General features: G+C 42.0%; 2 pseudogenes; one reads left to right on the forward strand and one right to left on the reverse strand.

Annotated features, from left to right (window-relative positions):
• Positions 1–12,376: 12,376 nt before the first annotated feature.
• LOC131748215 (sharpin-like) lies at positions 12,377–119,330 on the forward strand (annotated as a pseudogene).
• Positions 119,331–129,852: 10,522 nt separating this feature from the next.
• LOC131748216 (small ribosomal subunit protein uS3 pseudogene) lies at positions 129,853–130,288 on the reverse strand (annotated as a pseudogene).
• Positions 130,289–144,179: the final 13,891 nt, after the last annotated feature.

Below are 144,179 nucleotides of genomic sequence, written 5' to 3' on the forward strand. Positions count from 1 at the left end.
GAAGTCCTTTGTTGAATGCTCTGTACAGACTTTAGAAAGGCAGAATGTATTAAACCCAGAAGTTCCACTTAAGAACACCCCACCCCGCACTTCAGAGAGATTTACATGGTAATTACCCTAGACCTCTAGTAATAGGCGAATATGCCCCACAACTCCTGGGAGAAAACTTGACTACTTTGTGCTTTTGTGATGCAGATTTTCTACACCATCTTCTCTAGGACCTATTGTATTCTTTGAAATGCAAAGGAGGTATTTTGAAATTTGGCAAATGAAAAATCTGAAGTGTCTTCTCCACCCATACTAGTGAACCGCTTTAGCCGTCTGAGAGGGTAAACTTATTCCAACTTCCAGAAACACAGTTTGGATCCAACTGTTCTTTTATAAACAAGTGAGTTTTGTATTACTGTACCTGAGTCATGGCGACACTTTTAGAATGACAGCTGTAAGGTCTCTATTTGCATCTGTCTGTGTGTTTATGTATGTATGTTGTAGGTGTGTGAGATTTTTCTACCTTCTGAGGGTATTGCCAAAATTAATTTGTCAAAGAGCTCTGTTTAATTGGTTTAAAAGGGGAAAAACAAAAGCGCTTACTTGAATTTAAGTATTCTTAAACTCTCAGAAATTCAAATGTTTTTCAAGTTAACGCCTTAAGCTTGTTGGTTTAATTAAAATAGGTAGGTCTTCAGAATTATCAGCATTAAATATAATACAGTTTTTTTCTCCTAAGTTTACTAGTCGTAAGGTCATGTTTTATCGGCTACAAACTTTGTCAACAAGGAAATATAACTTAAGAGGACGCTAGCTAGCTAATGTCTTGTGAAATTTTCTTGAGGGAGCAAGTGATTTAGATACATGTAAGTGGGATGAGAGATTTTTTTGGTGAATTTCTCAACAGTAATGATGTGTTACAGTATATCTAGGTTAAAAGTTTCCCAAATCTTTTTAGTAACTTCGAGTTTTGCTGAGTTAATGGATGGAAAATTCATCGAATATCTAGATCATTTCCAAATAAGATAAACTATTGAACATTATATTACTGAACATAGGTTTACCTCTTTTGGTTTCTTGTTACGGAGGAAGTAAAGACACTGGTCTGTTCTTGTGCCAAATTGAAAAACTGTACTGTATAAAAGGTAGATGTTGCTAAAAATTATGAAATGTATTCATAAATTTCCCAAGCTAAACAATGCTGCTGTAACAGTTCACCATGGCTTACTGCTTACTTTTCACGAGAAATTAAGGTCTCTCAGAATTCTAGTTAATATGTAATTAAAACTACTAGAAATAATAAGGGAAACAATTTTATATACAAGGAAAGTAGTATCGTTTGGCGCTGAGAAAAGGTACAAGTTCTGGAGGTGCATTATTGTGAAGGGAGATGAAAGTAGTGTTGTCCTCAAGTAAGTACAGCTGGTTGTTTGAGAACGGGAAAGAGGAGAATAAAGGACAAACTCAACGGATGTGGGCACTTGTGAGGAGAGAATTTTGAGGAAAGAATTTTACCTTGTGTAGTCAAGCTGGATAAAATAGAATTGTTATCATAAGGCTTTTAAGAAGAAGTTTTAATATCAGTAGTATATTTTCTTTCATCTAGTAAATGGAAAAAGTTTTCTTAGACTTTTGCTGTGCTCTTGATAAAGAGATTGTGGGGGTTTTGCTCTGCCTAGAAAGCAAAGATTTTTCCTGTGCTTCATGTTGTCTTAATCAGGTTTAAGTAGATGAAGTATTTTTTCATAATGATCTGTGATGATCTGTGATCCTATTTAGGCAAGTGTCCGGAAACTTTTGTTGTGTTTGACAAACTTTCAAAATCAAATTCTAAATTAAATCATCTTTTTGAGCTGGAAGTAACTTTGGGACCTGCCCGAGGGCCCTTGGAATATCTCACAAGATTTGTTCTCTCTCCTTATGAAAGAGAGACACTAAACTAGGTAGGCTTAATGGAGGTGGTGTTAAATTAATTACCTGGGAAGCATTGTCCAGTATATGAAGTGATACTAAGCCTTCTTTATGTTGCATTGGTGGTATAGGTCTGTAAGTGTTCCAGAATTTGTGTGAAGTTCCTGAAATCTGATACTGCTATTGCTTGTAATTCTAGGTATCATCTTAAAATGCATGTCATGGAAATAACCACATTTCCTTGTCAGTCTCTCATATCTTTAACCATGGCCATTTTAAAGTCCTTAAAGTCCTTTGTCATTTACAGACAGCTATTGTTTTACTCTGATGCTTTTGTAGAAGTGCTTCATCTTCAGAGAGATTCATGGAAAAGACTCTGATAAGTCAAGAATTAATTATGGGGGACTGAGTGGACTGATGAGGACGATTATATACCTTTTTCTTTTTTAATGTTTTCTTTGTCCACATTTAAGGAACTCTTTTCTCTTAAGCCATCTATGACTTACAGCTATTTGGTAGAGTATACCTTTGTGAACAAAGATGAAACAATTACACCTACGTGATCCCTCCAGACTTTAGAAACTGTGAGTGAATACTCTTGTCTTCATGGCTATATTGTTTGTTTGTTATTTGCGTACGTTCAAAGGGTCATATCACCAAGGCTTCGACGGGCATGTCCTATTTGAGAATGATGCGCCTAGACTCAGATAGGACCCGAGAGCCTTACGGAAGTAAGGTTGACTTTATGCAGCCCATAAAGCCCCTTGTAAAACAGGGTTCCTAGCAGCCTACCCAGGTGAGTAAGGAAGGACGCTTCCTGGCAGATGCAGGAACCTCTGGATATTTGGGGGACCCTTGAGGAGAAAAATTGTTTCAGTAGAAACTATAATACACACTTGTGGTTATCAGATTCTAGTTCTATTACTTGAGATTTTGTTATATACATGTAAATTGGACTGGATCCTGAGTTCTCGTTTCCTCCAGTATCTGACTACACCTCTCCAAACTAACATTTCCAATTTTCTCCTCCCCTTTTGACTTGGAATCACTAAGAACAAAAGCCGCCCTTTCCCACAAAACCCTGCGAACTGAACGTGAGCGACTTGATGTGCACTTCAGAGAAATCACCATGACAGCTCATTTACACAAACTTTGTGCCTGCTGCTGTGTGGGCCACTCAGAAAGCTTACCTGAACACCCACCGACGTCATCAGAAACATTCAAACTGCAAAAGGCGCTTCAACCCCAACATCTAAGATACCTTTCTCTTGTCTACTGCCTGCCCTTAGGACTCGGTCTGCGTTTCCAGTGTGCTCCAGCCATTCACCTGTGTTTTTCTTTTGTTTCCATAGAAATGCCTTATTAAATACCTCATCGCTCATACCATTTAGACCTAAATATGAGATGCACTGTTTAACTGAACTGACCTTTTCTCAAGATTAAGAGACTAGTTCAGTAAGATATGGAGCAATGGATCAACTCAGCTTCTGGACTATGACTGTGAAACTTCCTGGGGAAGTTTCAAAGGCAGGGCTGAAAGGGAGTAGAACTGGTCACCCTAAAATATGCCTCTTCTGCATAAGGATTATTTTAGGCTGTTCTTTAAAGAAAAGGAACCGCAGACATAGGAAAAGCTTTGAAAACCAAGTAGAAGTTCCCCTTTTGTAAATAAGAAACTTCCCCTTTCTTTAGGAGGGAAATCTTCATTTGTAAGGGTGTCTCCTCTGTACCAGGAAGAGGATGACGAAATCTCTAATCAGTAGAGACGAGCAGGAACTTAAATCTGCGTTACAACTGGGGGGGAAAAAAAAGGCAGACAAGAGAATTAGATCTACGGAACAATTTCAATTAGGTAAAAATAGGCTTCGGAAAAAGCCTGGATAGACCTATAACAAAAATGTTAACGATGTTTTGCCTTTTGTGCTGGTAGGATTGCGGATATTTTTCTTTTTTGTACTTTTTTTTTTAGTTACTGTAAATTTGTTTTGTGATCGGAAAATACCTAATAGACTATTTTTTTTTAACCCAAGGGCATCCACACCTTTCCCTCTCTTATACACTATGGGAATACGAAACATTTCATTTTGATCTGACCCTTGATTCTGACTCTCTTGACAAAATGCACAGTTATTATGACATGAGAATAGTTTACAGAGCTTTAGCATATTTAGGCTGCCCACCTGGTTAGCAACACTTCAACGGTGCTTCTGGCAAGTGTCACCAGTGGGATCCCATCCACTCTACTCACTTGAAAGCACCTGAGCAAAATTTAAAAGTTGTCTTATTGATAAAAAGCGACGATTGATTGCTGTACCGCAAAAGGCAAATCATGTTGATCCCAAATCTTTCTGACAATGTTAATTCACTGAGCCTTCCCTAGTGTCACTGTTCTTCCTAGGGACAATTTGGTCCCTGAGTTGGAATAGCTTCTTTTTAGGAGCCTTGTACCTCACGTTACCAGATATATATATGCAGAAGTGGTATATTTAATGCTCTCTAATGCCCTGAGCTCCTTATTGGAAATCTGGAACCATACATCCCACTGATGATTATATTATCACAAATTCTGGAAAAAAAAAAAAACCCTGCTTTTCAAGATATTTCAAGCAGTCTTTCTAGCTGAAAACCAAGTGAAAGTTGAGAGATTTTTTTGAAGACATCGTCATCGTTTTCTTTGCCTCTTTCCAGGTAACAGAATTTTCAAACTATCACCCTTACATTTTCAAAAGGTTTCCCTTCAAGCTGTTTTAGGTTTGCGGCAATCTTACAAAAGCATTTCAGGGCTCTCCTTGGTTGAATATGCAAATTGTGGTTCACTTTACATGTTCACACTCAACAGGTGGGCATCGATATGCTACTTAGGGGTGGAAAATGCAATTTGTATTATTTTGTTCTACTTTTGGCCCAGGCAGGGATGAATGGGAGAGTCAGGTAGCATGACCACGAATAGGACAGTTTCATCTTGTTTTGGATTCTTAAACAAAGCTATTTGGAACATAAGCTTGAACCAACCAGGTCTCTAGGGAAGTCCTACAAAACATGAATTCATTTTGAATCCAAACCTCAAGGACAAAAATTCATGAAACTGAAAAACTGAATCTTGCCTTCAGCCCCTTAGGAAGCCTCAGTAAGAAATTGAAAAGGGAAACAATGGACCTTCTCCATGACTGAGCAGGATAATATGCCTTTGCTCTTTGGATGATTTGAATTAGAGGAATGGTACCTTGCAGCTGACTGGCTCACTTTGTAATCCCCAAACTTGGTTTCCTATTGAGTTTACATAAATTGAATAAATTCCGTGAAAAAAACGTCTCCGTGACGACTGGTCCTAACTGCACTATGTTTGTGTGACAATGTCTCGCTCGCCATTTGATCACCTGTGGCTAGCACAAGACCTGGCACAAAGAAGGCCTTCAGTAAATACTTGTGAAGCAAAGTCACCTCTAGTTGCCTTACATTACAACAGAAGTTAGCCTGAAGACACCCAAATGGAGATAATCGGAACTGCACGGACACAAAGCATGAGTAAGAATCACAAAGGAAACCAATTCTAACATTCTAGAGAAAAGTCAGCCCCTGAAATTGGAAAAGTCCTACCACCAATGGCACCAGCTGCAGGTAAAAACCATTTAGCTTCATTTTAGTTCCCTCATTTGAAAAATGAGGATGTTCTAGGTCTACAGTGTTGTGAGTTTCTTCTAAACCTCTCGGCCTTCCCTATGTCCCCGAACTTATTAGAGACAACTGAAGGGATTTTTTTGGTCAGTTTCCTCTCCGAGGATCAAGCTACTACTGTCTTTTCTGAAGATCACTTCTGTGTTCTCTTTAACTGTCCTTCACATACAAGACCCTTGACGACTCCTAACTAGGTTATAATGCAAACCTCCAGTTGGCTGCACACTTTTTTTTTTTTTTTTTTGCTTTTTCTGCCCTTATCTTAGTCTCTCTTCCATAGCAGTGAAACATACTTGCAAGGCTGCTTCCCAAGACTGAGACCAAAGTCTGTGGTGATATGTGGAATAAAGCCTCAGAGAATTTTAATTCAGATAGCAGTGCTTAAACGCATCAACTCTAACATAGCTGTAAAGATGATTACATCCTTTCAAACCCCAAGATCTAAATAGGAAAAATTTTAGAAATCTCATAGAACAGACTAGTGGCCTTTAAGCTCAACTTAGAGTCTGTCATCTTATTTGTGACTAATCTAGGGCCTGACATATACAGGTATATCAGATACATTTATTACCTTCCAGAGAGAAATAACGAGTAGCATTCATCTCCTGTTTTGGTTTCCTTATCTGGGAGTTTTTCCCTTTCTCCTTTGCTTTTTCATAACTTTACCTTTTCCTCACACTTGCATACCAATTTAGATACTGCATGAAAGAACTCTCTGACTACAACCGTTAAGAAATATAGGAGTGGAACAGAGTACAGCATACAGAAATGTATTTTATAAGGTAAGAAATTATGTATGTTTCCAAAACTCATGGTTGTATTTGTTCAGAGATACGATGACACAGGATGACTGTAGCAGAAAGCAGAGACAAGATGAGTGGAATCAAATACCAGTTAAGCAGAATGCTTCTGGAATGGGATCTACCAAATACTTTACTTTCCTGGTCAATAGTAATTAAATTTGTAGCTTCTTCAAAGAATTCTTGTTATTTACTTGATCCTCACAACTACTCGGGAAGGCAAACCAAGTGTTAAGTATTATCCCAGTATCACAAATGACAAAACTGAGGCCCAGAGAGACTCAGTTATTTGTCTAAGATTACACAACCGGGAACTGATTTTCAGATCTAACTGCAAATGCCATAGCCTTGTCAGTATACCGTATAACATCTGATTGGCCAAAAATTAACCTAGACCACCTTTTTAAAGATCCTGTTAAACATTATTCTAAAGCATTTCCATACACTTGCCTCACGGAACAAGATATGCTAAACATAGTAAATCATTTTGATAATATAAATACAGAAAAGACTGATTTGATCATGATTTTAAAAACAGCCCAGACACAGAAAACAAACTTACAGTTACCAAAGGGGAAGGGGGGGGGGGGCAGATAAATTAGGGGTTTGGGATTAACACATACATACTACTATCTATAAAACAGATAACCAACAAGGACCTACTTATAGCACAGGGAACTACAGTCAATATTTTGTAATAAACGCAAAGGGAAAAGAATCCGAACAAGATTATATATATATTATATATGTATAGCTGAATCACTTTGCTGTACACCTGAAACTAACACATTGTAAATCAATTCTACTTCAATAAAATAGCCCACTTATTGTTATACGTTAGATTCATCTTTATATTAATTGCAAGGAACCACAGAATGGGAAAAAGGGTGCTGACTTTTCAGTGCAGGTGTACCTCCAAACATCCATATGTTTGCTTCAGCCTTTGCACACATTATAAATAAAAATGTAAATCACATTTTAATTACATCAGGAACCCCTGTAACATGGATATTACTTTTAAATGTGCATAATCTGATTATCCATTTTGAAGGCTGGCACCAACACTGGCAAATTCCAGTTGTACCTTAGTGCTGAAACTTAGTTTTCGTCATCTAGCCTAAACAAAATAGCTATATGCAAAGAAAATACACACATATTCAAATACAGACATATTTGGAAAACAGAAAACCCCAACTAATTGGAGAACTAGAAAGATTCAGGGAAAATGAAAGCAGAGTCGTAATTCTAACTTTAGATGAATATTTCGACCATTAGTCTCTTTCATACCTGAGATCCTAAGATCAGTGAGTCACATCTAAGTGTCACTAGTCTCTTTACTAGTTACTTTGATTTCTTGCTAAATGACCTTCCGTAACTACCCTTACTGAATAATGCCTACATGCCTTGGGCTGGAATTCAGGGCCATTCAAACACTCATCTCAACAACCTTTGCACCCTTTTCAATCTCTTCCTTCAAACACTATCAATCAGTGACGTGGGAAACCATCTCTCAAGAGTTTAAGAAACAAAGCCATGATTTGTAATATTTGCCCATTTCCATGTTGTTATTGCTCCCAGTATGACCAATTTCAAGCTACCAAAGCTTTTAAAACTGGCTCGAACGCGTCCTGGATATTTAACAATTGGCTCTACCTCCTACCCTGTAGGAGTTGATCCAGCTCAAGCGCACCCCTGACTCATCCCACAGTCCAATCAGATGAATTTAGTGCAGCTCCATGAATATGCCTTTCTATTCTCTGTAATGATATGCCTCCATAGATAATGAAGTGAACCCCATTTCTTTTCATGTCAAATTCCCAGCCACTCTTAATTTTCAGCCTAAATGCTACTTCTTTCTCAGTCTGCTGGTTTTATCTCTACACCTCATTGACCTTAACACATTGACTTCAGAGTTTTCTGTTGTACACATCATAATTACCTAGTCAACAGAGGACGGACCTATTTCTTGTTGATATCACTGGCAGCTAATGAAGTGCTTTACACATAATGGTACTTCTTAGATTCTTGGTTTGGTAGGGGGCTAACTGGGAAGCGGTTTTTCCGTGACATGTAAGGCAATGAATAAGTAGAGTCCATAAGAGCGTATTTGAGGGTTAATGTGAGGCTGCAATTTAAGATTAGTTTCAATATACAATCACTTGAAAATAATCCTCAGAAGTCACACTCACGAAATAAACAGTTTACTAGTTAATAGTATTAGCTTTGCCATAAGATTGCCTAGGGTTCAAATACTGTCTCTACCACTTACTAGCTGCTGTTACTGGGCAAGTTAATTAACATCTCCAAGCCTCACTTTCCTCATTTATAAATTGGACATAATGATCATACCTGCCTCATCAGGTTATTTTGAGTACTCTGTAGAATAATATATGTAAAGTGCTTAAAAACAGTGCCTGACATATATGAAGCATTCATTACACATTTGTTATTAATAGTAAGAGTAGTAGAAAATAGTGCCTATCACCTAAATCTCAAAAATTGTAAATAAAATGGAAGAATAAATGAATGTTAAAGGAAATAGGAAAAGAGGGAGGAATAGATGACTATTTATAGTAATGACAAACACAGGATTTGCTGCAACCTAAGCCTTAAACTGAACCGAACACTAACTTTCAAAATCCTAATAGCCCCTCTTCTGTCCCACTTCTTTCTTACCAAATAAGTCAATCGTTCTCCCCGTATCCTGCGTCACAGCTCCAGGGTAGTGCCCCACTGTAGAATACCAAAGCCATAATCATGTTTCCAGTGTCCACTTGTTAAAAACACATTTTCAGATCAGCTTGTGGAAACCCCTTCTAAGCCTGCAGCATTCACTTATCTATGGCACAGATGGCCCCAACTCACATTAGCCTCAACAGATTCATTAAGTGTCCCCCCTCAGGTGCTAGACAGATGAACCCTGAAGGACATGGAACTGCTGACATTTCTTTTAAACATAAGACATTTTAAAAGGATTCTGGGTTATCCACTTATTCCACATTGGATAAAGATGCTGCCTCCACCGTACATCCCCATGGGTAAGAAGGAAGTGAGTAAGACGAAAACTCTTTGTTCATATCCGAGAAAGAATCAGACAATATCCAGGCCCTTTTTATCTAAAGAGAGTGCATCTGCCTTTTTGATTCACTTTGGACATTGATGAAAATACTAAAGGAAGAAAGTTACAACTCACTGACCCTTAGCAGAAAGGTGAAAAAGCACTAAAAAATTCCAGGGCATCTCTTTGTCAATAAGGATAGGAGAAATTGGGGCATGTGAGAGAAACAGTTGGACATTATACTCCTAACTTGGGACTTTCACATTTTTCACATCAGTCATTCCCCAAATGAGTATTTGTAATGCCCACCTCAGAATGGCATCTAATCTCTCACGAAAATTCATAATCTTGACAAAGACGAAGTGTTTGATTGTATTGAAATCTCTTTCCCTAGAAGTATCGACCACCTATCTTTTCAAAGAAGTGTATCATTGGCGTGGCCAAACTTGAATTCACATTGAGCCTGCGCTTTCTCTTTGCTTTGCCTTCCAGAGGAGCCAGCCACTACATTGCTGCTTCCTTCTTGAGTTCCTGGAGCTATCTGATCTCTGGATCATTGTCTGCTGATTATGCGCTTCCACATCTGAATTTTCAAAACAACACTGAAAACACAATATGCACTGGAGCTTATGTGTTGTAGGTACTTTGTTCAGTGAAATGGAGTAAGGTTTCCTTATTATACGAGGAGACTCTGAGATCCTCTGAAATATCGAGAGAACAGTCTGGTAGCACCTTTTTTTTTTCTCTCTCTGTGGTACGCGGGCCTCTCACTGCTGTGGCCTCTCCCGTTGCGGAGCACAGGCTCCGGACGCTCAGGCTCAGCGGCCATGGCTCACGGGCCCAGCCGCTCCGCGGCATGTGGGATCTTCCCGGACCAGGGTTACGAACCCGTGTCCCCTGCATCGGCAGGCGGACTCTCAACCACTGCGCCACCAGGGAAGCCCCATGGTAGCCCCTTTTAAGCGCCAAGCTCTCCAGCATTTCCAGTGATTGCCAGGGCCACAGGTGGAAGAAAGTTAGAAAATCTTATACCATTCCAGTGTTATAATTTCTAGCATATATACTCTTTCCCCATAGAAACACATCACCAGCATTTATATGGTATAAGAACACAGAGCTAAAATTTCTATGCTAGTTGAAGAAAACCATTGAAAAGCTAAACTGCTCTACAGCAACGCGAATACGTTTATTCACAGTTATTACAGTTCCCCACATAACATCCGTGAATCTCCAAACTTAATGACATTCATATAGGGGTTACATGGAATTCACTTGGTGACAATTCACTGAGCTCTATGCTTTTCTACATGCATGTTACATTACCCTGCAATGAAAATCTATTAACGTAACAAAACTAAAAGAAGGAAATTTGAAAACATTTTATCACTACTAAAAAGAGTCTGAATGCTATTATATTCAAAAAGTAATATATTAATAAATCCTAGATTAAAATTTTTCTAATTTAAATGGGGAGACATGTCATCTAAAACAGAAAATTAAGACAATAGGAAAAAGAGTGGGTGGTAATAAAGAGAGGACCAAAAGTTTAGAAATATGGTCCATTTTATAACTAAAGAAAATAAATTCCATGTAGAAATTTATGATGAAGAATGATTCCAAAATATACAATTTTATCACTCACCCAATCACTTCATTTTACAGATGAGGAAACGGAGGGTGGAGAGGAGCCAGTTGCTCAAGCTCACCCAGCTGCTCAGCAGCAATGCAGAAACTAGAACCTAAGCCTCCTCAGGCCTCCTCCTCTGCACAGTTGAGAACAACAGGCTCCACGCTGCCGTGTGACCTTACAACAAAATAACTGATCTGATAACATGGAAGGTTAGGGTGCAGGTAGATGGCTGCTTTGCAGATTGCAAGGCCCCAGCCTTTGGGAATGTTCCAGTAGTGACTTGCCCAAGGTTGCAAGGAGGCAGGAGAAGGCTTGGGAAGGCAACTTCAAGCTCCTGCTGAGACTTCAGTGGAAGAAACCGAATCAACTGAACAGGAATGGCAACTCTAAGCGTTTGGTTGAGACCAGATCCCAAGGATGAGCTGGCTTCATTTAAATGGCCTGAGAAATCTCCAGATCACTGGCTAGAGTTGAATGCAAAGAATAATTTCAAAGATGACATACTGGGGGCAAACTCTGTACCTGTCTGTGAAGACTGTGTGCTTCTGAATAGGCCAAAGCCCCTTCTCAAAAGGCCCCCTTGGTAGAATAATCGTGCAGGAGAAGGGAATGAAAATGGCTGTAAGCAGTCATTTCCATTTCCTCTGTTCCTGAAGCAATGAGTGACACTAAGAAATTCAAACAGATGCGGTTCTGTAGGGAGAGGAGTCAGCAATAAGAGACTGAGTCACACCCGCAGAGGGATTAATTTAGAAGACAAAGTCAACAGAGATGGGGTGATACATGGGAACAAAGAAAAGTCTGAAAATTCAACCCAATGAAAAGGATGCCATCATTCAATCGGGAAAGGGGCACTGCCTCCGAAATTACATTTTTGTTTTCAGCAAGTAGCAGGAAACCATTGAATCACTTGACCGAAGGTGGGAACTCAGAACAGCCATGAAATGGTAATGGCAGAGAAGAAAACTAAGGCGCAATGACTGTGAAATGACTCAGAAGTCAATGCCTCCATTAGCATATCTGTTTCTCAAGACTTTAAGACCAGAATCTCAGACCCACTCGTCATCCATTTCACAGGTCCTATCCGGCTTTACCACATAAAGAAATCCCAGGCCCTACAAAGAACAGTGTTTCCCTCGTCTCTCCCCCAACAGCCTACATTTGCCGTGAATGTGGCTTGGGTGTGATGGCTGCCTGCCAGTTTCCTGCTAGGGAACTAATGGCTGCAACGAAGCAACTCCTTTCAAAATGTCAGTGCTCGAGCCATTGGTTTGGGGATCTCTTCTTTTGAAAGCCTGTCACAATTCAAGGACTATGGAGATTAAGAGCCCATTTAAGGAGACAGCCATCAAAGTTGAACATCATGCATTTCGAAGGATGTCACGGCACCTGGTGATGAATGCACAAAATGGTCGTGTGTTTTCGGTCCTTGGTCAGAACCTCTCCCAGCTGGGAATCGGGGTAGGGATGGGATGTGTAGGTCTGTCTCCCAACCTGGGGTCCTTGTGGGAGTAGGCCAAGTGCTGGGCTAGGTCAGAGCCTGGAAGTGTGAGTAGTTTTTTTATGTAAATCATGGAAATTCCAGAAGTCCTGCCTCCCAGTAGGTAACACGATTCATTACACGGAATCCTAAACCCTTGATAAGTTGCAGGGTGCGTGTCCTCTAAAAATGTTCCAGTCAAATCAGTGCTCAGGTGCCTGATCCTTTTCCAGGTCGTTCTCCACGGTCACCCCCTCCCAGTGGTGTCTCCTGAGGTGCTGGGTTATAGAGTGAGGTTTTACTTCTTTTCATCAGCAGAGCAGCCTCCCAAAGAGCGGGAGGAAGCTCAGACAGCAGTTATCGTGGCCCCTGTAAGTTCAATGACCTGAACAATTTCATATAAACTGTGTATCTTGTGTAATTGGCGAAACGCTACAGCAGTGACATATCTACGTGTACCTCTGTACGCACATGTGGTGTAAATCCATCAGTTGGGTTTTTGTGATCTCAACACTGCCAAATACTGAAATTCATAATAGGGGGCTTCTTCTCCCCAAATTCACCTCTCTTGGACAGACGTCCTCTTGAAACAAAATTACAAGCAATAAACAGACCACCTGGAAGCCATGCCTCATCCTTCCCTTGTCACTGGGGCCTTAATCCAAGACATTATTTCACCTGGCCCGTCTCCCAACCCCATGTTCACCCACTGTGAGGTCGCGTCACTCTAGGAACGTTCCTTTTGCATGCTTTCGGCTTTCTCTGAGAGTCCCATCTCAAGGCTGCCGGCTTCTCACTTGTCTCTCCAAAGCCTTCCCCACTAATGTGAATATGGAGGTTAGATAGACGAGAGAAGGGATAATTGAAGATGAGAGGCTGCTACGAAGAGATTTAATTGATAAGGCCCATGTCAATGAGGCCCAATGGAGCCAGATACCAAAACTCAATTTGCATACATCTAAAATAGCAGGGCTACCTGGCAAGGATCTGAAATACCAGTTCTGTCACTTACATGTCAGTAAGACTGCTCTGGGGAAACCGTACCAACTAAATTCTGATAGTCCTGTGTTAAAATTTTTCCCGTTCCAAAAAGACGTAGTACATACTGTTCAAGACACTGAACAGGAGGGCTCTGTTTTCCTCCTCAGCATTTTTCATAAAGAAGAGGCACATCACAGCCTCTCCTTACACGGACTCACCCAGAGAAGTCCCCAGATCTGCCTTTCTTTCTAACCCACTTCCGTCTTCATTATCAGACATTCTTGATCCTTCCTTCTGAGACACCTCCAAGGCCAGCCACAGCCCCGTCCTTCAGGAGCTGTGCTGTGAAATTTCATCAAAGCCTTTTGAAAAAGCTAGGGGTCGAGGGCTCGGTTGTATGACTTGGGTAAGCCACTTAATCTCTGAAGCTCAGTTTTCCTATCTGTTAAGGAGGGGCCTAGAGTAAATTATCATCCAGGTTCCTTCCAGTTCTGAAAAGAATCCAAAGATGCTAGGATAAAGGAGGGAGCAAAAGAGAGAGAGGTAATTAGCCTATCTCTCTCTGGACCTGTAAGCCGCCCCACTTTCCACTCTCCCTAAACCTGTCTCTGTCATCAAAAGCCCAGAACCTTCCTATTTCACTAGCAAAACATACTATCGAGAAAGAATTTATTGTCCGTTATTGGCCTACATCATACACTCAGAGATCAGAGAAGATCTTTGTATTCTCAATGTCTAGACCCTAGTTGTAATCCTCTCAATTCTTCTTAAAGTACTGAGTGTGATGCCTCTCCCAGGCATCTTTTAAAGTAAAGCCTTATCTCTAAATAGAATGAAAGATTTCATCTCCTAATAAAGAAATTATAAGAGAAGTAAAGAATAGAGGTTATTTTTTGCAGAGCGTCCTTTCAGTATCCCTGAAAATTGGTTCACTTTTTTTTTTTTTTTTTTTTTTTTGTCTAACCATGAAGCAGGTTAGATAGCTAAAAGTAGAGCTAGGGAGAGAAACCCATGGGAGAAGGTGAGGGCTATCCCTACTTGTATCAGTCAGGTTCCCGGCAGGAAAGAGAAAGGCACACCCCAATGGGGGTGAATTTTACAAAGGTCTATTTCAGGAAGCCCAACAATGGATAATCCAGCACTCTGGGCAGAACACTGCAGGGAGCCCTTACCACTCAAGCCTGAAGAGGCAAAAGGGCACCAGCCACCGGACAGAAGTTGTTACCTTCAGCAGAGGAAGCCGACCCACAATGACTGGGCAGGGAGGGAGCTCGGCGCATAAAAACCCGGATTCTCATTCTCCTCCTGCCCACCTAGCACTTACTGGGTCCTCGCATTGGCCAAAACCAACTAGAAGCCAAAGGGTCAGAGAGCCCACAGAGGCAATCCATAAAAATCAGCCTGCTGGGACACAGCAGGCTGGGAAAAGGGCAGAAAGTAAACCTGCAACGGCAAGTGGAAAAGATCCAGCCCACAACTCAAAACAACTCACTGACAAGCATGCCACCTTCCATGCACGCTAGAGCAGGAGCAGCCCAGTTCTGCCCCCCGTTTCACAACAACTGGTGTTCTTCTCTGGTCTCCACACGTCTGCCTCCCTGAGAATAAGAGCAAGAGTCCCAAATGATTTGAATACACATTTCTCCAAAGAAGATATCCAAATGACCCAAAAGCACATGAAAAACTGTTCAACATTATTTGTCACTAGGGAAATGCAAATCAAAAGCACAGGGAGATATCACGACATACCCACTAGTATAGCTAAAATCAAAAAAAAAAAAAAGTCCCCATGCTTTTTAAATGTTAATTCAGAGTTTAAGATTCCTGGTGAAGCCACCGAAAAGGACCTCTACCACATGTGAGCTTGGCCTGAGGTGGAATACATTGCACTTTAAAGCCTTGATATATGTTTAGCATTAAGGAAGTCTCTCCACTCCAAAACTGAGCTGTGTGGGTGTCTGGTTCAGTGGTCTTGCCCACAGCTCAATCACACCTCAGTCCACCTGAACGGTTCCAAACTCCTTACCATGACCCAATCTTCGGGGTTTGGGGTCTATAGGCTTCCTTCTGTGAAGACAAAAGAACTTGAGTGTCTTCTCAGATTGGATTCATCTTTTGAAGGGGAAGCATTCTGGTAGAGGACAATAACTTCCTGTAGCTTCTAGCAAGTGCCCCTTGCTTGAAAGAAATAGCATTCCACCCCAGAGGGCTTTACTAGAAAGATCTGTTGGAGCCACAAAAAAGCAGATCCTCTCTCTACCTCTTTGCAACAAAAATGTCTTATTTTACTTTGGCCAGGAAACATGAATCAGATTGTAGAAAGTAAAGTCCCATCTTGGCTTTAATGAAGCCCAATTTTAGTGCTGATGAAAGACTTGACAGCAGTGTGGGCTTGTTTACTCGTCACTGAAGTGAATGCTCCCACCAGAATTCATGGGCCTTTCCAAGAAGCTAATGGAATAAAAAAATTGTTTAATCCCTTTGAAAACTATGCAAGAATAATCACAGATTCTATATTACAAAGAGTAAAACAGTGCCCTTTCCTAGATAAACATAGTCCTTCTTGCTTGGGAGCGAACTGTCAAAAGACTATAGGTTTCAAAAGAAGGGATGGGTTTCAGACAAGCCAGAATGATGTCAAATTTCGTGGAGTCCAGATGGTCTGTCAGACTTGTCTTCGGCTGCTTGGTTTGTGGTGATTTTTTTTTTTTTTCCTGAGAGCTAAATAGACGTGGGTGATAGAAACATAGCAAGCAAGTCCGGGAATCCATCTGAATCACTGTAGTAAATATATTTCCGAATGTGTGCCCACCCAGAGCTTCACTTCTTTAACAACTCTCCTTCCCCGAGACGTGAGACTCTGAAGCCATGTCAGCGCTCTGCTCTCACCACTCATGGACCCCAGCTGATTGGACCGAAAGTGGACCTTTGACTCAGGGATACCAATTCAGAGTCTAGACTGGCAGGAAAAACGTCTTTCACCATTTGGTACTGGGACACAGCAAGGTCCAGACAGCTAACTGTAGGCAGTCATTTTGTAAGCTGATGTAAACTCAACTGAAGGCCACCATTTAAAGGCAGCTCAGATGTGCCATATATAAACACAGCAGAAGAACGGGCCTGAAGAGTAAGAGAAATATGAAGCCAATAACAGAGATTAGCAGATATGAAAGACTGTGTGATCCCAAAGAGCGAAATGAGTACAGACAGGAAGGGTCTGCCTTCACTTATATGTTGACTTTCCAGGTCCTGTTTCCAGTCCCTGATGAGGCGCGTGCCTTGCCCTTAGCATCTCACACACCCCCTTGTATTCCTCCAGGAAATGTCCCCTTTCAGTTTAATCCACTTTGGATCTTCCCATCAGAATCATGTGTGGACATAATTAACTGTGGAAGATCCGAATCAGGCATCTCAGGGCTTTAGCTTCCGGAAGCGATACCATGCAGGCACAGAGAGGCCTGCAAAACTGTTGAGCCTGGTTCTCTAATAACCAAACGAAATACATCAAAGGGACTCTTTCTGCACACTCACAGGAAACAAGAGGACTGGCGACTGTCCAGCGGAAGATGGAGTTACATGAGGCAGCTATTAATGCCCTGGCACTGGAGGCGGGGGTTTGGGGGAGGGTACACATCACGGGCAGCGCTTCTCCACGGGACTTGCTTCATTACTCTGTTCTTTGTCAAGGCTTCACACTTCGCAGAACTCTAAGAGTTGCGTTTACATTTTGCTGTCACCTCTACCATTGCCTGTTTTATGTATCAGCCTGCTCTGCCTTTTAACCACACCGACCTTATGACGCACTGACCCTATCAAATCACGCTTGTTTAATTCAGCAAGGATAAAAACATTAAAGTTAATTTTTAAAGCAGTGCCTTATAAAATATGTAACATGTTCTACAAAATGACACGAGGTACTTCCATTTTTTAAAGCCCTTGCTTGTTGGCTGTTCATGTAGTATCTCCACATAATGACTAAGTTTGGGGTTATGTGCGATCGAGGCTCTCACATACTCTGTTCTATTTTAGTCAGCCCTACAGCAACCCTGTGAGTTTAGCAGGGCAGACATCAGTAAATTCACTGTAAATGGAAAAAGGGAGGCTCGGTGAGTGAAGTGCAGCTACCCAAGGTTTTACAGCTAATACACGAACAAGTCAGGACACAGATTCAGAAGTTCTAACTCGAAAGCCTATATTCTTTCCCCTACAGAGGAGTGCTGAATTGTACAGCATGTCTAAAATACAGCCTTCACTGTAGGAACCTATTTAACATGGGTTCTCACTACATTGTTTCCAGGTAGTAAAATGTGAGCGTACTCCACGAGAGTTTAAGACTGTCTGACTTGTTCATGGTGGCACCCCAGCACCCAGAACAGGATGAGGTACATAACGTGACTTGGACTGGTTTTCCTATAAGCAAAGCCTGCGATAAGGATACATGTGGAAACGGGTCATCAGCAAGTGTTCCCAGGAAATGCATAGGGAAACAGCACTAGAGAAACAGGACTAAGAAGGGAAGGAGACCAAGCAAGGAAAAGACATTGACTCCCAAGGACGGTAACTGGCTCAGTCCCGCAAGAGATCCTGTGCAGACAGTCTGACTTCAGAGTTGTCCCTGGTAGAGGGCATGATGACTGGAACATTTATGCCTTCTCGCCTATCAATTATTGCTTAAGGGATGCCCACAGGGGCTGTAAATTCCCAGGCCCTTTTGGTTCTTGGGGCAAAGTGGGTTCTGACAGCTTGAGGGCAACCCTTTGACAGATAGACACAGATGCTGGCTGCTGTGAGTAAAAACACACCGGGGGTCCTGTGCACAAAAATTATAAAGGGATCCATGGGGACACGGACAGGGCACTGGCAGCATCCGGCACAGTGCTCAACAAGGATTTTTTTAAATATATTTATGCATATTTTTAACAGCTTTATTGGAATATAATTGCTTTGCAATGGTGTGCTAGTTTCTGCTGTCAAACAAAGTGAATCAGCTGTATGTATACACATGTCCCCATATCCCTTCTCTCTTGGCGTCTCCCTCCCTCCCACCCTCCCTATCCCACCCCTCTAGGCGGTCATGGAAAGAAGGGCGGGCAGAGGAGGGCAGAATACTGTGTTCCATGTGCTTACTAATATTATCCAGGCCAAATATCCTGGCGACATTTGCAGACAGATACGCTCTTCTCCATTTTACCGATAAGGGAACTGAATGGTTCAGTAGTTTGGCTGAGGTTATACAACTTATAATAGTACAGCCAAAACTCAGGCAGGTCCCTCTAGCTTTATAGCCTCTGCCCTTTCCACTACTCCACTCTCATTGAGCTGTCGTTCCATGCCGCCTGGCCTCCCTTTTCAACTCACCAAGAGTGAGCTGAGCTCTCATAGGTCACGATTTGGATCACTTTGCAGCATCCACATTCCTGAGCCCCGTGCACATTTCATCTCTTATGCCCTTAGATCTTGTCCATTTGAAACACAATCAGGAAAAAAAAAAGTTGGACATACAGATGATCAGATAAAAAGTGTTAACCCATTCCCTGTGCAAAAATGACGAAAGATGCCAAGGCCTAATGAAGAGTCCAGTCTCCTGAAATCTCTTGGCATTTTCAGCAGACTGCAGTTTTCTGAGAATGTCTGTGTTTTCCAGAGCATGTCTGCTCAGAATGTATGAGCCAAAACCTCCTAGGGATTTTCCATCACTTGTTTATATCGTGCCTGGATCTACTCGAATGAGTTTATTATGAGTAAGATAGAGTGATGGGATTTTTTTTTTCATGAATTGAGACTGAAAATTGGTTTTAAATATTGTTTTCTGCTTTAAACTAACAATAAATGGCATTTAGACTATTGCACTATTAGTAGGTAAACAAACAGTGCTGAGTTTTTAAGGGATTATAACCTGGTTTAATATAATTATGAAACCAAATTACAATCAGAGGGGTTTGGGAGGACGTTATAAGAAGCAGCCATTTCCTTTTTTCTGTATAATACTCAAGCCTATCCCATTAAACATTCAATTCCCTATCAAAAGAAGAGAAAAGAAAACAGAATTGCAAATGTTCCCAGAGCTTAGAGCTCTAGTTTCGGCATTAACTAGCCTCTGCTTTCCTCCAGGATCCTCCTGTCTATGATGTTTTCTCCACCAGTCTCGATCACATTCATCCAATTTGTCTCAGGAGACATCCTAACCACTTTCTTAATTTTAATTCTGTAGCAGGACTGGTCTAAGGCTGACAGGGGTGGACGGGGTCTATTAAGGATCTGCCCTAGGGCAAAACTGTGAAAGCAGATTGAATTTCATTTGTACCTTCCTTTCTTGTGGCCCCTTAACTTTTCAGCGTCCTCCTCTTTCCCCACCAAGTTTCCCCGAAGCGCTCACACCCTACAGCATGGATGACTGATAATCACTTAAGTTCTTAAACTCTCTCAGAGGCACTGCCTTTTACAGCAGCAGCAACAACAACAACAAAACAGACCAAAACACCCCACAATGCTTCACCTAAAAGGAGATCAGATAGTGTGGCAATCTCATGATGACATTTGTCAGGATGAAGCTTCTCAAAGTAGTGCACGTAGGCTGTGCTCTAGTTCAGTGATGCGGGTACGGAAACAAAGAAAATGCCTGCTCTCGTATCAACTTTTAATAAGAAATTTAACCACACTCGCACATCATCTGACTTACGTAAAGTGAAATTTGCTCCTCCCCAAAATGAAAAACATACAACCCTAGCACACCTGTCTCTTTTAGTCATCACTGTAGAATCAAATTAATCTCAACTTTATCCTAGCTGGCACACAGCTGACCACAGAAGCCTAAGTAAGTCCCACGGAGCCTAGCTCAGTTCAGAAAAATCAGCCAGCCAACCTGTACATTAATAAGCAGTCATAAATAGATGTTGTTTTAAGCCACTAAGTTTGGAGTAGTTTATTACGCAGCAATAGCTAACTGGTCATGGGGCTTGTTCTTCATCATAAATAAGCTAAAATTATGCAAAGCTTATGCAAAAAACAGAAGTCCCCCCGGAAGAAAGATACAAAGACACAGTCCCGTACTATAAATAACTAAGTAGAACCACACACACACACAATCTGGTACAGTGTGTTCCTTTATTATTTGATTTATCAAACATGAAAAACGTAAGTTTGGATACTGCCCATGATTTATGAAAAGTCAGCTTTTAAATTAATATTTTCTGCTTTATGGAGATTGCAAAACAGCCTACTGCAGCTCCCGCCATCTTTGCATTTTACCATTATTAAACCATTCTCTCATCTTTGACATCCTTGACTCATGTGACCCAGGGACACGTTTCTGATCCTTTTTTTTTTTTTTTTTTTTTAACTACCTATCAATTATTCTGGGCAATAAAAAGAAGGTAAAAGTGGCAGATCTGAGTTTACCCTAAAAACGTACATTCTATGAGTTAGGCGCAAAGCAAAGCCCTTCCCCTATAGCAGATGCCTAAAATTATTCATAAGGTGTGCCCTTAACCACTCCGTGCTAGTATAGATGTCCACTGCTGATTGCTAGGCAATTTTCCTAGAAATTACCTGAGCGTGGCTTAGAGGCCTATCTATATGTTACAGAAAATTGGCAATTACCCATATCAGCTGTACTGGTGACTATGAATTTTCCAAACAATAATGTTTTTCTAGAAATAGTGTATGCATCCTATTTCTTCCAATGGATCAGGCCTCGCCTCTTATCAATGGGAGCCGAATTTTTGAAAATACTTCCTGGAATAGCATCTGAAAGTTTTCAGAGTGCTTCCACATCTCATTTCATCTTCATAACAATCATAAGAGAGAGGGAACGAAGAATGAGAAATTTAATTGGCTTGCTCAGTTAAATGGAAAGACTCATTTCACCACAAATTCCTATTTATTTTTCAAGGCCAAATTGACACGTCACCGCTCTTTGAAGCCTCCCAGACTCCACAGGCAGAGATAGGGGCTCTATTCTCAGTGATCCTATAGCTCTTCGTGATATTACTGTGTTTCACTTATTGGTAATGGGGCCCTAGCTAGCTAGAAGGTGGTTTTCCAAGGCTCAGGAAAACCATGTCTTGTTCATTGTATTCTCAGTGCTTAGCAAAGAGCTCTATACATGTTTCATAGATGCCTTAATTAATTCACAGATGATTACTTCTTTAATACTAACTATATAAAGTATCCTCTGGCAGCAGTATATGGAAGCAGAAAACCCAGGGGCCTAGAAGGTAAACAGAATTCAGGTTGAATCCCACTTCTGACACTTATTAACTGAGTCACCTTGGATAGGCCACTTTACCTGAGCCTCCACTTCCTTACCTGCCAAGGATTTCTGCTACAACCACACGGTTAAGGCTACTTTCCAACAGTTTGATGACACTATAGTCAGGGAATATCAAAAAATGAATGGGAAAGAGAAGAGAAGCAAATAAACTGGTGGCAAGAGACCACTTTCTCTAGTTTCATCATATAACAAGAACTACAGTAATTCAGAGACCCTGTAATTACATTTCTAACTTTAATCATTCAGGGTCTAACTCCTACAGGATACGAAATGCTAAGACTACGGGCATGTAGTTGAATGAAAACACAATCACTTTAGTCTGCATATAGCATAGCAGTTGTCTGGGGGGAAGGGGGAAGATACGATACTCCTGAACATCCCATGGTTTGCTACTACTAGAAATTCAACGGAGAAAACCACTTTTTCCAATAACAATACCTGCTCAAACTTGATTCATAGTTTTCAGCTTTGGTGGTGGCAGTGATCTTGCAAAATATACAGCACTTCCCATGTCTGAGATACCTGTATACAACCTAGGTCCCCATCCGCCTAGCCTTCCACCACGTGTACATCTAGCACTTGATAACCACAGATGTAGACAGACTCATTTTAGCTCCAACCCAAGAGAGCTCAGAGGGACACTCCCTTTCTCGTGCTCAGAAAGGATGGATGCTGACTGCGAGCTAGGCAGAATGGGAACCCGAGCAAAGAACCCGCTCCTGCACGTCAAGCAAGATATTAAAGAGTTTCAATATGACTGTCATTTCCTCTACTGGCAGGGAGCAATAAATGAAACATACGTTCCTATTATCTGCCCACCCTTCAGAGTGATGGATTACCTGAATGGAAAGGGATATTGCTCCTGGGCTCTAGAGAATTACAGATATCTCTTCATGGATGTTAATATCAGATGGTGAGGCAGAATTGCCACAGCAGAGGCAAGAACTATCTGGTAATTCATTCTTCCTTTATTTTGTGTTTAAAAAAAAAAACAAAAAGCAATGTCCTTTGCCTTCTTCCATTTCCCATGTATTTTTTCCTTTAGAAAGTAAGTAATAACATCATCATTCTTGCATTAATGGCAGTAGTGGTCATAATTTGAGGCTTAAAAGCGGGGCGATGTGTTTTGAATAGAGCTTCTGGGAGTCTGAAGAGCAACACTCTGCTACAAAGGAATATGGGTAGCGTTTCGCCAGCCAGAAGGTTGACCTCATCTGGCATGGAGGAGTTTAACACGTAAAATAGTGCAAACAAAGCATATGGTACTTACACAAATAACAAGACTGATTAACTAAAATGCTCTGGGAGTTGAGTGTTTGCAGAAAACAATTAAAAACTGACCCGAAAAGCCACTTTGTTTCACCATTTGCAGTTCAAACTTTTAAAACTGGTTCTTTTCCTTTTTCACCATAGTGAACACGAGTTAGTCTTTATCAATGGAAGGCTGCAGAGCGTCCCAAAGTCCTCACTGCAAAGGTGACTATACTTCGGATGGAGATGGAGAGGCAAAAAAGCATGTGAACAATCAGCCTTAATGGATCTGACCCAGGACCGTTCCCTAGAAGTTGTTTTATTAACTAAATCCCTGATGTCAACTGGTTTGATGGCCACTGGCCTCTTTATCTTCTAAGTCTAGGCCAAAGCAATTCCCAGCGTTTGGGTTCACTAAGTCAGGGTTTATGGAAGGAGGCGGCAATAACACTGCTTCGTGACAAAGACTGTTAGTGTTGCTTTAGAGCTCAACCTTTTAAAAAAAAATCTAAAAGAGATTTTTAAAGGGAGACACAGAGTGATTTTTAAGATGGGGACACTCACCACATCTGAATGCCTTCCACCCACCTCGCCCCACCCCAATTTAAGTCATCAAAGCACGAAACACTGGCTGCTTTTTCACTGGGCAAAAGACTGCAATAAATGTCAGACTCGTCAGGGATCATTAAGACTACAGAGCAAAAGTCCACAAAAACATATTTTGTCAGAAAATCATCCTAAACCATCTTGGTCCAACTTGATTTATAAGAGAAATGAACATATTCTAAAACGTGAAAATGGGGATTTGTTTTCTCTTGACCCCAAAGGAGTATCATTTATTTGCTGTGAGCGAAAATGCCCAAGATTTGTTGCACACGATTCAGCCTGAGAACAATCTGTTGTGAAGTCATTTAAAATCCCTGCTCAGGGAGCATCGGGGGCGCCCTCAACAGCTGAGCTGGAAGAATGCTCAGGAAGGGGAAACTAAAAACAAGAGGAGTGCATTCCCGACCACTTTAGACTCCTTCATGTGAAAGATCAAATCGTGACTTGGTAAATGTTTTGCTTCTCAGATTCCACCTCTGAGACTAGGAGAGAGAATATACTTTTGTTATTTGAAACAGTCAGTAACTTTTTCAACTTTCCAGCTACAAAGGGCCAAACCAATGTGACACTGTAGATGTCCTATGGATGCCCTCATGAGAAGCCAGAGATGGAAAATAGAAAGTTCTTTGGTTGTCAGCTGTGTCAGCACTGGAGAGACGGAAAGAAATGCATGCACACACACACCCTGAATCCAATCTATACTGATAGATGAACCACTATTTAAATAATCATTCACCGGCTGTCTTCAAGAATTGGAAGCTACTGTTTCCACGATGAAAGATCTAATTCATAATAACCACATTATTATGTTCACCACATTAAAAATGAAAAAAATGCAGGTCTAGCGCATCAACCGAGATTAAGCGTTAGTAAATGTTCAGACTTAGATAAATCACCTCTCCTGGAACCGAAGAAAAGATTCTTTAATATCTGGTCAAGATCACATTTGAGTTGCTTATCTTATTGCATATGCAAAGTGAACTAGCACTCATTTCCTTAAGGAGTTCATAGTCTTTGGACATAATATATTAGAACTTAAAAATGTATGATTTACAGTGCTTATTAACGGTTACATGATGCCACATTTCTGTGCACAGTCAGAATCTCTCGGTGCCATTGCCACCTGGGGCCGCAACTGCTTGCTCTGCCTCAGCAGAGCCTCAGCTCTGGCCCATCAAGTCCTCTCAGGCCTGTGTGGTTCTGCCTTCCGAGGTCGATCCGTTACTTGCCTCAGGAATGGTGGCTGCTTTGCCTTAGCCACTGCCCTGCAGCCCGGTGACCAGCCATCCGCCTGGTGTTTCTGACTCCGACACTGGATTAGGATGGAACGCCACTCCCCAGGGCATGGGATGGAGCATGTTCTTAGATACCAAAGGATCAGGAGGATATAACCTAGAAGTGTGGGGGAGTTCCCTCCTTTGGGGCGAAATCTAACCAATGGGAAACAGGAGATGGGAGGGAGCCCGCACATACATTCTCGACCCTCCCTTCCACGAACTGTTTGAAGGCACAATTTATTCACACAGCTTGTGCAAAAACATCCACAGACATTCTGACTAAGCGGACACATCTGCCAAATGATCTTCTTTGTCTCTCTGTGGCTCGTTGCAAAACACTGTCACACAGCACCCTGCACTGTTTCCCTTCCTCCCTGCCTCACCTCCTGTAACCTCACTCTCACTGCCCTGGGTTTGTACCTCGCCAATTCAGAACTGGCACTTAATCCTGGCTACAGGCTCTAGGGAAACGAAGCTAAGACAGCTAGTGAGAAATCATCCCTACATTTTCAAATGCATGTATTTCTCAGCCAAATAAGAGGGCACAGTACATTTCCTACAGCTTTATGATGTTTTGAGTCCCCAAAGCAAAAACAGTCAAGTGCATTTGAAATTTTTGTATTTACATGTATTGAGAAAATAATGTCATTCCATTGAAACTGTAAAATATCAATGAGGAAACAGACACTGACTTCTTACGTATGCTGTGTTCAGAGGGAAGAGCATGATAAGGTTTTATTTTGTCAGATCACTGAACTGCTACGACCACAGTACAAGTTATACAAATTTTGGCGTCACAAAGAACGTGGATGGCGCCTCAGCTTTGCCACCTACTTAGTTGTGAGATCTTAAGCAAATTACTTAAACCCTCAGTTCTTGTTCCCTCCTCTACCGTGTGGCACTAATAAATACATACTCCGTGATGTTGTAAACCAACCAGCCCTGTGCTTAGAACGTTAAGAGTGCCCAGTAGTTGGTAGCTATATACATCATCGTTGCAGATTTCCAATTAAGGAAGAAAGAAAAAGTCAGGTTTCTTATTGAACTTTTGGAAGAACTGTGATGTATTTGAGTTACAAAGAGGTATTTTGCTTACAAGTGGTAGAACTGCAACTCAAATAAGCTTAAGCAACAAGGGAAATTGTTGACTTCGATAATACAGAGAGAGAAGAATGGATCTAGCCTCAGGCATCAGAGCTCAGGAGCTTTGGTCTGTGCCCTCCTAACTCTTGATCTATCAGGCCCCCTTCCCCGTGCACATCACCTCCCTTCTCTTCTGTTACAGGTGCTCTTCCATGAGGTCCGCCAGCATGAGCAGGCTTACCCCATCTCAGCTGAGCAACCCCAGTGAACAGAGAGCTTTTCCCCAGCGTCTGCGTATCGATTCTCTAGGACACTAACGGCCCCTGATGGTTTCACATGCTCACCCCTTGGACCAGTCATAGTTGTTAGGGTGATGACATACTAGAACTGGCCAAGTCTGATCACTCATCTGCCCCAGTGGTCAAGGGGACAAAATCTATTATTTAAAGAAGAGGGCTGACCAGTTACGAGATTTGATTTTTTTCAGCTCCTTTGTGGCTAGCAATGGATAAGTTAACAGAATTTGAATCGGTGAGATGTAAGGGGATGTCTAAATGAGTTTCCAAAAGATGTTTTCCTGGTGAAAAGGGAAGGCTCAGCTGCTTTGCACTTTTTGTCTTTGTCCTCCTTGTTTCCTGCCTGAGACACACATAGGACATCTGCAGCAGCCAACTTGTGACCATGAGGGAAAAGTTACATGCTAAGGATGGTGACCCAAGGAGCCAGACGAAGTCAGGGTCCTTGATGATTTCATAACATCACTGCACCAGCTCTGGTCTGCTCATCTTCAAATTTCTTGTTATAGAAGAAAGACTATTGAACTATTGTTGTCAGGTTTCTGTTACATGCAGCCTGTTGCAATCCTACTGTATATCCATGTACATCATCTTTGGATTGGTTACCATAAATGTCACATACCTTGCTACGTAATTTGACCATATGTCTATTATATTAAGCAATATGTATTCAATATCAATCAATTATACAACACTAAATAAAAAATACAGCCATGAAAAAAATAAAGAGAGAAAGAAGGGGGCTGAGAAAGTTTCCTAGGTAGACCCATGCGCACGCACACGCACACACGCGAGCACGCGCACGCGCACACGTAAACCACGACGCACGATCAGCAGACGTTTTCTGTAAGGAGCCAGATAGTAAATAGTTTAGGTTTTGCAGTCCTCATAAGGTCCCAGTTGCATATTCTTCTTTGCTTTTTGTTCTTACAACCCTTTAAAAATATGACTGTTCTTAGCTTGCTGGCTGCACACAGACAGGCCACAAGCCACAGTGTGCCAACCACCACTGCACTAGAGTATAAGGCCAGCAGAATGAATATGAAAGACTCTTCATTATGGAATTGGTGATAGGTTGGATATATTTAGACAGGGCTAAATGTTTAGACTTTCACTGGTGAGGATGTACATGGTACAGCGGGGGGCGGGGAGAGGTGGGAACCAATTTCTATCCAGCAGTCAACAAACAAGTATTTTTTGAGCACATACCACTGAAATTCCAAAATCCACATCACACTCTTAAATTGGGCATTGTACTTTAAAGAGGCCAAGTTACCTATATTTTGTACATTAGTATGTAATTAGAGGGAGAGAGGCATATAATAGATATCCTAGAACTTTAAAGGAGGCAAGAGAAAGAACAAAAGAACAAAGGCAAACCTTCATACAAGTGTCTATCCTTCTCCCCTATAAAGTATTCTGAATATCAAATAATGGGAGTAGAGGCAAATTTAAACATTTTCTGCCCTAATGAATTCAATTCAAAATCTGTTTTAATATTAGACATCTTTATGAATATTAATGCTCTTCAACGTAAGTAACTAGAGAAAAGAATATTCGGCATTCCCCTCCCCACTCCACCCACTTCCTCTGTCATTGCTCCTATGCCCTTTTAATGTCATTTTCTAACAGTGAGACAGAACATTGACAAGCTATGGGTATTGCTCAAAATTAAACAAGGATAGCAAAATAAGTCACTGTTTACAAGAATCCACACCACCGAGTGCCATTTCTGAAGCTTTACCTTTTAACATTAGACCAGTGATTTTGAAATCACAGAGTCTGGGAACTTGCATGGGAAAACATACATCTTTGAGTTCACTAATCACTAAGTGAAATCTAGCATTTCTTTGAGTTTTAAACATAGTCAACAAACCACAGTAGTATTAGCAGTACCCGTGCCTTTGTCACAAAAATCAGATATTTTCATATGACATTTTCAAATTACATCTTACATGCTACATGTAAGATACTGCAGATCTCAAAATACCATCTCTGCTCACCACTATTTAGAGATTACAATAGTTATTAACTCGCCACTAGATCTAGTTATAGAGTATGTAACTAAAAACACATACTGCCATCAAATTCGTTTTTTAATATTTATTACTTCAACATAATTGGTTTCCTTTGTAATTCTATGTATTTTCTTTTATGCATTTAAAAACGTTTTCCTGGGCTTCCCTGGTGGCGCAGTGGTTGAGAGTCCGCCTGCCGATGCAAGGGACGCGGGTTCGTGCCCCGGTCCGGGAGGATCCCACGTGCCGCGGAGCGGCTGGGCCCGCGAGCCATGGCCGCTGAGCCTGCGCGTCCGGAGCCTGTGCTCCGCAACGGGAGAGGCCACAACAGTGAGAGGCCCGCGTATCGCAAAAAAAATAAATAAAAAAAAAAAAAAATAAATAAAAACGTTTTCCTGAGAGGTGTTCCATAGGCCTCACCGTCCTACAAAAGACATTATGGCAGAAAAATGTTTAAAACCTGCTGCTTTAGACAAAGCTGACTATTCACTCCAACTTGAAATATTTTCTTCTTGTGGTTTTCTCAGCTTCACCCGCTCCTGATCATCTCTCTGTCTCACTGGCAATCTCCCCTGCTGGTTTCTCCTCTTCTCCGTGACTTCTGTATTGGTGCGTTCATGGCTCACTCCTGGGTCCCCTCGTCTCCACTAGCTGAGAGAGCTCATCCCATCCAGGGCCTTAAGGATCACTGATAAACAGAACTCCACCCTCAGCCTACTGTGTCCAATCCTGACATCTCCACGTGAAGATCGGGCAGGAATGTCCTGCTTAAGGGGGCTGTAAGAGAACTTCTGATCACACTACCACTGCCAAAACCTGTGCTTCCCCCAGTTTTCCCCATCTCAGTAAGTGGAACCATCTTTTGCACCAAGTGCTCGAAGCAAAACATATCTTTGATTCCTATTTTTTCCCTCATACGCCACATTCAATCCATCAGCAAGTGTTATCAACTCAACCTTCAAAACACATAACCTGAATTTGTCTACTTCTCTCCCTCACACTTACTTGCTACCACCCTACCTCTGGCACCTGCAATTATACAATGGTCTCCTACTTCATCTCCCTACCTCCATTCTTCCCCTCTAACAATTAGTTTTGTACCCAGTGATAAGAATTATCATTAAAATATGAAGTATTTCAGAACTGCAAACTGAAAAAAAAAATACATTTATACCTACCACCCAGGAACCTTCTTTATAATAATGAACCAGATCACTGTCATTTGTCTACCTAAGACAATCTAATTTCTACCCGTTGTATTTAGAATTAACGAACAACTCTTTACCGTGGCTTACCAGGCCCTGTATGAGCTAAGCTAGTCCCTGCCCATGTCTACGACCTTGTCCTCCGCCCTCTGTCCTCCCCCAACCCAATCAGTCACAGTGACCTCACTGCTGTCCCACCAGATCTCTGCAGGGCTGGTTCTTTCTTGTTCCAGCTTAAAACCTCATGAAAAGACCTTTAGTGTTCACCGAGCCTGAGGACTTCACCTGCTAATCCCTATCGTATCACCCTATTGTCTCTTCATCATAGTATTTTACATGGATACTTTTGTTTATTCTTTACTTGCCCATGTACTTCTGTAAACACACACACACAATGAGAGGTGGAATGCTGTCAGACCTGTATAATCTTTTACCTCTGGCACCTACTAGATGCTCAATAAATGTTTGGAGAAGAAAGGAGGGAGGGAGGGTGGGTGGAAGAGAGGGAGGAAGAGAGAGAGGAAGAAAAGGAGGAGAAAAGGGAGGAAAGAGGAAAAGAAGGAAGGAATTTAACATTTCAATGTAAAAATCTGTCATAAAATGATTTCCAGCAGCATCTCAGTAGACATTTCCTGAGGATGAACTTATTCATAGCACCCAGTAACTTTGGAAACAAAAAATGTCATGTTCCGATCTTAAGGAAGAGAGACAATCGTAAAAGATGCTGAAGGCTGAACAATCACTGTTACAGCTCGAGACGCCGAACTAACTGCCAAGGGCGCTGCCCACTCATCTTTCCACCACTCGTGTCTCCAGGCACAACGCCCAACTCACCGTGAAGAGCATAGTGTGGCCACTAAACCAGAGAACAGTGCACTGTCTTTCCACCCAGATGAGCTGATCATCTCCTAGAGAAAAATGAGCATTAACAAGAAAATGTTGAACTGAAGACAGAACACAGGACTAATTCCTACAGGTGAGGATTCTGAGGCTCTCCTCTCTCAAGTTTTCAACATGTTAAGTATTGATGGATCTGGTCACCCAACCTTGGAGTGAGATGCTTCGAGCTACACCATCAGTTACGCTTCCTACGCTAATTCTCCGCCTGAAGAGGCTTGCTTTAGAAAGCAAGGGTGGATTCAAAAGTGCTCAAGTTGAGATGTTCTCTCTAGGTGATCCCAGCCTGGCCCTCACACACTGATATGAGAGGCATCTTTCGGATACCTAGTACATGTGAGTCACTGCACTACATGCTGGGGACTCGAAGATCCTGATTTCACGAAGCACGCACAGTGTGCCTTAAGGCAAGAAACAGCATTTCTAACCTCCAATTCCTCTCTGTAAAATGGGAACCTCACAGGACTTCCAAGCTCACTCAGGTCATTGGCAGAACTCATTTCCTTGCAGCTGTAGGACACCTGGCAGCTGGCTCCTTCAAAGCTACCAAGGAGAGTGTCTAGAGTGAGCTGCTAGCAAGACAGCGTTTCTATAATGTAACCTAATTACGGGAATGATATCCCATCACATTTGCCATATTCCACTGACTAATACAAGTCACAGATCCCAAAATCAGGCGGGGGAAAATAACACAAGAGTGTAGACACCAGGAAATGGGGATCATGGGGCCCATCTTAAAGTCTGTCCACCACAGCTGGGGATAAAGACAAGTAAAGAGGCATTTCCAACAGAGTATGAGAAATGCCACGACGGTCAATTACGGAACGCTAGGCGCGTAACTTCTACTGGGTGAATGGTGGTGGTGGTAGTGGTTCAAGACTTCCTAGAGGAGAAACCACAAGCTGAGACAAAGAGGATGCGTACAAGTCTGCCATGCGTGCACTGGGGCGTGGTGAGTGTTCTGGGCGGAGAGCCTGAGAGAATGAAAAACACTACATAAGTAAAAAATAGTGCATGTGACCAGCCATGTTTCATTTTGTTTTGTATTCTACAAAGTGCTAACTAAGATCTGACCAGGAGAAAATTCTCCATCACGGGCACAAGGTCACACTCACTAAGTTGTTTAAATACTGTCTTGAATTAACATCTAAAGGGAAAATCTTTTAAAATAAGCTTAGAAGAAAATGCTTACTGTGTCTCAAAGAGAAAAGATTTCCATTTAATGAGTGTTCCCCTCCCTACTTAAAACTGTGATTCCTAAGATTTTAGTACATCCTTGGTCTTGAATGAACCCAGCTCAGATCCCAGCTCTTTGTCAATCTGAAATAATTGTCTTCTGAAAAGAAAGGCCCCACGAGTGGGAGAGCCCCAGCTGCTGAACGCCTAATACTACAGGCCAAGTGAACCACCAATTGCCCAAATCAAATAGGTTATCTAAGCCAGGTGGAATTGTTTATTCTAACTTGCTTATTCAAACTGGAATGTAGCCAGTTAGTTTTGTAAAACGTGCTCACAAAATAATCAACTATTACGATTGCTAGACAGTATCCTCCCCTGTGTTTATACTGAACCTCCACTTCAAGAAAACCCCTGAACTTTGATCGCTGCTACATTTCCAATGGTGCTCGGCTTTCTCAGCCATATTTAACATCAGCTGCAGAAAAGTCCATAAAATGGGCCTGGAGAGCAGAGCTTACTGTGATAGATTATAGTAAAAGCAAAATTATTATTTCCAAAGAATAAGTTCCAGTAGTCACATTCCTATCATGCCTAAGTGTGTCTGTAAGAATGCCTTCTGAAGGAAATCCGAAAAAGAGGGGATATGTGTATACATGCGGCTGATTCACTTTGCTGTACAGCAGAAACTAACAACATCGTAAAGCAACTATACTCCAATAAAAATTCTTTAAAAAAAGAACGCCTTCTGGTATGAGAAATAGAAGTCCTCATATAAATAGGCTAAAACACTAAAGAGGATTTAGAGGCTAATGTAACTGCAAAGTCCATAGATAGTGGTAGTTTCAGATACAGTTTGATTCTGCCTGTGGCTCCACTTCCCTCCTAAATTCTAGGCGATTTTCTCAGCTCTGCCGATGCTCTTTTAAGGGCTGATTTCAAAGAGTGACTCTGAGTAGCAATTTACATCCCAGAGGAGAGGCTTCCTTTAACCATTCAACAAAAACCCTGACCACTGAGCCAAAGAAGCCACATTCAAACCAATCCCTGTGGCCAGGGAAATACCATCTGCGAATTGATTTCGTTCTGTGATTTTGCAGGGAATGTGGTGTAAACCTCCAGGTCTGTGACGCTGGTGTGAGGAACCAAGTCCTTTTAGCCCAGTGTATGGCTCGTACAGACTACCCAGCAACTGCTTCTCAACATAGCTTTTTCTCTACACTGTGTTCACACTATAGATGGAGTTATAAATACAGGGCTGCCTGAAGGTCTACTGAGGTGCAGTGGAGTGTCTAGGGACCACTCTTTGGGGGTTGATAATGCATCACAATGGAACAACTCAGAGCTATCCCCAAGTACCCCAAGTCAAAACATCAAGACATTCAGCACACCCCAGAATTCCAGTGTCCCGTGCTCACACTTCTAGCCCCCGAATGCCCCTGAAAATCCATCTCTTACAGCAATTCCAGGACAGGGGAAATGACCCCGCCTGCACCAGCAGCCTATAAGACTAGCTTATAGAACTATCTTGGAATTTGATTTAATCATGGCATTTCAAGATTCCCTTTCAAAATATTCTTTTTGCTGCTCCTATTTGCTAGGCCTTCACATCTCGCAAGATATCAAACATGATACTTTTAGGAGCCAACCAAGTTATACATAATGCATTTTTATGTTCCTAAATTAACAAAGTGACTTTAGATCTGTGAAGGGTGTTAAAAATTATATAAGCTATGGAAGTATTTTTATTTGTTCAAACATTTCCAGTTTCCTTCAGGGCTTAAAAGTTTCTGAGAACTTTATATTTCTAAATAGGCCCAGCTTTTATGTAGGGGAAAAAGGCACTCTTAAAAACATGGCCATTTTCTCCTGAGGGGCCTCACAGCCAGCCTTTTTTTTCCTTACCTTCTAGAATGCCACACATTCATTTGGGTTTATCTATCCCCAAACCATAGAGTACTTAGACTTCTTGCTTCTTTCTAACCGTCATTCCTGAGGTCAAGCCGACCAAGAGACAAGGATCTGAGTGCAAGTAGTTTATCTGCGAGATGATTCCAGGAAACACCAGTAGAGAAGGGAAGTGAGATGGGAAAAGCAAGCAACCACTTCAGGATGTGCTGTCAGTGAGCAGGCGTGTACCATGTGCAAAAGAGGCTGAATCCTGCTGTGGGCTCCCGAGAGAGAGAGGGAGTGAAGCCTAAGCTTCAGTGTTATCTCATCTGAAGGGCAAGTAGCTGGGGTGTTGATTCTTCAGATCCTTTCCAGCATCACTAGGGAGGACTGTTCCCAAGGGGGCATTAACTCTTGTATATTTCTGGCCCTCCCATGCAAAGGTCAAGAAAAAGCCCATAAGCAGAGAGTCACACATGCCTGCAGAAGGATGCTAATAGCATGCACTGGTCCAGTGAGTGGACAAGATATGGGCAGGGCACCACCATATCTGCAACACCACCTAAGGCCAAAGGATTAATACATACTTCTTGATACTACTCACAAGTATCACTGGCTCTTACCTTAAAAAAAAAAAAAAAAAAAGCATTCAAGAAATTCCTCTTTCTTGGGGTTTACTGATATCATTTCATTTACACAACAAGGCATCATGGCAGAGTAAAAAGAGCCCTGAATTGGGGACGAGCAGAGCTAGGTTCTGGCCCAGACTCTGTGGCCTTACACGCAGTGCTTCATGACTCCAGACCTCATTTTCTTCAATGTAAATTGAGGTCTTAAGCTAATGATAACAGAAAACACATATATGGCCTTATTACATGCCAGACACTGAGTGCTTTACAGGTCTTAACTCAGCCCTCGTGACACTCGACGATTTGAGGACTATTACTATTAACTTCATTTGATAGAGAACAAAACTGAGGCACGAGGTGGTTAAGGAACTTGAATGAGGTCACATCGGCAATGAGTGGTAGAACCAGGATTGGAACCCAGATTGTCTGGCTCCAAGATCAGGACCCCAAACAACCACCAGGCTTCCTCTTAATGTAATTATCTCTAAGCCCCCTCATTACTAGTGATATGTAAACTTTTAACCCCTGATAAAATCAGGCAGGAGAGTGGTATATTCATCTGCCATATGTTTTGATTTCTGTTGTTTGACACAAGCCGACCTGTGACATTCCTCTTGTGGCATAATTTACAAGACATATTTATAGAAGCCAGCAATAAGCAGAAAACAACACGTACCTAGTAGGCCTTAATATATCCCCTCTGGGAGTGGCAATTCATGTCTGCACCAGGAAGAGATGTTACTTAAATCCTTTCCTTAAGAAAAGGAATTGTCATATCTTTCCACTTCCCTTGCAAATATTTCACCAATGGGGGAAGCTTTAGACCATCAAAAACTGATCTTCTGCCCGTTTTATTACTAGAATATATCCTCTCAAAATTTAACCTACATTTCTTCAAGTAAGATGCCAATAAACCAGTCATCATCAGTATCAGGCTAAAATTTTTAGTTTCCACTGGAGAGTAGTAGTATCTATCCGCTCAAGGTAATCATTTCTATCATCTCTTAAAGTCTGATCGAAAAAATTTCTTAGACTATCACATGAATGGACCTAGAGATTGTCATACTGAGTGAAGGCTAAGTCACGCACCGAAAGACAAATATCATATGATATCGCTTATATGTGGAATCTAAAACAAGGGGGACAAATGAATTTATCTACAAAACAGAAACAGAGCCACAGATGCAGAAAACAAACTTATGGTTACCAGGTGATAATGGGGGGAGGGATAAATTGGGAGACTGGGATTGACGTATACCCACTACTATATATAAAATAGATCACTAACAAGGACCTACTGTAGAGCACAGGGAACTCTATACTCTGTAATGACCTATATGGGTAAAGAATCTGAAAAAGAGGGGATAGGGACCTCCCTGGTGGCACAGTGGTTAATAATCCGCCTGCCAGCGCAGGGGACACGGGTTCGAGCCCTGGTCCAAGAAGATCCCACAGGCCACGGAGCAACTAAGCCCGTGCGCCACAACTACTGAGCCTGCGCTCTAGAGCCCGTGCTCTGCAACCAGAACAAGAGAAGCCACCACGATGAGAAGCCTGTGCACCACAACAAAGAGCAGCCCCCGCTCGCTGTAACTAGAGAAAGCCCGCGCACAGCAACGAAGACCCAACGCAGCCAACAATAGACAAATAAATAATAAATAAATAAATTTTTAAAATTAAAAAAATAAAAAGAGGGGATATATTTATATGTATAACTGATTCACTTTGCTATACACCCGATAGAAATTTCTGTTAAAAATTCTTAGAATGTCACTTTCAGATGTCTAAAAATTTCCCTATGAAGTCATATTATCGTGATGAAAGTTATTTAATTCTTTTATGAAACATGCTAATTTCCTACTACATACAGCCCACTATGCTAGGAATTGAGATCTTGAGGATAGTGACATCTATTGATGTCCCTGCCCTTTATGATGCTTAAAATATAGAAGGTGAGAGGTATGCATGACAATAATACAAGAAACTGAATGACATGTAGAAAGCTAGACTCTAAGTATAAGGTGAAAATGGAATTGGCCATCCTCAGGATCTAAATTATTGTCATGGTGTCTAGTGGTTATGACTGAAGGTCTTCATTCATTCACCAAATAATTATTGAGCACCTATTATGCACCAGGAATTTTGCTGTAAAGAAGAAAATTTTTGCAGTGAAGAACACGGATACGGATCCTGCCTTCCTGGAGTTTCCAGTTTAACTGGGTAATTGACAGATGAATTTACAACTGTTCTGCCTCTGGCATGTCCCTTACCACTGTAACCTCCCAGGGGCCAATTCTAGCTCCTCAAACATTCTTCCTAACTGATTTTCTTTACCTCACGCCCTTACTGGTTTCCCCCATCAGGTCAAGGAGGGTTCGAATGATGCATTTTTAAGAGGAAAAGGTCATCATTTTTATCATAAAATTCTCCAGCTCGAGCCAAAGGACTCCAAGGCACCAAAGAAAGGATACATATGGAGAGGGAACAAATCCAGGCAGAGAGTGGAATGAGTATAGAATACTCTAGATACTGAAGGGATGGGGTTAAGGAGAGACATTTGCTGAGCAATCATGCCAGTAAACACCAGGAGAGATTACAGGAACCCACCTAACCTGGCTTCTCTGCGGTCACCCTCAGATCACATCTTCTTTTGAGCCTTTTTGGAGGCCAATTTGCCATTAGATGTGGTTTTTTCTATTATGTAAGAGAAACAAAACAAAACAAAATTCATGAGAAGGGAAGCAGGTGAGGGAGGAAAGCATGGACCACTGCTATAAAATGCAAGTGACAGCCTTTATAAATAGCAAGAGAACCGTGAAGTGAAATATGCCTTTGACATTCCTTAAAGCTTCCGGACACTCTGCCCACCCTTCTGAGCAAGAATTCTTTTGGTTCCTTGCTAACTTTACACTTAGATTTCTCACTATGAACAGCAACTAAGGATGTGACTCTGGCTATGATAACATATGACTCAAGCACACCCCTTGGTACATACTTTGGTCTCATCAGATGATCTGTCTGACTTTGACACCCTTCTCTGCTTCAGGACAATTTGCAGGATAGAGCTTAAGTGTAAACAGTCCTAATTCCCTTTATCCCCAAAGGCTCCCAAGCCAGCAATCTTGGAATGATCCATGCCTTGCAATGCTCACATTTCTCTTATCTCTGAGACTACTTTTCATGCTCCCTTTGATGCTACTCGAAAAAAATTCTCACCTTGACCTCCAATAGAACTGAAATCCCCATATATATCTTGACCTCTTCTTGTGTCAACCCTTGCAATACTACCTCCTAATACCTTTCTCAATCCCTCTTGAACATGAAAATTCTATTTTTGTAGCCACCCCGAACTCTCACCCATCCCAACTTTAGTTATTCTACTCATTTTGTTTAACTCCAGTTCTTGAAAATTCAGCATGCGTAGCTTCTTGTAGCTCAGTTTAGAGCCAAGGGCTTCATCCCACTTATGTCAGGTTTCCACTGTAAAATTTAGCTGGAGAACTGAGGCAAAGATGGATAATCCAGGGAAGAGCTAAAAGATTAAAATAAGAAACTGAAATGGTCTTATCACCAATACTGGCTACTCGCCCATCTATCTAATTCTCGCTTTGAATGAGGAGGGAAAGTGAATGAAGACCAAGGAAAAGATCGGGGTAAGAAAGGGGGTAATTAGGAGGACACTCAGAATCAAATCCGGCTAAAAAAGAACCAAACTTTGCCCCCGCTCTTCCCCACGCCCCTATCAAGTGCCACTTGACATCGGGCTTTGGCTTGGAAGGTCCCTTGAAAAGAGTCTTTGTGTCTTGAAAAGAGCAAAAGCACTGGGACTAGATGAACCAGGACCCTAATCCCAGCTCTGTCACTTACTCGCTGTATGACTTTGTGCAAGTTACTTATCCTCTAGAAGTCATTTTTTGCATCTATAGAATGAGGATAATAGTCCTTCCTCATAGGATTGCTGTGAGAATTAAATGAGATACGCCAAAGAAAGCATCTGTCAGTGGAACCCACTTACTACATGGTAACTCCCTTCCATTACCATTAAGCGAACGATTCAAAGAATTGTGTTAAATAGCAAGGTAACTGACTGGTTCAACATTCCACTGTGATGCCAAATTGCAAACCCAGCAAGACAGCAGAAATGTTAAATATTTACCCAAGATCTCCCATTTCTTGGAGTACCTTTCCTCCACTGATCAAGTAAAGGACAAACAGGCTGGCCTTTAAACAGCTGTCATCAACAAATACTGATGGCTCACTGTACACTCAACACTGAACTGGTGCTTTAGGGGAAGCCAAATCAATATGAAACATGGCCGCAGGCCACAAGGAGTTCGTAATCTAGGTGGATGCAACTTCTTTCAGGCAGGCTAAGTAGTTTTCGTGCCTTTTAGATAGCAATTCTCAAACGTGCAAGATCTTCAGACTGCTCTGGTTTACATATTAAATATATATTACAGGAGGATGGGTTCCTTATTTGTGACAAGCTTCTAGGTAATTCAGACCTTCACCCAAGTTTGAGAGCCTCGCTTCTTTAAAAGATGCCTCATTACTGCACAGATTCATTTATAAATCAAGTCACGTCCTCCAACTGTGTTAAAAAGTCCAGGGAGATGTGCTTGTCTGAACACTAATAAATATGTCATTTCTCAACGTCACTGTTTTCTGGAGGTTCCACTCTGTGCGAATTAACTTTCTGAATTCTTATTCTTTTAATTTTTAAAGTAACTTTGCAGGTCCTGAACACAAGCAGCGTGAAGAAAATTATTATAAATAAAGTAAAAATAAAATGCAGTGGAATCTTTGCAGAAGTCTGTCAATGGCAGAACTAAATACATAAATAAAAGAATAATTTACAAGTAACATGAACAAATGATGCATCAGTAAATGTATTAACGCAACTTGTGCCAAAACCTTTAGATAGATCTCCATCTGGCATAACTTTTCCAAATCCCTCAAACCCCTTCCTCTAGAATGGATGGATCCCATCTCATATGCAAGGCGTTCCAAAGCAAAACATCAGATACTGCACTGTACTCTGGTAATGTCACATGGGATATTTTAGCCAGGAAAGCTGAAAGTATTCCAGAAAGGAAAATAATAAAAGAACACGGAGTACATTAGTAGACATCAAAAGTTCCTATTTTCCAAAACTACAATGAGGTATCACCTCACACCGGTCAGATTGGCCATCATCAAAAACTCTAGAAACAATAAATGCTGGAGAGGGTGTGGAGAAAAGGGAGCCCTCTTGCACTGCTGGTGGGAATGTAAAATGATACAGCCACTATGGAGAACAGTATGGAGGTTCCTTAAAAAACTACAAATAGAACTACCATACGACCCAGCAATCCCACTACTGGGTATATGCCCTGAGAAAACCATGATTCAAAAAGAATCATGTACCAAAATGTTCATTGCAGCTCTATTTACGATAGCCAGGACATGGAAGCAACCTAAGTGTCCATCCACAGATGAATGGATAAAGAAGATGTGGCACATATATACAATGGAATATTACTCAGCCATAAAAAGAAATGAAACTGAGTTATTTGTAGTGAGGTGGATGGACCTGGAGTCTGTCATACAGAGTGAAGTAAGTCAGAAGGAGAAAAACAAATACCGTATGCTAACACATATATATGGAATCTAAGAAAAAAAATGTCATGAAGAACCTAGGGGTAAGACGGGAATAAAACACAGACCTACTAGAGCATGGCCTTGAGGATATGGGGAGGGGGAAGGGTAAGCTGGGATAAAGTGAGAGAGTGACAGGGACATATACACACTACCAAATGTAAATTAGATAGCTAGTGGGAACCTGCAGCATAGCACAGGGAGTTCACCTCTGTGCTTTGTGAGCACCTAGAGGGGTGGGATAGGGAGGGTGGGAGGGAGGGTGACACAAGAGGGAAGAGATATGGGAACATATGTATATGTATAACTGATTCACTTTGTTGTAAAGGAGAAACTAATACACTATTGTAAAACAGTTATACTCAAATAAAGATGTTTAAAAAAAAACAATTAAAAAAAAAGTTCTGATTTTCAAAGATGTGTCCTCAAAGAAAACATGTTTCATTTAAGAAAAGGTATCTTAATTGTTCTTGATTTGCGTCTCATCAAAAAAATCCCTACAAGCTTCACTCACTCATTCACTGATGTCACTCAACCAGCGTTTTACTGGTTACGTATTATTTTTTAGGATTGGCTGCTGCAGATGCTCTGGATACCCCCACCCACCCCCTCCTTAGCTCTCACCATGCCCTTCTACACTGCTGGCTTTCTTCAGCAACCACGGGATTTTCCACCTGCGGGTGTTCTTGGGCTAAGCTCAAGTGCAGCACAGGTCCAAATGCCAGGAGCCGAGAGCCCTCAATCAGTGAAGGACGGGAGTCGGTGGATAAACATCCCCATGTCCTCACCCTGGAGTGGGCCAGGTCTGACAAGAGCTCCATAGAGCTTCCCACTCTCTCACAGAGCTTCTCGGAATCACCTTCCAAAGAACCTACTTGCATTCAAAGCCTTGTCTCAGCTGTTTCTGGAAGAAGCCAGACTACAACGCTGCGTATAGGACAGTGGAAACGATAGAGCCGTGCCCTTGAGAGGCTCAAGTACAATTTGAGAGACAGACTCAAACAGGCTGACAAGTACCATGAGGTAGTGTAAAACATACCCAGAGAGCACGGTAGGGGTGACTCTCCATGCGAGTTAAGAAAGGCCTCACAGATGAGGTCAGCGTTTAGTTGCCAGAAGGTATGCATAGAAGTTTTACATCTATATAAGAAGAGAGTGCCCCGGTCTGGGAAGATCCCACATACCGCGGAGCAGCTGGGCCCGTGAGCCATGGCCACTGAGCCTGTGCATCCGGAGCCTGCGCTCCGCAAAGGGAGAGGCCACAACAGGGAGAGGCCCGCGTACCTCAAAAAAAAAAAAAAAAAAAGAAGAGAAAGGGCATTTGAGACTAAGGGAGTACCATCTGCCAAGCACTGTACCCCACCATGTACCCTACCACCTCTTACACGAACATACACAAAATCCTTAAGAGACTTTGTATACTTGGAGTGCAGAGGACACGGGCAAGAAATGCAGAGGATAAAAGTATAAAAGGAATTTGTTGCTTGGTAACTGGTGATCCAATGCACCTTGCCTCCCTATAACCAGTCTTTTGTGTAGCCTTCTCCCACACTAAATCTGGACTAGCCTTAGGGCTCCTTTGTAGCCAGTAAAATGCAGAGAACTGACCAATACTAGTTCTGTGCCTCAGCTTTAAGAAGACTTGACTGCTTCTGTTTTATAATTTACGGAGCCCTGAACTATCACTTAAGAAGTCTGGTCACCCTGCTGGAGACATCACAAAAAAAGGCCAAGTGGAGAGGCAGAGATCGTAGAGTCTTAGGTCCCTAGGGTCCCTGCTGAACACAAATGTCCAAGCCAAGGTGCCAGATATACAAATCAGGTCATCTTGGGTATACCAGGCCCAGCTGCTATCTGACTTGAGAGATCCCGAGAGAAATCAGCCGAAGAACCATCCCACCCACAGAATTGTGAGAAATAAAATTAAAAGGTTGTTTTAAGCAATTGTTTTGGGTTGGTTTGTTACACAGCAAGAGAGGACCAAAATAGCTGCTAAAACGTGAAGAGTCTCAAATGCCATAATGAGAGGTCTGAGCTCTATTACAGACGAAAGAAATTAACAGAGCAACAATCCTGATTGGAGTTCAGTGGAATAGTTTTGGAGAGAGAGGATGAGGATCTGAGAGGGGAGCAACATTTATCGTCAAGGGTCCACTATGTTCCAGGTACTCTATAACTCGTAGCTCATTTATTTATCACAAAACACTATAAGGTAGGCATTACTATCCGCAAGTTATAGATGCAGAATTGAGAAACAGAGTTTGACAAGCTCACCCCAGGTCACAGTGTTAGAGCTGAGACTAAGCCCAGGACTCACTCTGGGGTTCCAAAAGCCTTGTTCTTTTCATGACTACACCATGATGCCTCAAGAGAGAGAATGCGTGTGGTAGGAAAATGTTGTATTTGAGAGCTATTTAGGAGGTAGAATTCACAAATATGGTGAATGACTGGCTTGCATCTGCCTCATGGAGAGCATTCAGCAATGACACTGCCTTCTAAATCAAGTGATGAGTTATTATAAAAGGTGCATGGTTACACATTATAGAATTAAAAGTGCAGAATCAGGTTAAAGGTAATTCTACATATAAAGGAATAAGATGAATATGATGACATTTGGGGCTTTGCATTCAGACAGCATTTTGCAGAAGTAATGATGATATGTATAAAGACAACCTAGGAGAATAAGACATTCCAAAACATTGCACATAAAAAGGACTCAAAATATTTCTAACTCAGCCCTCCAGGTTCCAGGTCAGAGAGAGCTTCTTTACTACAAGCCCTCTGAGGTTTTATACTAGGGCTAGGAGAACTTATTTAATTCCAGAACCAGTGAAAGAAAATACTTCTTTCCTTTGTTGTCCAAAGGGCAGGTTTTTTAGCTTATCAGAATTACAAGGGAAGAGTTCGGCAAAATATTTTTAAGAAATACAGCAACACCGTAAAAACAGTATATTAATACCATCTTTCAAGAACTGAAAAATAAAAAAGATATAAAAATGAAAACTATATTCACCAGAAAAAAGCTATCTACACATTCATCCATTCTGGAGCACCAGAGGTAAGATACAGATTATGCCTGTCAGAAAGCAAAAAAATCAATCAAAGCTCCTATAGGAAACAGTAACTTTATTTTTATTGTTTTAGAGTGAGAGAAACATGAAATGTTCTCTGCTTTAAAAATTAACAAAAGGGAGGGCAAAAGTACTATACAACATATAAAACTGTATACGTCTTTTATTTATAATAAAATTATTTCTCTCTTGAACCTGTGCAATGAATACAGAAAATAAAGAAACTAAGTGAACCAGGCCTCGTTGACTCAATAGCCCATGGCCCCTCCAATCTACCAGGCTGCCTATTACAGAATCAAAAGAAAGTGCTTCCCTAGAATACAGCTCCTGGAAAAGGAGAAGTAAAATAAAATATTTCCCAGGGGAACATTATGCTCCAATCAGAGTGAACTTACTGTTCCACCAAACACATCAGGCTCTGTCAGCATGGTGCAATGAAGTGAATTTTCCAAACATGGCCACAACAATATCCGTGTGACTTCCAAGGGCTTGATCAGAAGCAGCCTTGCAGTTTCTTCCTTGGGCTTTTGAACACTCACTCTCTGGAAGCTCCCTTTTTGGATGCTCTCTTAGGAACCCAGTCACCATTCTGTAAGAAGCCCAAGCCACGTGCAGGTCCTCTGCTGAACCGTCCTGAGCCCAGCCACTGAGCCATCCCAGACACGTGAGGGGAGAAGCCTCCAGATGATTCAAGCCACCCCAGCCAATGAGGCCTTCCCAGATGAGGAAGCAGAAATTACAGAACAAAAATGACCCCTTTCCATCATGGCCTGTCCCGGTTCCTGACCCACAGAATTCATGACCATAAAAAAAAAAGAGAGAGATTGTTATTTTACACCACTAGGTGTTGAGGTGGTGTGTTATATGGCATAGCTAACCAAACTATATGTACTTGGCAAATGCTCTCCCCTCTCCCCTGCCTAGCTGCCTCCTACTCATATTTTCACGTCTCATTTTACCCACCATTTTCTCTAGGAAGCATCTATCAGCCACTCCCCAGCTACTGACACAAGTAAAAACAATGGGCTTGCAATGCTAATACAATTTTAAAACGAGTCTCTACCCCCTTCCCTTTCTAATAAGATTGTCATTTAGATAGAAATTTCTGGAGCCACCACTGCTCCCACCCCTACTCATACACAGGACATATCACAGTGTATCTTAAGTATCTGTCAGTTGCCGTCTCCTAACACACTGGTGTTCTCTGAGGGTGCAGTGGTGTCTTGTTTACCATCATCTTCCCGGAGTCTAGTCTAGTATATGATACAGAATAGCTACTCCATATATATCTACTGAACGAATGACTGAGTAAAGGAATGAATGGATCTATATATGGCACCAGCACACGAAGGCAGGGCACATGGCAGAGGGACAGTTAACCTGCGTGAACCTGCAAAGACTAAATGTCCATGAGCCTGATCCTTCCTAGGAGGACTTTAGGAATATACTTTTCAAAACCCCAAAAGAACAAAAATAATAGCTCGCATACAGCACTCACTATCTGCTTAGCATGGTTTTAAGTGTTGTATGCAAATTTACCCATTTACTGTTCACAACCCTAGAAGGCAGGGAGTTACTAATTCTACCTTACAAATGAAAAAACGGACACATAAAGAGATTGAATGACTTGCCCAGCAGCATACTAGGCGATTTACTCCCCCAAGATCAGAAGAGCAGCAACCAAAATTCTACATGTATGGCAACCTGAAAAGAAACCATAACCTATGGCTTCCCAAGACCCTTCCATCTTCCTCCCCTTCAAGACAATATGAAAAAAAAAAAAGAAAAAGACCCAAGAAGGCTTAAAAAAGAACATCCAAAATACTTTGCAATACCATTTTTAATCTTGCGACCTACAGTGAACACAAGATCCCTTTAAACAGCTGAAGGTTCTGAAGAAAAACAAACACCCAAATCAAGAAGCGTAGTTTAAAAAAAATAAAAAACACTAGCTATTCATAGTTCTAACATGGACTTTAAATGTAAATAATATAAAATATGATATGTGTCCATCAGTTTGAAGAATAATGACTAACAGATGAAAAACTCACCCCTGAATCAAAATTACTAATCTCACATTGATCTTCCTACCTCAGCCAACATTGCACCTTGATGAAACTTGCGCTTTGTTCTGCAAATTACAGCTGGGTCTTTCTTAGCTATACAGTACACTTTGGGAACTTCTGGTTTCTAGTCTGGCATGTGAGGCATTTGCAAGCCATCATTCCCATTCATGCAACAAGAGAAAACATTTTAATAAACTGAAAATGGTTTCTCTTATATCCATCAAAGAACCGCAGTCAGAGGGCAAACTGCTGCCCCCTAAACTTGGAGAGGCAGACAGGCAAATACAGAAAATTACAACTCACCAGAGCATAAACTCACGAGCAGAACCTCCGAGGGAACCATTGAGGAGCAGGAACACCTCAACTGTAAATGATGGATTGCTGGAGGCTCAGTGGGGACAAGTGTGAGAGTTAAAAACTCCAAGGGGCCCTACCAGGTTCTCATGGTGAAAAGGAGAAAAAACTCCCGGTGCTTCCAGCAAGCCGAGGGGAAAAGTAGCCATTCTGAAATACACCAGAGCACTCTGCTCTTAAGGCTTTGCCCTCACCAGAAATCACTTTACCAGAGTCGAACTGGCCTGGGGAGGGGAGAGAAACAACCAACTCTATGCCCCTCTGGCCTTCCTGTCTCCCCTAAGGGGGTGGGGGTAGGAATGGGTAACTGAGATGGACTGGTAAAGTTCACATTCCAGGGGGACAGGCTTACTTAGAGGCTGATACCTAAGCACAGGACTAGAGAACGTTTCCCCTCCCCTCACACCTCACCATTGTGTCACTCAAGCTCTATCACCTCAATTCCTTCTACCCAATACATCATATCCAGCTTTCAAAAAAATGATGACGCATAGTAAAAGGCAAAAAAAAAAAAAAAAAAATTGAAGAGATACAGCAAGCATCAGATCCAGATTCAGATATGGGAGGGTGCTGGAACTGTCAGACCAGTTGCTTAAAATTACTATGATTAATACACTAAGGGCCCTAATGGGAAGAGGAGGCAACATTCAAGGACAGGTAATAGAAGCACAGAGATGGAAATTCCAAGAAACACTCAAAAACACTGTAAGAGAAATGAAACAATGCCTTTAATGGGTTAATTAGTAGGGTGGACACAGCCCGGGAAAGAATCACTGGGCTTGAAAACATGTCAAAAGAAACTTCCAAAACTGAAATGCAGAGAGGAAAAACAAAAAAAACCCTGAAAACATAGAGAATATCCGAGAACTGGAAGACGATGACATTACACTGTGGATGTAACAGCATTCTCAGCCATCATCTGTATTTGTCAGGAAGCTATTCACAGATGATTAATCCAATACTTATACGCATATTCATCCATGTAGGAGGAGGCCTATATCATGAATCACACGTGTACACAGAAATCCTAAATGATGACAAAATCTCAATGTTTTGAGAAACAAAGAAATATTTCTAGGGTATATACTTTTCTGAGGAAAAACACCTTTCTGAGGATGATCCTGTAATTTATCATTAGAAATTTTCTTTTGGCTACCCCTATACTGGTGCCACCTTAGCAGAATGAACTGGACATGGATTCTCAATGGATAATGTGTTTGAAAGAACTAGGGGAGTCTTCTAGAGCAGCACTGGCCAATAGAAATATAACATGAGTCACATAGGTACATTTAAATTTTCTAGTAGCTTCATTAAAAATGTAAAAAGAGGGACTTCCCCCGTGGTCCAGTGGGGAACACGCCACACTCCCAATGCAGGGGGCCCAGGTTCAATCCCTGGGCCCACACGCGTGACGCAAGTAAGAGTCCGCATGCTGCAACTAAGAGATCCCACGTGCCGCAATGAAGATCCCGCACACCACGACTAAGACCCAGCACAGCCAAAATTAATTAATTAATTATTTTTTAATGTAAAAAGAAAAAGATAAATGTGACACTATATTTTATTTAACCCAGCATCTCCGAAATATTATCACTGCAACATAAAATCGATATTTTAAAATTGTTAATGAGATATTTTACATTCTTTCTTCCATATTAAGCTTCAAAATCCCATGTTTCCAGCGCTCCACAGCTACACATGGCTGGGGCTACCATATTGGACAGTATAATTCTAGGGCCTTATATCTAAATGTGTGGTTCCCAGACTAGAGGCACCAGAATCACCTGGGAACTTTCTAAAATCAGAATCTTAGGTCTCACCCAGACCTACTGAATCAGAATCTGCATTTTAACAGGATCCCCCCAGCCCATCAGGTGATTCATGCACATTAAAATTTGAGAAGCACCGGAGAAATGAGAAAAGAAGCATGGAAGTGCAAATTGTAACGTGCTCTAACAAGCTCCCAGGTGATGTTCCTGCCGCTGGCCCTTTGACCAGACTTTGAAGAGGAAAGAGGGTTTAGCCCGGAAATATCCATTGAGTACTTTCCATCTTCCCAGCGCTACGTCAGGTAAAAAGGTACTAGATTCAGTCTAGCCCCAGAACAACCTATGCCTACTTGGAAAGACAAGACCACTGCGGCTGAAAACTAAAACAGCCAGATATTGAATCGGACAGGGAATGCTATGAGCTGTCAGGGATGTGGACAATTTGAGTATGGGTCAAAGTTATGGGAGAATGAAGCTTCCCTGGTTACCAGAGTGGAGTTTAAGCTGGGCTGTGAAAGGAACAGCTGCCTTTAAAGAGAAGGTGAAAGGGGGGATTGCAGACTCTGGGCTCTGCTTACTCTGTCATGATTCCTGGTTATTCGTTGTTTTCTTTAAGTGATCTCCAAACGTTTTGATTGTACACACCTATCCATAAAAATACTGTTAACACATGTCCTCAGATGATGTAAGTTTCTTTAAAACCCATATACACATACTATGCCAATCTTAAAGTAAATATTAAGATTCATTCCTTTCTTACCTTTTAGGATAAAAATAAACACATATTCCAATATCATCTTCCTGCTCTCTAATAGATTTGGAAGCCACTGCTCTAAGTCAGGAAAACACCTTAGCACCCAACACGATGTGATTCAATCAACAGAGGCACCAACCGGAGGGGTGGGGGGGAAGCCAGGGAGATGGGGGACATGGCAACTTGATGTTGCAGCGGTAGATTTCACCCAAGGGAAGAGTTCAGCCCATCACACAAGGGTTAGCTGGGCCAGAGCTGGACAAGCCTCGGCAGAGTTTTGCTAAGCGCTCTTCCCCTGGCAAATGCTTTACTTATCCTTCAGGTATCAGTTTAAATTTTCCTCAGAGACCTTCTCAGACCTCGCTTATTTACTTACTTATTTACTTACTTTAACTTACGGCCTCTTGCGAATCTAACTCATCGCCTCGTGTTCTTTTCCTATATGATACCCATTACAATTTTAACTCTTAGTTTATTCGGGGGACCATGCCTTGCACATCTGCCTTCCTCACTGTACTGTCAGCCCTTCAAGAGTAGTGATTTGTTCACCACTGTGTATCCAGCAGTGAGCCCGAGGTCTGACACATAGTAGGCGCTCAAAACATTTTTTGTAGAATGAATGACCAAGGAAATTAAATATGGCCGTTATAGTCCTTTTGGCTCACAAATACGGTAAAATTTTCTACAGTGAGATGATATGCTGCATGAACTAACTCTTCTTAGGTAAAAGAGTCAGAGAGAAGCAAGTGGGCCTTATTCACTAGAGCTCAGATGGGGACTAACTTACCACCCCGCTGGATGGACTGGAGGGGTAATAGGACACAGAATGTGAAAGCTGTTGAGATTTTGATCTCCATTTTTGCCCACTTTTAATCATGACTCTCTTTTCATAAATGCTTTTCTGCTATGCATGCAGATATTTACCGTTTGGGTCTGTGATTCCTGTTGCGCTTAATGCGGAAATGTTAGCAACTGGCAAAATCACAACTGTGCAGAATTTGAGGGAATCCGATCAAGCAACACAGGGTCAAAAGAGGATCTGTTCTCCACTTTCTCTGGGTTCTTATTCTGTTACTTATAAAATTCATGCAGTTGGTTATAGGTGGTCTGATTCAGTTAAAGCAGCTCACATGAGCTGAGATCTCAATTTCATTTACTATGTCTGTACAACAACAAAACACGTCTCCAACTTTGAATGCTGATTGTGTCTGACGTGCAAAAGACGCCAACAACCAAGATCTCCAGTTACCATTAGACTTAACATTTGATTAGATCATTTTCCATCCACATCTCTCAACATTACATAGACTTGCCTTTGGTGTCATTAGTAAACCGCTTTTAAACAATATTAGAGTCAGGTTGGTTTGCTTGGCTGATTTTAGGAAGCATTATCTAATTTTAGCAAACTGAGCCCAAGTCTGCATCTTGCTGTTGTAGAAGTGTGTGTTTTAACAAATGCACTTAGTAGAGCCCCATTTGGATGGGGTAAGTTTCACAAATATGCAGTAATTGACCCTTGTACAGCTGACTTTAATCAATTTTATTATTTTCTTGAATAGATGCTATGCATGTATCGGTTCGTCATTTCTCAGTTGAGGGAGCACTCAGAAGTTGCCAGAAGCAGCAAAAATTCACATGTGTAGAACACCTTTTCACTGTATTGAGATTTTTCATCTTTCATAATCTTTCTGGAAGATGTTTCTGAGGGATTTCTTAGAAGACGGATGCATTGGTTTCTGTGACTGATGACAGTCTAACTTCACAAGTGGCCTTTTTGAGGGGTTACTAAGACTTGACACGTTAACATCCCATAAATCTCCCGTGTTCCAACTCGAAAACATACATTTCCTTTCCACCAGCCAGAGCACAGAGCAATGCTTATGCTCCTTTGGCAGTCATGCCTAAGAAAGGAAAAAGGGGAGCCACTCCTGCACAGACATAAACCTGCCCCATGTCTCTGATATTTTACGGACATACCCCACTTCTCTTTCAGCCTCCAAGAAAATATGTGTGACCTATGATAGTGCAGAAAAATCTTGTAAACCTCTCTGATGTTTAATAATTTGATTATTCTTACTGGAGATGATGTACCAGCCGGTACAGACAGCTTGTGGAACTCGGCTCGTGGGTAAATGTTCAGTCTCATGCTGTTCTAACAACATTGGCACCATCATCAGTGCAAAAAGAAACAGTGGAAAGAATCCGAAGCGTGAGACATTTATTTGGAGTTTCGGCTGTGATTAGGTTTCCCCAGGCACTGCAATGAAGGTGCACTTTTGGGGGCATGAGGTACCAGCAGTGCCGCCAAGTCCCCTGTGAGGGCTTGCTCAGTAGTTGCTGGGAATGATAATGATGTAATTCCATGAGGCAGCCATCAGTGAACAAACCACGTGAGTCTCCATCAGGCCTGATTTAATTTGCCCTTCAGGAAAGGTTAAAACATGGAGAAACTCAAAATATACATTTTGTAGAAGAAATACACTGCAGCTTTTGAAGGAATGCACAAGCCATTGTAGCTATTTAAAGGAAGATGGTCAATTTTTCCACTATTTCTCTCCAATTATGTGTCTCCTCTCCCCCGGGGGGGGGAAAAATGTATACACACACACAGACACACACACATGCATATATCTCAGTATAACTGTACACAAATCAGATTAATTCCAGAATGTAACTCTGCCTTCATCATCACAAAATTGATAGTGTACGGAATATTTCTTGCAGCTGAGCTCACCAACATGCAACAGTTCCAGGATGGGCTGGTGCTTCTAATCTGCATTACTTGTCCTTCCTTTCTCCCCTCCTATTATATTGACAATTGACTTACTAGGGAAGACCTCATACTATGACCACCAGCTTTTAGGGCTGGACTTACAAGTGTCTATACTAGCGGGTCTTAACCTTGGTTGCAAATGAGAATCACCTGGGGAGTTTGTAAAAGTCCCTATATGCCCAAGCTGTACCCTAGACCAATGAAGCCAGAACTTGGGAGCTACGGGACCTGGCATCAGTCCTTTTGGAGCTCCCAAAGTGACTCCACCATGGAGCCAAGGATGAGAACCACTAGTCCACACCCACAAATGGTTTGGTCAATTCATAGGAAGTAGTGAGTTAAAAATCTAAGTTCCATAAAGCCATTAGACACCTGACAGTTATATAACCTGGAAAGGTTTCACAAAGCAAAACCTTGTGAGGACGGAAAGAAGTAGCACATGATGATGTGACAAGCTTAGCAATTACTGCGTTCTCAGAGTAACTTTCCAGGGCAGTATATGGTCGACTCCCTGCCTTTTCACCTCTTACTCGCTCTTAAGATCTTGGGCACGTCATGTTATCATCCCAGAGCCTTGGGTTCCTCTTACGTGAAATGGTGTTGATATTACAAAAATCTACTTCAGGGAATTCCCTGGCAGTCCAGTGGTTAGGACTCTGCACTTTCACTACTGAGGGCCTGGGTTCCATCCCTGATCAGGGAACTAAGATCCCAAGAGCCACGCAGCACAGCCCCCGCCACCACCCCAAAAAAAAGAAAAGAAATAAAATCTACTTCATATTGTAAAGATTAAGTGGACTACGACATGATCAGCAAACAGTTTCTGAAAAGGGCCTATAATTTTGGCTTTATAGGCCATACGGTCTCTGTGTAACTACTCTGCTACTGCAGCATAAAAAGCAGCCATAAGCACTGGGTAAATGAATGGGCACGGCTGCGTTCTAATTTACCTTAATCCACAACAACAGAGAGTGGCCCCAATTTAGTTCACAGGCTGGAGTTTGCCAGCGCCTGCACTAACACGTGCTACATCTCCCTAAGGTACGCACAGTGACTCAGCTCCTTCTCAGCTCCACCGAGGCCTCCTTTTAAGCTGACCGGACATCAGCTCATACAGCCGAACTACAGCGGCTGCAGCTCCTAGGGAAGGAGAAGGTGGCAGGTCTCCTGGGTTTCTGAGTGTTTTCTCCCGTTCTAGTGACTACAGTCACAGAGCTGGGGGAAGAGAACTCAGGCCAGAGCACAGGAGCTCTTGGAGCAGACACCACAGACACTAAAGCCATTAGGGAAACTGTGAATTAAACCACGAGTTGTAAGGAGCTGCCGAAATCCCAGAGATGCAGTAAATCACTACTGTCAAATGCTCAGCATGAACAATAATTTTTTTAAAAAATCAATCCACTTAGCTAGAAATGAATTTGAAAACCATGCTTTAAACAATAGCAAAATAAACACAGAAGCAATTCTGCTATTTCATCTTTCAAGGAAGGACAGAGGAGGGTGATACCAGAGGCTGAGTTTCCTTTACTTCCTAACAGAACTCAACGAGGTACTTCACTCCTTCCTGAGGATATAAAACCCATCACTTTTCCTACAGGTCGTATTGCAAAGGCCAGATCCTTCCCAAGGCCTAAGCTGTTCGTGGATACTTTCAACCAACTAGTTATTCACTCATCGTTTAGTGCCCACCTCCAGCCAAGCACTGTGCTCAGGGCTGGAAACGCAGAAGCCAGGAAGCCTCTGTCCTTGCGCCCAAGACCTCTCTCTGGCTACTCTTTGAATTTGCTAATTCAGACGCTCACAATCTTAACTTTTCTCCCACGAAGAATCCTAAGGACCAAATCATACCTCTTTTCTCAAATGGCTTCCAAGACCCGTGTCATCATGTGGTGTCATGTAATTCTTTGCTGATGTACTTTCACCTTTGAGTTCTGCTTACTTCGTGTAACTGTCTAAGACAGACTCAGAGTATAGGGGTGTCTTTCTCATTAAATCTTATCCCACAAAACTCCAGGATGTTTTCATCATTTAAGAAAAAACTCAAAGCTATCTGACTTGTTTAAATGTGTGGGGAAAGGGTGGGGGGAAGCGAGGAGAACAACTGGTAGGAATTTCTCACAGTTACTATCTGTAAACTCTTAAGTAGGGTAGGCAGAGCCAAATACACGCATGGCATGGAAGGTCTTATTCGGGAGAGCATCTGTGGTAGGTACAAGGCACAATAATGTTCCCCCAAAGATGTCCACGCCCTATTTCCCAGGACCTGTGAATGTGTTACTTTACCATGTAATGATTACACGGCAAAAGGGACTTTGCAGGTGTGACTAAGTTAAGGATCTTGAGATGGGGAGATTATCTGGGTTTATCTGGATGCACCAATGTGACCACAAGGAAAGGAGGCAGGAGAGTCAGAAAGAGAGGAGGAGACTGAAGATGCTGCATTGCTGGCTTTGAAAACGCAGGCAGAGGCCATGAGGCAGGGAATGCAGACAGCCTCTGGAAGCTGAAAAAGGCAAGAAACACATTCTCTTCTAGAGCTTCTGTGTAGGAACATAGCCCTATGGCCCCATTTTAGACTTCTGACGTCCAGAACTGTAAAATCATAAATCTGAGTTGTTGTAAACCACTGAGATGGTGCTAACTTGTTACAGCAGTGATAGGAAACTAATACAGCACACCTGTATGAGTGCGTTGCTAATAGATGCAGAAAGGGAGGGGTGACCTTTAAGGCAGGTGTGCTAATTTGCCACACCAGTCGATTTGTTTAGAGTCATGATAGAAGCAAAGCAATTTACGTTTCCACCCTCTGCCTCTCTTTTCTAAATAAGACCACATCACAATCATTTGCTGGGAATGTGAGAACATTTTATCGGCACAGCATGATTCTTACATTGGATTATTCGTTGTACTAATGATTGAAAAACACAGGAAAATACAAACTAGCACATGAAGAGCTGGAGAAAATGTTCTCTAAGAGACAGGAACAATGATGTGTATGCGCGTATGTGTGGGCATGAGTGAAACCACTTTCTAGCCCTTGAGTGCATCACGACTCATAGAAACACACTGATCAATAATGTATAAATAATTTTATCTTAAAAATCACATGGGGCTTCCCGGGTGGCGCAATGGTTGAGAGTCCGCCTGCCGATGCAGGGGACACGGGTTCGTGCCCCGGTCTGGGAAGATCCCACGTGCCGCGGAGCGCCTGGGCCCGTGAGCCATGGCCGCTGAGCCTGCGCGTCCGGAGCCTGTGCTCCGCAGCAGGAGAGGCCACAGCAGTGAGAGGCCCGCGTACCACAAAAAAAAAAAAAAAAAAAAAAAATTCACATGGCCTTGGTTTAAGAACAGGATATATTGTATTTGCATATTCCTCATTTTAATATACAGTCCCTTTTTTTAAAGACTCTTTAAAACATTTCTTTATTTTTGGCTGCACTGGGTCTTCGTTGCTGCGCGCGGGCTTTCTCTAGTTGCAGCGAGCGGGGGCTACTCTTTGTTGTGGTGTGAGGGTTTCTCATTGCGGTGGCTTCTCTTGTTGAGGAGCACGGACTTTAGGTGTGCAGGCTTAGTAGTTGTGTTGCACGGGCTCAGTAGTTGTGGCTCGTGGGCTCTAGAGCACAGGCTTAGTAGTTGTGGTGCACGGGCTTAGTTGCTCCGCAGCATGCGGGACCTTCCCGGACCAGGGCTCGAACCTGTGTTCCCTGCATTGGCAGGGGGATTCTTTTTTTTTTTTTTAAACATCTTTATTGGAGTATAATTGCTTTACAATGGTGTGTTAGTTTCTGCTTCATAACAGAGGGAATCAGTTATACATATACATATATCCCCATATCTCTTCCCTCTTGCATCTCCCTCCCTCCCACCCTCCCTATCCCACCCCTCTAGGTGGTCACAAAGCACCGAGCTGATCTCCCTGTGCTATGCGGCTGCTTCCCACTAGCTATCTGTTTTACATTTGGTAGTGTATATATGTCCCTGCCACTCTCTCACTTCGTCCCAGCTTACCCTTCCCCCTCCCCATATCCTCAAGTCCATGCTCTAGTAGGTCTGGCAGGCGGATTCTTAACCACTGTGCCACCAGGGAAGCCCTACAGTCCCTTTTAAATCCTTTAAAAGGCCCTCATTTATGATCAAATTAGTGTTCCAAAATGGTCATTTTAGAGTACTATTTATAATTGCTCAAGTACTCAGGGTCACAGTGGGTTGTGAACCACAGAACAGGATTCCAGCTTTAATCATTCTGAGCCCTCAGAATTTTGATGGTATTACAAACCCCCAGCCCTTCACATGCCCCTTCCTACGGCCAAGGCACTACTCCAAGTGCTTTATAAATATTAACCTGCTTAATCCTCACAGCAACCTTTTGAACATTTATTATCCCTGTTTTACAAACTAGGAAACTGAAGCACAGAGCAGCCAAGTCACTTGCCCAAGTTCCTAAAGAACTTTAGCCCCCTGGAAAATATCACAAAGGGCACGTGGGGACTGCTGGCCAAATCCCAGGATACCCCAGGAACTCTCCAGCAGGGAGGCAAGGAACTGGCCCTGACATAGGGGGAGCAGAGGTCATGTGTCCTGCCATATGAATGAAGATGTGGCAAGGCTGTGAGACACCCATAACCACGGCGGCCGAGTCCTAGAGGAAGGTGATATGAGGCCCTCAGTAAAGGAAAACTACCCGACTGAAAGAGCAAGGCCACTGCTGGCGGACGAAAAGGAGAATGATCATTAGGAGTCAGACTATGCACCCCTGGATGAAGAAGCTTCCCAGGGGATGGGAAAATCTCCTTCCTCTTGGGGCTAAACTGGCTCAAGTTATCTCTGAGCGGAACAGAAGTACAGAGCGTGGTAGAAGAAGACTTCCGTGCAGGCCAGATCACAACGGGAAGACGGAATGATCGATCACCAAAGAGGAGGGAAAAAGATGTTGCTAGAGGAGATTTTAAGACTTCTCATCACAAGGAAAAAGATAATTTGTAACTATGTGCGATGATGATTATTAACTAAACTTACTGCAGTAATCATTTTGCAGTATACACATATATCGAATCGTTATGTTGTACACTTAAAACGTATACAATGTTATAGGTTGGTTACATCTCATTAAAACTGGTCCAGTATGATCCCCATAATAACATCATAAACATAACTTCATCACAGTGACCTAGGAGAAAAATAAACCATTAGAGTAAATAGCAAAATCAGCACTCTTCCAACTCTGAGTTTGTTTCGTCTAGAATAGTAAAAACATTGAAATATTTCATTAAGTATTTTTAAAATTGAAGCTTAATTATTTCCATGTAGTATATTAAGTAAAATTGCCATAACAAAATGCTTTTTTTCACTAGCATCTCAGTTACAGGTAATTAGGTGTTTTTAAATGACTTGTGATGTGAAAATCGGTTTGTCTTTAGGTATCTTAATATCCCATGCTTACCTCCGCCATGACAAAAAAAAAAAAAAAAAAAGGTGTTTTTCTTTTCCTACTAAACAAAAATTTTGTTCCCCATCCACCCAGAAAAGCAAACTGGTACGCAGAAAGTTTGATTTATCAGAACTCCGAATTAGAGAAACAAACATGTTAAACATTGAAACAAGGAAACATTTGGTTTATTTAAGAATAAGTACCCAAACATATGTGTCTAAATTCCTTGAGTTTTCAAATCTTGGCCCAAAACATCTTGGGAAAGCAGATATACCAAAGAGGTTTCTTGGCATACATCTCTCTGATTTGTAAATCTGAGTTGTAAATACTAGGAGAGTACCGTTCCTTAAATAATTTTGGCACATTTAGTGTCAAGAACAACATTCAGAACAGAATCTGGTTCTGTTCTAATCAAAGTTAGTGTTGAACTCTAATTTTAAACAAATTATTTAAACTACTAATTTCTGACAGCTTATTTATTAGCATTTATTCTGTAACAAAGTAAAAGAGAGAGATGGGGGTAGGTGTCTGTCTAGTCAGCACCAGGATACAAGAAAGCCAGGTAAACTTGCAAGTTCCCTGAAGACCCTGGTGCAGGGCCATGACTAGAGAGAGGGCACACCACAGAAGCCGATGGCTCCACTAGATGGCGCCATAAAAGACCACAGATTTACATATGTACAGAATCCTTTCTCCATAGTACCTCTTACTGGAGCGGAGCTGATAAAATGGCCTCTCTTCCTTTAGTGACTTCTTCCCCTACTGCCAATGTTCATAAACTTATAAACTCACAGAATTCAATAGCTGAGGTCACTTTAGCTCTTGCATCTTTGGGCAACATAAAGCAGTACACAAGGCATTTACTTCACGAGCAGAGTGAAACCTGGCCCAGCCCACACAGAGGACAGAAAATATTTACTTTGAACAGATTATGGTGCAAGGGGGGAAAGATGTCTGCAGAAAGCTGTTTAGTGAGGCACCGTTTATAAAACTAAATAAAAAGAAATGAAAGCAAAATACCCATAAATGAGGGAACAGTTTATGTATGTACAACCACACAATGGAGTATTGTGTGGTCATTAAAAACCATGCCATGGGTCTGTATGTGTAGCATGCAATGATGTCCATGAAACACAGATTGATGAAAGGGGCCAGTAATAAAATAACATATGCAGCATGGTCCCATACAAGTAAAACTGAATACACAGAATACATTTCTGTATATGTGCAAACAGATATCTTACAGGAACCAAAATGATAACTCTGGTTGTCTTAGGATGCAATTTCTTGTGATCATTAATCCCTTATTTTCACTTTCTGATATTAAGCTTTTCTACAATGAGTATGTCAGATTTTTATAAAAATAATAAAGCTGAAGTATTACAGTGTCATTTGAACCAACCAACCATGTATACCCAGAGCAATATGGATGTATCTTAAGAACACAGTGCTGAGAAAAAAGAAACAAACTGAATAAAATATGATAAGAAAATAGCAATTATGTAAATCAAAATGCATACACATAATACAAGACACATTTTACAAGCGCATACTTGAAATCAATTACGGGTAAAAAAATGAAAAAAACCACATGGAGGCTAAACAATACATTACTAAATAACCAAGCGATCACTGAAGAAATCAAAGAGGAAATCAAAAAATACTTAGAGACAAATAACAATGAAAACACGATTATCCAAAACCTATGGGATGCAGCAAATGCAGTTCTAAGACAGAAGTTTATAGCAACACAATCCTACCTCAAGAAACAACAAACATCTCACATAAACAACCTAACCTTACACCTAAAGCAACTAGAGAAAGAAGAACAAACAAAACCCAAAGTTAGTAGAAGGAAAGAAATCATAAAGATCAGACCAGAAATAAATGAAACAGAAACAAATAAGACAATAGCAAAGATCAATAAAACTAAAAGCTGGTTCTTTGAGAAGATAAACAAAATTGATAAACCATTAGGCAGACTCATCAAGAAAAAGAGGGAGAGGACTCAAATCAATAAAATTAGAGGGCTTCCCTAGTGGCGCAGTGGTTGAGAGTCCGCCTGCCGATGCAGGGGACACAGGTTCGTGCCCCGGTCCGGGAAAATCCCACATGCCGCGGAGCAGCTGGGCCCGAGAGCCATGGCCACTGAGCCTGTGCGTCCAGAGCCTGCACTCCGCAACAGGAGAGGCCGCAACAGTGAGAGGCCTGTGTACCACAAAAAAAAAAAAAAAAAACACTTCCAACAAACAGAAGTCCAGGACCAGATGGCTTCAGAGGTGAATTCTCTCAAACATTTAGAGAAGAGCTAACACCCATCCTTCTCAAACTCTTCCAAAAAATTGCAGAGGAAGGAGGAACATTCCCAAACTCTTTCTATGAGGCCACCATCAGCCTGATACCAAAACCAGACAAGGATGTCACAAAAAAGAAAACTACAGGCCAGTATCACTGATGAACATAGATGCAAAAATTCTCAACAAAATACTAGCAAACAAAATCCAACAACACATTAAAAGGATCATATACCATGATCAAGTGGGGTTTATCCCAGGGATGCAAGGATTCTTCAATATACGCAAATCAATCAATGTGATACACCATATTAGCAAACTGAAGGAGAAAAACCATATGATCATCTCAATAGATGCAGAAAAACCTTTTGACAAAATTCAACACCCATATATGACAAAAACTCTCCAGAAAGTGGGCATAGAGAGAATCTACCTCAACATAATAAAGGCCATATACGACAAACCCACAGCAAACATCATTCTCAATGGTGGAAAACTGAAGGCATTTCCTCTTAAGATCAGTAACAGGACAAGGATGTCCACTCTCACCAGTCTTATTCAACATAGTTTTGCAAGTCCTAGCCACGGCAATCAGAGAAGAAAAAGAAACAAAAGGAATACAAATTGGAAAAGAAGTAAAACTGTCACTGTTTGTAAATGACATGATACTATACATACAGGATCCTAAAGATGCCACCAGAAAACTACTAGAGCTAATCAATGCATTTGGTAAAGTTGCAGGATACAAAATGAATGCACAGAAATCTCTTGCATTCCTATACACTAATGATGAAAAATCTGAAAGAGAAATTAAGGAAACACTCCCATTTACCATTGCAACAAAAAGAATAAAATACCTAGGAATAAACCTACCTAGGGAGACAAAAAACCTGTATGCAGAAAACTGTAAGACACTCATGAAAGAAATTAAAGATGATACAAACAGATGGAGAGATATGCCATGTTCTTGGATTGGAAGAATCAATACTGTGAAAATGACCATACTACCCAAAGCAATCTACAGATTCAGCGCAATCCCTATCAAACTACCAATGGCATTTTTTTTTTTTTACAGAACTAGAACAAAAAATCTTAAAATTTGTATGCAGACACAAAAGACCCCAAATAGCCAAAGCAGTCTTGAGGGAAAAAACAGAGCTGGAGGAATCAGACTCCCTGACTTCACACTATCCTACAAAGCTACAGTAATCAAGACAATATAGTACTGGCACAAAAACAGAAATACAGATCAATAGAACAGGATAGAAAGCCCAGAGATAAACCCATGCACCTATGGTCAACTAATCTACGACAAAGGAGGCAAGGATATACAATGGAGAAAAGACGGTCTCTTCAGTAAGTGGTGCTGGGAAAACTGGACTAACACCTACATGTAAAAGAATGAAATCAGAACACCCCCTAACACCATACACAAAAATAAACTCAAAATGTATTAGAGACCTAAATGTAAGACGGGACACTATAAAACTCTTAGAGGAAAACATAGGAAGAACACTCTTTGACATAAATCACAGCAAGATCTTTTTTGATCCACCTCCTAGAGTAATGGAAATAAAAACAAAAATAAACAAATGGGACTTAACGAAACTTAAATGCTTTTGCACAGCAAAGGAAACTACAAACAAGACGAAAAGACAACCCTCAGAATGGGAGAAAGTATTTGCAAACGCGTCAACAAACAAAGGATTAATCTCCAAAATACATAAACAGCTCATGCAGCTCAATATTAAAGAAACAAACAACCCAATCCAAAAAAGGGCAGAAGACCTAAATAGACATTTCTCCGAAGAAGACATAAAGACGGCCAAGAAGCACATGAAAAGCTGCTCAACATCACTAATCATTAGAGAAATGCAAATCAAAACTACAATGAGGTATCACCTCACACCAGTTAGAATGGGCATCGTCAGAAAAACTATAAACAACAAATGCTGGAGAGGGTGTGGAGAAAAGGGAGCCCTCTTGCACTGTTGGTGGGAATGTAAATGGATACAGCCACTATGGAGAACAGTATGGAGGTTCCTTAAAAAACTAAAAATAGAAGTACCATATGACCCAGCAATCCCACTACAGGGCATATACCCTGAGAAAACCATAATTCAAAAAGAGTCATGTACCAAAATGTTTACTGCAGCTCTATTTACAATAGCCAGGACATGGAAGCAACCTAAGTGTCCATCAAGAGATGAATGCATAAAGAAGATGTGGTACATACATACAATGGAGTATTACTCAGCCATAAAAAGGAAGGAAACTGAATCATTTGTAGAGATGTGGATGGATCTAGAGACTGTCATACAGAGTGAAGTAAGTCAGAAAGAGAAAAACAAATATTGTATATTAATGCAAATATGTGGAATCTAGAAAAATGGTACAGATGAACTGGTTTGCAGGGCAGAAATAGAGACACAGATGTACAGAACAAACATATGGACACCAAGGGCGGAAAGTGGCAGGGGGTGGTGTGGTGTGATGAACGGGGAGACTGGGATTGACATATATACACTAATATGTATGAAACGGATAACTAATAAGAACCTACTATATAAAAAATAAATAAAATTAAACTTTAAAAAGCACACACTTGAATAAAAAGATACATATTAATCATTTTTAAATGGTTTCCCCTGGTGGGGGCTGGGGGGGGAATGAGTGCGTGAACTTGGGGAAAAAGAATATACTGATAAATTAAGTGCCTGAACCAATGCTAATAACTCTGTACTATTACTCAACCCCTACACCTGAGGTCCCCAAAATATAGACACAAATTTAAGAACGAGAAACATTTCAATATATAAGGGTGTATATAAATATATATATACACACACACACACATATATATATAAATTGATAGTTTATTAGCTACTTTCAAAGAAACTAACGTATATAGATTTTAGAACCATTTGGACCCACAGGCACAAGATCTTGGACATACAACTTAACCTCACTAAAGCCTCATTTGTTTATCTGTTAAATAAGGAAAATACCTTTCTGAGGTGTTGTTAAGATTTGTGATAATGTCATTCTCAAAAATAATCATTATGAGCTCCAGTTTTAGCTGTGGCACGTAAAGAGCTTATAACTCTCATCCTTACAAGGAAAAGCTGGACACACTAAAAATCAATGACTTGTGTGCGACCTGTCAGAGAATGCAGTTTTCAAGGTAAACCATCACGATGAAATCTGGAGAGACAGGCAAATCAAGAGAGTTACAACAGCCACAACCTGCCTGCCTGAAATAGAAGCCACTGGAGCCATAAACTGGTTGGAACACTTACATGGTAATTTTGGTGGATAGCTGGATTCTGAGTGTGGCCTAGCCTGAGACTGAGCAACTCCTGGGGGCTACGGTCAGGAGAGACACCACACTTTCATGGGCTTTTATCTCCAGGATCCAAACTAGGTTCTCAAAATGAAGAGCCAAGAAAGATACCCCTCCGTGGCTCAGGAACGGAGAGCAGTGGAGTAATCTTGGTAAAATATGTCCAGAGCCTTCTGCATAACAAAGGCCTAGTCTTCAGGGGAAAAGACTTCACCAATGCCTTGTCTCAGACCTTCTCTCTAGCGTTCCTGTCTCACATAACTAGGAGGGGGGAACACTATATAAGAAGGAACACTTGTGATGATCACAGGTCAGAGTCACAGGTTCACTAAAAGACTGAGATTTCATTGGAAGATTATAAAATGCTTCACCTCCTCCACACCCTGTCATCATACCAACAGAGCTGGCAGTATAATATAGGAGACTGCAGCTGCAAGAGCTGAAAGACACACATCTTCTCTGAGAAGAAGTACTTAGGGAAGTCCAAAGTCAACAGGAAAGACGAAAGCAAAGACACTAGAGGAATTTGAAGCCTCTGGCACCTAGAGCCACAGAAAATAGAAAACAAAGCCCAACTTCTAGCCACATTAACATAAATCCCCACACGCCCTTTGACCTCAGTGCCTGTTACCCAATACAACATATACAACTTTTAATTTAAAACATAGAAGCCATGCTGAAAAGTAAGAAAATCTGTCTGAAGAGACAAAGAAAGCATCAGAACCTGGTTTAGATGTGACACAGATGGACTTACCTGACAGGGTATTTAAAACATAACTAAGAGGATAAGGACTCTAATGGAAAGAACAGACAACATGCAAGAATAGATGAGCAATGTAAAAAGGGATATGTTAAGAATCAGCAGGAAAGCTGGAAATCAAAACCACTGCAAAAGAAATGAATAATGCCTTCAATGGACTCATCAGTAGATTCAAAACAGTGGAGGAATCAGTGAGCTTGAATGTCAGTCAATACAAACTTCCCAAATTGGAATGCAAAAGGAAAAAATACTTAAAAAACCTAAAAAAAATCCAAGAATTGGGGGAGACTCCAAAAGATATAGCATGTGTGTAATTGGAATACCAAAAGGAGAAGAAAGAGAAGAGAGCACAATAAATTTTTAAGTAATAATGGCGAAGAACTTTCCAAAATTATGACAGCAAACCACATCAAGGAAGCTCAGAGAACACAAACCAGGAGAAATACAAATACATACCTACATACCTACACACACACACACACACACACACACACACACACACACACACACACACACACACCCTCCTAGGTATATCATATTCAAACTACAGAAAACCAAAAGACAAAGAGAAAGGCTACAAAGAAACTAAAGAATAAAAACACCTGTAGAGGAACAAAAATATAACTTACATCTGACTTCTCATTGGAACCCATGAAAACAAGAAGAGAATAGAGTGAAATATTTAAATTGTTGAAAGAAAAAAATCATCAACTGATATTATATATCCAGTGAAATTATCCTTCAAAAATGAAAGAGGAATAAGGGCTGTCTCAGACCAGCAACAAGTAAGAGAATTCTGTCCTGCAAGAAATATTAAATAATTTTCCTTCTGCCTGAAGAAAATCTTTTAACTACCAAATGTAAAATAGATAGCTAGTGCGAAGCAGCCGCATTGCACAGGGAGATAAGCTCGGTGCTTTGTGACTACCTAGAGGGGTGGGATAGGGAGGGTGGGAGGGAGGGAGACGCAAGAGGGAAGAGATACGGGGATATATGTATACGTATAACTGATTCACTTCGTTATAAAGCAGAAACTAACACATCATTGTAAAGCAATTATACTCCAATAAAGAAGTTAAAAAATAAATAATTTTTTTAAAAAAGAAGTTTAGCTCTACATAAAGGAAGAGCATCATAGAAGGAATAAATGAAGCTAAAATAAAATTTTTCTCTTAACTGTTCTAATATATACCTTTCTAGTTAAAGTAATAATAATAACAACGCATTGTGTGATTATGCCATATGGATGAACAATGTCCCAAGGGATGGGAGGGAGGAATTGGGATTACATTGTTATATAAGGTACCTGCACTACACATGAAATGCAACAGTGTTATCTGAAGATGGACTTATATTAGTTAAAAATGCATATTTTAAACTGTAAGGCAACCAATAAAAAGTTTTTTAAAGAAGTATAATTGCTACACTAACAGAGAGATAAAAACTGAATTCTATAAAATGATCAATTAAAACCAGAGAAAGGGGCTTCCCTGGTGGCGCAGTGGTTGAGAGTCCAGCTGCCGAGGCAGGGGACACAGGTTCGTGCCCCGGTCCAGGAAGATCCCACATGCCATGGAGCGGCTGGGCCCATGACCCATGGCCGCTGAGCCTGCGCATCTGGAGCCTGTGCTCCGCAAAAGGAGAGGCCACAACAGTGAGAGGCCCGCGTAACGCCAAAAAAAATAAAAAATAAAAACGGAGAAGGAAGAAAAAGAAACCTCTGGTAGTAAGCAAAAATGTTATAAACATATGTGATATTAACACAAATATATTAATAATTAATGTGAATGGTCTAAATGCAACAACTAAACAACAGTGATTGCCGTACTAGACACAAAACAAGACCCAATTATGTACTGTCTACAAAAGAAAAAAACACTTTTTAAACAGAGAATGATAGGATAAAGGCAAAGGGATAGAGAAAAGATGTACCATGCTACCACTAATCAAATGAAAGTAAGTTGAAAGAGCTTTATTAATTTCAGACCAAGCAGATTTCAGAACAAGGGAAAATATCAGGGATAAAAAGAGGCACCACATAATAATAAAGGGATCAATTCTCTAAGAAGATATAACATTCCTAAACGTGTGCACGTAACAATAAAACATCAAAATACTTGAGGCAAAACCCAAAAGAATTGACAGGATAAAATGAGAAATCCACTACTATAGTTGCAGACACTTCAGCCCCCGCCACCCCCATTTAGTAATTGCTCGATCAGGTAGGCAGAAAAATCAGTGAGGATATAGTTGACTCGAATGGTATTGTCAATCAACATAATCTGACTGACATCTGTAGAAGACTCTATCAAACAGTGGCAAAATACACATTCTTCTCAAGCTTACAAAGAACATTCACCAAGACAGACCACATTCTGGGCCATAAAACATACCTTAACAAATTTAAAAGAATAAAGTCCATACAAAGCATGTTATCAGACCACAGTGAAATTAAACTAGAAATCAATAACAAAGATAGATGGAAAAATCCTCAAATATTTGGAAATTAAACAATACACTTTTAAATACCACATGGGTCACAGAAGGGTCTCAAGAGAAATTTTTAAATATTTTCAACTGAATTAAAATGAAAATACAACATAGCAAAAGTTGTGGGATGCAGCAAAACCAGGGTTTAAAAGAGAAATTTATACCATTACATGCATAATTAGAAAAAAGATCAAAAATCAATAACCTAAGCTTCCACCCTAGGAAACTAGATATATAAGAGCAATTTATGCCTACAGCAAGCAGAAGACAAATAATAAAAATAAGAGAAGAAATCAATGAAATTAAAAACAGGAAGATAGATATTTAAAAAATCAACAGAACCAAAAGTTAGTTCTTTGAAAAAAATTTTTAAATTCATAAACCACTAGTGAAGCTAATGAAGAAAAAAGAGAGAACACACAGGTTACCAATATTAGGAATGAAAGAGAGGTCATCCCTACTGTTTCATGGACATAAAAGGATAATATAGGAATACTGTGAACAACTCTGTGTCCACAAATTTGATGATTCAGATGAAATGGACCAATTCCTTCCAACACACAAACTACGAAAACTCACACAATGAAAAACAGATGTAGAGCTATTTAGATTAGCCATTAAAGCAAGTGAATGAAAAAAAAAAAAGCTAGTGAATGACTACCAAATGTAAAATAGATAGCTAGTCGGAAGCAGCCGCATAGCACAGGGAGACCAGCTCGGTGCTTTGTGTCCACCTAGAGGGGTGGGATAGGGAGGGTGGGAGGGAGACACAAGAGGGAGGAGATATGGGGATATATGTATATGTATAGCTGATTCACCTTGTTGTAAAGCACAAACTAACACACCACTGTAACGCAATTATACTCCAATAAAGATGTTAAAAAAAAGCTAGTGAACGAATACAATAACCTTCCAAAAAAAGAGAAATCATCAGGTCCAGATGGTTTCACTGGTAAATTCTACCAAACATTTAAGAAAGAAATTGTACCAATATATCCCAGAGGGAGGGAACACTTCCTAACTCATTCTATGAAGCCATCATTACCCTAATAACAAAACAAGATGACATTACATGAAAGGAAAACTACAGACCAGATGACATTACAGGAAAGCAAAACTACAAACCAGTATCTCTCATTAACATTATGCAAAAATCGTCAACAAAATATTAGTAAATCAAATCAAAAATAACTATATATACTACTTTCAAGTGGGAATTATTACAGGTGTGCAAGGCTGGTTCAATATTCAAAAAAATCAGTCTAATCCACTACATGAGCCTGGAGTATCTCAAGGTGCCAGAACATTCAAAAGTGCTCAAACAAAAAACCCACCATCACAACAATGAACTGGAACAATCTGAAAATAAAGTAGTACTGGATTATAACACAAATTGTAATATAAATATCTATGAATCTACACTGATACAAATAAATGATTGAGTAAATAAATGGGGGACAATAACTCTCCAAAGAACTCTTCTTTGGAGAAGAGTTCCAAATAGTTTATGTAGATACACAGCCCTTAAAGAGTGGAGCACAACTCCTCACTCCTTAAGGGTGTGTAACTCACAGTGAGTTTCTTCCAAAGAAGACAGCATGGAAAAGGAGGGAAAAGAGAGTAACATTACAGTGGAGAAAACTGACAAACACTCCCTCAGCCAGGTGATCAAGGTCAACATCAACAGTGAGATTGCTTTGGGTAGTATAGTCATTTTCACAATATTGATTCTTCCTATCCAAGAACATGGTATGTCTCTCCATCTGTTTGCGTGATCTTTGATTTCTTTCATCAGTGTTTTATAGTTTTCTATATCATAAGATACAATGTGATGAGAACTCTGATATAACTTTTATGATATAATGTGATGAGAACTTTACCCCTGTGATCATCCTTCCAAAAACACATTACCCTAGTATAATCATGAGAAAAATATCAAACAAATTCAAACTGACAGACATTCTACAAAATACCTGACCAGGAACCCTAAAAACTGGCAAGGTCACCAAAAATAAGGAAAGTCTGAAAAATCATGACAACCCGAGGAGCCTAAGGAGACATGGAGTCTAAATGTAATATGTGGTGTCCTGGAAGGGATCTTGGAACAGAAGATGGACATTAGAGAAAAACTGAGGAAATCTGAATAAAGTATGCAATTTAGTTAATAATCAATGTATCAATATTGACTTATTAATGGACAAATGTCCCATATTAGTATAAGATGTTAATACGTGAAACTGGATATGGGATATATGAGAACTCTCTGTACCATCTTTGCAATAATTCTGTAAATCTAAAACTGCTCTAAAATTAAAAGTTTACCTTAAAAATGATCATTATTGCTTTTAAATTACCATAGCTCAACACCCATTTATGATAAGAACTCTCCAGAAAGTGGGCATAGACGGAACCCACCACAACATAACAAAGGCCATATATGACAAACCCACAGCAAACATCATTCTCAATGGTGAAAACCTGAAAGCATTTTCCTCTAAGATCAGGAACAAGACAAAGATGTCCACTCTCGCCACTCTTATTCAACATAGTTTTGGAAGTCCTAGCCACAGCAATCAGAGAAGAAAAAGAAATAAAAGGAATCCAAACTGGAAAAGAAGAAGTAAAACTGTCACTGTTTGCAGATGACATGATACCGTACATAGAAAATCCTAAAGATGCCACCAGAAAACTACTAGAACTAATCAATGAATCTGGTAAGGTTGCAGGATACAAAATTAATGCACACAATTAATGTGCAGAAATCTCTTGCATTCCTATACACTAACAACGAAAAATCAGAAAGAGAAATTAAGGAAACAATCCCATTTACCAGCGCAACAAAAAGAATAAAATAGGTAGGAATAAACCTACCTAAGGAGGCAAAAGACCTGTACTCAGAAAACTATAAAACACTGATGAAAGAAATCAAAGATCATGGAAACAGATGGAGAGACATACCATGTTCCTGGATAGGAAGAATCAATATTGTGAAACTGACTATACTACCCAAAGCAATCTACAGATTCAATGCAATCCCTATCAAACTACCACTGGCATTTTTCACAGAATTAGGGGAAAAAATCTTAACATTTGTATGGAAACACAAAAGACCCCGAATAGACAAAGCAATCTTGAGAAAGAAAAATGGAGCTGGAGGAATCAGGCTTGCTGGCTTCTGACTATACTTCAAAGCTACAGTCATCAAAACAGTATGTACTGGCACAAAAACAGAAATACAGATCAGTGGAACAGGATAGAAAGTCCAGAGATAAACCCACGCACCTATGGTCACCTAATCTATGACAAAGGAGGCAAGAAGATACACTGGAGAAAAGACAATCTCTTCAATAAGTGCTGCTGGGAAAACTGGACAGCTACATGTAAAAGAATGAAATTAGAACACTCCCTAACACCATACACAAAAATAAACTCAAAATGGATTAAAGACCTAAATGTAAGGCCAGAGACTCAAAATGGTTTAAAGACCTAAGTGTAAGGCCAGACACTCTAAAACTCTTAGAAGAAAACAAAGGCAGATCAGTCTCTGACATAAATCTCAGCAAGATATTTTTGATCCACCTCCTAGAGTAATGAAAATAAAAACAAAAATAAACAAATGGGATCTAATTAAACTTAAATGCTTTTGCACAGCAAAAGAAATAATAAACAAAACAAAAAGACAACCCTCAGAATCAGAGGAAATATCTGCAAACAAAGAACCCAACAAGGGATTAATCTCTAAAATATACAAACAGTTCATGCAGCTCAACAGCACTAAAACAAATAACCCAATCAAAAAATGGGAAGACCTAAATAGACATTTCTCCAAAGAAAACATACATATAGCCAAGAAGCACATGAAAAGATGCTCAACATCACTACTTATTAGAGAAATGGAAGTCAAAACTACAATGAGGTTTCACCTCACACTGGTCAGAATGGCCAACAACAAAAAATCTACAAACAATAAATGCTGGAGAGGGTGTGAATAAAAGGGAACCCTCCTACACTGTTGGTAGGAATGTAAATTTGTACAGCCACTATGGAGAACAGTATGGAGGTTCCTTAAAAAATCTAAAAATAGAACTACCATATGACCCAGCAATCCCACTCCTGGGCATATACCCAGAGAAAACCATAATTCGAAAAGATACATGCAGCCCAACGTTCATCGCAGCACTATTTACAACAGCCAGGACACGGAAGCAACCTAAATGTCCATCGACAAGGAATGGATAAGGAAGATGTGGTACATATATACAATGGAATATTAGCCATAAAGAAGAACAAAATAATGCCATTTGAAGCAACATGGATGGACTTAGAGATTGTCATACTGAGTGAAGTAGGTCAGACACAGAAAGACAAATATCATATGAGATCGCTTATATGTGGAATCTAAAAGAAGGGTACAAATGAACTTATTTACAAAACAGAAGTAGAGTCACAGATGTAGAAAACAAACTTATGGTTACCAGGGGATAAAGGGGGGAGGGATAAACTGGGAAATTGGGATTGACACATACACACTACTAGATATAAAATGGTTAACTAATAAGAACCTGCCGTATACCTCAGGGAACTCTACTCAATACTCTGTAATGACCGATAAGGAAAAAGAATCTAAAAAAGAGTGGATATATGTACACGTATAACTGATTCACTTTGCTGTACACCTGAAACTAACATAACATTGTAAATCAACTACACGCCAATAAAAGTTTTTAAAAATAATTTTAAAATTGTTTAAGTTTAAAAAATTTAAAAATTACCATAGCATGTTAAAAGATTTTTCAGGGTGAGCGACACAGGTGGAACGATTTATCATGGTCCCCATTCTAACGTCCATATACACAAATACATCTGTCCAACGGACCAATTTGTGTATCAGCCCCACGTTGATAGATTCTGCTTCACCAGCTGTCCCTATTTCTAAGAAAATGGGTCAATTCAACTTGCAGACATCCCAGCCAGGCTCCATACCCACACCTGCACACACAAGTGCTACACTTGTATTCACCAGATTGACAGATGATTAACTGATAGTTATCGGTTATGAAAAATTAAACTAGAAAGATAAAAGGCAAAACTTGACTATTTCGTTCTACCTTTGAATTGTATTGCTTTGGGCCAACCATTGTTGCAACACAGACTGGGTTAGCATACTCCTTTCTTTTCTTTCCTTTCCCCCCTGTTTAATGGTGAAAAGGCAGGCCAAAGCAAGGAAGAAAGGAGGGAAGCTTCAGGAGAGGGAAAATCCAGAAGCTGAGTCCAAGCCCCTAATTAATTAACTTGGCTACAGAAGCTCTATTATCTCTCTCTCATCTTCTGACTTCTAAGTGACAATCCTATTATTTGTCACAAATTTCCTTCTGTCTTGGCTTCGGGCTTTACAGATGACTGGCGCTTTTCAATTGTGAGAATGGTTTACCTTTCTGGCTGAGCAGCCTCTCAAAAATCATTTTATTAGGGGGAAAGAAAACAGGGCTAGCAGCTAAGTGAGTTCTCTCTTGGCAGCGTACCTTTTTATTTCTGAATTTCACTGTGACTTGCTTGCCTGGTCCCTCTGCCACCGTCTAGTCTAACATCCTAATAACAGCCTGTAACTTGTAATTTGGGTTTTCAAAGCTGTATTTTTCAGGCATCTTCTCTCCGTCCAAATCAAAGACACCATTTCAATGTCAGACGGAGGGACAATGAGAGAAAACCTTTGCAGGCACATGTGCGTGTCCACACACACAGGTGCACAGGCACGCATACACACGCACGTTATCAGGTCAAAGTCTTGCCTGAATTCTAGCTCAAGTATCTTCTGTTTTTCTCTTTCCTCTGTTTCTGAGCGCCTAGCTTCCTGGGCTATAAAGGAAGTTCGGAGTTTGGGTTATTCTGTTACTATTATTCGGCGACCTTAAATAGAGTTCGAACTATTATATTTTCAAATCAATATTGAACAGTCTTCCACAGATGTAGAGAATGGACTTGAGGACACGGGGAGGGGGAAGGGGAAGCTGGGACGAAGTGAGAGAGTGGCATGGACATATACACACTGCCAAACATAAAACAGATAGCAAGTGGGAAGCAGCCGCATGGCACAGGGAGATCAGCTCGGTGCTTTGTGACCGACCGCCTAGAGAGGTGGGGTAGGGAGGGTGGGAGGGAGACACAAGAAGGAAGAGATATGGGGATATACGTGTATGTATAGCTGATTCACTTTGTTATACAGCAGAAACTAACACACCATTGTAAAGCAATTATACTCCAATAAAGATGTTTAAAAAAATATATTGAACAGTCTTCTACCAAAGATACAGAGATCTTTGCGAATAAAAGCATTCTGACCGTCAAGAACATTTAATTTAAGCACACAAGCATCTTGTATTATTGCTTGAGTCTTTATATTTTCAACTTTATTCATCTGTTCTATGCTCCATGCCAATAGTGATTAAATTAGTAAAACTTACTGTGCTCAGAGTGTCTTCCAACATGAGGAAGAATTTTTTACATATCTCCACCCAGTTACTGCTTCCCACAAACGTTCCCACCTCTTAAATAGAAATAGTTTACAAACACTTCTAAGGGAAAGTTAGTGTATCTTTTTCAGCTGTTGAAATTCTAGAGCTGTAAGTGACTAAAAATAATGAGGCCAATGCTTCATTTTCAATACAAATAATAATTTGTAAATACAATAAACTAGCATTATTAGCAAACACATGCCACAGTATACATTATTTTATCCCCTAAGTTTGTGACTCTGCTCAAATTTAGATAATCAGAGGAGGCAATAGAATGACGAGATTCCTACCAAGCATGGAGTTGCACTATCTTTAATATATGAGGCTGATGTGCCAAGAAATGACCATTAGCAAATTAAACAATTGTGCTGTTATAAGAATTAAATTCCCTAATTTAGCTCTTCTATTAAGTTTTACCTTAATTTCCAACTGTTGCTAGTGGTTAGAAAGTAAAAGTATTTGGCTATCACAAATATGCTTAAATTTACATCCCACATGTTTCACGCACCCTAAACTATATTATATAGGTGAATATATGTACACATTTTTACCTTACCTTGATCCAAAAAGGACTTCAAGCCATTTACAAATGTTCCTGTAAAGTAGCAAAATAAAGGCCCATTAAAAGTTAAAAACATAGGAGCCAAAAGGTAACTAATCACAGGAAACTAACAGGAAGCCATTAATAAGGTTGGAACACAATGGCATTCATGCCAGAGGTAGACCAATACTTTTGGCTCTGAGCTTGCCAACTGCCAATAGGAATATGGATGCAATTTCAAGTATCATAAAATGTACAAGGAAAAACGAAAGCATGTGCTCACATAAAGCACTACTGCTGAGACCAGAGGACTAAATATGCCCCAATTCTCTCTCAGAAAGATCAGAGATTAATTCTACTGAAAAAAATATCCATATGGGCAGATGCAAACTATTATATACAGGATAGATGAACAACAAGGTCATACTGCATAGCACAGGGAACTATATTCAATATCCTGTGATAAACCATAATGGAAAAGAATATGATAAAGAATATATATATATATGTATTACTGAATCACTCTGCTGTACAGCAGAAATTAACACATTGTAAATCAACTATACTTGAATAAAATTTTAAAAATATTTATCCAGTGAAACGTTCTGTAGCACTATGATTTTTTTTTTTAAAAAAATTAATACTAGCTAGGATTCTATTGAGTTGCCTATATAACTGACTCGGGTACTCAGTTCTCTGGGTTGTCAATTAGTGTATTTTAGATTTTCTAGCAATGGTACCTAGCCAGGGGTGGTATGGCTTTGGAACCATGGGCGGGCAACTGTTAATTGTTAAAATGATGGGAGGTGCGCACCACTTGCTGAACAAGGTCTGGGGGTTTTAACATACTACAGTGCATAGGAAAGTCAGAGACAATAAAGAATTCTAATGTCCCAAATGACAATTGCAGCCCCATGGAGAATTACTGAGAGAAACGAATGGATTCCATGTCTTTCAAATTATCCTTCTACAGATATTGTTGCTCTTGGCCAACCTATTAAAAGGTATTGTACGGCACTGAACTCAAAATTATACTCCCTGGCAAGTACTCAAAACACTTTTAAAGCTAATACTTCTGACCATAGCATAAAGCCTTACTTAAATAACAATTTTCCTATGGATGGAAATTTATCCATAAAGAGGCAAGACAGTAAAATAGATCTGCTTATCTTTCCTCCTTCTGTAGCCGGAAGTCAATGACTGAGAAGAGCCATCGTGTTGTCCATCTGTAGTATGTGCATACTGTATATATATCACTGCATATGCACATGCGGTCCAAGCATAAGTAACAGTTCTTTCTGATTCTTGGATCAACCCGGAATTTTCATACATGGCTTTCTTCCTTAGTCTAACACCAGGACCCGGTATAATGACTCTGGCCTTAGCGTTCAACCCATCCAAAGTTTCATTCATTAAACGTCTCTTCATTTCAAAATCCTCAACACCAGGGCGCTCTCATTTGTTCTATAGTTTTATTATTACTGGCTTTAAGAAATGTTATTACTACATTATCAAAATATTTCTTCTGTCTTCAATCTGCAGTCCATATCACAATAGGGTAATATTTTGATGAATAAACCAAACCAACAGGTCATTCATTCTAAGAAATTGCTTTTTTTTTCTCCTACTTAATCATCACTCCCTACCCCTCCACCCAATAAAAATATACTATGGCCACTGAGGCTCTGGGGAGATCGAACACAATCAAATGCAGGGAATTCAGCCACATTTTTGGTTTTGAAACTCATGACAAAGACACTGTCTTGAAATTCAAAATGTTTGATAAGCAAGAGCTTGGAATTTTGGAATTCAGAAGGCAAACCTTGTGCCAAGGGAGATGGGGGGAGGGAAGGACTGGGAGGTTGGGCTTAGCGGATGTAAACTAGTATATGTAGGATGGATAAACAACAAGGTCCTCCTGTACAGCACAGGGAACTAAATTCAATATCCTGTGATAAACCATAATGGAAAAGAATATGAAAAAAATGTCTATACGTGTATAATTGAGTCACTGCTGTACAGCAGAGATTGGTACAACATTGTAAATCAACTCTACTACAATCAAAAAATTTTAAAGTCAAAAGGCAAGCCTTGAAGGAACAAAACATCAAATTTATGCCTTAGTCAATAGAGAATGGAGAAGAGGCCAGATTGTTCATTCTGAGGCTAAGACAACGGCTGCCCAGGCAAAGGAGAAAAAGAGGGAAGCATTACCCAGGAGCCAGGCTGGTTGGGAAAGGGGTGAGAGGACTGGACTCTTCAAGTCACTGCAAAGAAAGGAGCTGAGCCAGCACTGGAGAAATATCACGGCCTCTGGTCAAGCAAGAACCACCCATTGCCAGAACCAGGGAGCCATAAGGAAGCTAAGCCAGCCCCCAAAACTATCCAGCAAGGTACGGGAGAACCCCCCACTTCATCCCTACACCAAGGAGCTATAACCATTATCCTGCTTTTTTGCCAAGCAGCAAGGACCTCCCATGAGCGGGAGCCTGCACGTCATTCATTGATGACCTAGCAAGAACTGCCTGTAAGAATAAGAAATTTTTTGGACCCATCCATGTGGACAATTGCCCTGTCAAGAGCTTAGTTTAATTATCAGACCCTCCCAGCAGAGAGCAGAGCTTTGGACAACCAGAGGGAAAACAGTGATGTGAAAATGAGAAACCGCAACACTTCTGTTTGCTTAGGACTTCAATCCAGCCTGAAATCTCTTTGTCGGGCCTCGCTTTACAATATCCCACAGCTCTTCCGCAACCGTCTGTCTTACACACAACTTGCCTGAGTGCATATTACCCTAATACCACTACGTACAAGATCAGAATAATTCAACATTTTTAAAAATACAGTTTAAGACATATAAAAATGGAATTGTTCTGTTGAAGCAGGGCCAGGGGCTTCAGAGCCCTTGCTGTTTGGCCTCTTACTACGCCCACCCTCACTGCTAGCAGCTCAGGTGACCCCCGTTATCTTTCTGTGAAAACACAACTTGCAAACTATTCTTCTAGAGTTTTCTGGCAAGGATTTGGTTTTGTCTCTTAATGTGCAATGACGATTTCTAAATATCAGGCTGTATTCCCACCGCATCAGAATCACCTGGAAAGTATTTATGTCTTTATTGTCCCTACTCTGGAGCCTGTGACCCACTGGTCTGAGATAGGGCCCCCAAATCTGTTTTTAACAAGCTTCCCAGGTGACACAGACGTTCAGGCAGGTTTCCAACCTGCTGAGGTAAAGCTTACAGGTGGTGCTATTAAAATCCCTCAAAGACCCTCAAACAGCACCAAACCTTCATTGACCTTCTCTGGAGACGCTGACTTAATGCGCCATCTGATCCACTCCCATGTGACTCTTCGGCCTTCTTGGGATTTATTTGGAAGCCAGCTTTTACCCTGAGGAGCAAACGTGATTCCATGTCAACCCCCACCTTTATTTTCCAAGTGACTCTAATGGTATGTTTTCGCTCTCATTTTCCATTTTATTCTGCAGGCAGGATACATGTACTTTGCACTGAAATAAAAGGCTTTTTCCTATTTAAGTCCCTGTATCGTCAGTAGCCACTGAAGTTTTAGAGTGAAGATTAGTACAAGAAAGTTTTGTAAATGAAATGCTGACGAGCTGCTCTGAAGCTTCTTTTCAATTTTTTTCTTTCCACAGAGGTTATGGTTTGAAGCAGGCTTTGAAGTAAACGAACCCATTAATCAGGCACTAAAACGCTGCTACAGCAGTTTAAAACTATATCAATGAAAGTGTATTCTGGAAACCTTTTGCCAAAACTGTCCAGCTTGATTGATTGTTTTGTATATACATATATCTTCTGTTCCCCTAGTGCTGCTGTGTTCCTGACTACAGGCCAGTCAATGTGAATGGCGATATGGTAAACTAAGCATTCTACAATGAAAGGAGACGCATTTAGGCTGCACACACCTCAACTAAATAACAAAGCAAGTCAATATTGTCTTTGGCCACTGCTTTGGGTTCTCCTATTACCCCATCAATCTTTTCCTGGCCAATGGTTCAGAACTGCCCCTCCCAACGAAGGCAATCTCCTGAGCTCAGCGCCCTCACTTTTTTAGAAGCTTTCTCCAGCGTCAGCACGGTAGCACTGCACTGTCTCTTCTGACAACCTGTTCTATTTTCTTCATTAAGAGTTATCATCTTTTGTTCATCATTGCTCTCCTCCACTGGAATGGAAAATTCGCGAGCAGGACCCTGTCTGCCCTGTCCTCACAGGATAACCAGAGCCAAGGTCAGCACATCATAGGCACTCGAGAAATATTTGTGGAGCTTAACAGAAGGAGCCCAATGCGCTGAAAATCAATTGGCCAAATATCTGCTCTCCAAAAGTCCAAATACAACTTGATTTGCTACTTGCCAATTGGATGGGAAAAAAAAAGTCCTAAAAATGCTAGAAGAGGGTTGAAAGAGAAAATGGCACACCAGAGGACCCAAGGAATTCGATAGAAACTGAGAAAAAACGTCCCGCTTGAACTTCTGCAATGTTGTATAATGAAAAGTACTTTTCTGATTATTAAATATATTTGTAAAAATATCAAACCACTGTATCAGTCTTAGTTTGCAACAAACTGATTCTTCTTTAAAATGCTGCTACAAAGACAAAATGAGAACTAGTCAAGTAAAAAAAAAACTTTACAGAAATCTCCCAAAGCTGTTAGGACTATCCGTTCAGTATCAAATGCAGTGACCTTTATAAAGATTTAATACAGGGACATAAGTTTTAGGTAAGTCGATGAACTTAGTAGGTTAGGCTAACTGGTCACTTGAAAAACACTGTTATTTAACATATCAATTATTCAGCCTATAGATTTTAGCTATTTAGCTAGCATCTTACTCTGGACCTAGAATTTTACTATTCCCACCTTACAGTGGATGAACCTGAGGTCCACTAGCTTGCCCACGGTTACCTAGGCAGTAAGCAGGAAAGCTGGCCTTCAGCTTGGAGTCTTTCAAAATCTGGAGTCTGAGCCTCCAACACAAAGTGGTACTGCCTACCCAGAAGACCCTCCGCAGTCTAGGACTTAGTTATCAAAGGTTTCGACACTTTTAGAATGCTTCTGCAAGACCAAGATAATACGTAGTAACATACTTTGTAGAAGGCAGCAATCTGAAATCAAGGCTGCTTACTGAGCAAGTACCAGTAGGCTGCGGAGGTATGTGAATGCTTCTGAAGCTCTTATCTTCTGCTCAAGATGACTCAAGAAGTCACTCTCGTGAGGAGTCTGAATTTTACTAGGAAAAGTGCGTGCTATAGATGAGAGGTATTTACAAACCTGGGATGTGTGAAAATCTTACCAGGTATGTCCAGCATCTAGTGAAAGTCAACTTCAAGGTCCTTGCAGACAGAGAGAGAATATACCATACAATGGCAGCCTTGGGTAATCATGAGTTTTCTGCACTGGCCTCTTTATTTTTCTGAGCAATACGGTAAGCAGGGCCATTGGCCAAGATAAAGAGCTGGTGAGTACCGTGCAGCTGCAGGAGATGACTCAGAGACACTCAAAAGATTATTCCTCCCCATTTGTCACAAACTAGACATTTCTTTGCACCAACCTTTTAAACATTCAGCTACCTCCCGGGATTCTTAATCCTCACATAGGTTATTTTTGTTGGTTTTCTTGCTCTTTCAAAAAGATACGAATTCAGTTTTCTCTTCATAGATTTAAGCTAAAGCCCAACAGTTTTAAATGATTTTTCTCAGCGTCACTGAGCTCATCACTGGTGGAGTATGGATGTGCAACAGTCTTAATTTTCCCAGGCCAGAGTTCTCTATGTTATCAATGGTTTTCAAGCATTTTTAAACAATGGAACCGTTTTTCCTCTGGACCAAATCTTACGTAACCTCAATATATGTGACTGATCAAGGCTGCATTAGTATAGAATTGCTTATGGGTATTTTGTGCCACATTTACTTATAACATCAATCAAAGACAAAAATGAGATTTTTGAAAATTCTCAAGCTGGGGATTATGGATGCCAACAGATCAGTCTTGACATCCAATTTTTCTTTATTTTATGACACAGTGTAGTGCTGAGAAAATCCTGACTCAGAAAAGTAATTGCAAGTGGTAACAGTTTTTAATAACTGCCCTTTGCAACTGCTCTTGAATCAAACTTTGCCCTCAAACCAAACTCTTGAAAAGGCCTTGGAAAACTATGCCTGGAACATAGTTCGGAAACCTCTGCAATTAAACTCTGTTCCTTTTCCATCTTTGACACATCCCTGCCAATTACTTTATTCAGTTCAATATGAGAAGTCATCAACAGACTCAATGTTGACTGAGGACGATTTTTTAAAAAAAAAGGAGCCTGTTGGAAGACGGAAAAAAGAAAGGGGAAAGCGAAACGAAGGGTGCAGTTTTCACTCTAGCGCAATTCATTGAAAACCGACTCAGCAAATGAGCAGTTTGCCAAATGACTGGTTAATCAAATGTACTGACTTATACAAAATGTGTTTCTTATGATTATATATAGTTCAGGGCATTTTGCATTGAATGTGATGCTTTTAACAGCCTTTTGAAGGCTTCCGCGAAATTTCGGTGGAATGGTTTTCATTTTGCTTTCAGAGCAGCGTTTTAAGGAGAGTACAGTTGACTTCGCTCCATCAACCAGTAACTCTCAAGAGCAGGGAGGGAGACCTCCAGCCTGCAAAAGTCACTCCTGGGCCGCCCACCCCAGAGAGGGGGTTACTAATGGGCAGAGAATGAAGAGACTAGGGGGCAGATGGAGAAAAGAAGAGGGGCAGAGAACCCGAAGAGCATGAGGCCTACGTGACAGAGTGAGGGAGGAGCTAACGCGAGAGGCGGGGAGGACTGAAGAGTGAGGCTTGGAATGGGCAGAATCCAAAGGGCCCAGAGTGCAGGCAAGTTCCGGCTCTTCAGAGCCCTCCTTGCTAGTTCCTCGAGTATGAGTGGATGTAAACTTCATAAGAAATCAGGTTTTGGAAGTGGGTAAAATTGCTGACTATAAGACATGCATTCCTAAAACACGTGGAGGAAAATGAGGGTATTATCAAATCCTCCTCCCCACCCAAATATATATATATATATATATACACGCAGAAAGCATACACCCCCAGAAGTGTGGAGATCAGGCCTGGAATGAGAAAGCAACTTTCCCACAAGTCCAACTAGAGGCAAACCTTGGATTAAAACCAGACCTGATTCTTAGACTAATGCCTTTCTTATTGCTTCTTATGGTGAATAATGCCTGTCTGAACATTTGCCTTCATTGCCTCTTAGAGATTTCTCCCCCAAATAAAACCAAAGTAAAACAAAATTACATTATCCAAGTTAACTGTCCTTTTGAAATGACTAAATAAATGGGCTAGAGCTTAAACCTATCCAAAAGACATAACTCTCCTGAAAATGAAGTCCTTCTTAAACCTAAATTTAGTCATCAGGTTTTTAGACACTTCTGTTGAAACATGCCTAATTTTTAGAGGTTTAGAGGTGGCTATGCTTTTTCCCCTTCATTGAAGACTTCCTGCAAATGAGACATGCAGCCATTTTATAAAAATGATAAATTGGTCTGTTACAAGTAGCACAGGATCCTATTCCTCATGTCTCTTTCTCCTCTCACACTGTATCACTTCCTGGAAGTATTAATAGTTGCATTTCATTTTCCTGTATAAATATTTAAGGACTGTAATTCTGCCCAGTTGACACTGGCAGTGCCTATGCACGGTGATGTTTCATTATCTGCTCCTCCTGTCAACATAATCTTGTCAAACTTTGTTTCCAATAAATAGGGCAGGCTGTATTTGGAATACTTTAATCACGGAGCCCAGTCATATCACTTTCAATCATGGCCTGCTTACAAACCCCCAGCTAAGAGGTGAAGTTACATGGAACAATAACCCGTGAGAGGCGTGCCAATATATTTTCATTAGTCAATGACACCCAGCTGCAGAGAGAAATTAGGCTGTGTCCTTTAAAACCCATCGTTCCCTTGTGGCAGGACCACAGCCGGCCCGATTGGCTCCACCAAACCTTCCTGCCATTGTTCAGTGAATGCTCCAGCTGGGTTGTGTTCATCATAAACCCGAAGTCTGCAATTTTTCAATTCCATATTAGGCTCGGATTCAAAGCCTGTTGTTCTGACGTTACTGGTGGGGCAGACAAGGAGAATGTCATTGAGTAGCTGTTGTTTCAAGCACTTCTTCTCACCCTACCATCCTGGGGCGTTTGGAAAAATAATTTCTCTATGGGAACTTTGGAAACAATGATTGCTCTGGCATTACTTTGCACTTTTCCCCTAGTCTTCTAATTCTTTAACAATACTCAGAGAAAGAAGTCGTTTTTCAGACTTTCCAGATTAAAGTAGCCCAAGTGGGGGTCACTGGAAAGGAAACACTCCAAATGAAAGCACCTTTTTTTTTTTTTTTTTTTTGGCTGCACGGCTGGCGGGATCTTAGTTCCCCAACCAGGGGTCGAACCTGGGTCCCCGGTACTGAAAGCTCAGTCCTAACCACTGGACCCCCAGGGAATTCCCGGAAGCACCTTCTTAAGTTATGTTTTCACCTTTGCTTTGCCACCAGGTTGTTTTTGCACTTTCATCAATCGTCTTAAAAGCTAAGATACTGAAACCACATTTTTCCATAACAGGCAGATTGTCATTTTGAACGGTAAAACACAACAATCCCACCTCTCCGCTCCTTTATTCAGCTCACCACTCCATTTAGGCCTCTTCGCACCCTGCATACTTGCCTAAGCGGACGGAGACAGCAATGGCTGAGTGACCCATGCTGGAAGCATCTCATGAATGCCACCAGGTGTGATGGAAACCCCAGACAGATGGGCAGCTTCTGAGGAGGGAGGCTATTCTTACACATAGTTTTTAGTGACTCCATAGAGCCCGAAAACCAGCCACAAATAACTCCCTAGACCTTCTGAGGATTTCTCTAGGCTGATGATGTCAGTCCTTGCTGCTGGGTTCACAGCTTCTACGGCAGGGTTTGGCAACCCTGGCTGCAAATTAGAACATCTGATTTTTTTTTAAAACTACTAACGCTTGGGCCTCTCCTCCAGAGATTCTGATCTAATTGCTCTGGAATGAAACTTGGACGGAGGTATTTTTTTTCAATGCTCCCCAGATGACTCTAATGGGTAGCCAGGGTGCAGCAACACTGCTCACAGGCATTTGTGTGAAAACCATCACTAAACACAGCAAAGTCCTGCTCCCTTAATTTGCCTGTCTATTTTTAGGCAATACTTTGACCAAGTGTGCCTGACTACCGAAGTCTCAGCAAAAAGAAATGAGACACTGAGCTGCACACCTGTAAAGGGTTCACATCACACTGAAGTCTCACCACTGCCATGTTTTCCAGCTTGGGTCATCGCAGGTCAATCAAACTCAAATCGCTACAAGGACTGGGAAAATCAGGTGGGAAGTGTTTGGGGGTATGAAGAACAGCCCAGAATGGTGAGGGGTCATGAACTAGAATGTGAACTGCCACTCTAACAGGGCCGATGCTCCTCAGATCCAGCTGAGGGCTGCCCTGTAAGAATGCCAGCCCAAAGTGGCCAAACATCTTGAGTTGTTTTTTTTTTTTTTTAAGAGAGACTAGAAATGTAAAATTTTATGTGAGATCTTGCAATCTGAGAAAACTGGCTCACATTAAAAAATATTTTGGGGGGATACACCTCCTAGAGAAAGGGAAAAAAAACAAAAATAAACAAATGGGACCTAATGAAACTTAAAAGCTTTTGCACAGCAAAGGAAACCATAAACAAGATGAAAAGACAACCCTCAGAATGGGAGAAAATATTTGCAAATGAAGCAAGTGACAAAGGATTAATCTCCAAAATATATAGGCAGCTCATGCAGCTCAATATCAAAAAAACAAACAACCCAGTCCAAAAATGGGCAGCAGACCTAAACAGACATTTCTCCAAGAAGATATACAGGTTGCCAACAAACACATGAATGGATGCTCGACATCACTAATCATTAGAGAAATGCAAATCAAAACTACAATGAGATATCATCTCACACCGGTCAGAATGGCCATCATCAAAAAGTCTATAAACATTAAATGCTGGAGAGGGTGTGGAGAAAAGGGAACCCTCTTGCACTGCTGGTGGGAATGTAAATTGAGACAGCCACTATGGAGAACAGTATGGAGATTCCTTAAAAAACTACAAACAGAACGACCATACGACCCAGCAATCCCACTACTGGGCATATACCCTGAGAAAACCATAATTCAAAAAGACACATGCATTCCAATGTTCACTGCAGCTCTATTTACAATAGCCAGGACATGGAAGCAACCTAAGTGTCCCTCGACAGATGAAAGAAGATGTGGCACATATATGCAATGGAATATTACTCAGCTATAAAAAGAAACGAAATTGAGTTATTTGTAGTGAGGTGCATGGACCTAGAGTCTGTCATACAGAGTGAAGTAAGTCAGAAAGAGAAAAACACATACCGTATGCTAACACATATATATGGAACCTAAAAAAAAAAAATGGTTCTGAAGAACTTAGGAGCAGGACAGGAATAAAGATGCAGATGTAGAGAACGGATTTGAGGACACGGGGGTAAGCTGAGACGAAGGGAGAGAGTGGCATGGACATATATATGCTACCTACCAAACATAAAATAGAAAGCTAGTGGGAAGCGGCCGCATAGCACAGGGAGATCAGCTCGGTGCTTTGTGACCACCTCGAGGGGTGGGATAGGGAGGGTGGGAGGGAGACGATACGGGGATATATGTAAACATATAGCTCATTCACTTTGTTATACAGCAGAAACTAACACGCCATTGTAAAGCAATTATACTCCAATAAAGATGTTAAAAAATATATTTTGGGGGGGATAAACAAAGCATGTCAACACTGGCTTCAGGTCCTGGCCAGTGAGTAGCTACCTTACAACTTCCTAAGACAAAATATAAATATATGAACGGAACCGTCATATTCTAACTACTACATCATTAATAGAAGCATCAACTGTTAAAGCTAAAAGAAAACTAAAAGAAATCATTCAATCTAGTTATTTTAAAGTAATGAAAATAGGGGAAAAAATGTAAAGAAACTTAAGCCTTCCGAGGTTACATGAACTAGTTCATGATGCCGCAATAGATGCCAGGATTCCAAACTCCTCATCCAGGGTCTGTGTTGACATCAAAGTGAACCAGCCTTGACTCTGTAACTCAGGACATTTCTACACTGAAATGCCAAACGCCACCATTTGGATAACAAAAGCCATGACAGGTAAACCGAAGAGGTCACATCATTTGTATGGTGAGACTCTGACGCCCATAATATTTTAAAATATTAGGGGAAATACTTTCAGACTGAGATTTGTGCTGCATGTTCAGGAAAGAACCTCTCTGGGATATAAAAAGCAAACTCCTGCTATGACCCACTTGCTGGGCAAAGAGCTGTGTGTGAAAACAGACATAGGTCCCCTAGTTTACAGGCCAAAGAAACAAAACCTCATCAGATCTGTCACTCCCTGCTTAAAATCCTTCAGTGGTTCCCCCCAACTTTAGAATTAAAGCCAAGTACATACAAATTTACTGAGAGAAGTTAGGTAAACAAAGACAAAGACAAGTTGGTGGTGGGGCGTGGGTTACGATCGTGGTAACAGACATTCCTCACCTAATGCAAGAGATGTTCCCCTGAAATATAGACCTTTCAAGCAAACTACGTATTACATTAAAGCATACAAAATTATCAATACTTGATCATTTTTTAACTACAAAAATAGCAATTTCACATGACTCAATCTAACACACATAGCTTAACACTATTATCATTTAGTCCTCTCTGGAGAATTCCATGGTGTTAACCCCTTCTCCCCCTTCCTGACATACTCTTGTTTACTTCCATGAAGCCTTGTGTTTCTGATTTTGCCTCTTCATTCATTGGACACTGCTCGTCTAGCTCCTTTGCTGGCCCCTCCTTTCTACCAGAACTCTAAAGGTCAATTTCCTAAGGCCTAGGTTCTGCTTTTCTAACTATCTGCCTATAGTTTATTTGAAACAACAAAATGTGGTACCTATGTACAATGGAATATTATTCAGCTACAAAAAAGAACGAAATAATGTCATTTGCAGCAACATGGATGGACCTAGAGATTGTCATACTGAGTAAGTCAAAGAAGGACAAAATAGTGTATGATATCACTTATATGTGGAATCTAAAAATATGGTACAAATGAACTTATTTACAAAACAGAAATAGAGCTACAGTTGTAGAAATCAATCTTATGGTTACCAAGGGGAAAGGGATAAATTGGAAGATTGGGATTGACATATGCACACTACTATATATAAAATAGATAATAAGAACCTACTGTATAGTACAGGGAACTCTACACAATACTCTGTAATGACCTATATGGGAAAGGAGTCTAAAAAAGAATGAATATATGTATATGTATAACATTCACTATGCTGTTCACCTGAAACACATTGTAAATCAACTATACTCCAGTAAACATTTTTTTTAAATAAATAGAATAAGGTAAAAAAAATAAAATAAAATATCTACTTGCAGACAATGTCCAAATTTACATCTCTAGCCAAAATCTTCTTTCTGACCACCAGTCTGATACATCCAGTTGATAACCCGATATTTCAACTTGGATATCTTCTCCCTGGCATCCCAGATGTATCATGTTCAAGATCAAGCCCTTGGTCCTTTCTGAAATCTAACCCACCTTTCTTCCTCATTTCAGTAAATGCTACTTCTAGCCACCCCGTTGCTTAAGCTAGAAAACTTGGACTCCTGCTCAACACCTCCCGCACTCTGACCAAGTCCTGATGGTTCTAAGCACAGGATATCCAACGTATCTGCTTCTTTCCATCTCCAATGCATCCACCAGACTGACACACCTCTGGCTGGAATACTACCAAACCGCCGTAACAGCCCCTCCCATGCTTCTGTCTCTTCTGCACATTACAAATACACTTAATAGTCCATTCTTTTATTCATTCCTCAAAGTTTTGAGGGCCTACTATGTGCCAGACAGTGTTGTATGTACTAGAGATTAAATATTGGGCCTAAAGCCCCGATGAAGCTTAGATGAAGCAAATACCGCATCGTGACACTTTCCTACGTGAAACCTTCCAACGGCTTCTCATCTCTTTTGGAAAAGACCCAAACAAATTAACACGACCAAACGGTCATGTCTGACGTGGCTCCTGGCCACCTCTCTGGCCCCATCTCTCAGTCTATGCCCCTCACTCCCCGTACTCACGATGGTTTTCTTCTAGTTCTTCAAATCAGCCAATGTCTTTCCTAATTTCAGGCCTCTCTTCGTGACAGTTTCTCCGCCTGGAAAGTTCTTCCCCATCAATCACCCCATCACCTCTATCACCCCATTTAGATGAAACGGGTTAAAGTCACTCAGTTTCTGTCAGAGTGAAGTATTAGAAATAAGCCCCGAAACCCTGGACCTCAAGTCAAGAAATCTGAGTAAATGTCCTAGGTCTGTGGAAGGACTGTCAACAGTTGTCTCATTGGTAAAGAAAGGGATAAACTGCAGGCCCTACCAGGGCTCAGCTGTAAGACTATCTACTGCAGACTTCCGCCTTACTGATGAGGAAACCAAGGCCCAGGATAGTTAAATTAATTCACCGTAGTACAATAAACAGCTCTTTCGTTGGGCAAATCCTTTTTCTAACATTATGTGGATGCTACTGGCCTTTGGAACTGAACAGATTATTTTGCACTAAGGGAAGGAAAAAAACAGGCATATTCAGCTAGGAGAGTAATTCAAAATGTATGCATTAGTATGGAAATAGGAAGTAACAGTAAAAGAAGAAACGGAGATGCTTAATTAAGTGTATTTTTTTTAAAGATGGTTTATAACGATGTGAACATTCAGTACAGATGGGCACACTGTTCATAAAATCATTTCCCCGATCCGTAAATTCGAAACCTTCCGATGTCACAGCACTTTCATTAGTAAACTAGTCCAGTGACCAAAAGAAGTTGGAACACAAATGTCTATCTTCCTAGGAGACGGTGAAGCAGATGTTGCATGTAGGTCCTAGACATTCTCCTGACACAAATACCTCTAATCAAAGAATCTCTTTTCCAATTCAAATCAAGTTTATTATACTTAAATAAGGGAGGAAAACACATTGGGGGAAAAAAAACCCCAGCTGGCTGAGACTGGTGGCTAAGATACAGACTAAATGAATCATTTCCCCTGAGACCTTAAAAATTAAAATTGGCAAGTCTGGGAACAGAGGGATAATATGACAAGTGGCTCAGCTGACGTGTTCATTTAATTTCTGGGGCAAAAGTGTATTCCCCAGATGTCTCAAAAGGTAGTAGGGAAGAGAGCCAAATGTTTATTTTATCAACACACCCTGTGTGACACCTTCACCATAAGTACACATAGAGCTAGTTAGTGAAAAAAAAAATAAAGAAATGAAGTCAACAACAGAAACCGCAGGAAACATTCATTTACATAGTTTAATTGGCACCAACTTATGAAAATTTAAATTTCATCCTCTTTCATAATTAAGCTTTGTAGAACCCATCAGATGCCATAAATATGGGCCACCTTTTCAGAACACAAGGGATAAAATTGAACAGAAATATCTTACATAGAAATCTGAGGGAGGATGAAAAAGATTTAACTGTTATAAAGTATTGTTTATGGTATATTGGAAATCTACATGAGACAGCATATAACAATTCTTCCATCTTTGAAAAAATCATGGAGAATACAAAATTATCTTTGAAGAAAAAGATTCATCTGGATACAAAAGAGTCACTTTTAAGAGTTTTTTAAAATGCATTTCTTCTCATCTGTAAGGTCCAATTGTCTCTTCCAGGCCCACCTAAATCTCTCTTGTCTTTCAAGGTCCAATCCATCCCCCACCCATAAAAATATGGAAAACACTCAACTTTATTGTATTATAAGCTAAAGAAAGATTTTTTTTTAATTTTCAAATTATCAAAACTTAAAAAAAAAAAATGCCGAAACTTGTGAGGGTTCAATGAAGCAGAACGCTCATGCAGTGCTGGGAACAATGGTGGGAATTTGGCAAATATATCAAAAAGCTTAAGAGAACTCATGTTATTTGACTTGAGTTACATTTCTGGGAATCTATCAAAAAGACAGAATCAGATTAGGCGAGAACTTTTTGTGCATTAAGATGCTTGTTTCCATGTTATTTATATAGGAAAATTGGAAACATTGATGTGTCCAACAACAGGGAAGTTGAAATTATGGTATATCAATAATTGCCATTTTAATAATTTTCTTCTCCCTGATTTTTATGCTTTAAAATTGTTATATGCTGTATTACATCTGTAATGCTGTTTATATTTTATACTGCTGTATTTCTTTTATATTGCTGAATTACTTTTTCTTTTAACTTGTCTCTCTACAGGGAAGTCTTGGTTCTAGTTGATATTTAAGGAAATTCTGTAAAGCTATACTCTCACAGTTGGAGGCAACGATGGGATTATGACTGTGGATACTGTCACCAAAGGAAAGTGAGGTGAGACTATTCTTGAGAAAAATTGACCAGTGTCCTTTGAAGACCAGGGGGTCTCAGAGATTGCTGAGCTCTTAACCGGAGCTGACAAGTGCTGCTTCTAATGTCAGAAAGGAAAGGTTCATGTATTTATTACATCCTATCAAAAAGAAATAGTAGAGAATTAGAGCAGATTTGAACTTCGCGGATTTCAAAAGAAAAGCTATTCAGGTCTAGCCAGTAGACTGAACAAATGGATGCTATAGACTCGGGAACACAGATATATTTGTGAATACACCTTAAGAATGCTCGAGACTGCCAGATAGGTCAGAGATGGACATTCAAGGGCGGGGGAATCAACTTATTCAAAGGCACAGAGATGTGAAAAGGCAGAGTGTTTAGTTTACTAGAGTATAAAGAGAAACTGGAAAATGAGATGAGGCACAGACGACGGTAAGGAGCCAATCATGGACGGTCTCCTGTGCCATGTTGAGGAACTGGAGATAAGGAGCCACCAGTGATTTTTCAATCATGATAGAAACATGATCAGATGTGTTGCTTGGAAGTATATCAGTTAGAAGAGGAGGGTAAAACTGGAGGCAGAGAACCCTGAAAGACATGATAAGAATTACTGTAGGTTGGATGCATATTCAGGGCTTGAATATACATAAAGGTAGGTTCAAGGGCTTCCCTGGTGGCGCAGTGGTTAAGAATCCGCCTGCCAATTCAGCGAACATGGGTTCAAGCCCTGGTCCGGGAAGATCCCACATGCCGCGGAGCAACTAAGCCCGTGCGCCACAACTACTGAGCCTGCACTCTAGAGCCCGCGAGCCACAACTACTGAAGCCCTCGCGCCTAGAGCCTGTGCTCTGCAACAAGCCGTGACAAGGAGAAGCCCAGTAACAAAGAAAAGGTAGGTTCAGAAGAAGATTTACTTGAGAGAAACCCCATGAGTTATAAAATCGAAAGAAAATACCCATTTGTGTTTCCACCAAAAAGGATCAGGAATTGAAGATCTATGACCATGGCAATAAAAAAAAAAAATTGTTAGAATTTGAAAACATGAAACCTTCCTATGTTTGTCTGCTTAAGTCTGCGGTAGTTATAACGTATGTCCACAAGGTCTTTGATCTTCCTTCAAAAAGATGGAGGTTAGCTCCGCACCCCATGAATTTGGCCAGTCTTGGTAACTCTCTTGTAACAAATAAAACGCAGCAGACTTACGACAAGCAAGACTAGAACATAAAAGGTAATATAGCTTCTAACTCACTCTTCTCCTTGAGATCCACCCACCATGCTGTGAGGAAGCCCAGGTTACTTGGAGAGACCACTTGTTCCAGCCATGTGCTCTAACATAGCTCAGCTGAGATGGCTGTCCCAGTAGACAGCCAGCCTCAACCTTAAAGCCCTTGAGTGAAGAAAACTTTTTGAGTTGACTCTCACCCCACCCACTACAACTGCATGAGAAACCTTGAATGAGAGCTGCCCAGCTGAACTCAGTCAACTCCTTGAACACTCCTCAAACTGTGAAAGATGATAATATCAAATAAAATATAAAAGAAAATAACTTGGGGGTTGATTGGTTATGCAGCAAAAGATAACCAGGACATATCCCATATGTTTCTTTTAAAATGACAAGAGTCTATGGACTTGTCCTCAGGGACAGGACAGAATGTAGGGAACTGGGTAGTACTGAATGCCAGGCTTAATGAGAAAAGAACTGTAACGAACAGAATGGCAACAGGGGCTTCCAAGGGATCTTAACGCTAGAAATGTTAAGACCTTAACAATACAAAGACACCAAGAACATGTTTATCAAACTTCAGGTAATGCAAAGGAGGTAAGAATAACTAACTCTTTAAGGGTTAACTTAGAATTCAGCAGCAATTTGATCTTGGTTTCACAGAACAGATCATACTGTGGAAAATACTCTTGCTACAGAGAGGTAACAAAATGCTAAGGCCAACAGCTGCCCTGAGGTTACCTGCAGAGCCTTGGGCCCCAGCAAAAAGAAAAGCTGAATGGGTTCCTTTGTTATGACTGGTCCCTCAAGAGCTGTATTCACTGTGCAAAGGGGGAAAATTTCAGCTGACAGCTACAATAAAGTCATTTGCCTTTCTTAGTCATTTCTTTGGTGGTGGGAGTGGTGGCGGGGTCTCTCCCGATAATCTACAACTGTAAGCCGGTACACAGGCCAAACTGGATCTGGAAATCACCCAACTTCCAAGAACTGAAAAAACACAGGCAGAGATTTACTTTAAGAGGTCCAGAAATCTCAGAGAAGTAAACACAATTGCTTTCTGGGAGAAAGCACATTAAACCCACGTTTCAAAGAATTCTCATAGATAACAGTTTCTACAAATATTACTCACCACAAAAGAGAGGGAGCAAGAGAGGTAGAGAGGAAGGACGAATGTAAGTCATAAAACACACAACGAAATCGGCCACTCATTTCACCCCACTTCATATCCTCTTGGCTTCACCTGACTCTTGCGCAAGCTGCCACTGTGATAACTAGCTCTGCACAGATTCCAGCCAATTAAAATCTATACTCCTGAAGAAAGGAACAAGCTGACAGTGCCTCATTTTATACCTGGACATTGCACCTCTTCCTCCCTGCTGCAGCCCCCTGCAAATATCACCCAGTCACCTCAATGGACACAACCTGGTCGTGAGAGAAAGCTAACTCTTTGCGAGTCAAACGTCAACCAATGGGAGCTAGAAGCGGGGGAATGAACTGTTCTCCTTCATCCCCACCAATAGCAACCGTGCGCTGCAGGTGATTTGGCTCATGGCAAACAGGACACTGAGGACAGACAAACAGAATGCAGCAAGAGACGTTCAGTAAAGAAATTCTAGGGACTTCCCTGGTGGTCCAGTGGGTAAGACTCTGCGTTCCCAATGCAGGGGGCCCAGGTTCGATCCCTGGTCAGGGAACTAGATCCCGCATGCCGCAACTAAAGATCCCGCACGCTGCAACTACGACCCGGCACAGCCAAATAAATAAATAAATTTTTAAAAAGAAATTCTAAAGGATGCCCTTCATGATGAAGGAAGATGACCACAGAAGGCAGCTCTGAGATGCAGGAAGGGATAGTGAGCCAAGACTATGGTAAACTGTGAGGAAATGTAAACGAATACTAGCTATAGAAAGCAAACCTAGTTTGTAATTTGTGATATCAAAAAATAAGATATAGGGCTTCCCTGGTGGCGCAGGGGTTGAGAGTCCGCCTGCCGATGCAGGGGACGCGGGTTCATGCCCCGGTCCGGGAAGATCCCACGTGCCGCGGAGCGGCTGGGCCCGTGAGCCGTGGCCGCTGAGCCTGCGCGTCCGGAGCCTGTGCTCCGCAGAGGGAGGGGCCACAACAGTGAGAGGCCCGCGTACCACAAAAAAAAAAAAAAAAAAAGTCGTGTTAGAGCCTTACTGAGAAAATTATAAAACTATTAGATGACATTAATAAAGAGTTAAATGGAGAAATACATTCACAGATAAGAAGAAGAATATGATTTCATAAGGCTCTCTCTTCTCACCAAGCTCATCCACAGATTCAGTGATATTTTGATAGAACATAAAAGGTTCTATGATATTTTGATTAAAATCCTAAGAGTTTTTTAAAAGATATTTAACAAGCTGATTCTAAGATTTATATTGAAGAACAACAGATAAGACACATCTGAAGAAAAACAAGGTATGGGAACTCAGACATGAAAAGTTTTATAAATTATAGCAATTAAAATATTGCAGTTTGGGCATAGGAACTGGCCAACTGACCCCAGTAACAAAACAGAAAGCCTAGAAACAGACTCATGCCTAAATAGAAACCTGGTACATGACCAAAGGGTGATTAAGAAATTGAGGGAAAGGTTGGACTCTTGAACAAATATGTTGAAACAATTAGTTACACATTAAGAGGAAAATAAAATAGGATTTCTTCCTTGATAAAAAAAATAAAATCAACTCTCCATAATAGGACTTAAATGTGAAAGGCAATAACCTTCAAATATTTCAAAGAATATATGAGATTTGTCATGGTCCAAACACGGGTTGGCAAAGAATTTCCAGACACAAGGCAGAACGTAAAGAAGATAGAATTTATTAGAGGGAAGGGTCGCTACTAGAACAGCGGGCCGACTTCCTAGTAGTCTGGGAGAGTCGAGCCCGAACATGTGCTACTGATCTGTTTTTATAGCCAGAAAACAAAGGAATGGTCCGAGGTGAAAATTTCGTTTACTGATTGGTCAAGGCACACATACCTTCCTTCTATAGGGTGGGAGTGGGACAGGGCAGATGCCTTTCCTTATCTGGGATAGGTCCCAGAGCCCAGGTGGCCGTCGCCCCGGGAGACTCAGGAATTTCATAACCATTGCAACAGGGTGGGAAGGGGAAACTTTATCAGGCAAGGTCGTCTTTGTCCTTGAAGCACCATTGTCCTTGGAGCACCACAAGACTATCTTTATGCCACTGAGGTAAGAAAAGATTTACTAAACAAGGTCACAAAGTACCAACCACTCAAAGCTGTCTAAAAAATAAAAATCAAAAATAAATTAAAGGGCTTCCCTGGTGGCGCAGTGGTTAAGAATCCACCTGCCAATGCAGGGGACACGGGTTCGAGCCCTGGTCCGGGAAGATCCCACATGCCGCGGAGCAACTAAGACCGTGTGCCACAACTACTGAACCTGCGCTCCAGAGCCCGCGAGCCACAAATACTGAGCCTGTACGCCACAACTATGAAGCCCATGCGCCTAGAGCCCGTGCTCCGCAACGAGAAGCCCATGCACCGCAACCAACAGTAGATCCCGCTCGCCGCAACTAGAGAAAGCCTGGGCGCAGCAACGAAGACCCAACACAGCCAAAAATAAATAAATAAAATAAAATAAATTTTAAAAACAAACACACACCCTCACTTCCGAACATCACATCTTGAGAAGAACAATTCAGAAGGATCCTAAAGGATAATCAGCATGGTGTCTGGTCAGGGGCCTACAGATCGTCTTACGTATAAAGTGGTTGGGATTTTTTTTTTTTTTTGGCCATGCCTCGCTGCTTGAGGGATCTCAGCTCCCCGACCAGGGATTGAACCCAGGCCACGGCAGTAAAAGTGCCGAATCCTAACCACCAGACCATCAGGCAACTCCCAGGGGATTTTTAATTTCAAAGAGAGAAAGTACAAATTTACATAGCAGATAATAACTACCTTCACCTATTTGAAGGACAGAAATGTTGAGAAGGCTTGATGTATGTTGGGTGTATGTGATGACCACACACCTCCAGTTTCCTCTCTTCCCTCGGAAGGGACTAGTATGGAAGGAACTCTTTGGGTTTGTCTCTTCAACCCACCCCTCTGCAGCAGAGGAGATGGGGAAGAAGAGGCTCAGGCATGTGTGGACCCTGACCTTGCTGGCTTTTTCATTTGGAGCTCACGGGGAGCTCTGTTTGCCCTTGTAGGATGTGGTAGATACACTCACAGAGATGACTTCTCTGCCCTGCAACAAAGTCCGTCCAATTCACAGGGAAGTGGTAGAAGTCAACTTATGTTTTCAGGTCAAAGCCCCAATTTTATCCACAATAATGTGGACCTCACAGTGATATCTGACTTCTTTGTCTATTTCCACTTGGCTCAAAACCAACAGGGAAAATGTTATGAGTAGTTATCCACATGATCACAACCCTCGAAACCCCCATCAGGGTTTTGAGTTATGACTATACATCCTTCCTTGACCTGGAAAGGATTTTAAGTAACCCGCTTCTCAGGAGTGGTTCTCCAAAGGAGAACTGAGATGAATAGGTGTAACTTGCAGGAAGAAATATTTCAATTTGAACTTGTTAATATCAAAGAACTTTCTAATAATTGGTTGGTTCAAGGGTGATACAGTTAAGTTTCCCGGCAAATTTCCATTGGAAGCAACCAACCCACAGAAACAGGAGGGAGTACTCCTGTAGCATCTGTGGCCTCTAATGCCCCTTCTAACTATAAGACTCAATGAAATAAAATAAACGCAGGCTTAAAATGTAATTTGGTCATTTACGGTCTCAAAGAACAAGAGCAATGCAGATAGTTTGGGACCAATATTCTTGAGTTTCAAAGTAACTTTTTCAAAATTGTTATGCTATTTCCCTATATTTTTTGCCATCAGAATCCCACAGGAATCTCTCTCTCTGACATAAATTTTGAAGTGTGTCAACCACAAAAGCAAGACTATTTCTCACACAGAGAAGAATGTTCTTACCTGGAGAATTAATCATCACTTGAAAAGTTTCCGGAGACTGACTCAGATGCCTTTAGACAGAGCAGCAAGCATTCTGGATGTATAACTCACTTTATCTGTCTCTCCCCAAACTCCTATTTTGCTTTGTTTTTCTGTCAATGCTGTGTCCTGCTTTTTCTCTTTGAAAACTGCCCTTTATAACTGAGTAGTTGATAGCACAGTGGGTGGATCCTCTGCTTCTCTGAATATCAGTATCACCTGGAGAGGTTTTCAAACATTGGATGATCAGACCAAACCCCAGACCAATTAAATTAGAAAGCCCAGAGGTGGGGACCAGACGTTGTGTTCTTTTTAAAGTTCTCCAGGTGATTCCACTGTTCGGAAAAGGTTGAGACCCACTCTATTAGCAAACACCGTAGTTCCCAAACTTAAGCCTGCATCAGAATCCCCTGGAGGGCTTGTTAAAACAGACTGCTGGGCTGCCCCCTGCTGGGTTTCTGATTCAGTAGGTCTGGAGTCGGGCTGAGAATTTGCATCTCTAACAAGTTTCCAGGCGATTCTGATGACCACAGAACCACGGGAATACACAAATGTGTGGACTTTAGTCCATTTGGTTCTAAATAGGGAGTCTTCAAGATAAAAACCGGTTGGTGGGGTTTCCATTGTGACGCGGATGCCTACACACAAGAAATGGTTCCTTCCCTCCAGTCTTTTTTTCCCCCTGACTTTTAAATAGGGTTTGCGCTTCTTAATACCTTAGGCAGCTCAGCCTAGAGCTCACTTTTAAGGGCTTTAACATAGTATTGTTATAGCCAAAGGAGGTCCAGAAGGCTTTCCAAAGTTCCAACAACCCTGATAGGAAACAGGTTAAAAAAAAAAAAAAACCCAAGTCAAATCCAAAGCCCACATCACCACCTCTTTAAGGGGGAGAAAAAACATACACATGCATATACATATATACATGTGCGCGTATGTATATATATGTATATATACACACACATGTATTCACATTCTTTTTTTTTTTTTTTTTTTTTTTTGCGGTACGCGGGCCTCTCACCGTTGTGGCCTCTCCCGTTGCGGAGCACAGGCTCCGGACGCGCAGGCTCAGCGGCCATGGCTCACGGGCCCAGCCGCTCCGCGGCACGTGGGATCCTCCCGGCACGAACCCGTGTCCCCTGCATCGGCAGGCAGGCTCTCAACCACTGCGCCACCAGGGAAGCCCTGACTTTCCTTTTATAATAATATTTATTAACAAAAATCATGAAACCACGTTTCTTAAGTGCAGTAGTTAATCTGGCCATCGCCAGGCAAGCCAGGTCCCCTGCGGTTTGAGATGGACAAATCCACAATGCTCCCGGAAGCACCTCCTTCTCTGCCCATCTCCCAGGGTATTCGGGAACTCTGTCCGAAAGAAAACTCAAGGCGCATCTGCTTTTCCCATCTGTTTCAAGCCTTGATAATCTTTTAGTGTTTTGGAGGTTTCGTTATTGAATAACAGTGGGAACAAAAAAAATTTAAGTTCCTCCTGCTAAATGTGTACAGTCAGTCTCGGCAACCTGGCCACGTCCTTGAATCTATATTTTCCAGCAGTTCTGGCCTCCTGTTTCAGATTCATGCAATTTCCCTGGTACGGACAATCCTCAGGCTGTTTCAATATCAAACCCAATGATTAGGGTGCCAAGACCATTATTTTCTTTAAATTCAAAGGGAGGCCTTCCATTTCTTCTACTTTATATTCAGCATTGGCTGCCACATTCTCAATGTCTTCATTGCCTTTCACAGTCTTCTTTCAAGTTGGGAGTGAGAAGCTAATGAAATTCAGAAAGAACAACATAAATGCAATCTCATCCTGGAGGAAAAATGCAATCCTTCATTTTGCCTAAGATTGAAAACCTCAACTCATGTTCCTTGAAAATGTGCTTCCAGACCATCTTGATTATCCCCCTCATTCTGTTCTGGGTAAAATGAGAAAATATGTGTGAAATACTTGAAAGACCTCAGAGCGCTGTACAAATATAAGGCTTGGTTATTATTATTCCCGCCACACAGGCTGCTCCTCTGGCGTGTGAACCTCTACCCCGATGACTCAGCGGTTACTAACTCTTCTTGCAACTGGTCCAAGAGTAGTACTTAGTCATTCTCTCTGTCCCTCGCTCTGGTCCTGCATGGAGTTTGGTGGGACGGGGGCGGGGAGGATGTGAGTCACATGAAGATCCAAAACTAGGTACTGTTTCATGATCTTCAGAGCACGGAAACAGAACTGGGTCTTCTTCGGTTGACCTCATATTCACCTGGGCTGGGCTACAGGAATTTTTTTTATTTAAGGCCTGAACCTAGCTGGCCTCACAGTCAAATTTCAAGGTGGGGGGAGAGGGGTTTAATTCAGCTCTCGTAATTTACACACGGGTCAAGGAAATGCAGAAAATTGACTAGCCCAGTGTTTCACAAGGACGCAGGACCGAGCAGGAACTCTATCACAGCCCTGATGCAGCTGCATATGCAGAATCATACTGTCTGTAGCTAAACCACACTGATCATAGGTCCATTGATTTGTTGAAAGGTACACACAGAAAGATCCTTTTGACACAACATTTATGGATGCGCATAGGAAGCTGGTCTGGACGTTGAGGATTTTGTGGACATGTGTTTTGAAAAAACAGCCTGCAAAGTATTTCCATCTGTGGTAAAGTAGCCCTCGTACCCATTAAAAATTCACAACTCAGCTCAGCAAATGGCGCAGAGAACAAACCTGATCATTAGTGCAAACTACTATTGTCAGCACTAATGAAGGTAATTAACATCGATGTTTAAGTTTTTTGCTTATGGAGTAACTGGCAAGGGATTTAAAAAATAACTTTATGAGAAAATTATCCAGCCATCCTATAACTCTGTACTTTCATTCCATTGTTTTAAACATCTTAATTGCCAGGAAAGCTTAACCACACAAAATGAAAAAAAAAAAGAGGTTAGGAACCCAGGGAGGGTAGTTCATCATTTTCTACAGCTTACATTTTTCATTATAATACATTTTCCATTTGTAATTAAACGAATAAAATAGCTGTGTTGCCTGTGAGATTATATACAATTGCCAAATAAAGCTGCAGACGTCTCTCTCCTTAATGTTCTTAGAGGAGACTGCTCTGCTGTCTTCTAAATAGACACTTTTTCTTCACTTAGCTTGTTTTGAATTTGTACAGGCTTATAAAATCGTAACAGATGTTTCCTGCAGGTACCAGGTACCAAATAAATTATATATCAGTTTCCCGTAGGTTTTCTTTCTTACCAGTCATCAGATTCTTTTGAACTCAAAAATGGGTAAGACAAAAATCAACTCTACTTTCAATCTTCTCTACTCCTGCATGGAGAATGAAGGCCAAGCCAATGACAGTAAACTGGGAGTTCAGAATTTAAAAAAAAAAATGTTTAAAGGGAAAAGTTGACTACCTGCCCATTTCCCATTGCATCAAAGTTTAAGCATGAATACACCAATAGACCAATAGGCATTTACTGTGTCCTGAACACCATGAAGGACAGACAATGATGAGACATGGTCCCTAAATTCAGGGGGCTATCATCAAAAGTAACCAAGTTAAACACAAGAGTAATACATTGACAGCAACGGTGGAGTTGCTCTCTCTCGAGTTTGGAAAACATTTTCAGTAGGTAGGGAATTCGTTATAAACAAGATGGCCACCCAAGTTTCCTTAAGTCCTACGGATTAGACTTTATCCAGTTAAAAGTTGTGGGGATTTGAAATATTAGGCAAAAAAATACCAAATTTCAGCAGTGATACAAGAGTTACAAGTGATGACTTTGAAATAGGCTCTGCCACACCCAGGCATCATTAAAACCATCAGGCATAACGATCACACTTGGATAGAGAAGAAGAAAGTGAGAAGGATCCAACGGTGAAATCCTCAATGCCTCTCCAAGTGGACTGCAGGTGACAATGCAAAGAAAGTGGTCTCAGCAACAACTGGTTGGTGTGAGCCTTATAGAAAGAGTGGTTTCCAGTAAATACTGGAGAGGGTATGGAGAAAAGGGAACCGTCTTAGCCTGCTGGTGGGAACGTTAAGTTGGTACAGCCACTATGGAGAACAGTATGGAAGTTCCTTAAAAAGTTAAAAATACAGTTACCATGTGATCCAGCAATCCCACTCCTGGGCATATACCTGGACACAACTATAATTCAAAAAGATACATGGCACCCTTATGTTCAAAGCAGCACTATTCACAAGAACCAAAACATAGAAACAACCTAAAAGTCCATCGACAGATGAATGGATAAAGAAGATGTGGTGCATACACTCAATGGAATGTTACTCAGCCATAAAAAAGAATGAAATAATGCCATGTGCAGCAACATGGATGCAACTAGAGATTCTCATACTAAGTGAAGTCAGTCAGAAACAGAAAGACAAATACCATATGATATCACTTACATGTGGACTCTGAAATATGGCACAAATGAACTCACCTACAAAAGAGAAATAGATTCACAGACACAGAGATCAGACTTGTGATTGCCAAGGGCTGGGGGGAGGGAGAGGATGGACTGGGAGGTTGGGATTAGCAGATGGAAACTATTATATATAGGATGGATGAACAACAAGGTCCTACTCTATAGCACACAGAACTATATCCAATCTCCTGGGATAAACCATAATGGAAAAAGAATATTGAAAAAAGAATGTCTATATGTATATAAATGAGTCACTTTGCTGTACAGCAGAGATTGGCACACCACTGTAAATCAAACTAGACTTCAATCAAAAAAATTTTTAAGTTTACAAAAACAAAGAGTGGTTTCCCAGTAAGAGTGAAAGTGCAATGGCCAAGCCACCTCTAGGTCCTGGGTCCCAGAGCAGTAGTTATAATTAAGAGCACCCGCATGGCTGCAGTTTCGAGGAGGAGGAGAAGGGGTGATTGTACAACTAGATTAAGGGCATCCATTTACAATGAAACCAAGGGCAAGAGGGAAGGCTGAGAACTCTTAAATGGTGAACTAGCAGGGGAATGGTCAACTGCTGGCTGGGATAGTCCCAGCCTGGACAAGGTAATACCAGAGGATGGAGAAGTAGGTGTTGTACCGCTGGTGAGTGAGAAGGAAAGTTTCTGGAACTGTAACCATGAGGTTACCCAATGGCCCCTCCTCTACTCTCATTAACTACCCAAGCCTGGAAGGTCTTGCTTCCCAATTTAGAGAGAGACGAGGATATTCCACAAAGACTGACAAGCTAAGAACTGAAAGCTTGTCTCCAGTATGTCTTTATTATCCTAGAGGCCTCAGTCACTGTTTTACAACGTACACCGTATCTTCACAACTGTTCACATCTTAGCCCGAGGAACACATACCTTTATTACTTTTCCACTTCACTCTCTGGGCAACTCCCCTCCCCAAACCTAAAGAGCCATCATCGCTGTCATTTATTACTATAAAGATGGTGATGATGTGAGAGCTTAGAAATTATCACTGTTGGTCTGACCCAGGTTTTGCAAGCACGTCTATGACCTGTCCCCGTCACTACTAAACTTGCTTCTCGCTACTCAATGCAATGTGTAAATTGTGGCAGCTGCAATTGAAGCAAAGAATCTTACTGCTTATCATGAAAATTGTTCTGAAGTATGTTCTGCAAGGCAGCTCTTTTCTGACCGTGGCCCATTATTTCTTGAATTTTAACCATTTTGTTCTAACAAGTCAAAGGAGCAATAGGCCAAGGAGCGTGCACACAGCTGACAACAGCCCGGCCCCTTCCCACGCCCTTCCTTGCGCCGCAGGGCTTAGGAACTGAGCTAACAGCCCAGACCAAAGCCCCTCCTAGCTTCTGACACATACGCAGGTTTGCGGTCTACTGGCCCAGACACGATAGCTGGGCTTCTGTGCTGCAACTGGGATTTCCTTGACCACCAACCATACCTGATATCTTAGGTCTTCCTCACCAACCCAGAGCCAGGAGGATCTCTCAGCACACCCGTACCTTGATCCACAGCTTCCCTGCCATCACTCGCATTCTCCTAGGGGCCCAGTCTGATTTAATCGCCGTCCTTAGCTCTCACTCTCAAGACCTCCCAGTCTCGAAAAGAAGACCCAGGCCAGGAAAAATACAGGGTCTGCACCTGAGAGTTAATGCCTCCTTGAACTTGGCACCCTGGGCACCTCCCTTGCTTTACCTTAGCCCTGGTGCTGAGAAAACCTCTCCTGGTCTACAGCCCACTCAGCAGGACCTCAATGCCCTATGTATTATTAGTTGTTGCTGTGTAATAAACCATCCCCAACATTCAGTGGCTTAAAATAACAACCATTTGTTTATACCAAGATTCTGGAGATTGACAACTGTGGCTAGGCTCAGCTAGACGAGGCCTCGGGTCTCAGCTGTGCTCCCTCACGGAAGCTTGCTCAGCTGTGGGTGGGCTACGCGGCTCTAGATTGCCTGAGAGGGCCCCCATGAGGTCTCTCATCCTCCAGGCAGGGCTTGGCCTCATGGAAGCTAGGTAAGGCTCCCAGACAGACAGGAGAAGTCCACAAAACATATTGATACCTAGGCTCCGTGATGACATACAGTCACGTCTGTTACATTCTGTTGGCCACAAAGAATCATGAGGCCAGCCCAGACTAAAGTGTGGGAAATTACCTCTATCTGTTGATGGGATGAGCCACGGAGTCACGATGCAAAAAGCCTAGATACAAGGAGGGGTGAAAAACTGCAGCTATTTTCATCATCAATCTACCACACTTGGCCTAGTTTCACCCTGGGTGAGCCTCTTCTCCAGGACTGGCCCCTATACTCAAACCCTTAGCCCACTGAGTGTGGTTCCACTGCATACCAGTAGATATCTAATAAATAGGGTAACCTGTAACTGCCAAGTTTTCAACAGCCATCTGGATTCCTAACTACTTGGTCTCTGCATGTCTATGAATTCACTGATATTGACACTTCTAGAAGTTGGACTGAGATTATAACATTCCTTTGGCAGTGTTCCTAGACTGATATAACATCTCCAAGAGGCCAGCCTCCATGTCAATTTCAGTCCCACCCTCCCCACCCCAACTCTGGCCCTGCCTTCTCTTTTTCACCCTGGTACCAAGCAAGCCACAAAGCTTTATGCCCGTGTCTGCCTGAATGACAAGAGCTGTGAAAATTTCTCATCTGGATCTGTGGTTCTCAAAGAATAGTCTCTTCAACAAATGATGCTGGGGTAACTGGGTATCCACACGCAAAAGAATGAAGGTGGACCCCTATTTCATACCATGTACAAAAACCCACTCAAAATAGACCAAAGACCTAAATGTAAGACCTAAAACTAATAAAACTCTTAGAAAAGCACAGGGATAAATCTTCATGACCTTGGACTTCGCCAAAGGATTCTTAGATATGACACGACAAGCACAAGTAACAAAAGAAAAAGTAGATCAACTGCACTTGAAAATTTAAAACTTTTGTTCAAAGGAAACCATCAAGAAAGTGAAAAGACAACCCACAGAATGGTACAAAATATTTGCACATCATGTATCTGGAAAGAGTCTAGTCTCCAGAATAAATAAAGACCTTTTACAACTCAACAGCGAAAAGACAAACCACCCAAGATGAAGTGGCGATGGATGTTAGTGAATGGCTCACAGCCCCTGCCACAGAAGGCGAGTCAAGACCTTGTGCCTTGCTTGGGCTGAGTCCCCCAGAGTTTTCCTGGGAAACCTAGAGTAAAGAGAAGATCAAAGAAGACAGGGCTAGTTTCTCCCTGTGGTAGATTGCCTATTTTGGCCCCATTTCATCACAACTTTCTGCATCGATACCCTTGCCAAGGCCTCATCCTTCGCAGAATATACTTCTCTGTACCTTTCCTGTCATTTTGGCCACGTGACTTGCTTTGGCCAATAAAACGAGGCAAAAGTGATAGTGTGCCAGTTCCAAGCCTAAGCCTTAATATAACCTGTGTGTTTATACTTGCTCTTTTGTCTTTTTACCATCACGAGAACAACATGCTCAGGCCGGCTCACTGATCCCAGTAGGAAGATGAGAGAGACACAGAGCAAAACCAAACTGCCCCAGTTAAACCCAGCTTAGACTAGGCAATCGCCAGTCAACCCCTAGATGTGTGAACCAAATACCCAGTTTTGGTGTGCTGAGATTCTGTGCGTGTTTGCTGTGCAGCATCATTACTGTGGCCATAGTTAACTGTGACACCACCCCCGGCCCCAGCTCACCGCAGTTCATTGTCACACGGCCAACGGTACGCTCAGATATGCTGGGCTGGGGACTGCAAGTTCAGTCGGCATCTTCAAACTAAACGTCCTGCTGATTTTCAGGTAAAGCCAAATGTGAGCTGCCTTCTAGAATCCACAGATGCCCAAGAAAGAAGACAAACGTTCCTCTTTGCCAGCTGATTAAGTACACGATGCTGCTAACTGCATCATATTCAAAACCTCATAACTCCTAACATGTTCCATGAAAGAAGCAGATGTCATCTTGACAGGATTTCTTTGTTTTCTCAATAGATGCTACAAGAGGTGCCCATGCTCTCCAGAGCAGGCAATTTATCAAGAGATCTACATTATGCAGTGTTTTATTAATACATTTTATGCAGTCATACTCATTTCAAACAAAGGTATCTTCTGTCTAATTGTTTTTGCCTCTTATCTGATGGGAGCATTATTTTAGAACAACTACATCAATCCAAAAGTTATCTTGAGTATAAAATGTAAAGAGACTAAACAAAGTGCTTCTACCTATAATGAAGTGTCAGAAACTTCCTGAGTCTGACAGCTTTACCTAGAAATTGAAAATAACATTTTACCTCTTCCCCCCTCTGTAATATCATTTTTCTTTTTAAGCAGGAAGGCATTAGACGCCATGGAATTCACAGAAGAATATACAGTAAAACCAGCCGCAAACCTGCCTCATCTTTTTCAGCTGGCAGGTGGCATGTTCAGATGTACCCAATGGGACCATCTCTGACCTGCCCTCACCCTCCCGTTTCTACAAACAAAAGGCCTGCCCTCCCTTTTTGTGAAACCGCTTTCACTCTGTGAAGCCCTCCCTCTGCAGCACAGAATGCAGTAAGCAAACAGGTTTGAATCTGTACATTACTGCAGCCAACAGAATGCACTCCCCAGACTTACTGGGGGCCTGGGCGCCGCTGCTGTGCTCTGAAAGCCACCGGGGCATTTCTGTGGGGGCTATGTCTCCCACAGGCTGCTCCAAGCCAATGACTGATCAGCGCCGCAAGGGCACTAAGGGCAGCCTGCTGCTAGGAGACAGGGAATACCTCTGATGGCCAGTGTTGGCTGGAGGACACCCTGGCAACCTTGCCAAGCCTGTCTGTGACTGCACCGCAGCCTAGGATGCTTCCACCCACCCTCTCACCCCACCCCCTTCCATCCTGGTCACCCTTGCACCGTGGTCTGACAGCTCGCTGAGCCTTGCCCAGCTCCCTCTCCATTTTCTTTCACGGGCATTTCTCTTAATCAGAGCCTTGCACGTTTTCTTGTTGTTTGGGGGTTTTTTCTGCCACGCCAGGCGGCTTGTGGGATCTTAGTTCCCCGACCAGGGATTGAACCCGTGCCCTTAACAGTGAAAGCGCTGAATCCTAACCACTGGCCACCAGGGAAGTCCCGACCAGATGCTCAGAGGAGAATGGTCTCTCTGCTCTTAAGGAAACCTACTCTCACGTAAACCTGATGAACTTTCTGGATAGCCTACTATTAAATTCTCTGCTTTTGCTTATTATAATTGTTCTTTATAATTGATCACAACAATAAAAACCTATCTCTTGGTTGCTATTTTTGTAATAATCAGAGAAAATACAGTCATCCCATTTACTTCCCATGTTTCAACATGACCTAACATGCACTAAATACGATTACACGCCTCCTTTACTTCAGGGTCTCTATGGTGTAGACGGTCTCCCAGAGGAGAGGGGCCTTCAGTCGGCGGCAGTAAGAGGGTGGGAGCAATACACAAGGGCTGGTAAATACCTGAGTAGGTTGGTAACACTCGATCATGGCACAACCCAACTTCAAAACTGCATTCTCCTCTTTTCCAGACAATACGGTCCAAACTCCTTGACATGATATATAACTCCTTTACGACAGCCAAGGTCCTTTGTAACTGGTCCCACTTAACCTTCCTCGTCCCGCCACCTCCTGCCACTTTTCAATGCTACCCTCCAGGCACCTCACTCTTACTAATTCAAATGACATTTGAGGAGTAAGAGCTCCTGCCCTGCTCGATCACGCTAGTGACAAGCTGACTGGGGAGGCAGGGAGGACAGCACTGGCTGGCTATAGGGGGAATACGGTAAGGAGAACTAGCATCTGAACGTGGCCTAATAGCTATGCATTCTCACCCTGTCTTTTTTTTTTAAGGCAGCTGATCATCTTGACACAGTTTTTTTTTTTCCTTACAAAAGTAACAGTTTCCCCTGGCTATCAGTCTCCACATGGACAAATACCTGTTTTCCAAATGGTTTTTAGTTAGCAACTCACAGGGCAGCATTTTTATCACATCCCGAAGGAGAGTGACTAAAATATTCTAATAGTGATTTCCCTAACCAATGTGCAAGAGCTACCTGAACAAAAACTCTTGGCGGGACCTCGTCTTGGACCCTGCCCTAGCCCCGAAACCTTTTCTGGGATGCCACATGACTCCTTATCAAGATTCGGTCTACATAAGACTCTTCCTGTTCTGTTCGAATGCCATGTTCCATGTTTCCCCGCTTCCTGATGTCACTGCTCCCTCTACTATCTCTACTCTGAGAAGCCATGTCCTATTCTGCACCTCAGTGACAGACTACCCCTAGTTCTTGTCCAGATGGTTCTTGATTTCTCCTTGGGTCTTGGTGACTGTTCATCCCCTCAGTGCCCAGCACACAGGGCCCCGTGACACCATTCCAGGAAAATGGTCCCAGATCAGTGTGTGGAATAAGTAGAATCAGGCAGGAATTGGAAGGAGACTGGAGTAAAGGCTATGTTACTGTTCCCAGATCATTTTTCAGCACCATCCCATTCCTTCCATGGAGCCTTATCTACCAACACTGAGAATATCTCCTGCATCTCTAAGGTTCAAACATCACCCAGGTCATCTATGAATGAGGCCTCCACATAGGCTGTGGGCCTGGAAAGATAAAAGAATAAAAACATTTTAGAGAAGTATTTCTTCACCAGAGCCTTTATCTAAGAAACCTATTTCCTCAAAATGCAATCCATTGAAAGACAGTTCCGTAAGTCTTTAAGAGCTGCTGTTATAAAAGAAACTTTACTTCCATGGTCAAATAAGTCTCGAAAACTGTGGCTTAAACAAAGTTAGTAATTTTCTTCACTACAGGACTTCTCGGAGCTCTTACTGCACTAACAGGAATTATGAATCAGCAAAAAGGAAATATAAGATGAATCCGTTCTCAAACATATTCGGTGGGAACTCCCGGCTCGGGGTCTCTTCCCTCCGCCGTCACGGAAGTGCCCCAGAGCCAGAGGGGAGGGTGGCCTCACTGAGGCTGCCGGCTCTGGAGGGGCTCCAGCGGCTGACGCTGCGACAGTCGTGGGGACGGCGGGACGGCCATCTGGATGAAAGGCTCTAGGTGCTGCAGCCAGGAGTCAGTGCTGTGCCTCAGACGTGGGAGAGCTAACTTCAGGACACCGGACCACGAGAGACCTCCCAGCTCCACGTAATATCAAATGGCGAAAATCTCCCAGAGACCTCCATCTCAACACCAAGACCCAGCTTCACTGAACGACCAGCAAGCTATAGTGCTGGACACCCTATGCCCAACAACTAGCAAGAGAGGAACACAACCCCACCCATTAGCAGAAAGGCTGCCTAAAATCATAATAAGGCCACACACACCCCAAAACACACCAGCAGATGTGGACCTGCCCACCAGAAAGACAAGATCCAGCCTCATCCACCAGAACACAGGCACCAGTCTGCTCCACCAGTAAGCCTACACAACCCACTGAAACAACTTTAGCCACTGCAGACAGACACCAAAAACAATGGGAACTACGAACCTGCAGCCTGTGAAAAGGAGACCCCAAACACAGTAAGATAAGCAAAATGAGAAGACAGAAAAACACACAGCAGATGAAGGAGCAAGATAAAAACCCACCAGACCTAACAAAGGAAGAGGAAATAGGCAGTCTACCTGAAAAAGAATTCAGAATAATGATAGTAAAGATGATCCAAAATCCTGAAAACAGAATAGAGAAAATGCAAGAAACATTTAACAAGGAACTAGAAGAACTAAGAGGAAACAAGCAACATTGAACAACACAATAAATGACATTAAAAATACTCTAGAAGGGATCAATAGCAGAATAACTGAGGCAGAAGAACGGATAAGTGACCTGGAAGATAAAACAGTGGAAATAACTACTGCAGAGCAGAATAAAGAAAAAAGAATGAAAAGAACTGAGGACAGTCTCAGAGACCTCTGGGACAACATTAAATGCACCAACTTTTGAATTATAGGGGTCCCAGAAGAAGAAGAGAAAAAGAAAGGGACTGAGAAAATATTTGAAGAGATTATAGTTGAAAACTTCCCTAATATGGGAAAGGAAAGACTTAATGAAGTCCAGGAAGTGCAGCGAATCCCATACAGGATAAATCCAAGGAGAAACATGCCAAGACACATATTAATCAAACTATCAAAAATTAAATACAAAGAAAACATATTAAAAGCAGCAAGGGAAAAACAACAAATAACACACAAGGGAATCCCCATAAGGTTAACAGCCGATCTTTCAGCAGAAACTCTGCAAGCCAGAAGGGAGTGGCAGGATATATTTAAAGTGATGAAAGAGAAAAACCTACAACCAAGACTACTCTACCCAGCAAGGAGAAGTAACACCTGACACTGCAGAAATAAAAAGGATCATGAGAGATTACTACAAGCAACTATATGCCAATAAAATGGACAACCTAGAAGAAATGGACAAATTCTTAGAAATGCACAACCTTGCGAGACTGAACCAGGAAGAAACAGAAAATATCAACAGACCAATCACAAGCACTGAAATTGAAACTCTGATTAAAAATCTTCCAACAAACAAAAGCCCAGGTCCAGATGGCTTCACAGGCAAATTCTATGAAACATTTAGAGAAGGGCTAACACCTATCCTTCTCAAACTCTTCCAAAAGACAGCAGAGGGAGGAACACTCCCAAACTCATTCTATGAGGCCACCATCACCCTGATAGCAAAACCAGACAAAGATGTCACAAAGAAAGAAAACTACAGGCCAATATCACTGATGAACATAGATGCAAAAATCCTCAACAAAATACGAGCAAACAGAATCCAACAGCACATTAAAAGGATCATACACCATGTTCAAGCGGGGTTTATTCCAAGAATGCAAGGATTCTTCAATATATTCAAATCAGTCAATGTGATATACCATATTAACAAATTGAAGGAGAAAAACCATATGATCATCTCAATAGATGCAGAGAAAGCTTTTGACAAAATTCAACACCCATTTATGATAAAAACCCTGCAGAAAGTAGGCATAGAGGGAACTTTCCTCAACATAATAAAGGTCATATATGACAAACACACAGCCAACATCGTCCTCAATGGTGAAAAACTGAAACCATTTCCACTAAGATCAGGAACAAGACAAGGTTGCCCACACTCCCCACTCTTATTCAACATAGTTTTGGAAGTTTTAGCCACAGCAATCAGAGAAGAAAAGGAATCCAAATCGGAAAAGAAGTAAAGCTGTCACTGTTTGCAGATGACATGATACTATACATAGAGAATCCTAAAGATGCTACCAGAAAACTACTACAGGTAATCCATGAATTTGGTAAAGTAGCAGGATACAAAATTAATGCACAGAAATATCTGGCATTACTATACACTAATGATGAAAAATCTGAAAGTGAAATTAAGAAAATACTCCCATTTACCACTGCAACAAAAAGAATAAAATATCTAGGAATAAACCTACCTAAGGAGACAAAAGACCTGTATGCAGAAAATTATAAGACACTGATGAAAGAAATTAAAGACGATACAAATAGATGGAGAGATAGACCATGTTCTTGAGTTGGAAGAATCAACATTGTGAAAATGACTCTACTACCCAAAGCAGTCTACAGATTCAATGCAATCCCTATCAAACTACCACTGGCATTTTTCACAGAACTAGAACAAAAAATTTTACAGTTTGTATGGAAACACAAAAGACCCCGAACAGCCAAAGCAATCTTGAGAACGAAAAACGGAGCTGAAAGAATCAGCCTTGCTGACTTCAGACTATGCTACAACACTACAGTAATCAAGACAGTATGGTACTGGCACAAAAACAGAAATATAGATCAATGGAACAGGATAGAAAACCCAGAGATAAACCCATGCATATATGGTCACCTTATGTGTGATAAAGGATGCAAGATTATACAGTGGAGAAAAGACAGCCTCTTCAATAAGTGGTTTTGGGAAAACTGGACAGGTACATGTAAAAGTATGAGGTTAGAACACTTCCTAACAGCATAAACAAAAATAAGCTCAAAATGGTTTAAAGACCTAAATGTAAGGCCAGACACTGTCAAAGTCTTAGAGGAAAACATAGGCAGAACACTCTATGACATAAATCACAGCAAGATCCTTTTTGACCCACCTCCTAGAGAAATGGAAATAAAAACAAAAATAAACAAATGGGACCTAATGAAACGTAAACGTTTTTGCACAGCAAAGGAAACCATAAACAAGACCAAAAGGCAACCCTCAGAATGGGAGAAAATATTTGCAAATGAAGCAACTGACAAAGGATTAATCTCCAAAATTTACAAACAGCTCATGCAGCTCAATAACAAAAAAACAGAAAACCCAATCCAAAAATGGGCAGAAGACCTAAATAGACATTTCTCCAAAGAAGATATACAGACTGCCAACAAACACATGAAAGAATGCTCAAAATCATTAATCATTAGAGAAATGCAAATCAAAACTACAATGAGATATAATCTCACACCGGTCAGAATGGCCATCATCAAAAACTCTAGAAACAATAAATGCTGGAGAGGGTGTAGAGAAAAGGGAACCCTCTTGAACTGTTGGTGGTAATGGAAATTGATACAGCCACTATGGAGAACAGTATGGAGGTTCCTTAAAAAACTACAAATAGGGGGCTTCCCTGGTGGCGCAGTGGTTGAGAGTTCCCCTGCTGATGCAGGGGACACGGGTTCGTGCCCCGGTCCGGGAGGATCCCACATTCCACAGAGCGGCTGGGCCCGTGAGCCATGACCGCTGAGCCTGCGCATCTGGAGCCTGTGCTTCGCAACGGGAGAGGCCACAATGGTGAGAGGCCCGCGTACTGCAAAAAAAAAAACCAACTCCAAATAGAACTACCATACGACCCAGCAATCCCACTCCTGGGCATATACACTGAGAATACCATAATTCAAAAAGAGTCATGTACCAAAACGTTCACTGCAGCTCTATTTACAATAGCCAGGACATGGAAGCAACCTAAGCGTCCATCATCAGATGAATGGATAAAGAAGATGTGGTACATATATACAATGGAATATTACTCAGCCATAAATAGAAACGACACTGAGTTATTTGTAGTGAGGTGGATGGACCTAGAGTCTGTCATACAGAGTGAAGTAAGTCAGAAAGAGGAAAACAAATACCGTATGCTAACACATATGTGTGGAATCTAAAAAGAAAAAAAAATGGTTCTGAAGAACCTAGGGGCAGGACAGGAATAAAGGTGCAGATGTAGAGAATAGACTTGAGGACACGGGGAAGGGTAAGGGTAAGCTGGGACGAAGTGAGAGAGTGGCATGGACATATATACACTACCAAACGTAGGGTGGATAGCTAGTGGGAAGCAGCCGCATAGCACAGGAAGATCAGCTAGGTGCTTTGTGACCACCTAGAGGGGTGGGATAGGGAGGGAGACGCAAGAGGGAAGTGATACGGGAACATATGTATAGCTGATTCACTTTGTTGTAAAGCAGAAACTAACACACCATTGTAAAGCAATTATACTCCAATAAAGATGTTAAAAAAAAACATTTGGCTATGGAAGCCATGTTTTGTGTTTTCAATGAAGACCTACTGATGTCTTGTATAGCCTAGTGTTCAGAAGATCATGGTTTGGGAAACACTAACCATTATAAAGATAATATCCTTCAGTCACAGATTACATAGGGGGGTAAAAATGATGAAAGACAGTTGCTGAAAGGCCATGTTCCTTCCCTACCCCAAGCGACCCATACAGTCCTTCCCCACCATGGGAAATTGATATTGCTCTGCGTTTCCACACTTCCAGCAATTCAGTTTGGCTAGAGTGACCTTGAGAAAGTTACAAACCTATCACAGGCGTGGTTCCTTCATTTATGACAGCTGGCCATAAAGATGTACCTTCCCACTCTAGTTCCCAAAGCTGTAAGAATTAATGGAGCCATTCCTAAGGAGTGATGTGAATTCCTTGGAGAAAGTCTCTTATGTAAATACAAGGTACTGTCATCTGAAATGCTATGGATTTATGCCCTGGACTACACAGTGACAGCCATGCACAGGGAGCATTCCATTATTTTCAATGCCACAGAAGCCTGATCAACACATTAGCCTCTCAGCCACTGTCATTTATAAATACCATCCTCCCAAATACTGCCTTTTCACATGACATCCATATTTCTTCCTCTGTGAACTGATAAAATGTGGCAGCAATATACCCATGAAAGCCAAGACTCTTTAATATTGAGTTGGCCAAAAAGTTCCTTCAGGTTTTTCTGCAACATCTTATGGAAAAACCTGAACGAACTTTTTGGCCAAGCCAATATTTCAGCATTACTGTTTCTAAGGGATAGAAAAGGTAAAGGACTTGCAGTGTGGGATGCATATATATTACAACATTTACTTTCACAATAGAAGGAGGGGCCAACATAGATAGGGTGAATTAGGTCCTTCATTATTTATGTAAATTGGCCTTTGAGACCTAATGCTTAAGTATTTAATCACATGAAGGGAAAATTGAAGCAAGATTTCAAATTAACTTGGCATAAAAATATATTAATTACATCAATGAACAGAGAATGCTTTGGTGGTGTGGATGTGTGGTATTTGAAACACTGGTTCAAACTGACTCAGATAATTTTTACTGCAGACCAGTTTTTTTGTATGTTAAAAAGTGAGCCAGGGCTTCCCTGGTGGCGCAGTGGTTGGGAGTCCGCCTGCCGATGCAGGGGATGCGGGTTCGTGCCCCGGTCCGGGAGGGTCCCGCGTGCCGCGGAGCGGCTGGGCCCATGAGCCATGGCCGCTGAGCCTGCGTGTCCGGAGCCTGTGCTCCGCAACAAGAGAGGCCACAACATTGAGAGGCTCACGTACCGCAAACAAAACAAAACCAAAAAAAGTGAGCCAGACAAAAGAAGTATAGATAGTAGGGTAATCATAAGCATGAACAAGATGTCTTTTTTTTTTTAAGTAACAGCAACAGAGGTGGAAAACACATGATGTTGACTGACTAATGTAAACTTCGCCAATGTCATGTTGGTTGTAGGTGACCATGAGCTAAGTGGATATGGAGTGTCTGACTCAGAGAAAACAACTGGTTACATTCATATTATAATCTTTCAGGGATTCTTGTGCTTTGTACCTAATTTATTCTTGTGTCTTACCTGCCCCAGGGAATCCTTTGTTAGAGTTGAGTTCTTTCTTCAGCATAAATATATCCTTCCCACCTTGAGATCTGCCATCTCCATTACCACAATCTTTCCTGTGCCCAAAAGGCATTTTATCTCCTAACGTATAATCTTCCTTTTGTCCCCACTCTACCTCAAGAAAAGTTCCTCAATCCTTTGGAGACTAAATGACAACTGAGAAGTAAAACAGAAAAACAAAAAACACCTCTCACTGTCCCTTCAGTTTTTCTTAAAAACACTCACTCAGCTTAGACTCCAGGGCAGTTCTTGAACTCTGCCTTGTCACTTCCACACATACCTCTTGGTATTGATCTTAATCTAAAATCCCAGAATGCCCCTCTAGAATGAACGTCAGCTTAAAACATTCATTCTATTCCTTTCAATTCTCTGAAATATCCCCATTAAATATTTGCACAGCCTGAAAGAGTTGTCAGATGATACAGGTGGAGATGAGTGGTGCTTAGGGAATTTTTAATCTTTTTTTAAAGATTTCTCATTTTTTTAAATATTTATTTGGTTGCTCTGTGTCTTAGTTGCGGCAGGTGGGCTCCATAGTTGTGGCATGTGAACTCTTAATTGCCACATGCATGTGGGATCTAGTTCCCTGACCAGGGATTGAACCTGGGCTCCCTGCATTGGGAGCACAGAGTCTTATCCACTGTGCCAGCAGGGAAGTCCCAGGAATTTTTAATCTTAAATGAATTTCTTGCTGCCCAAAGTAGCTATTTTACGTGGCAAAAGTCAATAAATCAATCCTCCTCTGTCATCATTTAATTCAGTAACTGGTATAAAAATAGCCCATGTATTGCTATAGAAAACTGAGCCTAGTCCTTTCATTATTTTTAGTTCCTTATGACATGTAGACATAGAGATCTTGACAAAACTTGTGATGGGGCAAGAAGTTCTATAAGACCTATAGAAACCATTGGCATTCTCAAAGTACATGGAAAGAAATAGCTACTTCAATGTAATCAATAACGCTTTGGATTTCCTGCAACATTTTGTGATGCTCAGTCATTCATTCAGTATCTGTTGAACACTTACTAGGTAGTGCTGCTGGCACCATGCCAACTGCTCCTTGCAGAATCAACAGCCAAACCACACAGAATGAATCAGGGACCATAAGCTGGTGCCCTGAGCAGTTTTATTTGTTAGGAGACAGATACACACAGAGGCACATACGAATTTTCACTTGAATTACCTTAAAGCAGTGTATGCACTCCCTAGTTTAGCCCCTGACCTACTCTTTCTACTATATCATATCCAGTAAGATTAGCCTATTTAGGTAATCTCTCTGGCCCCATAAGCATTCAGATATACAACCTGTGATTAATTAATAATGGCAAAGTAGTGTGATACCAGCAGAGAAGATGGAAGGGCGGAGAGGTCTCTGGGAACACCCACAAGGGAGCCAGTTGCTTGGCATGAAAAATTTGAAGGAGACCACTCGAAGAAAATAATGTGTTTATCCCCGTTACCTCCCACTACATAATGTTTCTATTCAGTGAAGCTCTATTTATTCCAATATAATAGAAGGACAATGTTTTGACCTTAATTTCCCAGTTAAACTTATGTTACCTCTTTAAACTTTCAAATCAAAGCTCTTCTGCTTCTGACTCCCACTTGTGATATAGGGAGTGAAAAGGAGCACTGCTCTTATGCAGATAATGAAAAAATAACCAAAATTACTTCAATTTTATGACTTTTTCCAAACCTATCAGACAGCTGAAGTCACAGAACAACCAAATGACAGTGGCAAGGATGCAGAGCAACCAGAACTCTCATACGTTGCCGGTGGGAATGCAAAACTGTAGAGCCAGTTTGGAAGACAGTATGACAGTTTCTGACAAAGTTAAACATATACCAACCCTAGGTACCTGCAATCACAGTCCTACATATCTACCTGAAAGAAATGAAAATTTATGTTCACACAAAAACCTATACATGAACGTTTATAGCAGCTCTATGCATAATCACCAAAATTTGAAAAGCCAGATGTCCTTCAACTGCTGAATGGAAAAACAAACTGTGGTACGTTCATACAATGAAATACCACCCAACAATTAAAAGGAATGTGTATATGTATGACACCCCAGTCGCAATGTTTACATCTAAACACCCAAATCTTGGTTACTAAATACCATTCTCCAATAAAAGGAACTAGGGCTCTGTGAAGAACCTGATTCCAGGGCTTTGGCAAGGAAAATACAAGATGAACCTAGAGCACGTTTTTGTACCAGAAAGTAAAGAAGTGCTCCAAAAAATTAGAAAAAGAAAAAAACAAGGATGAAGTCATGTTGAAATGGCATGGGAGCCAACCTGAAAGAGCTCCCAATGGCCAAAGTTGGAACAACTTGAACAAGAAAATAAATACAGTATTGGAATATAATCCTAAGAATAAATATTCATGAGTCCATGCTGATCGACACAAATGAATAAAAAACTAAACAGGGGAGAAGGAACAGCTCTCTCATAGAGAAGAATTCTAATTAAATAATACAGAAGGAATGAAGAAAATAAAAAATAAACATTACAACACCACATTAGTAATTGCTGCAGGCAAGATCCACCAAAGGATGCTAAAATTAGTTTCCAAAAGTTTTAAGTAGAAACAAGATACTTGCTTAGTCTCAAAGTATCTCTCCAAGGACTTCCCTGGTGGCGCAGTGGTTAAGAATCCATCTGCCAATGCAGGAGACATGGGTTTGAGCCCTGGTCTGGGAAGATTCCCACATGCCGCGGAGCAACTAAGCCCATGTGCCACAACTAATGAGCCTACACTCTAGAGCTCACAAGCCACAAGTACTGAGCCTGTGTGACACAACTAATGAAGCCCATGCGCCTAGAGCCCGTGCTCCGCAACAAGAGAAGCCACCGCAATGAGAAGCCCACGCACCACAACGAAGAGTAGCCCCCGCTCACCACAACTAGAGAAAGCCCAAGCACAGCAACGAAGACCCAACTCAGCCAAAAATAAAATATAAATTAAAAATTTTATTTTAAAAAAAGTATCTCTCCAAAATATTTCACAATTACAAAGAGAAAAACAGTTAAGTTTATAGTCAAGAATACTGGTAGATGCCACCTGACAGATTAGCCAAGTGATCAAGATTAACATCACCAGTAATACATGTGAGCATCATGTACCCTGTGACATGCTGTACTGAAAAGGGCACATCACCTCTGTGTCCTCCTTCTTGAGAATGCATAGTTTCAATCTAATCATGAGAAAACATCAAACAAACCCCAAATGAGGGACCTTCTACAAAATGACTCACCAGTACTCTTCAAAAGTGTCAAGTCATAAAAGACAAGAAAACAGTGTGGAAATGTCAGACTGAAGGAGACCAAGGACACACAACTAAATGCAATATGGAACCGTGTGTCATATCCCAGAACAGTAAAAGGATGCTAGGGGGAAAAAAATGGTGAAATCCAAATAAATTCTTTAGTTTAGCTAATAGCACTGTAACAAGTTTGATTTCTCAGTTTTCACAGTTGCTCTATAGTTTGCTAAGATGTAATATGAGGGGAAATTGGGTGAAGGGTATATGGCAACTCTGTACTATTTTTGCAACTTGCCTGTAAGCCTGAAATTATTTCAAAATAAAGAAGTTAAAAAGCAACAATAAAAAAAATCAGAGTTGCGTGGGCTTCCCTGGTGGCGCAGTGGTTGAGAGTCTGCCTGCCAATGCAGGGGACACGGGTTCGTGCCCCGGTCCGGAGGATCCCACATGCCGCGGAGCGGCTGGGCCCGTGAGCCATGGCTGCTGAGCCTGTGCTCCGCAACGAGAGAGGCCACAGCAGTGAGAGGCCCGCGTACCGCAAAAAAAAAAAAAAAAAAAAAAAAAAAAATCAGTGGTGTAATTCTTAAGCTCCTGTGACTGTCTTTTCCAACAATGGCTCCACTCGCTCTTCCAGAACCTTGACACTCCCTTATCAAGAGGTGCATTCTATTTACCCTCCCCTTCAACTGGGGACTTTAAAGTCCTGGGCAGGACTTTATTACAACTACAATAAATAGAGACACTGCATGACTTCTGAATCTAGGTCATAAAAGGTGTTGCAGATTCTACATGGCTCTCTCTCTCTAGATACTCACCCATGGAAACCAGCCACCATTTGGTGAGGAAACCCAGGCCACATGAAGAAGTCACAAGTATACGTTTCAGCTGAAAGCCCCAGCTAACAGCTAAGCCAACAGCCAGACCTGTGAGAATGCCTTCAGATTATTCTAGCCCAACGCCTTCAAGCTGTCCCATCAGTCACTGAGTGGAACAGAGAAATGCTGTCCCCACTGAGCCCTGCCCAAACTGCAGATTTCTGAGCATAATTATTGTTGTTATTCTTGTTACTGTATTAAGCTACTAAGGCTTGGGGTGATTTGTTATGCAGCAAAAGAAAACTGGAACAGCTGCCCTAAATTGATATGATTAATTGCTATTGGAAGATACTGGGTTTTACATCCACTGCAGACCTTAAAAGAAAGCTTTACTCACGACGGTAAAAAGAGAACTCATAACTGGTGTGATTTAGGTAGCACTTTTTGCCATTTTGTTTTTGCAGTGATTTCTTTTCCAATACGGTATCCCTTTCCGAAAGAGATCGATATGACATTAAGTTATTAAGACACAGCCTAAGGGTGTATTAGACTTGTGTTTGGCTAGATCTCATTCTAAGCACATGCATATTCATGTCCACCTATTCACTTTCAGAAATGTCATCCCATTTGTCAGTTAATAAGGAGCAAAGTGGTCAGTGTCCTCAATTTCTCCCTTTCCTCTGTGCCCTAAACTCGCCCTTTAAGTTAAAATCTCTTGCCTTCTAAGTAGAGCTGGGACCACACAAATAACCGTCATTTGCCTGCAAAGGTATGTTTTAATGGTCTTCAATTGGATTTTTTCTTAAGTTGGTCAACTTGCACACTAAGAAGTATGTTGAAAGTGGAAAAGCGAGACACATCATCTTACCAGTAAAACATGCTTATATCAAAGATACCAAATAATAGGTCAATAACCATCTTAGGACTATTTGAGAACCTCTTTTCCTTACAAAGTTCCTAAGTCTTAATTTTCACAATTAAGTTAAGTTACTACCTTGATCTTAAAGAAATTACAAAATACATTATACCATCTTTGAGATATTAACGTGGAGAAATAAAACAGGGAATTATCAACGCTTATTTTTCTTCCTGATACAATTAAGGAACGGACTAATATTCTAGGGATGTACATTACAAAATTATTTTGCTCTTATCTATGAGATTAAAGCGAAGCATGTTTCAGCGTACCTTCTTTGAAGTCGCTCTTCCATCTAAGCTCACAACAGTCTCTTGCTTTTTTCTACTTTGAGAGCGAGGAAAACAGCATCAAAAAGAAAAAAAAGATGGCGTTTTAAATCAGAAACACCTGAGTTTGAATCCGGGTTCTCTGTCAGGTATTTGCTACGTCAGTGGTTCTCAAAATTTTAACGTGCATCAAGATCACCTGGAAGGCTTGTTAAAACACAGATTGCTTGCGGCCCAGCCCAAAGGTTTTGATTCAGTATGTGTGCGATGGGGCGTGAAATCTGTATGTCGTACAAGTTTCCAGATGATGCTGAGTTGTACGCATGTGAACAAATTACTCCTTGGTTTGAATCTCAGATGCTGCTGCTGCAAACAGAATTGTAAAGTTTCTACCTACACCATAAATATTCATTTCCTTTCCCTATATTAGTCAATACCCATGATAAAGGTTCAGCGTCCCTTTCCACAGTTCTGAAACCCAAACACTTCAGAAAACAGAACTTTTTTTTTTTAGGTTTGGTTTAAATTCGTTTGGCAACAAACCTGGTCTATTAACAGTCTTCATTTATTATGTATTGCCTTTACTTTATATCTCTTTATTATATGTATAGTTTGGTTACTGGGTGCTGTGGCCCTACCCCACTAGAATTGTTACATATTATATAGGCTATAAAACTATACTACCTTTCTAGAGGAGGGAAAATGTATGAATCCTGAAGTCCTGGCTCTAAATGTTTTGGATAAGAAACTGGTGACCTGTCTTTAGCACTTTAACATATTTATATATTTCCTTTGATTTATTTAGTTATTTTCAGCTTTCTCAACTTGATTATAAATCCCTCAAGAGCAGAATCATGTCTTGTGTGGCAACCCTCACACCACCTACTATGCACTGAATGTGAAGTATGTGCCAAATAAATAACCACTGCTTTGAATTTATTGACCCTAACAAGATTTGAGTAAAAGACTGACATGATTCCATAGTATGAGACTCAAAAAGGAAAGATGAATCAAAAACATTGCAGGGTTCTCAAAACTGCAATTCTGACTATAATCCCCATAATCCCAAATGATTCTGACAAGAAGAAAATGTGACAGTGACATTTCTGCTCTTCTTTGCACTTGTCACACATCGTATCTCAAGCATTGAAATCGGGCCATGTTTCTGCTCACCTTCTTAAGGACCTGTGCCCTGTTAACTCCCATACGTCTATTTGACCTCTCTGTCCTAATGGCTCCTTTCCACAAGCCTTTGCCTTTGCTCAAAACTGTTGCATCTTTAAAACTGAAAGAGAAAGAAAGCATGTTATGCACAGAGGAACAAAGGTGTTGTTACTTGAGGTGTATTATCCATGAGAAGGTGACAAATTCCATTTGTGATCCAGGAAACAAAAGTGAGGTTGGCAAGCAGGGTAAGGACAGTCAACAGGATCCACCTAAAGAAGCTTGCAAAGATGCTGCAAGGGCCAGAGTGCTCATTCAGAAGGCAAACTTTGATGGGAAACTAGACACCAGGCACCTGGATCATGAGTGGGGCGGCACGACAAAGCCCGTCCAGCCCGGTTCGCTTTATCTGTCAGTCCATACGTAGAGATTTTTGGTCCTAAGGTCACGACTCTTCTATAACAATCCCTCTAACACTACATCCCCACATCCAGAAAAGTCCCCTTGAATCTAAAAGCCCAAATAAAGAAAAAAGCAGCACTATTCACACGCCAAAATGCTGACACAGAGCGGCCAAGGCCACGGAAGCGGGCTCGTGGGGCGGGCCCGCGGTGCTCCTGGCCGTGCTCGCCGCGGTGAGGCCGCTGGGCGCGGGGTCAGACGCCGAGGCGCAGCTGCGGAGGCTGCGGCTGAGCGCGGACGCCGAGCGACCAGGGCGCTTCCCGCTGGAGCTGCTTGGCGCGGGGCCCGGGGCCGTCAGTTTGGAGCGGCCCAGGGAGTCAGTCTCTTACACCGTCCGAGGCCCCATCCAGCATGAGCTGCAGCCTCCACCAGGAGGGCCTGGGACTCTCAGCCTGCACTTTGCCAACCCTCAGGAAGCTCAGCGGTGAGCAGCCCTGGTCCGAGGTGCCACCGTGGAAGGACAGAATGAGGAGCTAGCAGGGCGCCTGACCCAGGCCAGAGAGGGTGGGGATGAGAAGCGGGCAGCCCAAGCAAGAGGCAGCCATCCTGGCCCAGCATCAAGTGGCCCTCAGCATCCAGCTGCAGGAGGCCTGCTTCCCTCCCGGCCCCATCAGACTACACGGCACAGCTGAAGATGCTGCAGCCTCTGCCCATGTCTCACTGCCAGTCCACCCCCACTGCACCATTGGGCCCTCCATGAGCAGATATTCTCGGAGTTCGGCTTCCCACCGGCTGTGCAGCGCTGGGTCATCGGGAAGTGCCTGTGTGTCCCTGGATACAGCCTTGCTTTCTATGGGGGCCAGCGGGGCCGGGACTCTCAGCCCCCGCCGAGAAGCCCCAGGACGCAATCCTCAGCACCCCCAGAAGATGGATGCGGAACTAGGCCACCTGTTTCCTTAGTCACTGGGGCCGCCCCAAGCCCCTCAGCCAGCTGGCTCCAGCCTCCTCAACGCCCTTCAGCCCGGCTGGCCCTGCCCTTCCTGCACCTTCATCAGTGCCCCAAAGCTGACCCGGCTGTGAGATATGCAGCACCCAGAGGCCCCGGCCTTGGGACCCCCGTCCCACAGCCTCCACCCAGCAGCTACTAAAGGCCACAAGGAGAGACGATGGCCCTTCCCTTCCAGGCCCAAGGTCCCTGGAGCCCCTCCTGAACCTCTCAGGGAACCTCTGCTGACTACTCACGGGAAACAAAGCCGGAGTTGCAGGGGAGGGGCCGTGAGCTGGAGTCATTAAATACACTTCTAAGCCAAAAAAAGAAAAAAATGGTGACACAAACAAATTCACATTCTCATCAGGACTGGTCCATTCTGCAGGATCAAGAATTTCACAGGCCATTGCTTTGGCTGGACCACAAAGAACCTCCCCTCCAGATATACCAAGTGCAGCAGTGGGTTTTCAAATTAACACTTATTGAAATTTAAAACCTCTTCTTTTTCTTAAGTTTTCCTGGTACTATCTATTGACCTTCACAGCTGGTATTCTGGGTAATACACATATGATTGCAAAGGCAAGAAAAAAAATAAGAGAACAGAGCCATGGAGAGAGATTGAGACAGACAGAGAGAGAAGGGGGTGGGGAGGAGAAGATACAGAAAAGATTAGGATTAGCTATAGGAAATCACCAATACTCTCTCTTTTTTTAATGTATGAAAATGAAGATTTCGTATAGTTCAACTTAAACATAAATACCTACTCCCACGTTTTTATAAGAAAAGAAAAAAGAGAGAGAAAGAAACAAGACGCAATATACATAAGGATGATCTAGACGTATACAGGCCCTGCATCTCCACACTGCTGACTCTGCTCATCCACTTTCGGAGCCGAAAACCCAGTGGCCATTGTGTGCTGGGTCATGATTTAGAGAATCACAAGAAAGGAACGTAGGCTTAAAAAGAGCCACATCAAAATGAATGGCTGAAGGGCCACAGGTTAGTCCCATGTCTTCAGAGTTGCCACTCCTTTTAGATTCTTAACTCAGACTGTTGATGGCCCCCTTTCTCGGAGACCGTGCTAAAATCCACCACTGCGATCCGGAGCATTTGCTCTCAGTGCCGTCTTCCCTGCAAAAGGCCCAGGCCTCCCCTGCAATATCAGTCTGAGTGGCCAGGTGCCCACGGACTGATAAAAGCACACACTTCCCTTCCTATTTCTTTATTTGTTTCCTGGGTGAGGCTAGACTGCTTCCAATTTTGCCACTTGACAATTTGGCTTCTGTCAGACTCAGTGTCTCTCACCTCAGGGAGAGGGAAACGAGGAAAGGAAATGGCAATAACTTCTTTCTTCTATTTTTCCTCCAAAAGCGTCTTTTTCTGACACTCCACTTTCAGTTAGTTGAAAACTGGATCCTCGCCAGGGCTGAGAATGAGGAATGTGTTGTCATCGCCTGGGAGAATAAATTGGGCAGGACTCCTCAACTCTGGCAGATCGTGGCACTTACCTGGGGTAGCTGTTTTCAAGCACACATTCCCAGGCCCCTACTCAATCAGGATCCCCCAGCATCTGTCTTTTTTTTAACATCTTTATTGGAGTATAACTGCTTTACAATGGTGTGTTAGTTTCTGCTGTACAACAAAGTGAATCAGCTATGCATATACATATGTTCCCCATACCTCCTCCCTCTTGCTTCTCTCTCGCATCCTCCCTATCCCACCCTTCCAGGTGGACACAAAGCACCGAGCTGATCTCCCTCTGCTATGCTGCTTCCCACTAGCTATCTATTTTACGTTTGGTAGTGTATATATGTCCATGCCACTCTCTCACTTTGTCCCAGCTTACGCTTCCCCCTCCCCATGTCCTCAAGTCCGTTCTCTACATCTGTGTCTTTATTCCTGTCCTGCCCCTAGGTTCTTCAGAACCATTTTTAAAAAATAAGATTCAATATATATGTGTTAGCATACAGTATCTGTTTTTCTCTTTCTGACTTACTTCACTCTGTATGACAGTCTCTAGGTCCAACCACCTCACTACAAATAACTCAACTGTATTTCTTTTTATGGCTGAGTAATATTCCATTGTATATATATGCCACATCTTCTTTATCCATTCATCTGTCAGTGGACACTTAGGTTGCCTCCATGTCCTGGCTATCGTAAATAGCACTGCAATGAACATTGTGGTACCTGACTCTTTTTGAATTATGGTTTTCTCAGGGTTTATGCCCAGGAGTGGGATTGCTGGGTCGTATGGTAGTTCTATTTGTAGTTTTTTAAGGAACCACCATACTGTTGTCCGTAGCAGCTGTATCAATTTATATTCCCACCAACAGTGCAAGAGAGGGTTCCCTTTTCTCCACACCCTCTCCAGAATTTATTGTTTGTAGATTTTTTGATGATGGCCATTCTGACTGGTGTGAGGTGATACCTCATTGTAGTTTTCATTTGCATTTCTCTAATAATTAGTCATGTTGAGCATCCTTTCATGTGTTTGTTGGCAATCTGTATATCTTCTTGGAGAAATGTCTATTTAGGTCTTCTGCCCATTTTTGGATTCGGTTGTTTGTTTTATTGATATTGACCTGCATGAGCTGCTTGTAAATTCTGGAGATTAATCCTTTGTCAGGTGCTTCATTTGCAACTATTTTCTCCCATTCTGAGGGTTGTCTTTTCGTCTTGTTTACACTTTCCTTTGCTGTGCAAAAGCTTTTAACTTTCATTAGGTCCCATTTGTTTAATTTTGTTTTTATTTCTATTTCTCTAGGAGGTGGGTCAAAAAGGATCTTGCTGTGATTTACGTCAGAGTGTTCTGCGTATGTTTTCCTCTAAGAGTTTTATAGTGTCTGGCCTTACATTTAGGTCTTTAATCCATTTTGAGTTTATTTTTGTATAGATGTTAGGGAGTGTTCTAATTTCATTCTTTTATATGTAGCGATCCAGTTTTCCCAGCACCACTTATTGAAGAGGCTGTCTTTTCTCCACCGTATATTCTTGCCTCCTTTATCAAAGATAAGGTGACCATATGTGCGTGGGTTTATCTCTGGGCTTTCTTTCCTGTTCCCTTGATCTATATTTCTGTTTTTGTGCCAGTACCATACAGTCTTGATAACTGTAGCCCTGTAGTACAGTCTAAAGTCAGGGAGCCTGATTCCTCCAGCCCCGTTTTTTTTTGTTGTTGTTGTTCCTCAACACTGCTTTTGCTATTTGAGGTCTTTCATGTTTCCATACAGATTGTAAAATTTTTTGTTCTAGTTCTGTGAAAAATGCCACTGGTAATTTGATAGGGATTGCATTGAATCTGTAGATTGCTTTGGGTAGTAGAGTCATTTTCACAATATTGAGTCTTCCAATCCAAGAACATGGTCTATCTCTCCATCTGTTTGTATCATCTTTAATTTCATTCATCAGTGTCTTACAGTTTTTTGCATACAGGTCTTTTGTCTCCTTAGGTAGGTTTATTCCTAGGTATTTTATTCTTTTTGTTGCAATGGTAAATGGGAGTGTTTCCTTAATTTCTCTTTCAGATTTTTCATCATTAGTGTATAGGAATGCAAGAGATTTCTGTGCATTAATTTTGTATCCTGCAACTTTACCAGATTCATTGATTACCTCTAGTAGTTTTCTGGTAGCATCCTTAGGATTCTCTATGTATAGTATCATGTCATCTGCAAACAGTGACAGCTTTACTTCTTCTTTTCCGATTTGGATTCCTTTTCTTCTCTGATTGCTGTGGCTAAAACTTCCAAAACTATGTTGAATAAGAGTGGGGAGTGTGGGCAACCTTGTCTTGTTCCTGATCTTAGTGGAAATGGTTTCAGTTTTTCACCATTGAGGATGATGTTGGCTGTGGGTTTGTCATATATGGCCTTTATTATGTTGAGGAAAGTTCCCTCTATGCCTACTTTCTGCAGGGTTTTTATCATAAATGGGTGTTGAATTTTGTCAAAAGCTTTCTCTGCATCCATTGAGATGATCATATGGCTTTTCTCCTTCAATTTGTTAATATGGTATATCACGTTGATTGATTTGAATATATTGAAGAATCCTTGCATTCCTGGAATAAACCCCACTTGATCATGGTGTATAACCCTTTTAATGTGCTGTTGGATTCTGTTTGCTCGTATTTTGTTGAGGATTTTTGCATCTATGTTCATCAGTGATATTGGCCTGTAGTTTTCTTTCTTTGTGACGTCTTTGTCTGGTTTTGGTATCAGGGTGATGGTGGCCGCATAGAATGAGTTTGGGAGTGTTCCTCCCTCTGCTGTATTTTGGAAGAGTTTGAGAAGGATAGGTCTTAGCTCTTCTCTAAATGTTTCATAGAATTCCCCTGTGAAGCCATCTGGACCTGGGCTTTTGTTTGTTGGAAGATATTTAATCACAGTCTCAATTTCAGTGCTTGTGATTGGTCTGTTGATATTTTCTATTTCTTCCTGGTTCAGCCTTGCAAGGTTGTGCATTTCTAAGAATTTGTCCATTTCTTCCAGGTTGTCCAATTTATTGGCATATAGTTGCTTGTAGTAATCTCTCATTATCCCTTGTATTTCTGCAGTGTGAGTTGTTACTTCTCCTTTTTCATTTCTAATTCTATTGATTTGAGTCTCCTTCCTTTTTTTCTTGATGAGTCTGGCTAATGGTTTTTCAATTTTGTTTATCTTCTCAAAGAACCAGCTTTTAGTTTTATTGATCTTTGCAAATGTTTTCTACATTTCTTTTTCATTCATTTCTGATCTGATCTTTATGATTTCTTTCCTTCTGCTAACTTTGGTGGGTGTTGTTCTTCTTTCTCTGATTGCTTTAGCTGTAAGATTAGGTTGTTTATTTGAGATGTTTCTTGTTTGTTGAGGTAGGATTGTATTGCTATAAACTTCCCTCTTAGAACTGCTTTTGCTGTATCCCATAGGTTTTGGATCATCGTGTTTTCATTATCATTTGACTCTAGGTATTTTTTGATTTCCTCTTTGATTTCTTCACTGATCTCTTGGTTATTTAGTAGTGTATTGTTTAGCCTCCATGTGTTTGTATTTTTAACAGATTTTTTCCTGTAATTGATATCTAGTCTCATAGCGGTGTGGTCGGAAAAGATACTTGATACGATTCCAATTTTCTTAAATTCACCAAGGCTTGATTTGTGACCCAGGATATGACCTATCCTGGAGAATGGTCCATGAGCACTTGAGAAGAAAGTGTATTCTGCTGTTTTTGCATGGAATGTCCTATAAATATCAATTAAGTCCATCTTGTTTAATGTATCATTGAAAGCTTGTGTTTCCTTATTTATTTTCACTTTGGATGATCTGCCCATTGGTGTAAGTGGGGTGTTAAAGTCCCCTGTTATTATTGTGTTACTGTCGATTTCTCCTTTCATGGTTGTTAGCATTTGCCTTATGTATTGAGGTGCTCCTATGTTGGGTGCATAAATATTTACAATTGTTATACCTTCTTCTTGGGTTGATCCCTTGATCATTATGTAGTGTCTTTCTTTGTCTCTTGTAACAGTCTTTATTTTAAAGCCTATTTTGTCTGATACGAGAATTGCTACTCCAGCTTTCTTTTATTTCCATTTGCATGGAATATCTTTTTCCATCCCTCACTTTCAGTCTGTAAGTGTCCCTAGGTCTGAAGTGGGTCTCTTGTCGACAGCATATATATGGGTCTTGTTTTTGTATCCATTCATCCAGTCTGTGTCTTTGGGTGGGAGCATTTAATCCATTTACACTAAAGGTAGTTATCGATATGTATGTTCCTATTCCCATTTTCTTAATTGTTTTGGGTTTGTTATTGTAGGTCTTTTCCTTCCTTGTGCTTCCTCCCTAGAGAAGTTCCTTTAGCATTTGTTGTAAAGCTGGTTTGGTGGTGTTGAATTCTCTCAGCTTTTGCTTGTCTGTAAAGGTTTTAATTTTTCCATCGAATCTGAATGAGATCCTTGCTAGGTAGAGTAATGTTGGTTGTAGGTTTTTCCCTTTCATCACTTTAAATATGTCCTGCCACTCCCTTCTAGCTTGCAGAGTTTCTGCTGAAAGATCAGCTGTTAACGTTATGGGGATCCCCTTGTTGTTTTTCCCTTGCTGCTTTTAGTATTTTTCCTTTGTATTTAATTTTTGATAGTTTGATTAATATGTGTCTTGGTGTGTTTCTCCTTGGATTTATCCTGTATGGGACTCTGCGTTTCCTGGACTTGATTGACTATTTCCTTTCCCATACTGGGAAGTTTACAAATATAATCTCTTCAAATATTTTCTCAGTCCCTTTCTTTTTCTCTTCTTCTTCTGGGACCCCCTATAATTCAAATGTTGGTGCGTTTAATGTTGTCCCAGGGGTCTCTAAGACTGTCCTCAGTTCTTTTCATTCTTTTATCTTTATTCTGCTCTGTGGTAGTTATTTTCACTATTTTACCTTCCAGGTCACTTATCCGTTCTTCTGCCTCAGTTATTCTGTTATTGATTCCTTCTAGAGAATTTTTAATTTCATTTATTGTGCTGTTCATCATTGTTTGTTTGCTCTTTAGTTCTTCTAGGTCCTTGTTAAACGTTTCTTGTATTTTCTCCATTCTATTTCCAAGATTTTGGATCATCTTTACTATTATCACTCTGAATTCTTTTCAGATAGACTGCCTATTTCCTCTTCATTTGTTAGGTCTGGTGGGTTTTTACCTTGCTCCTTCATCTGCTGTGTGTTTCTCTGTCTTCTCATTTTGCTTAACTTAGTGTGTTTGGGGTCTCCTTTTCACAGCCTGCAGGTTCGTAGTTCCCATTGTTTTTGGTGTCTGCCCCCAGTGGCTAAGGCTGGTTCAGTGGATTGTGTAGGCTTCGTGGTGGAGGGGACTGGTGCCTGTGTTCTGGTGGATGAGGCTGGATCTCGTCTTTCTGGTGAGCAGGACCGTGTCCAGCATTGTAGCTTGCTGGTCGTTGAGTGGAGCTTTGTCTTATCGTTGAGATGGAGATCTCTGGGATAGCTTTCGCCATTTGATATTACATGGAGCTGGGAGGCCTCTGGTGGACCAATGTCCTGAACTCGGCTCTCCCACCTCAGAGGCTCAGGCCTGACATCTGGCTGGAGCACCAAGACCCTGTCAGCCACACGGCTCAGAAGAAAAGGGAGGAAAAAAAGGAAGGAAGGAAGGAAGGAAAGAAGGAAGGAAAGGAGGGAGGGAGGGAGGGAGGGAGGAAGAAAGGAAGGAAGGATAAAATAAAGTTATTAAAATAAAAAATAAATTAAAAAGTAAAAAGTAAAAAAAAAAGAAAGGAGAGCAACCAAACCGAAAAACAAATCCACCAATTATAACAAGCACTAAAAAACTATACTAAAAAAAGAAACGGACAGACAGAACCCTAGGACAAATGGTAAAAGCAAAGCTATACAGACAGAATCACACCACACAAAGAAGCCTACACATACACACTCACAAAAAGAGAAAAAGGAAAAAAATATATATATATATATTTAAAGAAAGGAAGAGAGCAACCAAATCAAGAAACAAATCTACCAATGATAATAAACTCTAAACACTAAACTAATATAAACATAAAACCAGAAACAAATTAGATGCAGACAGCAAACCCCAAGTCTACAGTTGCTCCCAAAGTCCACCTCCTCAGTTTGGGATGATTCGTTGTTTATTCAGGTATTCCACAGATGCAGGTACACCAAGTTGATTGTGGAGCTTTAATCCGCTGCTCCTGAGGCTGCTGGGAGAAATTTCCCTTTCTCTTCTTTGCTCGCACAGCTCCCGGGGTTCAGCTTTGGATGTGGACCCGCCTCTACGTGTAGGTCACCTGAGGGCATCTGTTCTTTGCTCAGACAGGACGGGGTTAAAGGAGCAGCTGATTCAGGGGCTCTGGCTCACTCAGGCCTCGGGGAGGGAGGGGTACGGATGCGGGGAGAGCCTGCGACGTCAGAGGCCGCAGTGACTTTGCACCAGCCTGAGGCACGCCGTGCGTTCTCCCGGGGAAGTTGTCCCTGGATCACAGGACTCTGGCAGTGGTGGGCTGCACAGGCTTCCGGGAGGGGAAGGTGTGGAGAGTGACCTGTGCTTGCACACAGGATTGTTGGTGGCAGCAGCAGCGTTAGCGTCTCATGCCTGTCTCTGGGGTCTGCGCTGATAGCCACGGCTCACACCTGTCTCTGGAGCTCGTTTAGGTAGTGCTCTGAATCCCCTCTCCTCCCCTCTCACCCTGAAACAATGGTCTCTTGCCTCTTAGGCAGCTCCAGACCTTTTCCTGGACTCCCTCCCACCATTAATTTTTAAGGCCAGTGGATTTCTGCTTTAAAAGAGTTTCTCCTACCTGATCCTTGCAGAGGTTCTCCAGGATTGCCACGGACCGAAGTCCCAATATCTGTCTGTGCTGTACTGAAGTTACTTATACCTGTCAAGTCAAAGCACTGAGACAGCGAGGTGTGCAGTGAAGAGAGGGTTTACTCACAAGGCAATCCAGCGAGGAGCAGGAGAACGAATCCCAAATCCGCCTTCCCTGAAGGCAAGGGGCTCAGGCTACTCCAGCATCTGTTTTGTTGCTTTAACTCAGTGGTTCTCAACTGGGGGATGATTTTGCCCCCAGGGGACATGTAGCAACATCTGGAGACAGTTGGGTTGTCATAACTAGGGGGCGGGGGCTACTAGTAACTAGTGGGTCAAGGCCAGGGAGGCTGCTAAACATCCTACAGTGCACAGGACAGTCCCCCAACAGAGAATGATCTGGCCTCAGTTGTGAGTAGGGCCAAGGTGGAGAAACTCAGGCTTAACACCTCAAACAGTTCTGATGATCCAACAGGCTTCAGAACTAGTAGCTTTAGATAGTCCAAGAAGATGATAAGATTGGAAAAGATTATAAATGAGCCATTATAACTTACTGGCAAGAATAGTTACTAATTACTGAATCTAGCTTACATTTCAATTATCCGAAGTCTTGAGAAAGAGAGTGGGTTGACCGTTAGAAACAGCGTACAAATTTTGCCCCTCCTGTTTCTTGCATTTGTGTGTGGTAGGGATGGTGAGAGTAGATATAGATATAGATATTTAGATATAAAAAACACATACATATATTCTTATTCTCTAGTCTATATATGTGAAAAAGTGGTATTACTGAAAACAAGATGTGTACACGTGTTAACACAATATTGTAAATCAACTATACTTGAATTAAAAAGAATGTGTACACGTGGCTTGCAGCATATTCAGGGTGAAGTAATATTAATAATGGAGGTGAGAAATGCTTGGATGTAGGTTTGGGCATTGCCCAATCTTCTTTGCAAAAGTCTGGAGTCGCCTGGTGAATACTGAGATTCAAATATTGATTCAGGGACTTCCATGGTGGTCCAGTGGGTAAGACTCTGCACTCCCAATGCAGGGGGCCCGGGTTCGATCCCTGGTCAAGGAACTAGATCCCACATGCCACAACTAACAGTCTGTGTGCTGCAACTAAAGATCCCACGTGCCACAATGAAGATCCTGCATGCCGTACTAAGACCCAGTGCAGCCAAAATAAATAAATAAAATAAATAATAAATAAGTAAATTTAAAATAAAAAACAAATATTGATTCAGTAGGCAGAAATAGAGAGTTTCTCCGGCACCTACTTGATACAAAGGTTTCCACTGATGAAAATGAAAGGATTTTTATTGGTTTTTTTTTTTCTTTTTCAAACATTTCCTAAGGTTTCTGGGAACGGCAGTTGGTAGTGAAGAGAAACCATCACCACAGGTTTAGAGGTAGGTCAGAGGTCCATCTTTTTCAGACTCCTATAACTCCATGACTTCTTTCCTTACATGCATGTCCATTCTGGAGAAAATTTGTATAAAAATAAGATAGTATTCGGGGCCTTATTTCTATATCCATTCACTCATTCACACATCCAGTATTGCTTGAGAGTCTGCTATGCCAGGCACTGTCGCAGGTGCTGAGGCTACAGAAGTGAAGAAAAAAACAAGGCCCTACCCTCATGGAATTTCCCTTTTGCTGGGGCAGATGCACACACAAAAACCAAATAGCTACTCTGTATAGAATTCATCAGGGGTAGATGGGTGGTGTTGGGGGAAGTGAAGCAGGGAAAGGAGAAGAGGGAGCATCAAGGCTGGAAGTGAGTGTCCATTTTATAGTGGATAGTCAGGGAAGGCCTCCATGAACAGGAGACATTTAGGCAGACAGCAGAAGGAAGCAAGGGAACCAGGCTAGCCAAGTGGTTATCCGGATGAAGAGCATACATGGCAGTGGGAACAGCAAGTGCAAAGGCCCTGGGGTATATAAGAAACAGAGAACAAGTGACTATCTTATGGGTATGATTGGTTTCAAAACTTTGACATTTGTTTTAGGGGCTGCTGGGGAGTTTGTAAAACTAACTTGGGTACTGTGACTCCTTTTCTCCTCACTTGAAAATAAAAAAGTGACCATCAATTAAGGTCAGATAATTATGCAGATTTTTATTGGCACAAAACAGAAGGATGTGTGCTCTTCATCTCTTTCTGAAAGAAAACATAATAGGGTCCATGCTCAGGGAACCACTGTGCTTCTGGGACATCAGAGCAGCAAGACAGCACAGCAGCATTCCCTCCGCAAAGGGCTACGGGTTTTGGAAAGAGAGAAAGGAGAGCTGAGTCCAAAGCTTGGTCCTGCAAAATGCAAGAGAATAAATAGAGATACCAACCCAGGACTTTTGCTAGTTGCACAGACGGAGTGTCACCACCCCTGGAAAATCCTTCATGCTTGGGCGGGAGCCAAAGGCCAGTGAGCATTACTGTGAAAATGAGGACTGTGTCCACAGCCTGTATACTCTTTTTTTTTCTTTTAAAAAGATTTTATTAAATGTCTTTATAGAGCAACATCCAGACTGCAGATCCAGCGGCCAAGGAGACCCTATTATGCTGTGGGTACCGGCTGGGGCACGGCAGGCGGCTCTGGCTTCCCACCCTTCTGCTCGGAGATGGGGGTGGTGGGCAGTATTTCGTCCTTGGGTTCCACGATGCTCACGTGATCGGGCAGGGGCTTCTTAGGGCCAGTCTTACCAGTTGGGTCCCAAGGCAGCACGATCTTTACCTCGACGCCCAGCACACCGTCTGAGCAGCACGTGGCGCACGGCAGTATCGACACAGTAGTTAGCAGGGTCCCCACTGTGGGTCATCAGGCCATCCACAAACTTCATGGATTTAGCCCTCTGTCCTGGGACTTCCCCAGACACCACGACCTCGCAGCATTTAGCCCCACTCTCCATGATGAACCGCAGCACACCGCAGCAGACCCTCCACACAGCACCGCCGCCTAGGAATTTGTAACGCAGAGACTCTGCCTGGCCGGTGGCACACAGACCTCTTGTGGCCACCTTTTCAGCACGAAGCTCTACACTGCCCTCAGGGAAGCCAAATCTCTTCTGAACCACAGCAGTCAATTCCCGGATCTGCCGGCCCTTCTCACCAAGAACATTGTGTGTCCTGGTGGCCAAGTTGATGACTTCTGTCCTGGTTGGTGTAAGTCGGACCTCAACTCCAGAGCACCCATCTTCAGCCAGCTCCCAAATGAGAAACTCGTTCAGTTCAGCTTCGAATATGCCGTCAGCAACAAACTTCCTCTTCTTGGAAATCTGCACCACCTTCTTGCCACCACGTGCCGCCGAAAAGGAAAAGTCTGTACACTCTCTTAATTAGAACACATTGGTGCCTGTTCAAGGTGGATCGATGAGCAGGCACCCTTGGGGAGATGGGTAAAAAGCAGCTCTCAAAGAAAGGGCTCTTGAAGAGGCCTTAAGAGGGAACCCAAGAGGTGCCAGGAGAGCATAAGAAGGCCAGTGCCAGCCCTTTCAAAACTCGCAACAGGAGCAAAGCCTGATCCCTCCCTGGTATGTTGTACACATTCCCAGACGTGGCCCTTACATCTTCAAAGCTCCACGCAAACTCAGTCACCTTACAGCCATGAGATGTCACCAAGAAGAGACATGGTTTTGTTTGTTTTTCTTTGTCTTTTTTTAGCAGCAGATTTTCTCTCTGACATTCAGACATTGTCTACAAGCGTCTGACTTTCTGAGATTGTTTGGGGGGGAAAAAAAGGCCTAATTATTCAAATGTCTGGGTCAGTGGTTCTTAAACTTCTGACTACAGAAGGATACCCTGGGAACTTGTTAAAAATTTCAGTGTGAGGCCCCATACGCCAGAGATGAAAAATGTAGGTCTAGGAATACGCATTTTTACATTCCCCCAAAGCCATTCTGAGGCTTGTAGGTCAAAGGACCTTACCTGGAAAAACACTGGCCCATCCCCTCTCCCTCCCACCAAAAGGTCCTTTTCCTCACTGATAAAATGTGGTTGTCTGGGGAGAGGTGAGGGAGGGAAGGAAGACACGGAAGTTGCCCAAATCGCCTTGTAATTCTCTCAAACTGTGGTTCCTGACTGCAGAAAGTCTGTGTCTACGCTATTCTGTTCCCAGACTCAGGCACTACTTGACTCAGTACGTAGTTGGCTGCATGGCGTAGCATGAAGACAGCCTGCCCGAAGCTGTCGTTCCTAATGCCCTGCCCAGCATGGCACTAGACGTCGAGGCGTCCCCGCTACGAGGACAGGAAGGTGCATCAGCTGTACCACGTGGCTGGCAGGGACCCTTGCCCGAGCACTAGAGCATGCAACTCAGAAAAACAAATTGGGAAGTGCATTAGCGTGTCCCTATTTCAATGAGCCCCATGCATCTGATTCCTGTCCTAGCCCAGGCAGTCAGCTTGTATTTCTGCTATTTGACCCAAAGCAGTGAGTGAGTAGAAAGAGAAAGGCGCTGGAAGTGGGGACCCCTGCTGGAGCCCCCAGAGTAGACCCTGAGTAGCTCTGTGACCTTAGCAAAGTCACTTCTTTTCCTCTGAAGAATCAGAAGGTGGGTGAAAGAAAAACTGTGGAAGGCCCTTCCTGCTCCCACCAACCAGGATTCCAAGAGCAAAGGCGTGTTCACGGTGAGCTTGCACCGTGGAGATTCAAACCAAGCATGGCGTGCTCTCCAGGCAGTGGGCAAACCCAGCAATTGGGGCCATGGGACACAAGTGACAAGCCTAGGTTGTGAGGACCCAGAATATCAGGAGACAGGGCAGAGGAGGGCCTGGGGAAGAAAGGAGAAGAATGTATAAGCCAGGGTTTCTCCAACTAGGCACCGTGGATATTTTGGCCCCAATGAGTCTTTGTTGTGGAGCAGTCCTGTGCACGGCAGGTTATTTAGCAGCATTCCAAGCTCTATCCACTAGATGCCAGGAACATCCCTCCTCGCCCACCTCCAGTTGTGACAACTAAAAATGTCTCCAGACATTGCCAAATGTCCCCTTGGCAACAAAACTGCCTCTGGTTGAGAATCACTGGTTTAAATGAAACAACACGTATGGCTTTATCCAGCTTTATCCTCTTAATAATTATCCCACACGCTCAAAAAGGAATATATGTAATTTCTACTAGCATACCCTAAAACTATCACTGCTCGGCTAGTTCACTTGTTCACAGTGTCAGTCTGAAAGGTAAAGACCACCGCTTCCCAATTCCAACCTCCAGCTAATTAAGATATATGGCAGGTTAGATTAAATTAAGATTAAATAAAGGGGAGTGCCAGGGGGTAAAGGGGTGAAACCCACCAAAGGACCAGAAATGGAGAGTAAGAAAAGTCGGAAGTCAGGACAGAAGCTGGGGTTACAGATGGTCAGTCTGGGCTGAAAGAATGAGGAGACCCTTGAGGGTGAAGGGAGAAGGAAACTGGAAGCTACAAAAGACTGAAGAAATGTGGAGAGTGGGAGACTGGGCCATAAGGATGTGTGTCTATGTGTGTCCCTGTGTGTGTCTGTGTGTGTGTGTCTGTTGGTATCTGTGTGTCTATGTGTCTGTTTTTGTCTGTGTGTCTCTGTATGTGTGTCTATCTGTGTCTATGTCTGTGTGTGTCTGTGAGTATCTGTCTGTGCCTGTGTGTATCTGTGTGTCTATCTGTGTGTCTGTCTGTGTCTGTGTGTGTGCATCTGTGTCTGTGTGTGTCTGTGTCTGTGTGTCTATCATCTGTGCATCTGTCCATGTGTCTGTCCGTGTCTTTGCGTTTCTGTGTGTCTGTGTGTGTCTGTGTGTCTGTATGTATCTGTCTGTGCATCTTCGTGTGTGTCTTTGTGTGTGTCTATGTGTCTGTGTCTGTGTGTGTGTGTGTGTGTGTGTCTTTGTGTGTGTTGTCTGTCTCTGTGTCTGTGTCTGTGTGTGGCTCTGTGTGTATCTGTGTATCTATCTGTGTGTGTCTGTATGTCTGGGTGTGTGTGTGTATGTGTCTGTGGGTGTGTCTGGGTGTGTCTTTGTGTGTGTCTGCGTATCTGTGTTTGTGTGTGGGGGGGTATCTGGGTATGTGTGTGTCTGTGTGTTTCTGTGTGTATCTGTGTGTGTCTGTGTCTCTGGGTGTCTGGGTGTGCGTCTGTGTATCTGTGCGTGTCTGGGTGTGTGTGTCTGTGTATCTGTGTGTGTCTTTGTGTGTGGGGGATGTGTGTCTGGGTGTCTGGGTGTGTGTCTGTGTGTCTGTGCGTGTGTCTGTGCGTGTGTCTGTGTCTCTTTGTGTGTGTGTGTGTATCTGTGTGTGTCTGTGTCTCTGTGTGTCTGGGTGTGCGTCTGTGTATCTGTGCGTGTCTGTGTATCTGTGTGTATCTTTGTGTGTGTGTGTGGGTGTGTGTCTGGGTGTGTGTCTGTGTGTCTGTGGGTGTGTCTGTGGGTGTGTCTGTGTGTGTCTGTGTGTGTGTGTGTTTTCAGCAAGTTTCTCACGGTGGAGGCAGAGAAGTCTCTACAGATAGAGGACCACCATATTCTGAGGAGAAAGAGACTGGATGCTGGATGGAACGGAGGACTAACAGCTGAACACAGGCGAGGAGACACCCGGGCCGCAGCCAGCAGGAATGGCCGCCCCTGCGGGGTAACTGACACCCGGAACGCCCACGAGGGGATGGCGACGACGACGGCTCGGGAAATGGAAGCGGGCAGCCACTGCCAGCCCCACCGCCACTCACTGAACACCCACCGAGTAGACGTCGAGGGGCCACTAAGTGCCAGGCGCCGCGTTAGCTCCTGAAGGTCTAAAGAGAAAAAGCCCGGGTCCTACCCTCAGGAGATCAAGGTCTACGAGGCCAAGCTTGGGAAGAGTCACGCCTTGCGTGACTGCCTCTCCGGAGGAAGCACTCTGAGACTCCGGGTTCCTGCTGCTTAGAGGATGAAACGGCATAATCAGGAAAGAAAAGCTGCTCCCAGCACACTCCCTACCATCTTCAGTTGGCTTGAAAACAGTGATGGGGATAAAAGACTTATATAAGGTTCCAGAAAACCTCTGGCCACCCCTCCCCTTGAAGAATGAAGCTCTGATTTACAGCCCTGAATTTTCAGTGAGACCCTCTTACTGTCAAGTCAGCTGAATTTCTGTGAATTTTAGATGCCCCAGGGTTGGGTTGCTGTTTTGAATTAGTTCCTCTCGCCAAGGGATATAAGCAAAGGCTCCCGAAGGAAGCCTGCAAAAACAGCTCATTACTGTGCAATCCATTCCCCCGCCACCTCACAGAAGATTCCAGCGGAAAAGCTTTGTTGCCACCATCTGATAACAGAGGTGACGACCTGAATACTAACCAGAAAGCCGCAGAGAAAGAAATGTTTTCTGAGAAAATGTGTCTCTTCTGCAGGTAGGAAAACAAGACACACACACACACACACACACACACACGTCTCTGTTCACAAATCTCAAGTGGGGAAAGGTGCGTCTTGGGAAGGACTGGGAAGGTGAGGTCTGGGGGTCTGGCTTGTAAAAGCCAATTTCAGTGCCTCCCTTTTGCTGCTCACATACAGGGCATTCGGTTTGCTCAAGTGAATGCAAACAAAGGAATAAATTTGTTTGAAAGGGCAGGCTTCATTATACTCTAATTAATGTAAATCTCACCCGCAGAGAGGAAACAAAATAAACAGCTATAGTAATTAAAGTTTAGGGGTTTGGTTTGGTTTGGTTTAGAGGGGGGTTAGTTCGGGGTGTGTCTGAAAAGGATTCAGATTTGATGGAGTTTTAGAAATGGATTCTTGTATAATAATCTTTCAGAAGAACGAGCTACCTAAATCAGTCGGGCGGTTGTCCCTATTCCAGGTCAGTAGAATCCTTCCTCCCTCGGAAGGAAAACACTATGTTCCCACAAGGGGTTTTGGAAAACAAAGAGACCAATGTTAAGTACCAGAGTTCCTAAAATATTAGAGAAAAAAAGGCCTAAAACAATGCAGGGGAAGAAAATTAAATCATTAAAGCACTGTCACATTGAAATAACCACACCAGCAGAGCTGAATGATCAAAGCTGAGTTTGTTACTCACCAGGCAAGGGGAAACAGTATCATATCAAAGCGAGTTCAGTGAGTCTCTGCAAATTTCCCCAAGCAGAAGGGCCGAGTAGGGTCAACAGAGGAATTTTTCTCAAATAAGGCAGGATTCTGAAAGGCATTATTTGATTGCTTAAGACTGCAGTTATAAATTCTCTTTGGGGATTGATCATTGCTTGATTTAGGTCACAAAAGCACAGGCAAAGTTCTCAAAGTGGTCCAAGATCTGATACATTGGTGTTCTGTCAGGTTCAGGATCAGGTAGTAGCCCCTGAATAATAAAATCCCCCCCCAAATAAAAATAAAATCCCAAGCAATGACTAGCAATTTCCAAGTTGTATGTTTCAAGATGCCCTAATGTCTAACACAGGATATCAGGGTATCAGCAAGGCAAGTCTAATGAACACCCACATTTCTTTGACTTGCATGGCAGTTAATGCCATGCTCGCTTCCCTGTGTGACATATCCACACTGCCTGGTGAGGGAACCAAACATACAAAGATCTCTGATGAGGAGGAATCAGCAAGTACAAAGCCCTCGGAGCTGAAATGAGCCTCGTGTTTTTGATAAACAGCAAGGCGGCCAGTGTGGCCAGATCAAAGTGAGGGAGGAGGAGAGTGATAAGAAATAAATTAGGTAGGGTCCAGACCTACCCAGGACTTGGACTTTTAATCCAAATGTGATGGAAATCCACTGAAGAATTCTGAGCAGGGAAGTGTCATAATCTGATTTACAACTTTTAAAAGGTTACCTTGTGCGATGTGTGAAGGAGATTCTCTAGGCAAGTAAAAGTAGAAGCAGAGAAAGCCATTCAGAGGCTTACTGTGCTAGTCCAGGAGCTGATGGTGGCTTAGGCGGGGAATAATGGGGAATAATGGAGAGAGGTCAGATTTGTGATCTGTTTTGAAAGTAGAGCTGACAAGAATGTGTGAAGAAGGTGGGATGGGAGGAAAAGAAGGAAATTAACAGGATTTCTGGATTTTCAGCCAGAGCACCTTTTAGGAAGGGTGAACACTGGAAAAGTAAAGGCTTTAGGGGATCATTGGAAGTTCATATTTGAACATGGGAAGTTGGAGATGCGGGTGAGACATCCAAGTAAATATGTATAACGGCAGCTGGACACATTAATTTGAAGCTCAAGTGAAAGGCAGAGATATAAATTGGAATCCTTAGCATATAGGTGTCATATAAAGTCATGGGACTGGTTGAGGCCATTTAGAGAGTAAATATTCATAGAGAAGGCAAAGAGAGGAAAGGAGGGGAGAGGAGGACAGAGAAGGGGAAAAAAGGAGAGGACAGGAAACAGCAGAGGACTGAGCCATGACAATATGTAGAGGTCACGTTGTGATCATTTGTTTAGGTGGCAAATACCACAGCATGTTCCTATGCTGGTGGTAGAGAGGGGAGAATTCATGGTGCACAAGAAAAGGGAAGGGAAGTGAACGCACAAAGTCCTCAGGTAGCTGAAAAGAGGTGGAGGGGATGCGCAGGGGACAGGCTGACCCTAGAGAGGGGCAGTGACAGACCAGCTGAGGCAGGAGGGAAGGGAAAATACAAGCTTAGAGATGCCTACGAGCAAGCGAGTCGACTTCGTGGCGGGAGGATGAGGCGGTCCTTTTCCACGTGCTTCCATTCGATCAGTGAATTAAGAAACAAGATCATTAAGAAGAGGGGGATTTGACAGCAGGCAGTAAAAGGAGTGTTTGAGGAGAGAGGAGAAGGTCTGATGAAATAGTTGTCTCTGAGGATGGGAGAGCAGACGGGGCAGGGGGAATGTTCCACAATGGTCAAGGAAGTTGAAATTTACAGTCATCGATTTGAAGTGAGGCCAGTAAGCAGGGTTGTGTGTTTTGCTCCAGTGACACTCATCTCCTCAGAAGTAAAATGGGCAGAGTTTGGGGTTTAACCTGGGTCCGGAGGATCAAGTAACTTAGAGGTCAGAGGTCTGAGTAGAAGATCTCCTTGGATGGCAAAGCTGCAGGAGAGCCATGCCCAGACTTGCAGTGGAGAGGCAGGGGAGGCATGAGCCCCGGGCTAAAATCTCCATCAGAAGTGAGGAGGTGACCAGGGTGTCAGCAGATGTAATACAAGGTCAGTACTAATACACAAGGCTAGTAATACGGTGGCGTGTATGTCAAAGGAGCTTAGTGTTTGAGCACGAGGGATGCCGGGAGAGCCGAGGCAATGTCCTCCCCCCACCTCCGGGGACATCTGGCAATGCCCAGAGACATTTTTAGTCGTCACAACTGCGGGGCAGAGAGAGTACTCGTGGCTTTTAGGGGAAAAGGCAGGGAGGCTGCTAAACATCCCACAGGGCACAGGACAGCCCCCAACAGCAAAGAACGATCCTGCCCAAAGTGTCAATGGTGCCCAGGTTGAGAAACCCTGAGTTAGATCTGGAAGGTAAAGGGAACGTTCCCTGTCAGGGGGTTCCCGGCAGGCAGAGTGGAAGGGCTTGAAGAGGGAAGAGGCTGCGGGAAGCGGAGCTGGTGGATGAGACGAGCAAAGCCCTGTGGAGAAAAGGGACTTGGAAGACCGGCTGCTGGTGGTGACTGGGGGATGTAAGACATCATGGGCTTGGTCCTGAGGAGCAGGTGGAAGCGCGGTTCTGGTCACAGCCTTCTTCTTTGCGAGGTTGCGGTGGAAGTGAGGAGGGCAGGATGGGAGGTGGAGGACAGACCCCTGGTCCTGCCCACAGCCCCTGGGTAGCGGGGGGAGAGGCGGTCTTAACCTGAGCTTAACCCAAGTTTCAAATCTAGTCCATGAAAAGAACAGAGTTATAGTGTAGGGTATCAAGACAGATGTCTATAAATGGGCAAAAAACTCAAAGTCATAAAATTCATTTTAGTTGTCACATTTTGAAAATGATGGAAACCGACTATCTCTGGTGTGATTAAAAAAAAAAAAACTGTAAAGTGTTACTGTGCCAGATGAGTGTACCTTAAATGTGTCATTTACATTTTGACAGTTTCAAATGTTCCCCTTTTATTCCCTCCTTTGTGCTAGAACACTGCAAATTCAGGGGAGTGTGTGGCTCTTGGTGTTAAAACACGTTCTCCTCTATTTTCATAGTTATCAAGTTGAAGAAAAAACTACAGATTTCTTAGAAATATTTTTCGCCCAGAAACAGATGAACAATTTCACTGAGATCTTTTTTAATGAATATAATGTTAACGAATACCCACTCTGTGTCAAGAATTGTGACCCAAAGGAATACAGTAGTTTAATCATAGCATTTCTAGTTATTTCATTAAAACTAATTTTTAATTCTCTCAGGCCAAATCAAGAGGCTCAAAAAGTTTAAGATGATTATTCAAATTAAATAGTAATGTTTTAAACTTTACGAGGATCTTAAAATTTGCCCATGAAGTAAATTTCACATTTTAAAAAGTGCTGCTTCAAATTAAAATATATCTGTGGTTCAAACCACTGAATAAGATTTCAGTATCAGGTATATTAAAATTTGGTCAATAGTCAAAACACTCTTTACAACCATGGATTATCTTATTTCAAGTACCAATTTATTAAACCAGGTACTGTAAATCCAGATTATTCACAGAGCTTTTCATGACGAGCAAATGACCAAATGCTATCAATACAGCTGTCTGAGTGACTGAGTCAAAACTCCACACTAATATGTATAAAATAGATAACTAATAAGAACCTGCTGTATAAAAAAATTTTTTTAAATACAACAGTTTAGCAAGAAAAAAAAAACTCCACACTAGTGATTTTTAAGCTGTCCTCTTAGCTTACTTCTTTGCCACCTTGTGAGGATGTAACCTTGGTCTCAAGGGGACCTGAGTGGCACGGTGTGGAGAGACCAACACAAATTCAGCAATACTACTGGGGAAACATCCTAACATCGGTAATGAGTGTAAGGAAAACAGGTGACATCTTGCTTTTTAAAAGAGTGTTTAAATGTCAGTAAGGTGTTTTGCTCTGTGTGAATGATAGCGTATCTGTAAAAAACAACAACAAACAAACAGTTTCTGAATAACTCTGTTAGTGAGAATGTTCATAAATTTTGGTGTAGGGGGCCTCTTGCTAGGTCTACCGAGCAAAGTACTCTCTGGAAGTGAAGCTGTGTCCAGCCCCACTGCTTCTACCCCACAAGTAAATCAGGATGGAAAGGAACTGAGGTAGGCACGTGAAAAGGAATACAGTCATTTATTCCTTTAGAGAGGGGAAAAGAAAAGGGTGTGGGAGGGAATGAGAAAATGATTCCATCCAGCTAAAACACCTGGTGTGACGCTTTCTGCCTCTTCTTTTTATTCTTCTGCCTAGTGGAAAAGTAAACAAGAAAGAAGAAAGCGAGGGGAAAGGGGGGAGGGAGGAAGGGGGTAGAAAGAGAGAGGAGGAGGGAAGGTGGGAGGGGAGAGAGAAGGAGGCAGGAGGGATAGATGCTGGGAAAGGAGGAGAGAAGAGAGAAGATGCTGTGTCATCCCCCCCCCACCCCCCCATCGCCCCACAGGACTCGTCCTCTGGCAGCTGATGGAGACTGAAGCTGAGAGGAAAGCTGCAGTCCTGTTGTGAATGAAGAAGCTATGAGGACTTTAAATCAAAGCCAAGTCGCAGAGCAGTAAAGCCAGGAGGAGCTCAGGGAGTTCAGCACCACAGCAAGCAGATGAGAAAAAGGAGCCAAAGGTCTCCCTTTCTAAAGATGTACAAGTTAAAAGAGAGAGGAAGGCCAGGCATTATCTTAGTTATGAAATGGTGAACAAAGGAAGTGTTTTAACTTAGGCCGGCTAACTGTACAAGCTGCAATTAAATAGCCTTTTTCAATGTTATGTCTTTTCTAGTACAAGTTGACTAAAGAGATAGATGCACGTTTGATAATTATACCGTAGAAAATGCACAGTTATTCATCTTTCAGAGGGAATTTAGGCAGAAAATACTATCCAAGCTTCAGGAAAACTGTCATCACAGCCGCACTGAAACATGAGCGAGGCACTGGCACTCAGTCAGCGTTCAATAAGTGTTTGTTGAAAGAATGGGTAAAAGAATTGTTAAAAGATAAACTGAGGTGTATTAAAAATTTTAAGAGTTTATCGGAGCAAAAATCAATTCGAATCAGACAGCATCCCATCAAGTGAAACCAAGCAGAACGCTGTGGGGCCCCTCCCTGGTACAAATCCTTTCCGAGTCCCCTTTCCTTGTTTGTAGTAAAAGGGCTGCAGCCCCCTAGACCTTCTCTGAGTTCCAAAGGGCAGATTCAAACAGTTGCTAATCAGGGAAGTGAGGGAACGCAGAAACAAAGGAGGAGCAGTCAAGAAACAGTAGTACCTGGATAAAGCAGAATCCTGGTTCCTCCTCAAGGAATATACACAGCAGTATATTTCTGAGTCCTTCTGCAGGAACTAAGGCCCCCACCCAGGGGGAGGATGGTAACTTCAGGCTGAGCACAGGATTCCTGGAGCACCGCCCTGTTACCTCACCACCAACTAATCAGAAGAAAGTCACACACCCTGGAGCCCTCACCCCCAAATTTTGCCTTAGAACTCTTCCCCAAAAACCACTGTAAGCAGATAGGGTAGGAGGTCCCAGAGAAGAGAAACCATCTTTGGCCTAAGCATTTTGTGATCTAAGCTTGGCCACAGTGCTTGCCCTTGAATAGGTCTCGGTAATTAACGATCATAAGGGAAGTAAGGGAACACAGGAACAAAGGAAAATCAGTCAAGAAACAAACAATGGTTCAGCCATAAAACAGAGTCCTAGTTCCTCCTCAACCGATATACATAACAATCTGATACCTATCTTTGAGTTCTGTGGGAACTAAGGCCCCCCCATCCAGATGGAGGATGGAATGAGGATGTTGACCTTTTCTGACCCTCAAAACTTCAATCAACTACAGCTGGGACTCTGTTGAGCTCTGCCCCAATTCTATGCTGAATTCTCCTTTGCCCAAACCCCTCCACGAATATGCATGTGCCCTTAGCTTAAAACTTCCCCAATTTTGCTGTTCCAGGAGACTCTGCTTTGGGAAAGATCTCCAGTGTTCTCCTTCCTTGTTGCAAGTAATAAATCCTTCCTTCTCCTGCTCTTTGGCTTGGTTGTGTCTTTTGGCTCAACACCCACTGAGAGGTCAACCCAGTTTTTCAGGTAACACCATCAGGGAGTTCAGGGTTTTTTAAGTATGAGCCACCCATTCTCCTTGCTCGGCCCTGCAATAAACCTTTCTCTGCTCCAAACTCCAATGTTTCAGTCTGGCCTCATTTTGCATAGGGCATATGAACTTGCATTCAGCAACAATTTCGTTTCTGGGAGAGCCGAACCTGTAATTAAGTTAAGTCTCAGTTTGGGGACAGGGGGCTTAGCATAAGCCACTCCACTTTGTGCCTGTTGTCTTGTTTTTAAAAGAATGAACGGATGCATGAATAAATGAATGAATGAATGCAAGCACGCTGGTCACAGAATCCTTAAAATTTCAGAAAATGTGTGTTAAGATTGAAAAAGCAGGGACTTCCTGGTGGTCCAGCAGTTAAGACTCCACATTCCCAGTGCAGGGGGCCTGGGTTTCAATCCCTGGTCAGGGGACTAGATCCCACATGCCACAACTAAGAGTCCGCAGGCCACAACTAAGACCCCACATGGTGCAATGAAGATCCCGCATGTCGCAACTAAAGATCCCACATGCTGCAACTAAGAGTCCGCATGCCACAGCTAACAGATCCTGCATGCTGCAACGAAGATCCCGTGTGCCACAACTAAAAAAAAAAGACTGAAAAAGCAAACTCTGGGAAAGAGAAAACCAAAGTTACAAACTAACAGAAAATGCCTCCTCCTTCTGTTGAGAGCGTCACTCAGCTTTTAATGACAGAGTATATGCATATTTACATCGAACTAAACCCATGGACTTGACAGCTTAATTTACAGTGTTTTCTCCTCACCACTGTGTTTCTTCTGAAATCTGCTAAACAAGAACTAAATGCCCAAATGTATGCACTGTGGCATTTCCGATGTTGAATGACAATGAACAACCTCTGTGGCATAGTATGATAGGCATTTCCTCGCAGGAAAGCTTTCCAGGATGTAAAACTTGCATCCCATTTGTGGTGCTTGAGACAGAGTGATTTGCCCTCCATTAAACATGCTTTGCAGTTAATCCTCTCAAAAGTGCATTTGTAAGCCAACCGAAGAGCTCTGTGCATTAAGAGATTTGGTCAATGACCATGTTTTAATGACCATCAGCTCACCAAGTAGTGGAGTTCTTTTACCTGCAAATTTCCCCTGATAGGCCTTCCTTTAAATATGCAGGCCCGGGGAGATGAGCTGGGGAGCCAAGCCAAGAAGAGAGAGTGTGAATTATCAGCACATCAGAGCCTTGGAAATTGGCAAGCCTGCTTCATAAGTAGAAATATCCCTTAGCAGAGGCCATCTGTCTCATATTCCATGTTGAGTCTTTTACCTGTTCTTTTTAAGTAACAAAATATGGCACAGCAGGAACTTACCACCCAAAGGACACGTCTGGAAGAATAAATTAATGGCTCCATCTAAAAGCACTCCAAGTACTGGGTAAAAGTCAGGAACAAGCAAGGCTGGCCTTACCACACTCTTCCAACCTGACTTAGCATTTCCCTCACCACGTGTGGCCCCACCACTACGAAATACCCAGGCTCAACTTGGTCTCCTCTGGCATTATTTCTGTAATCTCTATTTAGTGTTGGTCAAATAGTCAAGTAGTCAAGATAGGTGACTTCTGGATTTGAACCCAACACCTTCACTTTCTCACAATGTAATCCTGGAAGAAATAACTTGAACCTCTCTCTGTTTCTTCACCTGCAAAATGGGATAAGAGTAGTACATCTTTCATGGGGTTGTTGTGAGACATGTTATAGTGCAAATAAAATGTTTAGCAGAGTGGTATATAATACACACTCAATTTCACCAATAATAATAACAGCTATCTATTATTATAATTATAGTTATCCTATGGAATTGTCAAACCTTAAAGGTACTAGAGGTTTTAAGAACATTAAAAATAATGGCTCCAGGGACTTCCCTGGTGGCGCAGTGGTTAAGAATCCACCTGCCAATGCAGGGGACATGTGTTCGAGCCCTGCTCCGGGGAGATCCCACATGCCGCGGAGCAACTAAACCCGTGCGCCACAACTACTGAGCCTGCGCTCTAGAGCCCGCGAGCCACAACTACTGAGCCCACGTGCCACAACTACTGAAGCCCACGCGCCTAGAGCCCATGCTCCGCAACAAGAGAAGCCACTGCAGTGAGAAGCCTGCGCACTACAACGAAGAGTAGCTCCCGCTCGCCGCAACTAGAGAAAGCCCGCGCACAGCAACGAAGACCCAACCCGGCCAAATAAATAAATAATCAATAAATAAATTAACTAATTATTTTTAAAAATAAATAATGGCTCCCCATTAAAATGCCACTATTGTTATTATTTTGTTTTTAGTACTGATCCTCCAGGTCCCACCTCCGGAGGTTGTGACTGAATTGACCTGGGTGGGGTCTCGGCATTGGGATGTTTATTAATTTCTCCCAGTGATCCCAATATACAGCCAGAGTTGAAAACTACTGACACAGCACAATCCCCCTCGTTTTACAGATGACGAGACTGAATCCCGAAAAGCTGAACTGACCTCCTCAGGGTCACATGGCTATCTGGTATCGTCAAAGAAGAAACAAGCTGGAGAGTAGTTAAATCAGTAAAAACAGAGTTGTTCGGGACTACTGCAATAGGGGGAAAAGAGACCTCAGTATAGAACCAGGCTCGATTCTGAATACAGCATGGGCAAAGGGGAATTTATAGCCAAGGAGCAGGA

Source organism: Kogia breviceps, chromosome X, assembly GCF_026419965.1.
Source record: "Kogia breviceps isolate mKogBre1 chromosome X, mKogBre1 haplotype 1, whole genome shotgun sequence".
NCBI classification, from domain to species: Eukaryota; Metazoa; Chordata; class Mammalia; order Artiodactyla; family Physeteridae; genus Kogia; species Kogia breviceps.